Below are 119,920 nucleotides of genomic sequence, written 5' to 3'. Positions count from 1 at the left end.
CGGTCTGACCTGGGCCCCCTAATCTAACCTGCTGCCTTCAGGTGTGGTGAAGGATGCTCTTCCATTGTCCGTGTTGAAGAAACAGTCCAGTTGGCTTTTGTACATAGAACACGAGAGGGTGCCATCTTGTTCTTTGCCTCAGGTGGCAGAATATCTTGGGCTATGTCAAGGGCTCCTTGGAGGCCTCTCTCAGTCTAATCCAGTAGCCAAGTCCAGACACAGACAAAGGGATTCCTTTCAAAGCTTTATTCTTCTTTTACAACTTAACAACTCTACAGGTAGCAACTAGATCTGAGCAGCAGAGTACCTATGCCCTAAGTTGGAACAGTTGGTCCCCGTTTGAAAGGGAATTACTGGCAGACCCCTGATCTTAAGGACTAGGGAGAGTCCCTCCCCTTTTCCCTTGGATCCTCTGGGCGCAGCCGTTGTTTGTGCGCCAACCGGGCACTACACCTCCTTTCTGCGCCCTCCATTTGGCGCCGCTCTCTGCGTCGGCGTCGCACGTCCACCAAGTCTACTTCCCACGCTCGGTCACTCCCTGGACTGCTATCTAATCTAGGAATGCTGGTGGGAGGAATCTCCATCAGCTGTGGGCCCTGGGAAAGAGGAGCACGCTCCTCTCCCAGGAGTGACTGCTCTTCCTCAGAATCAGAACTACTCTGGGATTCTATGGGCTCAGTGTCCACCCTGACAGGCTAGCCCTGAGGGTTGGCTTACCACATTTTGAAGTGAGGTCATACACATTACCATCTAAAGATTCCCCCTCCCCACTCCGTAAGACCATTAAATCCAGAGTCTAAAGTCACCCACCTGCACCACTTGATGCTGCCCAGTGAGCAGAGCCTCAGCCTCTCTTGTCCCCGGCTCGCCCCAGCACACCTGCTGCTATATTAAGCCGTAACAAGGAAGAGACCATTTCTCCCTGAAGCGTGCCAGCACAGAACATGAAATGGAAATAAGCAGGGCTCCTTGGGGGCCGAGGCTCTCGGGAGGCTCATGGCTCTTGTTTGCGCCTTTCAGAAAATGCTGACCTCATTGCCCCAGTGGGAGCAGCCTGCTAGGCCGGATTTCTGGCACATTCAGACCCAAGCACAGCAGGCTGACAAGAGTCAAAGATGTAGGGCTGGTTCGTATAGGCCAAAGAGCCACCACAAGGCCCTTCCTAGGCTACAGTACTTAACTCAGTGGGGCGGCGAATCTGCTCTGGGTTTCAGTCAGAACTCTAAAGGTGCTATCCAAGGTACTGAATCCATTTGGGGGATAGGATTCAGCACTTTGGATAGCTCTTTTAGAGTTCTGACTGTTTTGGACTGAAATCCAGACTGGGTTCACTGCCCCACTGTAATAGGGGCCACCAACCTCCACTGACTTAACCAAAACACTCCTGCTGCCATTCAGTGAGCACAATTTTCAACCAACATTGTGGAAATTACCACAGGTGTGTGGGGCTGTGGAGCGTCACTTGATACAACACACTCAGCCCTGGCGCAAGCTCTCCTGCTGCCTAAAGTAGGACAACGCTCACTGCCGCTGCCTTGCACCCCCTCTTTCCCCGCCATTGCAACTGCATCACCTGCCCCCTTTATCTTTGCCACCACCATGCTGGCTCTATGGAGAGCCATGCAGCCAGAAGAAGCGGCCTCTTGTGTCTCACGAGAGCCTGCCCAGTTCTCGTGAGAACCTCACAGCCACATGTTCCAGTCTGTGGGGCTCTCCAAGGTGAAACAGAGGGCAGGCGCTGTTCCAGAGAGCCCTGCCAGTCGCTCTCTTGCTGCAACAAACTCCGGGGTGGGAGAGTAGCTGGCAGGGCTCTCTAGAGCCCTGGCTGGAGGCAGAAGGCGGGAGTGGGACCTCCTGGCTGGGAAGGGAGGCAGGTGGGGAACCTGTGCGATCCACCATTCTTGTGGCTCCACCTCTTGATGCAGGCACCTCACCCTGCATCATGGGTGGGCCAGCCCTGAACACACTCCTCCAGTAGGCCAACTTGATTTCAGTCCTGCACCTACAACATCAGCCTGAAATGTAGAAATGTAACAGGTGGTGCCAGGACAAATTGCTGCCTGAGGCAAATCAACAAGTCAAAGTACATCATATCCAAGGCTGGTCAAATTCTTTTGGCATCTAAGGCACAAAATCCCACAAGCGCCTCTCCCCCCGCCCCCCCAGGAATAAAACCTACAATAAAAACAAGCTAAACAATAATTAGCTGCCCTTTCATGACACGCAAAGGCAGCCGCCTTAGTCTGCCTGAAGGTAAGGCCTGGGCCTGGCTGGTGCTTTTCATGACATGGAGAAAGATGCAGTTGTCCCCCCACCCTGCCCCATTATTTTGCTTCATTTCTGCAGTGGAGGCTGGTGGCTCCGATGTGAGTGGGGTGGTGAATCCGCTCCAAGTTTCAGGCAGAACCAGTCAGCCTTCTAAAGGAGCTATTCAAGGTGCTCCCACCGGCATCAGAGCCACCAGACACCACTGCATTTCTGCACGCGGAGCATTCCTCCTCCTCAGTTTGTCCCAACCACCTTTGTGTACCAGCACAGGCACACAGACAGGGCAGAGAGAAAAAGATGACAATGATTTCCAAAGCAGAATCCATGCCTCACATGATTGAAGTTGTATGGAGACTCCTCATCTCTGTAAGCCAGCCCTTAAGACAATTTTTGAGCTTTCGCATGTCATTTTATTATCTGTGCAGTGTCTCGCAGCCAGGATGTCAGAGAAATCCACAACACAATCAATGAGTTCAGATTTCTATGAGCCCGACTTGTGGATTCTGCAGTGGACTGGCTTTTCCCGAGTCTCATGGATTCTGAGGACTTGAGGACCGTTTTTTTTTGTTTTTTTTTAACTTTCTGGAATTTTATGCAAATTTAGTCATAGAAAAATGTATGCATTTTTTTTAAAAGGCTGAAAATGTGCATTTTGCCCAGAGGTGAAAGCATGGAAATGCGAATCTACGGAAATGTGAATTTGCGCAAATTCGGGAAATTGGAAAAATCCGATTAGGACAAGGATCCGATTATTTATTTCAAAATAAAGTTAACAAAATAAAGGCAACAAAAAGAACATACATAATATCTTCGTCTATAACTGACATGCTTCTGGAACATCTACAGTAAAACAGCCTCAATACCGAAAGAAAGTTAAAATGCAATGGAAACCCTGGTGCCATAATATCATTCTTCAGTTAGGATTCCTTGCTTGTTGCCCTTGCTAAGTTTATACAGTCTCCCAAATTTTATCAATCCACTGCTCTTTTGCTGGTATTATTATTATTATTATTATTCCATTTACATCCCACCTTTTTTTCTTTTTGCAAGGAACCCAAGGCAGCTTACGTGGTCCTCCTCCTCTCCAGTTTATCCTCACAACCACCCTGTGAGGTAGGCTAGGCTGCAAGTCAGTGGCTGGCCCAAACTCACCCAGTGAGCTTCATAGCCGAGTGGGGACATGAACCCAGGTCTCCTGAGTCCCTATGCAATGCTCTAACCACTACACCGCACCAGCAGATTTGGCCCATTCAAGAACAGAAGGCGTGTGGGAGGGGAGATGGCTTTATTCAGTTTTCCAAAGAGCTTTTTCTACATATGTCACAGTAAGGGATGTTTTTCCAGCCTTGGAAGTAGCCATAGTATGTGTGCGGCCGCGCACGTGGCAAATATGCAGAGGGTGCCAGGAGATGCACAGCATGGCTGCAGACCTGATGCAAGGGCTTAATTGGGCTAAAACAGAGGTGGATGTTGGGTGCTCGGCAGAGGCTTTAAGCAAACAGGCAGATTAATTACATGATGGGCAAGCAATGCTGGGAACACTGAGCTGAAATCCGAGCAAAGCTGTTAATACCCTTAAGGGGGGGAACATGTGCCAGTTAACACACCTGCTTTCCTCCCTCCTGCACAACCCATGTTAGAATGCACCTCTGGTGCCCAAGGGCAGAAGGGAGAAAGGGCTTGCTTTAATTTCTCAGGGTGGCTCTCCTCAACACTGTGTTCCAGCTTTTGTGGCAGTGTAGGTAAGATAGATGTAATACACCAGTGGTGAGGAACCTTTGGTCCTCCAGATGTTGACTCCATCATCCCTGACCATTGGACATGCTGGCTGGGTTAATGGCAACGGGGTGCAACAACCGCTGGAGGGCTACAGATTCTCCACCCCTGTAAGAAGAGGGGTGGAGATATCTGAGGGGAGATATGATAGAGCTCAAGTACTTGAAACGTTGTCACAGAGAGGAAGGCCAGGATCTCTTCTCGATCATCCCAGAGTGCAGGACACAGAATAATGGGCTCAAGTGACAGGAAGCCAGATTCCGGCTGAGCATCAGAAGAAACCTCCTGACTGTGAAAGCAATACAACAATGGAACCAATGACCTAGGGAGGTGGTGGGCTCTCCCACACTGGAGGCATTCAAGATGAGGCTGGACAACCATCTGTCAGGGATGCTCTGACTTGGATTCCTGTGTTGCGCAGGGGGTTGGACTCGATAGGCCCCTTCCAACCCTACTATACTATGATTCTATGACTTTTAAAAGAATGATTTAAGTCATATATATAACAGGTGAGATCTGCAACAAAATGTTGCAATGTGGAGTGTGTTGTTTAGGATTTCAACCATTCCATTCCATTCCATTCCACCTCCACCTTCCCTCCCCTCCCCATTTTCCCATTCCTGCCCCCAACAGTCAGCCAGCATTTCATGGCATGCTCAGTACTCAAGTTTTTGGGATCCCCCCTTAGGGTTTTTCCCCCTTAAGATTTTTTGCACTCCTGCAAATCTTGGGCTTCGGCACCCACAACCTGAACATTGGAAATAGACTGAATGGGGATGTGCTTGTGATCCCAAAACTTTTGTATGTTCAAAATTTTTTGTAATACAGGGTATTTTTTTCTTTCTTTTTTACAATAGATGTCCAAGGAAGACAGCTCTTGCACTGTGAGGTGTGGGACAACCATGCACCGAAGTTCTCTGCACACAGTTAATTCCTTGGGAAATGCTGGCTCCCAAGGAAGTGCAATTAGGATCAAGGGACATGACAAGGAAAAAGAAAAAACAAAAACAATGCTACTGGCAGCACCATGTATGAACTGCAGCGCACAACACAGGACAAGGTAAGCGAAATGTAAAAGTGCCTTTTAATAGAAATATAGAGATACATTTGAACAGCTGACACCAGTTGTCAGGAGACTTAAGACTTCCACTGCTCACTTGTTTCTCATTCAAGTCTCAGCTGACAGATACTTGTGTGGCAGTAACAGAGCTGCTTTCTGAAAGAAGACTGGGCCGCACTGAGAAGGTGCCCCTGAACAGCCCCTCCGCCCCCCCCCCAGGGGCACCTGGCAGGATGCCGACCAGCCAAATGGCCATGACCCAGCCCGACTGGCCCATCTCCGTGACTGCAGAAGTGCACACAGGATACGGCCTGGCACACGGCAAGAGCACGTACACAGGCTCACTGGCAGAAGGAGACAGCAGCCCAGTTGACAGAGAGCTTCAGCTATCGGGCAGTATAGAAATGAAATAAATAAATAAAATAGAGGGTTCTCCACTTGTCTTGAGCTGCACAAGTCAGCTCCTCCCGCCAGCCGCATCCAGTGGCTAGAGAGCAGTCCTGAAAAGGGCGTGGGGATTTGTTTTTTAAAAAATGCACCTTCTGCAGGAGAAATCTGGCCCTTCAAGTCCTGAAGGTGCAAAAAACAAAAGCAAATGGGAGAACCCTACTGGGGGGGAGCAGAGATGGCAATCCGCCCGAAGGGTAGGTTGAGCGTGGGTTGTGGTTGCACCGTGGGTTATCATGTTGTCAGAACGTAGCACGCTTTCCACAAGGTGGCTTGTTTACCACCTTGAACGACCCAACAACAAACTATCGGTTCTCAAAGTTCTCAAGAACATAAGCCACACTGCATGGTTGACAAGCCACCCTGCAGAAAACATGCTGCGTTCACACAACATGATAGCCCCTGGTTCAGTAATAACCCATGGCTCAGTAATAACCCACGGTTCAACTACTGAGCGTGGGGTAGCATGTTGTGTGAATCCAGCCATTGAAGGTAGGGTGGAAAAGAAGTATATGCAATTGCCAAATAGATATATATGGGTGTGCAACAGCTAGTGAAGGATTCCCATAAGTGCTGGAGCTCATCAGGGGCATCTGTGCTGGCACCTCATCTCCTACATAGCAGCATTGCTGGATGGAGGAAGGGTCCTTCAGTCTGAGACTGTTGACGCCATTTCACCTCCACACCCACCGTCTCAGGCTCCCTCCGGAGTATCAGCCCCCAGCAAAGATGCTGGAAGCAACTGTTGGTCACCAATACTCTTACTGAAATCGGGGCTGGGGGAAGATGGCACCTTTGAGGCCGTAATCTGGGGCAGGGTCTCCTGGGCAGTAAAGGACGGAGGAGGAGGGCCCAGAAAGCGAGAGACGGAGGGACAGGGCGGGGCGCTGGAGCAGCTGGAAGGGGCCGGAAGGTGAGATGAGGGCGCGTAGGGACCGGAGCAGCACCTTTAGCACAACCTGGCTTCTCTGAGCAGGGCAGGTAGAAGGCAGGGAAGCCCACGGCCTCCTGCCTCTTCTACCCAGTAGGCCATATTGCCAAGACCCCACAAGCATCGCTGCCATCCGCCGAGCCTGACTCAGTTTCCCTGAAGGGAGCAGCGCTAGGCCACCAGCCTGCACTGGAGTGGACAGTAGGGGAGGGAGGCCTCCCCCCTGCTCCCAGGCTAGGCCAAGGGTACCCAGACCGCAAGAGCCACGAGAGTCAGGCTGCCCATGAGGCTGGGCCAGAGAAGCCAGGCTGTGCCCCGCAAGGTCTCCTTGTTGGTTTCATCCACATCCGACGCCCGGCCATTGCCCGCCAGCTGGGTGCGCGAGCTGCAGAGGTCATGCAGGTTTCCTTGGAACTGGATCTTCCTGGACTCTTGTCGAAGCGACTCCCAGATGTTGGCTGCCTCCTCGGGGCAGCTGGACAAGACCTGGGTGGCGCAGGCGTGGAAATCATCCCAGGACCTGCAAGAAGGGAGAACCGGGTGAGGACTCTGCTATGACAAGCAGAAGAGGGCCTTTTGTTCAGGCCAGGAATGCAGAACCACATTCTGCCCAAGGTCCGAAGGCCATTTCAGGGAAGCTCTCGGGGGCTGCATTCAAGCGGTGGGAGGGGCCTAAGGCAAAAAGGGTAGAGCCAAAACACCAGCATGTTTTAAGCTTTTGCTGCTGGTAACCAAGTCTTAGGAGAGACATTTCGACCTATGGCGTAAAGGCTGGGAAACCACCAAACAGTCGGTGGTTGGAAGAAAGCGGTGTGGCTTTTTGAGGATCCCTGGAGAGCCGGCTTTGGCTCCTTGCTCTACAGTTCTGCACCCTTGGCTTAGGCACTCTGTTATCCCCTCCCCAATTTAAAAAAAAGGAGGAGAGAAAAATGAGATGGGGCGTGTGTGTGTTGGTGTCTTCATTTGCATGGGGAAGTGGAGAAAGTGCAGCTAGCGGATTAACTGTGATGTAAAACGACTTCAGCATGGCGCTCCGAATCTGCTCCAAATCACATCCCCTTTCTCTTTTTATATCCCTTCCCATACCCTTGCTTTCGGAAGATCTTATCTGTGATAGGAAGTATCCCAGACAGAGGCTATGTCCAGAATTACACCCCCCCTTCGCCAGATCCCCTTTCTATTTGCACTCTGGCCTCACCTTGTGTCCCCCACCAGCACCCCCTTCCTCACTCCGGTCCCACCTTGTTCCCACCCCGCACCCCCTTCCTCACTCGCTAGTGTTGCAAAAGACCTGCTCCTAGCAGATGAAAACTGCTAGAATGGGTTTGTCGATATGGATCAACAGAGCAGCCTGCAATTTTAGACTCTCCTTGGGGGCATGGCAACGGGGACCGTCACAAGGAGCGCCTGCAGCACTGCTGACAATACCACTGCTCTTGATACTAGTTTCATATGAATAGGAGGAGATGTCCAGCTGTACTGTTTACTCAGGTTCAGCCTCTGGGGAGGGACATCTGGAGAGGGACCACAGCCCAGTGGTGGAGCACATGGTTTGTGCACACAAGGCCCCGGGATGAATCCCAGACATCTCCAGTGAAAAGGAAGAGGAGGCAGGTGATGGGGGAAGACCTCCAACCTGAGACCTTGGAAAGCCGCTGCCAGAGTAGATAAGACTGGGCCAAATCCTTCCCCAAACTGGTGCCCTCCAGATGTGGTGGACTATAGCTACCATCATCCCCACAGGAATGATGGGAGTTGTAGTCCATTACGTCTGGAGGACACCCAGTTTGGGAAGGCTAGGAAAGAGAGAGAAATAGTTCCTGTGGTTCTTTAATGTGGGCCAGTATGGACACCCCGCCTACAGGTACCCAGGAGAAGGAATTCAGTACTCACCTGCAGATGGTGTCCAACTCCTGCTGCTCCTGGATGCTGTCGTCGCCCTGTGGCTGCTGAACACTCTGAGCCATGCTGTCCCCGAGGTTGATCAGGCACTTGGCAAAGCCCTTGTAGATGGCATTGCACTTCCGGCCAGCCACGCTCGCCGGCTCCTCGGACAGCGCTGCAAGGGGGTGAAAACGGCGACACTTAGCTCGCATCATCTGTGGTGCAGAGGTCCGTTTTGAAGTGCAGACACTCATCATGACGGTCCCCATAGCCCCAGCCACAAGGAGAGTCCAAAAATGCCAGCAGCTTTGTTGATCCGCATCAACAAATCAGTCCTAGACCTTTTAATCTCCACCAAGAGCAGGACTTTGGCAACGCCAGTGGTCCTTAATTGCCCATTCCAGACCCAGCCGCCCCAAAGGACTTTGCATTACAACAGGAAAGGATATATTGTTGTTGGGGAAATTCATTTCTCCCCAGCTGCTGTGAGAACTGCAGCTAAGCTCAGGGGGAACTGGGAAGTCTGAGAGGAGTAGCAGATGACATCAGTGTCCCTGCTAATAAAAAAAGTGCTGGTGCAGCATCCCTTGAGCCCTGACTCCACTGTACCATTGTGTATCACGTACACTAGGGAAGGGCAGACTGAGTCTACTGGTAGGTCTCTGAGTGATTTCCAGTAGATTGGCCAGGATTTCTGGACTCTCAATTGTTTGTCAACGGCAAGAACAACAAAATGACTCAAATCCCCCCCCCCCCCGCCATCACTTGAAATAAAGAAAGCTTGGGGAGGAGGGAGCAACTAGGACTGGTTTGTTTTGTGGAGGGGTTATGAACTTTGTTCAGTTCTGGTAGTAAAAACTATTTCCTAGGCTCAGAATTCTTTAATTCCAAGTGCAGGGGTTTTTGCACCAGGTTCCAGTTGGTGGATCTCAGAGGGGGTTTTTTTAGTTACAAGCAATGAAACAAAGTCGATCTCACAAGCCTGAAGTCTGCCCACCCCTAATTCATAACATCAGAAAGCCAGGATGGTGTAGTGGTTAGAAAGTTGGACCAGGAACGGTGAGACCCAGGTTTGAATCTCCACTCAGCCATGAAGCTGAATCAGTGTCCTAGGGCCCATCATTCCAACTTCGAATAACCTACCTCACAGGGTTGCTTTGAGGAAAAAATGGAGCAAGGAGAACTATGTCGCCACCCTGGACTCCCTGGAGGGGAGGAGGGGATATACATGTAAGAAACAATAAAATATACATAGGTTTTGCAGTAGGGAATGAAGAAGCAAATGCTAAAGATCATGGATTCTAACAAGGGGTGGTTAACTGAACATAAGAAGAGCCCTGCTGGATCAGAGCAAGGGCCCATCTAGTCCAGCATTCTGTTCACACAGCGGCCAACCAGCTGTCAACCAGGAACCCACAAGCAGGAGACGAGCACAACAGCACCCTCCCACCCATGTTCCCCAGCAACTGGTGCACATAGGCTCACTGCCTCTGGAACTGGAGATAGCACATAGCCATCAAGACTAGTAACCACTGATAGCCTTTTCCTCCAGGAATTTGTCTAACCCCCTTTTAAAGCCATCTAAATTGGTGGCCATCACTAAATCTTGTGGGAGTGAATTCCAAAGTTTGACTATGCGCTGTGTGAGGAAGTCCTTCCTTGTGTATGTCCTGAATCTCCCACCAGTCAGTTGCATGGGATGACCCCATTGGGTTCTACTGTTTTGAGAGAGGGAAAAAAAAGTCTCCCTGTCCACATTCTCCACACCATGCATAATTTTGTAGACTTCTATCATGTCTCCCCTTACCCTCCTTTTTTCCAAGCTAAACAATCCCAGCTGTTCTAACCTTCCCTCGTATGGGAGATGTTCCAGCCCCTTGATCATTTTAGTTGCCCTTTTCTGCATCATTCATCCAACACTTATCTTATGCGTATCGTAATATCGTTCTGCAACAGGCAAATCTACTCACATTTTTAGATCAATTAAACAATTCAAAAACAGATGACAAATCAACTAAAAAAACCCTGCTCATGAGCATCTGTGTGCATGAGTGTTTGAGAGGGATGCTGGGAAAGGGCTGTGCTCGTGCATGTATGTTTTGCCTGTGTGCATACATGTAATGTGTGTGCAAGGATATTGACCCTAGGGGGAGAGGAAGCAGCAACCCTTCCACTGTGTCCATGAGCTGCTGATCTTTGCAACTAAGAATGGAGTGCCTGGCTCTTCTTTTTTCCTCCTCCCTCCCAATCACCCTTTATTTTGTGTCATGCCTTTTAGTTTATAAGCCTGTGGGAAAGGACTGTTTTATTTCTTTTCTTTGTAAGCCACCTTGGGAGCCTTTTTGGCTAAGGGGAAGGATAAAAACACTATAAATAAATAAATAAGCAGTTGACTGCCCTCATTATAATGCACCAAGACCTGTTTAAACGCACTGGACTAGCAACCAGTAATTCTGACATAATTACTGGCAAGTGCTCTTGCACAGATGCACATTTGTGTGTGTGGATGCACATACGCTCTCTCTCTTTCTCTCAAACCTGAGTTGATCCAGGATCAGCTGGAGAGGCACAGCCCTGACTGATGCTCGCCTACACAAGGCAGGCAGAGAAAACGCCACAGGGTGTTCCAGTGTCAGCAAAGGAGGGAAATAATTAATATTTTAAGTGAGCTGGCCTAGCTCAGTCTGATCAAACACATCCCCAAGCCACCCAGCTCTTCTGAACACACCAGTGGGAAGAGGAAAAGCCGGATGCGAAGTGCCAGGGATAATGAAATCCCCTCAGAACTAGCAGGGGAGTCTGCAAGAAGCCGACTAAGAAGCCCTGGAACGGCTCTCACCTCCCACATCTCAGCCACCAGCCCAAGGCAGTTATACTGGGAGAAGGCTGAATCCCTCAAATTCGGCATGACGACAGCTCCCACCTTGCCCTTCAGTCGAGGGGGCAGAGTGGCCCTGGCCCAGAATCTTCCGGAAAGCCTAACATTTCCTCAGAATCCCTGTGTATGGGAGGCTGCCTCTGCTCACCATACGGTTCCAAGCGTTCTAGGTTATTAAGCAGCCATTAAATTGCCAGCATGCGCCCAGCCTGGGATGTTGTCTCAAAGTGGAGGTGGGGATGCTATTATGCTCAGGCCCATTAGCATCAGCCTTGTATAATTTCCAGGACCTCCAGCAATCTGGGCTCATTTTTGTCCCCACTTCCCAAGATCCGTCTGCACAGCAACACAAAGCTGAGGTGTACTGTATTGCTTGAGGTTATGCACTCTCTTCAGTATAAACACACACACTCTCTTTCTTCTGTGCCAAAGCAACAGAAATTCAGTGTGTAGAGTAAGTTTTACTTTGTGTGTGTATGTGTATGTGTGCGCACGCGCATACTATAATGAACAGACTGTGATATCTGACAACAGAAGGCTAGTAGGTTCAAGGACAGGAGTGTTTATTCTTCAGTCATACTGGGTGAAGAACTGAAGAACTCTGCTTTCATATTAACAAAAACAGAGGTTTCTAGTCCTTAAGATGTTTGGACAGGGCAATGTCTTATGAAGCCTGAAAAGCGGGGGGGACGGGACTGGATCCCCAATAGCTGGGGATGTGAATTCAGTGTCCTGAATGCAGCATGTGTACAAGTCACAGAGTCCAGGTGAAAGATACTGATTATTTTTAATTTCAGATTTATATACCGCTCTAGGCAATGGGATAGGGAAGAACCACCCTCGAGATGGGTCAGACAACTGTGTAAGACTGCTGCCTTGCAAATAATTCTGCACAAGTCACCAGCCCACAATAATTTCCTTATACACCTTGCCTGCCCATGTGGGGCATGCCAGTCATTTGTGGCACACTGAAAGCTGAAAAGGCGCGCCCACCCACATGCTTACCTCCATCTCCCTCTCTTGCTCTGCGACCAGAGCAATGCGGATTATTCCTCCAGCATCCTAGACCATCTATACATCTACATCCCGGCTTTCTTCCTCTTGCAAGGAACCCAAGGCGGCTTACATGCTCCTCCTCTCCATTTTATCCTCACAACAACCCTGTAGGGTAGGATAAGCCAGTGACTGGCCCGAAGTCACCCAGTGAGCTTCATGGCCGAATGGGGACTAGAACCCAGATCTCCCAAGTCTCAGTTCAACACACTAACCACATCTGGAGGGCACCAGGTCGAGGAAGGCTGCCTTACTTGATGCAAAAGAGTGAGGCTATGTTTTATGGGCCTTTCACTAGTTCTTACATCACAGCTGTGTGTCGATCCCTAAAGGCACCATACACTGGACTCATCTCACATCACCAGTGTGGTTAGAACTGCCACTTCCTCCCTAAGAATGCCTCGAGAAGCAACCACACCAATGTGCAAAAAACTCTCCCCAAAGGTAGCAAGTTTACGAGCAAAACAAGAAACTGGGCTAGAATCACTCCATAGTGGCTCCCCGCATCGTTACTCTACATAGTCCGCCCCTGCTCGGCCCCTGATGGCCGCAACTCACGTGGAAAGTATTCCAGTTGGCTGTAATCAGAGCGGGGATGATTTGCCATCCCTGGGGCAGTCCTAGCATAGGTTCTTGCTCAAGGACAGGAAGGAACATTCTAGGCCAAGTCACAGAGGCCACATGGGAAATGCAGCGTGAACCCAAGGGATGGGACTGGCGTATTTTAGCTATGTATAATTACCATAACATGCATGCTCTCGTTTCTGATCCTTTTAATGTTTTTGCCATTGTATCTTTACCTCCACAATAATGAGGGCTAGAAGACTGTCATTTCTGATGCTCCTGTTTCTAACAAGAGACCACCAGTTGTATCCTGTGTTAGTCCTACTCAGAGAAGACCCATTGAAATGAATGGGACACAAGGCCTGGTCATGTCAATGGGCCTACTCTGAGGAGGACTAACACAGGCTGCAACCCCACAAGTCACACCAAACTGCCCCAGAGTGTGCAAGCAGTGGAGAGCTATTTGTCACCCATATTTATTGTAGAGTAACCTTGTCAGAGGCTCTGCAGCAACCTTGCTGGGTCACCCAGGGCAAACCACCAGCCCAGGATGGGAAGTCTAGCACCCGCAGGTGGCAGGCCATATGTCAGCCCAAGCCCATCTCACCATGAGATTAGAATTAATCAAATGAAAGTCACCCTCAGGGACTCCGCATTTGTGTGTGTGTGTGTGTGTGTGTATGTATTTATTTAAAGGAATGTCTCCCTCTACATCACTGGGGGCTGGTGACTTTGATATCAGCGGGACAGTGAATCCGCTCCAGGTTTCAGTCAGAACTCAAGGTGCTTCCACATCTTGGATAGCTCCTTTAGAGTTCTGACTGAAACCCGGAGTGGATTCACCGCCCCACTGACATCGGAGCCACCAGCCTCCACTGCTCTACATCCACTAGGTTGAAATAGCATTCCTACCAGTGTCACTTTGCATTCTGGGGGGCCCTTGGGCAAAATGCCTTCAGTGAGGCACCTTGCCTGAATGGGCCCCATTCCCTTCCCACTGTCACCACTGCTCATTTGGTTGCCTGCTCTTTCTGGGCCTATCTTTACCGCTGCCCAGAAGGGAGAAGTCAAGACAACAGGAGGCTGTTTCCCCTTCTCTTTGTTCTTGAAACCACTTGCACTCTTGGAGAGGGCAGGCAATGCAGTAGTGACAGTGAGAAGAAGGACCCAAGGACTCTGCAATGGGGCCCCTGCTGGGATGAGGGTCTTGGCAAGTGCCTACCTGTCAGGCCATTGTTGCTGGACAAACAAAAGCCCAGATGACATCTTTAAAAGAAATGTTAAAAAGGAGTCTTTACTGTACGTACATTCTTTTCCTCCCCACATCTATTCCTTCTCGCTTGTGTTCTGTAACCTGTTCCCCAGTTACTGTAACACTTCACCGTACCCCTGCGATTGTTACATTTCTATTATTTTAGAAACCCACCCACAAATAATTTACATAAGAAATTATGTTAAAAATTGGACAAAGAGAGACTTAGAGTTCTCATTCATAACCTAGATCAGTCTTCCCGTTAGTTGTTTTGGACTACAACTCCCATAAGCCCCAACCAGCATGGCCAATGGTCAGGGATTAAGGAAGTTGAAATACAAAACATCTGGAGGGCACAAGGTTAGGGAAGCCTGACCTAGAGGGAATATAAAAAAGAATATTGGGGTTATGAACATGTTTTGGACTTGTGCTTCTGTGTCTAGGGCAATTCCTAATTCCTGAGCCCTCTAGACAGCAGATGCCCCATGGCGTATCACAAACCACTTTTGACTTTCAAAAGCAATCTGTTAGGCAGCTTCAGGAACCGCTGTTCCAAGATGCACAAGCCCAAAGCCTCCTGAGGTGTGCAGAACTAGTTATGCCGTTCTCTGGAAACTGGTCTGGGAGGCAGAGAACTTCAGGTTCTTGGATATTACAGAAATATGTAAGTTCTGCCAGCCAGAGAGAGACCATAGCTCAGGGGCAGAGCAGATGCTTCACATGCCAAGAGTCCCAGGTTTAAGGTCTGGTATCTCTCCAGTTTAAAAGATTAGGTCTAAATAAGGCAGCTTCCTATGCAGGGCCGGCCCAAGATATTTTGCTGCCCGAGGCCAAGAACAAGACGGCGCCATCTCCTGTTCCATGTACAAAGCCAATGGACTGTTTCCTCAACACTGAGCATGGAAAAACGTCCTTCGCTGCACCTGAAGGCAACAGGTTAGCTTAGGGGGCCCAGGGCAGGCTGCTTGGCACTCAGCTCTCTCTTCCAACACCTTGCTGCCACCTCCCAGCATCCACCTCCTTAGGCAACTGCCTCACTCTGCCTAATGGTAGGGCCGGCCCTGTTCCTATGGTCCCTAACAAGTGTTAAGTGATCCAGCTCCTCTAAAGTAAATGGAAATTTTGGTGGGGGTGGGTGAGGAGGGAGTAGCTGACGGTGCTCTTAAAATATTGCTGAATATATCTGCACACATAGCCTACCTTGATTTCTGAACAGCTGAGCATAAGCCACAAATACCACCCGCACTGGCTACATATTAATTTCTGTGCAAAACTCAGCTGCAAGCTTTGGACCCATAAAGTCCAGAATGGCTGGGTTGGGTGTGAGCTGGCAGACTGATTCTCCCCTTCACTGTGATTTCTATAACAAACTGAGAGTGCCCTTGAACAGCAGCTCAGCAAGGCAATGGGAAGGGCAAGGCTGCCCCACAATGAAGAATGTCCTACCCTCTAGGGCAGGGATAGGCAGAAAGCAGATCTCGATCTACTGATAGAATGCTGGTTGAATTGCAGTAGATCAGCAAAGATTTCTGACTCCCAATGATTTAGCAGTAACAGCAACAGAATGATTTCCCCTCCTGCCCTAAATTATACTGCTGAAATGATAAAGGGGTGGGATGGCTAGGAGAGGATTTTTGTGTAGAACCAAGGACTGTGGACTCAGTTCTGTTTTGGTACTCCAAACAAATTCCAGGGCTCAGAATTCTTTAATTCAATGTGCATGTCTTTTCCATCAGGTTCTGACTGGTGGATCCCAGGGTACTAGGAAAATAACACTAAGTAGATCCCACAAACCTGATGTTTGCCACCACCAGAACTTTGTCTTTTTCTTTTCCTGGCCGGGGGGGGGGGGGTCAACATTTAAGCTGATGGTAGAGGGGCTTTTGTGACTGCTTATATATTAACTAAATAAATTGTTACTTTCCTGGAGCCTTCACAATGGGGCAGGCTACAATTATTGTTATTTTACTCCTGTGGCTGTGTTATTCAGGACCTGCTCTGTGGGGTGAGGAGATGGGTTCTAGTCGTTCCCCGGCTCCCACCAAGTCTGTCACGTGAGACATTGATCTTGGGGGAGGGGTGTGACTCTTTTTAAAAATTTTGTGTGTATGTCTGTGTGGGTTCCCCCATAGCTCACTGGTAGACGTATGCTTTGCATACAACGGTTGCGAGATGAAGCATCTCTTGTCAGAAGCTCTTTCAGGTAGCACAACTGGCAAAGGCTTGGTCCCATGACCCTGGAGTCCACTGCCAGTCAAAGTAGAGAGAATTGGGCTAGGAATGTCAGGATCTGCCTTTTTTCAGGTCAGTCCATTTGTGCACCAACCCAAGATGGTCCACTCTTGACTGGCAATGGCTCTCCACTGTTTCACAGTCCATCACCTGATATCCAGACTTTTTAATGGGATTTTAATGGGATTGTCTGGGATCGAACCTGGGACCCTCTGCAGGCGAAGCAGGTAATCTACCACTGAGCCCTGAGACAGGTTCCAACAGCAGGGAAAGAAAATGGGAGGGGGGCAAGTGGGGTGGGGAGGGAATGCTATACCAGAGGAATGCTGTGTGTCCTGGAACCACTGAAATACAATTTATGCAGAAATTCACCCTTGCCCAAAACTGAGACCATAGGGTTTCATTCTGCTCCAGATGTTACTTAAGCAATGCCAGGGCTGTTTTTAAATGTGTCTGTTTATCACGTTTATATTCTGCTTTTCCATCAAATGATGCTGTTGTTTTAAATGTGTTATTGTATTTTAAATCTTTGCATTGCTGCTAGGTTTTGCTTTGGTTTTGCTTTTATACTGCAGTTTTAAACTGTTTAGTTTTATATTGTATTCCATGTTGTATTTTGTGGTTTAAATTGTTGTGAACTGGTCAGAGTTTCAGCTTTTGGGTGGTACAGAAATGTAACAATAAGGCATCCAACGGCAATAATACAAATACAATAAAATGGAAAAGGTCTCCCTCATCGACTGAGACCTGATCCTTTTGAACCTGGGCCCTCCTGCATCCAAAACAGGTGCTCCTCCAATGAGCTATAGCCTGTAGGCTAGCTTGGTGGATCAGTCGCATGGCTTTGTAAAAAGGCAGCTTCATAGGTACTATCCACCCCACCCTCCGTTCTTCCCGATGAAGAACTCTATGTAGCTCAAAAAGCCTACATATTCCAGTGGAAATAGGACCTGATGCAATAAAACACTTGTTTGGAACCCAGAAGTGGGCACTGTCCTGAAGCAAACTGAAGGAGCTGCCTTGGGTGGCAGATTTGGGGTGGCACTACAGGAGAGGCAAATTTGACATGTGTTGCAATCTGATGGGATGTTCTGCTGAGCAAAGCCTGTTTCAATAATCAACAGGAGTCGCATGAAAGCAGAATGGTGGTCCATTTATTGCACTGAAGCGTGTGCACCAGGAGAACGTCCAAATGGGCTGTGTCCTGTGTTAATCTGGGGGGTGGGGGGTCATGGGACTTTCCATCTCAGATACCAAAATATCTGGGTCTGGGTCTGTTGGGACCTCTTATCTTGGAAAGCTCAAGTAACATGCCCACTGCTACCCATGTCAAGTAGCTACTGAAAATATGCGGGCTCTGTTTGCAAAAAGAGGATTGGCTTGGAGTTTCCAGTAAGCAAGAAGTGGGACTTAGCAACCCACTGCCGATTAGATTAAAGTCAGTTGCAAATCTGAATGGATCTGCACTGCACCTGTAGTTGTTATTAATCGCCTACAGGACCAAGGCCTAATTCAAAGCTCTGTACCAACAAAAGTTACACGCAAAATTTAGATCTGAGCCCCCCCAGCCCCGCTCCAAAAGGAAACCAGAATAAAGTGTAACAAATTAAACAACAGAAATGCACAATACACAAATAAATACACAATACAGATGTGCTTAATACACAATACAGATGTGCTTAAGTGCATAACAGTTTGTAGTCTCAGAACTTGGAATTCTGGCTGACATTTAGCACGGGATTATTATGTTTGATCCACCAAGCATTTGGAGGCTGGGAGGGGAGGAGGATCATTTGACACAATTTAAGCCTTTTGTACGAAGCCTGGAAGCCGGGTTACAAATTGGCATTTGGTAATAATCAGTGGGTTCCTGCTTCTCACCCCCAAACAAGAAAAGGGTTACTTGCAATATACTACAGAGTACGGAATGTGGTACGTCAGGTGTGGTAGCATTTTGCACTAAGATCCCTGGAAGATGTCTAATGTGTGCAAACCACACCTTATAGAAAAGGCTGCAGCTCTGAAGACAGCGCTCCACCCACTAGATGCACCAAGAGTGTGTGTGCAGGGGAAGACTAGAGAAAATCACACACACACACACACCCAGAGTAACTGATTCAGCAGCTGGAAGGGGGTGAAATTCACAGGATGCTCTGTGCAGACATGGGCACCTATGGAACTTTCAGGTGTCGAAAAAATTCCAGCTACAGAACCGGAATTTAGAACGGCAAGTGAGGCCCTGCAACAAAAAGTTGCAGTGTGAAGTGCTTCTGGTCACAGCTCCAGCCACTCCAATGAATAAAGGATGGCAATTACAGACTGAATAACTAGCATGGAAAGCAGGTTTTGCAAGCATGGAAGAAACCCTTGCTATCTCAACAGCCTGGGCTAGGTCCTACCCCTCCTTTGCCACTCCTCAGTCTGGGGCTGTTCATGCAATATGCTAGGCCATACTCAGTGGTTGAGTGTGGATTGTTTTGAACCATGAGTTGATTGTTGAACCATAGGTTAGCGTGTTGTCGGAACTCAGTGCATTTTCCATAGGGTGGGTTATCGTGTTGTCTGAATGCCGTGCAGTTTCCTCAGGGTGGCTTGTTAACCATCCTGATCAACCCAACAACAAACCATGGGCTCTCAAGGTGGTTTGTTCAAGAAAAATAAGCCACATTGCAAGGTTAACAAGCCACCATGCAGAAAATGTCCTGAGTTCAGACAACATGCTAACCCACAGTTCCACAAACAACCCACACTCAACCACTGAGTGTGGGTTAGCATGTTGTGTGAACAGCCCCTCTGTCTCTAATCTTTTAATTTTGTTAGATTGGACTTGTAAACAGCCGCTCAACCCATCAGTCATAGCAAGAAGGAAGCACCTCCACACCATCGAGGTAGGAAACGTCTGTGCATTGGATGGCTTCTCCTTTTCTTTCATTGTGCCACAAACCACTAACTCAGGAAAATGGGGGGCAGTCAGGCTAGAACGCACGTTGCACAGGCAACAAACTTTCAGGGACTCATCTCCAAGCCCTCCTTGTAAATCTGCACAAATGTGGATACACACAAACAAAAAATTCTCTGCAGAACATCCTCATCCTCCTTTGTTGGCAGGTGAATCATTCTACCCAAAAGCGCAGAATCACAGTGTCAGAAGATCAAGATCACTGCTGCTGGAGAATTACTCCAACAGCTCTCTCTCTCTCTCTCTCTCTCACACACACACACACACACACACATTCATGCACACATCTGCCTACCAACACAAACAATGTCATCTTTTAGAACTTTTTGGAACAGTACAGTGCATGGAATGCGTATTCAGCTTGCTCTTCTATATGGGCAAAACTTCTATGAACAGGGCACTGACTCTCTCCTGGGATATATGTACAGCAGCCATTCAACAGGTTTCAAAAGAATATCAGTCCCTGGGCATCATAAACATATACTCTGTCCAGGAAGAAAAGTGGGGACAGGTGTGTGTGTGGGTGTGTGTGTGTGTGAGTGAGAGAGTGAGAGAGAGAGAGAGAGAGAGAGAGAGAAGTTTGACATATATTACCTTTGGGGTCTGAACCACACACATTGATATATAGAGGGGGCTCTGTGGGCATCAGGGAGAAGGGAGAACGTTATGGATCTCCTATCCTCTTAAAATAAGGGTCTATTTTTCAGTAAGAGACAGGCACAAAACAGCCCAGGAAAAAAGCAAACAAACCCACACACATTTGAATAGCTAAAGTAGAAGGAGGTAATGGATGCAATCTCAGCAACAAGTTGACTTCTTCCTCTGTTGCTACCTATTCATTAATTATACTTCCTGAGCAACCCTTGGAAGAAAAGAAACCCTCATTAAAGATCTTTGGGGACAGCTGTCTCTATATTTATACAGCAGTGTGGTGTAGTGGTTAGCATGTTGGACTGAGACTCGTGAGATCTGGGTTCTAGTCCCCATTCAGCCATGAAGCTCACTGGGTGACTTTGGGCTAGTCCCCAACTCTCAGCCCACCCTACAGGGTTGTTGGGAGGATAAAACAAAGAGAAGGAGGACCATGTACGCCACCTTGGGTTCCTTGCAAGAAGAAAAATGGTGGAATATTATTGTGATTATATAATAATTAATAAAATAATATTATATAGAACAAATAAAGGACAGAGAGCAGACTGATGGGGCAGTCCCAAGAGAGGCAGCATAGGTAACCTGGTACCCTCCAGATGTTTTGGACGACAGCTCCCATAACCCCTGACCTTTGGCCATGCTGGCTGGTGCTTACAAAAGTTGTAGTCCAGAACTTCTGGATAGCACCAGGTTGCCTACCCCTGAAACAGAAAGATTCTCATGGCAGATGGTCATGATATTAAACTTCTTTTAAGACATGAGGTCTTAGAAGTGCACTCCCCAAACAACCAGTCTTTAGAATCATAGAATCATAGAATAGTAGGGTTAAAAGGGGCCTATAAGACCATCAAGTCCAACCCCCTGCTCAATGCAGGAAGCTAAGTCAGAGCATCCCTGACAGATGGCTGTCCAGCCTCATCTTGGATGCCTCCAGTGTTGGAGAGCCCACGACCTCCCTAGGTAACTGGTTCCATTGTCATATTGCTCTAACAGTCCGGAAGTTTTCCTGCTGTTCAGCCAGAATCTGGCTTCCTCTAACCTGAGCCCATTATTCTGTGTCCTGCACTCTGGGATGATCGAGAAGCAATCCTGGCCTTCCTCTCTGTGACAACCTTTCAAGTACTTGAAGAGCGTCATCATATCTCCCCTCAGTCTTCTCTACTCAAGGCAGAAGGGTCAAATCCTCCCTCCCTGCCACACACAAACACACACCCTTTTCTCTTTTTCTTTCTTTCTTTCTTTCTTTCTTTCTTTCTTTCTTTCTTTCTTTCTTTGTTGAATAACTCATCTGAGCAAAGGACTGGATATGCCTGATCTTGTCTGATCTCGGAAGCTAAGCAGGGTCAGCTCTGGTTAGTACTTGGATGGGAGACTGCCTGGGAATCAGGCTTCCTGCACTGAGCAGGGGGTCGGACTCAATGGTCCCACAGGCCCCTTCCAACCCCATGACTCTATGATTGTATACGGCTATGTTTTAAATATGTTCTTTTTTTCTTTTCTTTTTTGTGACTCCCCCTTTCTTTTGTTGTTGCTGTTCTTGTTATATTTGCAAATACAAAATATTTCCAAAATAAATATAATGTATAAAAGATGAGTGAAGAAATTCAATGACAAGCCCCCACTCCTATGTAGATCATAGAATCATAGAATAGTAGGGTCGGAAGGGGCCTACAAGGCCATCGAGTCCAACCGATGGCCTACTCAATGCAGGAATCCAAGTCAGAGCATCCCTGACAGATGGCTGTCCAGTCTCGTCTTGAATGCCTCCAATGTGGGAGAGCCCACCACCTCCGTAGGGAATTGGTTCCATTGTCGTATTCCTCTAACAGTTTTTCCTGATGTTTTTCCTGATGTTCAGCCGGAATCTGGTTTCCTGTAACTTGAGCCCATTATTCCGTGTCCTGCACTCTGGGATGATCCAGAAGAGATCCTGGCCTTTCTCTCTGTGACAACCTTTCAAGGACTTGAAGAGTGCTATCATATCTCCCCTCAGTCTTGTCTTCTCAAGGCTAAACATGCCCAGTTCTTTCAGTCTCTCTTCATAGGGCTTTGTTTCCAGTCCCCTGATCATCTTTGTTGCCCTCCTCTGAACCCTCTCCAGCTTGTCTGCATCCTTCTTAAAGTGTGGCGCCCAGAACTGGACACAGTACTCCAGATGAGGTCTAACCAGTGCTGAGTAGAGGGGAACTAGTACTTCCCGGGATTTGGAAGCGATGCTTCTATGAATGCAGCCCAAAATAGCATTTGCCTTTTTTGCAGCCACATCACATTGTTGGCTCATATTCAGCTTGTGATCGACAACAATTCAAGTTAGTAGTCAGGTTGACTGTGTGTTGCTTAGCCTATGATTAATCTATAATGTCTGGGTTTGGACATCACATAGCAGCCTGCGTTCGGGGGTTGAATATTCAAAATGGCTATGGAATGCACACAGCATGGCCTGCAGCAAATCATGGGTTATTTAACCCACAATTTGCTACTGTTACGTGCAAACAGCCCCAATGCTAATTCTACCATGGAATCAAGCTCAAGACAATATGACCCACCCCACGGCAGCCTTTTTCCAGTCCATTATTCTTTTTGTTAGAATCAAAGCATCTTGGCTTTTGTTCAAACAACAAAAACACTTCGCAATTGTTGAGAGGGAAAACCTAAGACACTGGCGAAATGATCATGTATAGGGTACTTCCAGAGAAGGACAGTTCCTGATGCTACCAATCAAAAGATTAGTTCAGCTTTTCCATCTTTCCCTCCAATAATGGATCTTCTGTGACAAGAAAAAAAGGCGGAAGAAGTGGTGAGAAAACATGGGAGGGTTACAAATGGAAGATGGCAGTATCTGGATCTTCTGTAAAACCCATGAATGTGGCAGGGTGATTTCACATTAAAAGACTCATCTTGCAGCATCCTATTGTGTAGATTATACATATTTTAGTACTCTTTCAATCATATTCCCAGGGTGGTTTACAAGAAGAATAGTTACAATGTAAATACAAACCCTAAAATAATCTTAAAACCCACAAAAGTATTAAAGCAGCATAAGATAGTCAGCAGGATAAAAATTGCATCTAAAAAGCTCAGGGAAATAAAATTATCTTTGCTTGGCTCCAAAGGGACAAGTCTAATATGAATAGCCTCAAAAATCTGAAGTCTGATCTCAAAATATATTGTTGCCCAATCTTATCTCACCTACTCCCTCAGTTTATCTGACAAGCTGGAGAAAGGGTATTTTTCTCCTCTCCCCAAATAATTTTAGCAGTTCCCTCTATCCCCAATGAACACAACAGGTAGAATGAGGGCTTGTCACACGTTATCATGCCAACAACTGTTTCCAAAGCATATAGGCCTACGCCCTACCGCCACACAATATGCTGAACTCAACATGGCATTACCAAATAAGTGTTATCTGGCTCAACATCTACTGCATTCAAAGGGTCTTCAAATTATGCCCATTATCATCAAAATCATGATTATATCAGTTTCTGGGACTTATGGTACATGATGAAGCAATTGTGAGCTCTGTGCCTATCCGCCAAGACTAGTGGGTCAAGGACCTACTAGAGATACTAGAGATACCATCCAGCATGACATTTAATCCCACAACCTTCAAGAATCCAGGGCTGGTTCACACATGCATTGTTCATCATTCACCAACTGTCATGTCAAGCGATTATTTGCATGTGTGAATCAGCCATCCGCAGGGTTGATCACAACTAGGACTTACACATGATTCCGTGGGCCATTGTGTACACCACTTTTTAATGGAAACAGTTCTCATGTTCAGAGGACAGTAATCAAGCATGGGGTAATCAAGTGATGTTGGTGCACGTGTGAACCAGTTACCACCTCACCATGGGCACAAAAGAAAATGTGTATCCTTTTTCTTTCACAACTGCCTGGTTTTTTCTCAGCCTTAGCTGGAAGAAACCTTTCTGAAATCCAGAGCAATCATTGCCATAAGAACATAAGAAGAGCCATGCTGTGTCAAAGCAAGGGTCCATCTAGTCTAGCATTCTGTTCACACAGGGCCAACCAGCTGCCCATGGGAAACCCACAAGCAAGACATGAGTACAGCAGCACCCTCCCGCCCATGTTCCCCAGCAACTGGTGTACGTACGCATAGTTCCTCTGATGCTGGCGGTAGCATAGTAGCAGATGTAAGTCTGGGACCTCAATCCTAAACAGGTTTAGATGAAGTCATTTCTAGTTACTTGAAACAAAATACCACACTCCTAGCCTCAGAGAACTGCAGCCATTGTGGGTTATCTTCCCTCTGTCCCCTAGGTAACACCACCCAGGTTAGCTTCTGTTTACTTTTCTTTAAAACCTTGCTTAATACCCAGAATCCATCTCCAGCTTTGCTGTTATGAAAAACTGCTATGCTTTCCTTACTTTTGTTCTCCATCTACTAAGGAACCTGTGCATTTTGCTTACCGCTAGAGACAAATCCGACTAGATTTTATATTTTCAAAAATGCATGAGTGTATGCGGGCAGGGGAAATCAGCCATTATGTTTGTTTGTCCCAACAGTCCTAGGTGTGATCTGAAACTTGCACGACACCTTACAGAACCTAATTCGTTTAAGTCTGAGCCTCTTCCTCCATTCCATCTTAAGGCTCTGATCGTGCAGACTTCATGAGAGACTGTCATAGCTCAGAGGTAAAGCACCTGCTTTGCATGCAGAAGGCTCTGGGTTCAATCCCCAGGTAAGGCTAGGAAAGAATACTGCCAGAAACCCTGGAGAGCTGCTGCCAGTCAGTGCTGACAATACTAGGATAGACGGACTAATGGTAAGGCATAAGGCAGCTTCCAATGTTCCTGTGACTTCAGCATCAAATCCATCTTTTCTCTCCGCCCCCACCTTTTTGTAACATCTAGCCTGATTAAGAGATCTGGAGACCTTGAAAGTTTTCCCACAATTTTGTGCATTTTTGGTTGGTCCCAATAAAGATTTGACCATGGATTTTCGCATTTTTCTGAAGGACCAGCATGGCTGGTTTTGTTTTATGCTCCTATTCCAAGCTATGAGGAGATTCAGAAGTGATGCTTAATGAGATAATAATTGCACCTATCACATGGTGCCATCAATGTGTGAAATGGGGAGCTGGTACAGTACACACCCAAAGAGAGCAATGCCAAAAAAGGCTGGGGGGGGGGGACTGTGGCAGAAGACAAGAGGCCCACCCCTCTTGGATACAAGGATAATTTCTGCCCGGTATTTGAGTTCACAGGCAAATGTGCTTATTCCTCAGCAGGACCTCTATTTCTGGTTATTACAAGACATCAAGCACTAGCTACATGAGATGCTCTTAAATGAGCCCATCTTGCCATTTAAAGCTTGAATTTGGGGAAGAACCATCGTTCAGCGCCAGATCACAGGTTTTGCATGCAGAATGTCCCAACTTCAGTTCCTAGCATCTCCAGCCAAAACGATCAGGCAACATGTGATAAGAAAGAGCAGCCTCCCCTCCTCCACCTTGCACCCCTCCCCCAGATGTGCTAGACTACAACTCCCATCATCTCTGGCCATGCTGGGGAGGCTGGGAAAGAGGAAGGCCTCTACTGGGATGCTGGAGAGCCACTACTGGTCAGAGTAGACACATACCACTGGGGTGTAGCGGTTAGAATGTCAGATTCGGAAGAGCCTCGAGTTCGAAACCCCACTCAGCCATAAGGCTTGCCTACCTCTCAGCCTCACCTAAGTCACAGGGTTGTCGTGAACATAAAATGTGGAGGAAGACAAGCATCGGAGGAAGGATGTGATGGAAATGTAGCAAACAAATAATGAACAGAGAGCTTGATGGAGAAGTAGGTCTGATCTGAAGAAGATACCTTCCCACATAATATATTCAAAAGCAGGCCTTTGACCCATTGCTGTGAATCTCCACCCTCCTTATGGAAATGTCACTGCAACTGAGGACTTGGGCTATTGAAATAAAATAAATGTAATACATAAATATAATTTTAAGCCAGCTCCACTGATTGCCAAAATAGCAAGGTTCTCCTCATCCATACTGAGTGAATTCCATCAGCCTGAAAAGGCATTGCTAAACAGAGCTAAAGATCAACTGCAACTCCACAGGTAAATCCCCTAGGCACCTGTTTCCAGCACACACGACAGGCAGCATTGCACCCTCTTGTTCCAGATTAAGATTAACAACAACACACTGTTTCTTGCAGATGTACACACACCAAAAATGACACCACAATATGCCAGTTGGTTTAGTTTTCCCCAACCTGGTGCCTTCTAGATGTGTTGGGACTACAACTTCCATCATCCCCCAGTCAGCATAGAGGGCACCGGGTTGGGGAAGGCTGTGTCACCCCTCTCCTTTCACCCTGATCATGCCATACACATGGCAGGGGGGGGGAGGGAGAAAGGATTCAACACGTTAAACCATCTGTTAAAAATATTAACCCGGACCCCACCCTCTTCACTTTGCTCATCTAACCTGTGGCACAGGATACACCTATCAAACACCGGTAGAACGGTTCTGTCCTTAATCACTAACACACAACTAAACAGAACAGGCTTAAGAAAAATTATGGGGGTAAAAAATATGACATATTGAATGCAGCACTTTAACAGCATCATCTTTTAGGATTTTAAACAGCTCGGCTGGAATACTGTCATCTCCGCTAGCTTTGTTGTTACTAATGCTTCCTAAGGCCCACTTGACTTCACTCTCTAGGATGTCCGGCTCAAGTTCAGTGACCGCACTATCATGGCTATCGGGGACATTAAGATCTTTCCTGTATAGTTCTTCTGTGTATTCTTGCCACCTCTTCTTAATCTCATCTGCTTCTGTTAGGTCCCTGCCTTCTTTGTCCTTTATCATGCCCGTCTTTGCACAAAACGTTCCCTTGAGATCTCCGATTTTCTTGACGAGATCTCTAGTCTTTCCCATTCTGTTGTTTTCCTCGATTTCTTTGCATTGTTCATTTAAGAAGGCCTTCTTGTCTCTCCTTGCTATTCTCTGGAACTCTGCGTTCAGTTGGGTATATCTTCCCCTTTCTCCCTTGCTTTTCGCTTCCCTTCTTTCCTCAGCTACTTGTAAAGCCTCCTCAGACAGCCACTTTGCTTTCTTGCATTTCTTTTTCTTTGGGATGGATTTCGTTGCTGCCTCCTGAACAATGTTATGGACCTCCGTCCATAGTTCCTCAGGCACTCTGTCTATCAGGTCTAATCCCTGAAATCTATTCCTCACCTCCACTGTATATTCATCAGGGATATGATTTAGGTCATACCTGAACGGTTTAGTGGTTTTCCCGACGTTCTTCAATTTAAGACGAAATTTTGCAAGAAGCAGCTCATGATCTGAGCCACAGTCAGCTCCAGGTCTTGTTTTTACTGACTGTATGGAGCTTCTCCATCTTTGGCTGCAAAGGACATAATCAATCTGATTTCGAAATTGACCATCTGGTGACGTCCATGTGTAGAGTCGCCTCTTGTGCTGTTGGAAAAGAGTGTTTGCTATGATCAGCATGTTCTCTTGGCAAAACTCTATTAGCTTTTGTCCTGCTTCATTTTGTACACCAAGGCCATGCCTGCCTGTTATCCCGGTGATTTCTTGACTTCCTACTTTAGCATTCCAATCCCCTATGATGAAGAGGACATCTTTTTTTGGTGTTAGTTCTAGAAGGTGTTGTAGGTCTTCATAGAACCGATCAACCTCAGCTTCTTCGGCCTCAGTGGTTGGGGCATAGACTTGAATTACTGTGATGTTGAATGGTTTGCCTTGGATTCGTACTGAGATCATTCTATCATTTTTAAGATTGTACCCCAGTACTGCTTTTCCCACCCTTTTGTTGACTATGAGTGCTACTCCATTTCTTCTAAGGGATTCTTGCCCACAATAGTAGATATGATGGTCACCTGAATTAAATTCGCCCATGCCTGTCCATTTTAGTTCGCTGATTCCCAAGATGTCGATGTTCAATCTTGCCATCTCATGTTTGACCACCTCCAGCTTACCTTGATTCATTGATCTGACATTCCAGGTTCCTAAACAATATTGTTCTTTACAGCATCGGATTTTCTTTTCACCACCAGACACATCCACAGCTGAGTGTCCTTTCGGGTTTGGCCCAGCCGCTTCACTCTTTCTGGCGCTACTTGGAAATACCCTCTGCTCTTCCCCAGTAGTATATTGGACACCTTCCGACCTGAGGGGCTCATCTTCCGGCGTCATCTCTTTTAGCCTTGTGATACGTTCCATGGGGTTTTCTTGGCAAGAATACTGGAGTGGGTTGCCATTTCCTTCTCCAGTGGACCACATTTTGTCAGAACTCTCTGCCATGACCTGTCCGTCTTGGGTGGCCCTGCACGGCATAGCTTATGGCTTCACTGAGTTACGCAAGCCCCTTCGCCACAACAAGGCAGTGATCCATGAACACTCAACAGTGGCCACAAGACTGGAAAAGGTCAGTTTACATTCCAATTCCAAAGAAGGGCAACGCCAAAGAGTGTTCAAACTACCGCACAATTGCGCTCATTTCACATGCCAGCAAGGTGATGCTCAAAATCCTACAAGCTAGGCTTCAGCAGTATGCGAACCGAGAACTACCGGAAGTACAAGCTGGGTTTCGAAGAGGCAGAGGAACTAGAGATCAAATCGCCAACATTCGCTGCATCATGGAGAAAGCAAGAGAATTCCAGAAAAACGTCTATTTCTGCTTCATTGACTATGCTAAAGCCTTTGATTGTGTGGATCACAACAAACTGTGGCAAATTCTGAAAGTGATGGGAGTACCAGACCACCTTACCTGTCTCCTGAGAAACCTGTACGAGGGTCAAGAAGCAACAGTAAGAACCAGACATGGAACAACCGATTGGTTCAAAATTGGGAAAGGAGTACGACAAGGCTGCATATTGTCACCCTGCTTATTTAACTTATATGCAGAGTACATCATGAGAAATGCCGGGTTGGATGAATCAGAGGTCGGAATTAAGATTGCTGGGAGAATTATCAACAACCTCCGATATGCAGACGATACCACCCTAATGGCAGAAAGCGAAGAGGATCTCAAGAGCCTCTTGTTGAGGGTGAAAGTGGAGTGCAAAAGCTGGTTTGAAACTCAACATTAAAAAAACTAAGATCATGGCATCTGGCCCCATCACTTCCTGGCATATAGAAGGGGAAGAAATGGAAGCAGTGACAGATTTTACTTTCTTGGGCTCCAAGATCACCGCAGACGGTGACTGTAGCCATGAAATTAAAAGACGCTTGCTCCTGGGGAGGAAAGCTATGGCCAACCTAGACAGCATAGTAAGAAGCAGAGACATCACCTTGCCGACAAAGGTCCGTCTAATCAAAGCTATGGTTTTCCCAGTAGTAATGTATGGCTGTGAGAGCTGGACTATAAGGAAGGCTGAGCGCCGAAGAATTGATGCTTTCGAACTGTGGTGCTGGAGAAGACTCTTACGAGTCCCCTGGACTGCAAGGAGGTCAAATCAGTCCATCCTAAAGGAAATCAACCCTGAGTGCTCATTGGAAGGACAGATAATGAAGCTGAAGCTCCAATATTTTGGCCACCTAATGCGAAGAGAAAACTCCCTGGGAAAGACCCTGATGCTGGGAAAGACTGAAGGCAAAAGGAGAAGGGGACGGCAGAGGATGAGATGGCTAGATAGCATCACGGATGCAATGAATATGAACTTCAGCACGCTCCGGGAGAGAGCACAGGACAGGAAGGCCTGGTGTGCTATGGTCCATGGGGTCACGAAGAGTCGGACACGACTGAACGACTGAACAACAACAAAAAATATGACAAAATATTATTATGAAGATTGACATTTCACACAAAATTTAAAACAACTGATTAGCAGTCCATCAATATATCATATATACATAGTTAGAAATACCAGTAGGAAGTTTGTGTATTTTGTTTTACAGGTTCCATTTAGGAAGTTTAACATCATGAAAACATGTTTTAGTAAGGGCTGTAATGACTGTTCACATTTCTCTCACTGAAGACGGTCAGTTTGATTGAAATGAGTTTGGGACATAGGCTGTACAGAGGTACGGCACCTTTTGATTTGGAAGTCAGTGTTATAACCACGTATATGTGATATGTGATGGAGTGCTAATCAATTGTTTTAAGTTTTGTGGAAATGTCAGTATTAAAATGCTGTCATATTTTTTACGCTCTTAATTTTCCTTAAACCTATTCTGTTTTGTTACAGGATCCACCTATGGCACCCAGAAACAGACAGCTTGGGCAAGAAGGCAGTAGAAGGGTAACAGCAGGGATGGAACTGCTAAGAGCTGTCACAGTTTTCAATTTCCAGTGGGGTCACCATGCTAGTCTGTTGCAGCAAGAACAACGACGAGCCCGGTGACAGCCCAAAGACTGTTGCACAGTGATGGAGTGGAGCCGGGGCTCACGGGCACTTTTTGATTAGCAGGGGATGCTGAGGTCATTGGCCACCCCCACCCCCCGGCTGCTGCCCCTCAGGCTTTCCTGTTCCCTCTGAGCTGAGATCTTAACAGTAGCTGGGGGGGAAATGAATTTTCCCAGCAACTATATATTTTTCCCTGTTGTAATGCGAAGTATTTTATGGTGGCCTGGTCTTGAATGAGCAGCTAAGACCCATTTGCTTTGCAAAAGACCTACTCCGAGCACATGAAAACTGCTAGAAATGGTGTGTTGATATGGATCAGCACAGCTGCCTGCAATTTTGGACTCTCCTTCGGGGGCGTGGTGACGGGGCTGTCACGATGAGCGCCTGCACTTCAAAACTGACCACTACACCACCGCTCTTGGCACTAGATTAATATGAACAGGAGGCGACGTCTGAGGCTCGGGCTGTATTGTTTACTCCGGATCGGCCTCCGGGGAGAGACCGTCGGAGAGGGACCACAGCTCGGTGGCACTGCGCATGCTTTGCGTATACAAGGTTCAGTCGCAGACATCGCCGGTGGAAAGGAAGAGGAGGCAGGTGATGGGGGAAGACCTCCAGCCTGAGACCTTGGAAAGCGGCTGCCAGCCAGAGTAGAGGAGACCGGGCTGCCCGCATTGTTGGGCTCTCCTTGGGAGTGGGGCTGTGGGGGCTGCCGAAACGAGCTGGCCGCGAGGCCCCTGCTGTTGCATCCGACAAAGGGGGCTGTCTGTAGCCCACGACAAACTTCTGCCACAATAAACGCATTAGCCCGAGGTCAGCAACCGGCCGAGTTCGCCACGCTACTGCGGGCCTGGCAGGCAAACAACCTGTGCGGTTGGGGTGAAAGTTGGGGCTGGAGGGACAGGATCGGAAAGCGGGGGGGGGGGGGCAGTTCTCCGGTGTAGGCGCGCACAAGCCTCGGAGAAGCCCTGCAAGGGGCGAACCTCTCTCAGATTCCCAGCAGGCAGAGAGGCGAGCAGAAAGGGAGCGGAGGCGGCGGGAAAAGCGCGCTGGCGCTTAAAAGCGGGAGGGGGGGGACCTGTGACCTTGCAGACGTCGGGGGACTCCAATCGCCATCAGCCCCAACCAGCATGGTTAAGGATGACCAGCCTCCTACGCGGGCTGCAACGCGCTCGGAGCCTTGCGCGATCTCCAAGCCACGGAGCCTTGCGCGCGCGCCGGGCCGGGCTGCTTCTTCTGCACTGCCCCGCGCGCGCCGTTTTCCTACACACGTGCAGCCCGATCCGTGTCGCGCTTACTCGATCGCAACCCCTACCCCACCCCACCCCGGGTAGGTCTCAACTCCGCGCCCCCAGGCTTGCAGTCTCCATTTGCACACACACAGATACACACACAAACACGCGCTGCCCTTGCGCGCGCCTCTCCCCCCCCCCCCCCCCGGTAAGCTCAGCCGGCGGCGGACTCCCTGTCCCAAAAGGACCTCGCAGTCCTCCGATCGGACGCCCGCTCTCCTCTGGCGGCACCCTCCTCGCTCGCCCGCCCGCCCGCCTGCCTCTCGCTGCACGCTTCCGTGTCCCGCTCAGACACGTGTGCACGTCTGCATGCATGCATGCGTGCACGCCTGCCTGCTGGCTGGCTGGCTGGCTGGCTGGCCACCCTCCCGGCGCGCCTCGGGGACTCACCCAGATGCAACGGGAGCAGCAACGCCAAGGACCCCAGCAGCGCCCCGCAGCCCATGGTGCCCGCCGCGCCCAGCAGCGGCAGCAGCAACAGCTCAATGCGGAGCCCGGCTGCCACCGGGAGGGCTGCAAAAAGAGCGCGGCGGCTACGGGAGCCGCCCCCTCTGCACGGCTCCGCCCCGCCCGGCCCCGCCTCCGGAGCGGGACCGCGCGCCCGGCCACTCGGCGCGGGAAACCCGCCCCGCTCCGCCCCGCCCCGCTCCGCCCCGCTCCGCCCCGCCCCGCTCCGCTCCGCTCCGGGTCGCCCGCGCCGCGATTTACTGAGCGATGTGTAGCTTTGCAACGAGGGACAGACACGTGTGTGTGGTGCGGCGTAGTGTACCTGGAGCAAACCGTGAAGCGGTGGCGCAGGATCCGTGCAAGTTCCTTCCTGCAGCTTTCGAGGAGCCGAAGTTATCCTAACCTTAAAATCGACACTGTCGAAACCGCAGTGCGGTGGCTGTCCCGGTTGTCATGAGCTTTATCTCCCCCCCTTCTTTTTTTAAAGTCTGGATTTTGGTTTTTAAACCTCCTGGAGAAGGGAAGCTGGTGGACACGAGATGGCCGAGCAATAACCAGCAGCCAGGGCTTCCGTTCAAAAATCGTGGTTTTCAACTGGTGGGTCTGGGTTTAAGGGCCAGTGCGGTGTAGTGGCAAGAGTGTTGGACTGGGAGCCGGGAGATCCGGGTTCTAGTCCCCACTCGGCCATGGAAGCTCACTGGGCGACTTTGGGCCAGTCACAGACTCTCAGCTCAGCCTACCTCACAGGGTTGTTGTTGTGAGGCTAAAATGGAGAGGAGGAGGATAACGTAAGCCGCCTGGGGTTCCTTGCAAGAGGAAAAAAGGCAGGGTATAAATGCAATAAATAATAAATAAATAAATAAATAAGGGGACTCATAAGAACAGAACCAAAGAAGATCCCTGCTGGATCAGGCCAGGGGTCCATCTAGCCCAGCATTCTGTTCACACAGTGGCCAACCGGCTGCCCCTGGGAAACCCATAAGCAGGGCATGAGCGCAGGAGCACCCTCCCGCCCATGTTCCCCAGCAGAAAGAACCAACCTCAGCAGCAAAAACTGGTGTGCCAGATTTAAGTCGATTTTCACACTGAAACAGGTTATAACGATATTTGAATATGAAAATGCCACAGACTCCTGTGCTTGTTTGGCCTTCCTCTTCCTTATTATTTATTGATTGACTTTATTTCCTCATCATTCACAGATAACTTGTCTCATTAGTTTGGGTTTTTCCCCTCTTTTCCTTGCAGCCACCAAGTGTCGGGTTGCAGACAGGATTAAAACTTCCAGTCCTTCAAGTACACATTCGGAATACCCCTGCCCCTGCTTCCAGGGGGTGTAGGTGAGTTAGGGTGCAATCCTAGGCATGTTTAGACAGAAAAAACTAATGCTGGGGAATCGTGGAAGTTATAGGACTTTTTTTCTGTCTAAACATGCCTAGTATAGCACTCGTCGTGTCTTGCAGCTAAAACAGTCTCGTAGCACCATAAAGTCTCACACTGTCTGGGTTCACACGACCCACAAAGCCTTGGTGGGTTGTGAGCCTTGCTAGTGTAAGCGTGGCTTAACCTGACTTGTGAACCTGGTATGGAAGAGTCAGCATTGGTTGTTTTTCGCCAACAAGGCACCCTGAGAACCCATGGCTTGTAGTAGAGATGTTGAGGTGTTCTCAAGGTGGCTTGCCGTGATGTCTGAACCCGGCAGCGTGGCTTGTCCCAAGGCTGAACTGCTCTTTGCGATCTCGCCCGTGCTCCTCCAGCCTCTCTCGCCAGAGTGACTGCCCCCTTCACTGATGCCAAAATGGCACTTTCGGGGGACCATAACTCGGTCACCACCTTTTCTCTCTTTTTTTGGTGCTTCAGGAGCATACAAATGGGTTCATTTTTTAAAAAAAATCCCAGTTCTTTGCAAGTGCACAAGAGCACAGATTCCCCTGTCTGCTATGCATAGCCTCACCTTGTCAATTTCTTTGTAAGTTACAGCTGTCAAGTGGAGAAAGGAACATAGTAGGAAAATGGCAAGGGGAGACTTCACATAGGCTAATCTGGGCACACGTGTGAAGGATCAGGAGAAAAATAATACTAAGAAAAGGTACAAATCCATTTGCACAAATTAGAGGCACTGAAAACAAAAATGCAGGTGAGGTAAGTGCACCAAAAGGGAGCACCAAGGGGTATGTGTCAATAACTCCCCCTTGGCAATGTCATCGTCTCACTGTTAAGCCTTGAACTGACACTTGTCCATGTCTTCCCCCTTTTCAACACTTCCCCACGTCCCAATGAAGTCAGCAAAGGGGAGATATTGCCTCCCCCCCCATCCAGTTTGTTGTTGGGTTGTGGACTCTGGATTGTTTGTGGTTATCAAATCATGGTTTGTTAGCATGGCTGGGTTCACACAACAACCCATTGACAATCCACAATTCAGTGGCAACCCACGATTCAATGACAACCCATACTCAACCTCTACTCTTGAGTTGTCATGTTAAGTGTACCAGGTCTATATGAAAAAGAACCCTGTTAAAAACAAGAACATTATTGAGAAAGGATGCCCTACTAGTTCAATGGCAGCCTTCCCCAATGTGGTGCCCTGCAGATTTTTTGAACTCCCATCAGCCCCAACCAATGGTCAGAGATGATGGGGGTTGTAGTGCAACACATCTGGTCGGGGAAGTCTGGATCATTAGAGGGCATCAGGGAATTAACAGGTTCATAGGACTGTGTTGTACAAGCTAGCCAAAAGAAACAAGGATGGACTAAGAAATAAGGAACAACAAAAACATACTAGAGCAGTCTTCTCCAACCTGGTGCCCTCCAGCTGTTTTGGACTACAACTCCCACCAGCCCCTCCTAGAAGGGGCAATGGCCAGGGATGGGAGTTGAAGTCCAAAACACCTGGAGGTCCCCAGGTTGGGAAAAGCTGCCCTAGAGCAGATGAGAAGTTATTTGTTGCAACCATGCAGAAGGAAGTGTTTGCAAATCCTTGGCTAGTGGTGAGAAAAATGGGCCCCTGGGGGATTAAATCCCCTCCCTCGCCATCCCCGCTACCTCCTATCATAACAGAGCAAGGAGCCCAGCATCTGAGAGAAGGACATTTTGGCCCCCACCCCGGCACAAAAGCCTGCTGGGAAGGGGATATTCCCCTTTGGAAGACTTTGATCCCTAAAGCCCTTTTGTGATATCTCGAGCCACAACTGGAGCAATAGCCCAATGGCTGGAATGTAAATAAGATGCGTGATCCTCTTGTGCACAGACCTCATCCCCAATAGCTGGCCAGCATGGCTTCCCTACTGAGAGAGAGAGAAGGAAGAAGGACTCAACTGCCTTCCCTTTGGGAGGAGAGCACGGACCTTCCTTAATCCCTGGGTTTGGCGATTACAAGATCGCATTTCCTAGCCCTCCCCAGGATGTGTCTGCATCAAACAGGGACAACTACTTAGCCTCTGCAGCAGTTGCTCTGGTGTAGGGATGGCAAGTGATCAATAAAGAGTTGCAAGCAATGTGGGGGAAACACAGTAGATAAAAAGTCCGGGCTATATCCCCATGCAATTCTCCTTCTCTCGCGCTCGCTCACACACACTTTCCCTGAAATGGACCATTTTAGCACACAAAAAGCTATGAAGCCCCTTTCCAAATAATCCCCATAATGGATACTAGCTTCATGTATGCAAACAGAGCCCATGAGACATTACTGCAGCAGCAATCACCCCTTGTCCTCCTGTCCTCCAAAACTTTGGAAAACCTATGCCATTTAAGTGGCTGTACTTGCCATGATAATACAATTACTCCTATTAGAAAGGATTGCAACTCGATCCATGGAATATAACCTGACTTTTCATTGTGGTCCATAAAGGAACCTGCTACTGAACCAGAATCCCACCCCCAACTCAACAATAACTGATAAAAGTGCTTTGGGGTCCACATCCAGAAGGTGGCCTAAATGTTACAGGGGGTTACACTGTCAACCTCTCTGCTCCCCAATTTATATCCAGCAATGGTGCCTCCACTTTTTAGGAGGAATAAAGATAGTAGGAATTGTGAAGAAATGCTGGAGCTAACTCCAATGTCCCTGCAAGGCAGGACAGGCCAAACCTGGCCTCAAGCCCCAAATACACCCAGTAACCTCCCTCTCCTGCCAAGAGGCACTGAATTTAGCAGTGAGGTTGAAAACAAAGGGATCACACCAACTTGGAGTTGGATAACTGTTTATTATATGGAAGGGGAGAATTGGATGTGGTAGGTTGTACAGAGGATTACAAAGCTGAAAACCTGCAAGGAAAACTAAAGCGTACACAGAGAGCCTTTATACCACACCCCAAGCAAAATACCAAACTAGCTAGTCTATCTTTCCACATACCTAGGTACAGCCCTCCCAGGATAGCATCCAGCCGACAGCAGGTCCAAGATCACCATGACAACGGGAGACACCACACCATTTCCTCAACCTCCTTCTAAGGCCCAGCTCCAGCAACCCAGAGCAGATTTCCCTTAGCCAGTCATCAGCTCATCCCCCACAGGGACCACCTTCATCCAAAAGAGGTGGGATCTTCCCACCAGACCCAGCTGTTATCTGTTTCCCAATTAACAGGGACTGAGCATGGCCTTGAGCAACAGGGCCAAGGAGCTGGCAGATAACACACTACTCTAGGTGGATACTTGGGACATGGAATTTTCAAACATGCCAAAATACTGGAGAATATACTCCTTCAAAGGCAAGCTCCAATCCAGGGGCACACAATGTTTTGCCACAGGAGTCGAGCTGTAACTTTTCACCTTCCCCTAGAACAACTTGCTTTTCCCCAGCTACCAATCGCTGGCTGGTTTCCCAGCTTTTGTGCAATTTTTTCCCTATTCTGAAAGCTTGAAATCCCTCTCCTAAGGCTTCGTTACTGCCAGTAAGAGCTTCAAGCTGAAATATGATGGCATGTCTGGGTTTTTGGCCTTGCCCCTTATGCATGCAGCCCCCGAGAGCTTCTCCAAAATGGAATTTGGCCCTTGGAAAAGGGTTCTGCACCCCTGGCATAGCCCAACATTCAGATTGCACTCACAAGCTGCAGGTTAAATAACCTGCAGCTTTCTTGTTCCACTTGCGACAAAATGAAGCTGGGGGATGTTGGATGCTGCAACATCTGCCTTAGCCCACAAAAAGCTTGATGCCCTGGCAAGAAGATCAATCTCATTGGGTTGTCACACCTCTAAAGCCTGTTAAATGGCTTTCTTGCTGCTTGGATGGGAGCAAAGTCTCGAGGGTCACACAAAACGGGAGATGAATTCAACTAAGGAAAGCTTGAGGAAAGAAAAGATAGTGGGCTGTTTGCATGCAATGACAACCCAGCGGTTTAAAAATAATGGGTTATCATGGACATGCAAGGGTGTGGCATGCAGAACGCAAGCCTTTTCTGCTTTACAGAACGACCCACAATCGCCCCCTTTGTAGGTGTTGCAGCATGACATGCGAACTAGGACCTCTGGGTTATGTAGGGGTTGAACAGCGCAGTGGTTAATCCAACAACAAACCATGGGTTAACTGCTGGGTTGTTTAGCCCCTGCACAACCCAGCATTCCGGGTTCAGTAGTCACGTTCCACAACATACGAAGGAGCTGATCATGGGCTGTGCAGTAAAACCAGAAGGGGCGCGCGTGGCTGTGCACAACAACCCATTGGTTTTTAAACCTAAAGGTTGTCATTATGTGTGAGCAGCACAGTGGGTCCTACAGTAGACTTGGATTTTGGGCATGCAACTGAATTAAATACTTTTAGACTGTTAGCTTGTGTCCCTTCCACACTGGTCATCTTCTCAATTCTTATCCCAATCAATGGTCCACTGTCAACAGGGGTGTATGTTAGATTCCAGCTGCCATCTTGCACATCAGTTTTCGTCTGTTAAGAGAAACTTCGATAAGGGAGATGGTTAGTTTTAAGAGGAGCCATGGGGTAAGGACACAGTTGAGGATTGAGTCTGAGAATGTACATGGCAGGGCGCAGACACAACACAAGGTGGATGGTGACGTAAGGAAGAAAATCCAAAATCCATAGTTGGGCATCACCTGCAAATCTTCATTTTGAGACTGGGGCTATCTAAACTGCAATGTCATGGCCATAACTCCTAGCCATTTTTTTGGATTTTGCTTCTTCTCCTATCCCCTGCATCTTTGCCTGATGAAGAGTTCTGCACGATTTTGTGGAATTTATTGCATAACTGTGGATTTTGGACTTTTCTCATGGACTAAAAAGGCAACCTATTGTTGTTTTGATGTGAGGAAGGTTGCCATTAGGATGAGGCAAAGGGAATAACTAAGGCTGTGACTAACCAAACATGACATGATGAAGCTTCTTGTAGACTAAGTGGCTATTCTCTACATCAGAGGCAGAATCTTGTTGTTGTCGAGGGCTGCATTACCTCAGGGGCAATCTGTTGAGGGAAGCACGTTGGTGGCGAGTGGGGCTAGAATGATAATTGGGCGGTGCCACCTGTTCTCTCTTTTCTGCCAGCTCCCCCCCCCCTTTCCTCTCTCCCTTTCTGACCTCCCATCTCACTGCCCAGTGGGCTGTCAGGGCAGGAGAGATCACTCTTGCCAGAGATCTGAAATGATTGCTTGCAGAGATCTTCTGCAATTAGGTGCCTTCTCTGTCTGGTATTACTCCTGTTTGATAGCATCAGGCTTAAGCAGGAGAAGTATGAAGTCAGAACCCTCGCACAGGAACACGCCCTCTTTCAGCCTCATCACTGCAACATGATCAAGTCAGCGAGTTGATGAGCCTCCCACCAGGCCCTATCAAGAAACACAAGCAGCAGCTTTTTTTCCTCCAAAAAGTCATTTATTGAACTTTTTAAACATTATTCAAAAATGAAAGATTAAGATCCTAGATAAAAAGGAAAAAACGTGGTGTAAAAGCAGAACAAAAAAACCAACCCCTAAAGGAATTCTCTGATCCATGACCATGCTCCACCACACACAGAACCAACGCTGCTTCCCAAGATGGATGGGCTTCATGAACTCGTCATCCCCCATCCACAAGTAGGGCAGGTAGAGGCAATACCTCACGAAGCCTGCTGTGATTCTACAATCTGCCTGCACCTTTTGAACTCTCTTTTTTTTTTTACTTGAGCTGGGCCCATGATGCCTTTCCCCATGATATGACAGGCCAGGTTTGCAGAGCACCCCCTCCCCAACCCCCAAACTCTTGGGGAGGGGGCTCCAAGGTGTAAAACAGGAGAAGGAAGAAGGATGGGATTAGCGTCCCTGAATATCAGCTTGTACAAAGTGAGGCAGATGCTGGGCAGGGCGAGGGGTCTGTCTGCAGAGAAAATAAGTGTATTTCGGATTATATGGGGCTAACACAGCTGGGCTCGGACGGCCCCTTCTACCCTTTCCATGCGTGTGTCGTGTGGATGGATTTTCTTCTCCCCCTGCAAGAGCTCTAGAAGAAGAAAGAAGGGGGGGGGAGCAGCCACATTTGGTTAGCAGTGACGGGCACCATTGTGCGAGAGCGGTTATGCCTTGTTAGGGCATACTGGGAGTGACCAGGCCTTGAAGCATGATCATGAGGCGCCGGGCAGGCTTGCTCAGGCTGTTGTGAGGCTCTGCCTGCAGGAACTGGAAGAGCTTCTGCCGCACCTGGTTCATAACCGAGCCCATGTGGTCCCGGGTGATGGGGTCGCTGTGGTCTAGATGCATCACTGCCTCCTCCAGGTAACTGTGTAGAAGAGAGCAGAGCAGGGTACAGGTTGAGGGCATGATCCTGGCTACAGAACTGCAGTAATGGATCATGGATATATACTAAAATTCCATGAAAGGGAATTCTGTAGGGAAAGGGCAGAATCCAGCTTCCTGAGTAACTCATTTAAAAAAAAAAAAAACTAAGCAAGTTTCTTTATGTCCACCCTTATGGATGTAAAGATGTGCTTAACAGTATGACCCAGTTCATACATGACAAGCCAGAGTATGGGTTGAGTGTGGGTTTGTTATTGTTCATTAACCACGAACAAGCCATAGTTCACAGTCCAGCCACAAACTATGGGTTCTCATCGTGGGTTATTCATGGTTGACAAGCCATGTTTTGTTAGTGCGGCTGGGTTCACACAACACAACAACCCACAATTCAACAACAACCCACACTCAACCCATACTCTGGCTTGTTGTGTTGTGTGAACCCAGTGGGCAATGCCTGTTCATCTCAGAAGCCACAGAGATAGTTGAGTAAGATTTCCAGTGGCTCGGGAGGTGGACCTCCAGTGTCCAGCATAGCTCCCATTCACAATCCACAACTAGATAAACCAGAATCATATAGGGTAAGAGAAATACATCAGTTGCAGACTTAGCTCTTCCTGAGAAAACAAATACATCTATTTTTAAAGCCTGGAATGCACACAGCCATGCTGCAGGAAGCATCTGCCATTTTTCCCTGCAGAGAGGCAGGATGCATCTCCCATTTCAGCACCACTGCGCCACACTCACTTCAGTTTGAGCTCTGTCCGGGCTCCCAAGTCTGAGGAGAGCTGCTGAATGAGAGACAGGAGGACGGGCTGGGACAGCGGGCAGGGGTGCTGCCCAAACACTTGCTGAGGGTCAACGGTCTCACAGACGTAGAGGACCAAGTTCAAATCCGCTGCAGTGAGGGCCTGCAAGAGAGAAGAGGAAGCAGTTGAGGAACTATGAGGCATCTGTGAAATCTGCATTTTCTTTCCTGCAGCCTTCCCCTACCTGGTGCCCTCACAGTGTGCTGGGGCTGCATGAAGGCTGCCTTACTGGCTCAATATTGCTGAACCAGACTCCGGGCAGAGTAACAAAATGGGCTCTTCACCCATCCCTTCCATTGCTAATATACTAAGGGTGCAATCCTATGCATGTTTAGACAGACAAAATAGTTGGCTGGAGAATGCTAGGAGATGTAGGACTTTTATCTGTCTAAACATGCATAGGATTGTGCCCTAAGGAAGCGAAGTCTCCACTTCTTGTGGCCCTCATTTGCCACAGACAACCATGTGGCCCTCACTTGCCACAGACGGACATGTGCAGACACCCAGGGACAGAGCAGATTATGGGGTACAATTACGGAGCACCAGCAGCCACAGGAACCTAGGCCCAAAGAATGATGGAAAGGTGCATACAGGAGACCAGACCCATTTGTTATGGGTCTAGTGTGGGTATAGGAAGCTGCACTTCCTATGTTGTTGTTCAGTCGTTCAGTTGTGTCCGACTCTTCATGACCCCATGGACCACAGCACGCCAGGCCTCCCTGTCCTGCGCTCTCTCCCGGAGCGTGCTCAAGTCCATATTCATTGCATCAGTGATGCTATCTAGCCATCTCATCCTCTGCCGTCCCCTTCTCCTTTTGCCTTCAGTCTTTCCCAGCATCAGGGTCTTTTCCAGGGAGTTTTCTCAAAATCGCCAGCGTAGATCTGAAATCTCATCCCATAAGAAGGTCAGAGCAGCCCCACTGGTGGCCAGCCGGATGCTTCCAGGAAGGCCACAAGCAGGGCATGAAGGCAGCAGCTTGGAGCAGAGACTAACATGAAGGGGTTCTTTGCCAGGGATGGGGCACGTCGGGATTTCGCGGTGAAATATAGGAAGCTGCCTTAGACTGAGTCAGTCCACCTAGTCCAGCATTGTCAACACTCTCCAGGGTTGCAGGCAGGAGTTCTTCCAGCCCTACCTGGAGATGCCGGGGATCGAACCTGGGACCTTCTGCATGCAAAGCAGGGGCTCCGCCACTGAGCTGTGTCCCCAGATGTTCGACTGCAACTTCCATCATCTTTCACCATTGGCTGTTGGCTAGGGCTGATGGGAGTTGCAGTCCAAGAACATCTGGAGGGCTACCGGTTCCCCACCCGTGGGCGAAGGTTTCCATTTGCCTCACACCCCACACAGAACCCTGGCGACTGATAACGTCTGCTGCCTGGAAGACACTGCTGGAAAGTGTGTTTGGGGGAGATAGGCCAACTCATAGCAACGCCGCGAGCATATGCAGGCCTTGAAGGAGGCGTGGCAATCTTCACGTCCCAAGGGGAGAGCTGGGGAGGGGGCCGAGAGAGGAGATGCAGGGGAGAGCGGCGAGGGAGGGAGAAAGGAAGGCTGTCACAAGTGAGAACGGTGTGGCCACCAAGCCATGTGCACAGGTGAATGGTGGAGAATTCCACATGACCTCTGTGGCATGGAGATCTATTAGGCCAGCCTCTCCCAACATCTGTCCTCCAGATTTCGGACTACACTGCCCAGCATTCCTGACCATTGGCCATGCTGGCTGCAGCTAATGGGAGTTGAAGTCACAGGAACACAAGAAGCTGCCCAATATTGTTGATACTGACTGGCAACAATGGCTCTCCAGGGTTTCAGGCAGGAGCTTTTTCCAGTCCTACTTAAGAGTTGCCGGGGATCAAATCTGGGACCTTCTGCATGCAAAACACGTGTTCTATCACACCGAGCCACAGCCCTTCTCAGGTCCAAAACAACTAGAGGGCACCAGATTGGTGTCAGGGTGGACACTGAGCCCATAGAATCCCAGAGAAGTTCTGATTCTGAGGAAGAGCAGTCGCTCCTGGGAGAGGAGCGCGCTCCTCTTTCCCAGGGCCCACAGCTGACGGAGATTCCTCCCACCAGCATTCCTAGCTTAGATAGCAGTCCAGGGAGTGACAGAGCATGGGAAGCAGACTTGATGGACGCGCGACGCCGACGCAGAGAGCGGCGCCAAATGGAGGGCGCACAGAGGAGGCGTAGTGCCTGGTTGGCACGCAAACAACAGCTGCGCCCAGAGGATCCAAGGGAAAAGGGGAGGGACTCTCCCTAGTCCTTAAGTTCAGGGGTCTGCCAGTAATTCCCTTTCAAACGGGGACCAACTGTTCCAACTTAGGGCATAGGTACTCTGCTGCTCAGATCTAGTTGCCAACGGTAGAGTTGTTAAGTTGTAAAAGAAAAATAAAGCTTTGAAAGGAATCCCTTTGTCTGTGTCTGGACTTGGCTACTGGATTAGACTGAGAGAGGCCTCCAAGGAGCCCTTGACAATTGGAGAAGGCTGTATTAGGCCTTGGATGGGGTTCGTTCTTATTCTTTATGTTGGTCTTCATTCTCTCTCCCGTTCACTTCTAAGCTGTTGAATTAGGTCAGTTGATTTGAATCATTTTATTCAACATTGTATGGATTGATTTATGTTTAAAACAAATGTATTTATTGATGCTGTGGCAATTCATAATTGTTCCTATTAAGGTTTTTTTTTTTAATGTTCTGTTTATTGCTGTTCATTTGATATGTTGCAAGCTAGTTTGGGCACAGTCCAGTGGAAAGGCAACAAGCAAATAAACAGATGCTCAATAGCCATCCACTGCTTTCACACACACCCGCCCCCCGCAACCAGTATTTAGTGGCATACACTGCCTCTCAACCTTGGAGTTACTTGCATACAGTCATTGATAAGACCTTACCCTCCATTACTTTGTCTAATTCTGTTTTAAATCCGTCTAAGCTAGTGATTATCACTACATCCTGTGGTAGCAGATTCCGTGAAGTTAATGGTGTGTAGTATTTTTTAAAATTTTTCATTTGCAATTATAACAAAAACAAAAAGAAGGGGGGAAAAACAGGAAAAAGAACATGACAAAAAAAGCACTGAATGTGTTAATAATGGTGTGTAGCATGAAAAAGAATTTTCTTTTATATGTCTTGAATCTACTGCCCATCAATTGGGTGACCCCATGTTCTTGTATCATGGGAGAACAAGAACCGCCCCCCCTCTATCCATCCACTTTTTTCCACACCATAGATAATCTTACAAACTTTGCACACTTGAAGACACCCTTTCCCAATCTGGAGAGCAAGTAAGATAGAGATAGCATAGTGAACTATGGTAGGGAGTAACTAATCTATATTAGGTTACCTTCAACATGCAGCATATACAGGGTGGAGGAGTGGATATATATGCATCAGCATGGCATTTCAGTTATACCTAAATGTTATACTGTGAACTATAAAACAGCTGCTCTGTGCGCCCCCTGTTGGTTCAGAAGTAGAGAATCAGCTGCGCCTTAGAAAGAGACTCCCAGGAAGGAGACACCCGTACGCTGAATGCTCGGCAATAAGAGTGAGAACCTCCCTGGTTATCTCTTTGCTGGGCTCTGCGATTGACTCCCTGCAGCTCTGGGAGGTCACACCCAGGTCTTTCCGTGGGCAGTTGGAGAGACCATCTCACCTCCGCGGCTGGAGGGATGCATACCTGCTGGAAGGCTTGATTCAGGTGTCCCTGTTGCAACAGTTGCAGCACATGAGCCTGCTGGGACTGGAAGTCTAGGTGAGTGGCAGGGATGGGCGTGCCTGCAGCGGAGCGCATTGCCTGCATGATGCTCGAGGTGACGGCGGCCTGCTGCTCCTTCATGGCCATGCTCACCTCTCCCTTGATCACTCGCTGCACCTGGGCCAGGATGGACTCCTGCATGCTGGAGGGAAGAAAAATGGGAGATGAGAAGGGTCATGCGGATCCTGGGGGGTGGAACACACGGAGGGGAACGATGAAAGTTGTGCACCTGCTCAGGGCTGGCGCCTCTTCCTCTGCACACAAACGGCAGGCAGGCAAACAATATCCTTGCCCCCGATTCATCCCACTAGTCCTTTATGCCCAAATGTCCAATGAATGGATTCATTTTGTGGATTTAGGTTTTACCTTCAGAGCGACTGAATGGTATATCCATGGAAACGGGGGGACTGGATTAACCAGCAAAGTAAATACTCCGCAAAGTAGGGTCGTGGTCATATTGGGGGCCTAGATCATTCTTTATATCGGGAGTGACTCCAGATAATGTTCCCATCTTATTCTCTTAACTGCTCTGAACATGGCGACAGTTCCCAAGACGGGGGACAGGTCCCAGCTGTCGGGAAACTTCCAGTGCCAATGGCCTGGCTAGTATGAAGACCAGAAAAGGGCACTAATTAAAATAGCCTGGCAGGCCAGGGAGTCGCAGAACATGTTGGCGCAGTTTTCTCACATTTGTATGTGAAGTTTGCAGTTGAGCTGGTTCACCCATGGAGCTTGGACACGGTCTGGCACAGGAGACCACAGCTGTAAATCCGGCTCTGCGCGGGCACGGTACTGATGTGGGGATAATGCTCAGGTTTACCACTCCATCTACAGGAGATGCACGTGCTGCGCCCAAACACTCACTTGCCCACGATTACATGAAGCTGATGCTGCACCTCGGAGTGCACGCTGGCCACAACGGTGGATGCCATTTGGTCGGTTGTGCTCTGGAAGGAGTTGACCAGCTGCCGGAGCTGGCCCAGCAGAGAGTCCCGGGCGTCCTGCTCTCGCGCTTTCTTATTCTTCAGATGGGTCTCCAGCTGCTGAATATCTATGGGAGGGGATTCACAAACACTCAACACAGGCTGGGTACAGCTGAAGCCCATTCGTCAATGGCCCCCAGCTCCTGTCCTTTGCCTCGTCACCCTTGATTCCCGCACTCCCACCCTGTAACGTTCCTCAGGTCTTCACTCCAATCCTCAAACTGGCACAGTTTTCCAAATCTTGCAGCCAGGCATACAAGAAATAAAGGAGCATACAAAAACTTCATCTAACGTGTTCCGTTTCTTCCTGCTGTGGAATAGTGATTTTCTGGATGTGCCTAGAAACCTTTGAGCCATCGCCCAAAGTACAGGCCTGGCACACTCATAGCGACCGGGTTTGGACAACATGCCATGGTTCGTTGTGGGTTATTTAACCACGACGAGCCATGATGCCCATGGGTGCCAACTTGCACATGCAACCTCTGCTCGGGGATTGTGGTGTCGTGTGAACCCAGTGACTTTGCTGGGTTTACATGACATGACCACCCCTGATGCAGGGGTAGCATATTCAAAATGGCAGCTGCACACACCACAGCCTCAGAGGCTGCTGTGATCAGCCCCAATGCCCCAATTTATAGCATTCTGTGATCAGCCCCCAATTTATAGCATTCTAGCCTCACAGTGACATGGAAAGAATGAGAACCCATGGGTTTGAACCCAACAAAAAGGGTTGGGTTTGTCACTTTAAGAACCTAAGAGCAGCCTTGGCTAGTAGCCACTGCTACACTATCGGTCCAAGTAGTTCAGCATCCCGTTCCCCACAATGGCCAGCCAGACATTTCCAGGAAGCCCTCAGGCTGGGCATGAAGACAAATGTCTTCTTGCTTGTCCCCAAACATGGAAGTTCTATTCGCCTATCATGGCCAGTGGCCATTGATAGAACCCTCTCCCATGAATCTGCTGAACCACAGCTAAAAAGGGATTCTTCCTCTTTCCAGAATGGCTGTTTCATAGAGTTTGGTAAACTGTAGCTAATGTTCCCCAGGGCTGGCGGAAGATGAAGCTGGAAAGAGAGGGGCAAGTGAGCAGGACGTACATTCTTGTGTGCCTTGCTTGAAGGTGTCATTGATCTGCTGGAACATGGATTGACAGCTCTTCTCAAAAGCAGGCAGCACCACGCTCTGGAACGCCTCCCTGTAAGACGACTGCATGGGTCCTTGCAAGGCATCAGTGGCTGCCCGGGCAATGGCATCTGTAAGGTTCTGGAATTAAAGCATAAGCACAGCCCGAAGTTCAGCATGGCTACTGATATATCCCCCACCCTGCAATGAAAAACAGGAAAAAAACCCGAAAGAAGAAATGCCAAGGCCACCAACACCTCGAGGGGGCACCTGGCCTGTCTTGCATAGTGTAGCAGGACACTGCCACCCTGTAGAGGGGGGCGGAGGCATTACAGGCCACTGGGCAGCAGCTGTAGAATGAAGTGCTGGAATGGCACACACTACTTGCACGCTTTGCTGCCACCACAAACCAGCTCCCTTCCAAAGTAAGCTGGCAAAAGAGGGGAACCTGCTCCCAGCAGCTAAGCCCCACATTACCTTCGATTTCACCAGCTTGGTGACGTTCTCCTTCAGCGTCCCCTCGATGGACGTAAGCTTGGCTGCAATAGTATTACTCAGCTGCCCAGTAACAGGATCCAGGGTCTTGGAAATGCCTGGTTAGCGGAAGACAGAAAACAAAGTGATGCCCCCATTCTTTCTGTCCATATGTGGGAAGCAATATGAGGAAGTTGGGTGGGGACATAACCTCCCTTGTAGACTGTGGGAATGCTGTAGACATCATATACCTCGACTTCAGCAAAGCTTTCGACAAAGTGCCCCATGATATCCTGATGAGCAAACTAGCTCAAAGTGGGCTAGATGAAACAACGATCCGGTGGATCCACAGTTGGCTACAGAATCGGACTCAAAGAGTGCTTATCAATGGGACCTTCTCAAGCTGGGGAGAGGTAACAAGTGGGGTACCTCAGGGCTCAGTCCTGGGCCCAGTGCTCTTCAACATTTTTATTAATGACTTGGAGGAGGAGGTGCAGGGAATGCTGATGAAATTTGCAGATGACACAAAATTGGGAGGGATAGCTAATACTTTGGAAGATAGAAACAAAATTCAAAGTGATCTGGATAGACTGGAGTGCTGGGCAGAAAACAACAGAATGACATTTAATAGGGATAAATGCCAAGTTCTGCACCTAGGAAAAAGAAACCAAATGCACAGTTACAAGATGAGGGATACGTGGCTCAACCACACTACAAGCGAGAAGGATCTTGGAATTGTTGTCGATCACAAGCTGAATATGAGCCAACAATGTGATGTGGCTGCAAAAAAGGCAAATGCTCTTTTGGGCTGCATTCATAGAAGCATCGCTTCCAAATCCCGGGAAGTACTAGTTCCCCTCTACTCAGCACTGGTTAGGCCTCATCTGGAGCACTGTGTCCAGTTCTGGGCACCGCACTTTAAGAAGGATGCAGACAAACTGGGGACGGTTCAGAGGAGGGCAACAAAGATGATCAGGGGACTGGAAACAAAGCCCTGTGAGGAGAGACTGATAGAACTGGGCATGTTTAGCCTTTAGAAGAGAAGACTGAGGGGAGATATGATAGCACTCTTCAAGTACTTGAAAGGTTTGTCACAGAGAAGAAGGCCAGGATCTCTTCTTGATCATCCCAGAGTGCAGGACACGGAATAATGGGCTCAAGTTACAGGAAGCCAGATTCCGGCTGAACATCAGGAAAAACTTCCTGATTGTAAGAGCAATACGACAATGGAACCAATTACCTGGGGAGGTGGTGGGCTCTCCCACACTGGAGGCCTTCAAGACGAGGCTGGACAGCCATTTGTCAGGGATGCTCTGACTTGGATTCCTGCATTGAGCAGGGGGTTGGACTCAATGGCCTTGTACGCCCCTTCCAACCCTACTATTCTATGATTCTATGACATATATAGGCCATCCCTGTAAACCAGGGGTGTGGAACCTCAAGCCCAGGGGGCCAAATCTGGCCCTTTGGGCATCCCAATCCAGCCCTTCAAGGTTCCCCAGAAAGCCACGCCCCCTCCCTTGGGCCCACCCTTTCCCCACAACCACCAATCATTGGTGGTTTCCTGGTTTTTGTGCAGCCTTTCCCCCTATTCAAAAAGGTATTTTCCTGGCACCAAAAAACCAACAATGTTGGTGCCAGGCAGACTTCTCTGGGGACAGCATTCCATAACTGTGGCACCACCAGTGAGGAGGACATCCCCCTGGTAGCCAGTCACCACATCTTAGAGCGGGGGTGCAGAACTGCAGGCTCGGGGGACAAAACTGGCCTGCTGGGGCTCCCAATCCGGCCCTTCAGGATTTCCCAGGAGGCCACGCTCCCTTTCTCTGGCCCCAGCCCCTTTCCCCCAACCACCCATCGTTTGGGGGGTTTCCTGGCTTTTGTGCAGCTTTTTCCTCCCATTCTAAAAGACTGAAATGCCTCTCCTAAAATTTCGTTACCAGCGGTAAGAGCTTTAAGTTAAAATTTGCTGGTTTTTTAATTTTGGGGCAGGCCCCTTTGACTGCCCCCTTGCACTGAACGCAAGCCCCAGAGCACTTGTCTGAAACAGAATTTGGCTCGGGCTGAAAAGGGTCCGCACCCCTGCTGTAAACCGTGGCGTCAATCCTTCCTGTCTTGTTAACCGTCTCCAGAGGAGAGAAACTGAAAAGAGCAGCCGGTGCTGCAGAGGGGAATCACAGACTCGTCTCTCAGCGAGCCTTGGGAACCAGGATCTTCACAGAGCTGGCTCTGCACCTTCTTTCCAAGGTCCTTGCTCAGCACTCAGCGCTCCATGCCAGAGTGGTTTCTGGCCAGGACTCTCATTTCAAAGTAACCAAAGCAGCTGGTTGCTTTGTAAGCAGATTGAAACCTGCAACGTGGGACTTACAAGGGGGAACTGTCTTTTTCATCTCCTCGCGGATGGTCCTTTCCAGCCGATTGCAGGCAGCCGTGGAGAGGGACTGGGAAAGCTGTTGGGAAAGGTGCTCCTGCAGTTGCCCAGTGCGCTGCTGTCCCTCAGCTAGGGCCTGGTCCAGCCTCCGCTCTGAATCCCAGAGAGTTAAGGAACACAAAGGGAACAGCCAGGGCTGTGGGTGTGCAGCACGCATGATGCATGCAAAATGGCCCAGGTTCAAATCCCGGGCACCTCTAACTAAAGGGTATCAGGGAGCTGGTGATGGGAGAGACCTTTGCCTGAGCCCCTGGACAGCCGCTGCCAGTTGTTGCTGTTATTATTATTTCTATACCACCCAATAGCTGAGGCTTTCTGGGCAGTTCACAACAACTCACACACACACATAAAAGAAAAACCACAACATTATAACACTACACAACACCACATAATACAACATTATAATCAAACATAGTCTAAACAATTTTAACACACACAATTTAAAGCAATTTAAATAGCTAAAAACAATTTCAGCACACAATTTCAATAACAGACCTGTTCAACACAGCTCACACAAGTGCCTCACCATATGCCATTAAATGCTTGGGAGTTATGGCAGACGATACCCAGCTAGATGGAGAAATAGCATGACCGCTTCTGACAAAAGGACCAGCTTGGATCCTCGCTCTCTATTTCTTACAAGCACCACCACAACCCAAACAAGCAAAAATAAAAAGCATCTCTAGACAGCGCTTTCTGAGTGCTTTAGAACCTACCTCACAGGGTTGTGGTGAGGCCAAAAAAGGATTGTGATAGTGCCAGCTGTGCCCCTGGGCATCAGGGGAGTCCCAGCATTTTCAGATGTCTGACAGCTCTGATTCTGAGTCAGAGTTAGAACTGCTAGATCAAAGCATGCGGGAGGGACACCCCCTAGAGTGCCTGGATGCTGCGAGGGTTTCCTCCGATGGCCTTGACAAACAGATGGCACAGGCTGAGTCTCTGCCCCCTCCCTCCGATGTGGGAATTCAAGTTCCTGAGGAGGAGGAGGAGGGGCATGACTTGAGAGATGCTAGGGCACGCCACAAAGCAGGAAAAGTTAGGGGCAGGGCTCAGGCGCTCTGCCGGGATAGCCACTCTTGGAAGCCAATGTAGGAGGGAGCCACCCTAAGGGAGGGGCATCCCTGCGAAGCTAGCTGGGCCGTGGGCTTCAGAGTTTCCTTGAATCTGCATTTGCAGAGAGTCTAGGCTCTAGCAAAAGAAAGTTGTATTAGCCTGAAGCTGTGTCTATTGTGGTGTTGACTGTGAAGGGAGAGGACGATCCATTCTTGACACTGGGTTTCTTGGAGGAAGAGTGGCTCAAATGGGATTGACGGGAACCTCTTAAACCTTTTCAGAATGAAGTTTAACTCTACATCGTTAGTTTTATTTTCCAGAGGCAGCATGTATCACGTTTTGGTTTAGGGCTGGGACTGGCTCCTCCCGCTGGAGGCGACCAAGTGTGAGGTCATTTGCATAGCCCTGCCCACAAAGCAAGCGGGAGGAGCAACCAATCCCTACATAACCTCGACTACTGAAGGGAAAGGAGAAACATACAGAATAATTATACAGCGAATAAGAGAAAGGTCTTAACAGTATATACGGTTATACACGGTCTTGCGTTTATCCTTCTTCCCCATCCCCCTCAACTACCGGGATGGTTGCAGCTGAGCTCAGAGGGAACAGGCAAGTCTGAGGGGGGTGGCAGAGGACCTCAGCATGTCTGCTAATAAAAAATATCCTGATGCTGCATCCCTGCGAGCCCTGGCTCCACCACACCACTGTGCTACAGCCTCCACGGGACAAAGCCAGGACAGAGAAGGGCCCATTTTCCTAGGAAGGATACGCTCCTGCTCTTGCTGGGAATCCATCACTCGCTCTACGTGGCCCATGAGGGAGTTCTGCACCGCGTCCAGGTGGTCGGTGAGCCTCTGCATGAGGTCCATCTGGTTCTGTCTCAGTTCAGCCATCTCCCTCTGCTGGGCCCTCAGCAGAGACATCAGCTCGTCCTGGTACTCAGGAGCAACCTATTGGAAGAAGAGGCACGAAAAAGTCAGCACTCTGTGACCCCCAATGGTTCCTGCTGTGTTATGATGAGAGGAAGCAACACACATGGGGTCCAACCCACTGCGTGGGAGCAAACTGGACACACCAACAAATCCCAATGCAAAGATGCGGCAGTGTTTAAGACCAAGGAGTTAGTTTCTGGCTTGGATAAGTTTAAGTTTTATATCATGTCATCAGCAGACAACTTTAGTGAAAGAGGCACACAAAGAAACATTTGAGAAGGACCATCTATCACAACTGACATCATGGTGCCTCAATATCTGGAAACTCTAAAGCCAGAGAAGAACAGCGTCGCATGTTCAAGTTACAAACTGATTTCCCTCCTCAATGTGGATTTCAAAACTCTGACACCTATTTTACCAAGCAGATCACAACTGGAGCTTCCAGGCTTGGTCAGGAGGGTTTTTTGTGAGGCAGAGGGTAGAAGCAGATCACCTTACGTCTCTGTTGGACATCCCCGCAATTTCAGAGGAGCAATCGAACTTGGGGTCCTATTTTCTCTCGATGCAGAGAAAGCTTTTGAGTGCATGAAACAGATCTCTTCACAGCAGAAACCTACAGTTTTAGATTCCGAAAACGCCATTTAGACGATGAGTGAGAGCAACCTACAAAAATCCAGTGGTTGGAGTCCTAAGAAATGGTGTCACACCAGAACGTGTCATGATACAAAGGGGGATGAGGCAGGGATGTCCTCTGTCTCCTTCTCCCTCTTCTTTTATTTGCTTCTTGAACCCCAAGCCTGTGTAATGCCAGAAGAGGAGAGGACGGAAGGGCATTCCTTGTGGGAATGGCAAAAGCCTGCAGTATATGGAATTTCTGGAAAAAGACGACTAACCTGCTGCTCGAAGGATCGTGGCGAGCGTGTCACGTCCCTGGAACTGAAGAGAAGATGTTAACGTGACTGCATGAACTGCACGCACCAAGTACCAAGTGCATCACCACGGGGATCGCATCGGAATGTGGCCTAGTACTGGCGTCATTCTGCTGCAAAAAGCACAGGTGTGTATTTTCTGGCTCAGAAATCGCCAGAGTATTTTTCTTCTCTCGTGGGTTCCTCTTGGAACCTAAGAGACTAGTCCAGAATTTGCAGCTTTGACAGTATATAAAGCAAACTCCCAGATGCGTTTGAAATACAGCGTTCAATATTTCTGAAGACTGCGGAATACATTTAACCACTAGCCAGGACTGCTTCAGCAGTCTGACTGAAGTCACAGAGAGTGCTGGCAAAGAACAAGGCATAGTACAGCTTCAGAGCTAGCAGTCCATCCCCCAAATCAAGGGTGGGCAACCTTTTTTCGCCATGAAGGTTGTATGCAGAGCCAGGGGGCGGGCTGGCGGCCACACATTTTTGTGCATGTGCATCCCCCCCCGCCATACAAATCTCAGCGCACAGGGATGTGGAGGGTTAAACCTCCCCTCTCTGCCCGCTGAGATGGGATCACTGGTGGATGGGAATATTAATGCCTCTTCCACCCTCCAGTGATCCCCTGGGAAATCATTGTATTCTGGACGCTATTAGCAGCGGGGAAACAACGATCTCAGCAGCTTAAGGACTGCTGGGAGGAGGCTAAAGCCTCTTCTGCTCACCAGCAATCCCAAACAGGATTGCTTTCCCAGCAGTGCTAACAGCAGTGTTTGTTTTTTCCTTGTGGGGAATGTGGGTGGGGCTCCCCGGGCTGCATGGAAAGAGGCAGAGGGCTGCATGTGGCCTGCAGGTTGCCCACTCATGCCCCAAATGGTGAACACCCCCGCTGCCATTCAGCTGGCACAGGAGACCCGAGGCCCAGCAAAGTGAACAGCCCTCCTGCAAAAGAAAAGCAGGCAAGCAACCGCACACTGCATGCAGCAAGCCCATGCCCATCTCTGCAGACTCAGCACCAGCCACCCATCTAGCTGAGGTTTCCAAGGGAATGTCAGGAAAATTTCTGCTCCGCAGTCCAGTTAACACCACCAACTCAGATGCACCCCCCGCCCACAAGACCTGGGTAAACAATATTCTTGAAACCACAGTGTCAAACAATGCATATTCTACATATAAAAGGCCTCCACAAGTGCCAAATTGCTTGACCAGAGTTCTTGGATCTTTTTGAAGCCCAGAGCATTCACCTATACTATCGGGACATCCTCCTCTCATTTCTCTGTTTCATTATTCTAAATAATTTCATTTCTGTTTATATGCTGGTTGGCTGGATTATAATTGTGGGTTTGGAAATGCTACTTCTACTAATAAATTAGGAGGGGCCATAGCTCAGTGTGACAGAGCACATGCTCTGCATGCAGAAGGTCCCAGGTTCAATTCCCGGCTTCTCCAGGTAGGGTGACGAAAGAATCCTGCCTGAAACCGGGAGAGCTGTTGCCAGTCAGTGCTGACAAATACTGGGCTAGATGGGCCAAGGGTATGACTCAGTATAAGACAGCTTCTTATGTTCCTAGGTGCCTTCCTGGTGTTCATTTGCATTTTGCGAACATTATTTCTGTTTTAAGCCTTACAACAGTCCTGTCAGGTAGGTCTATATCATTAACCCTACCTTGCAGACAGGGAGGAAGAAGTGGGGGGTGCCTAAGCCCAAGAGCGAATGACTTGCCTAAGCCTACCTAGTGATGGCAGAGGCAAAATTCAAACTATGGGCTTCCTGATGCATCTCTCACATACGTTCTGTGTGCGTGGGGCAGTGAATGGTGACAATGTGGGAGAAAGATGCCATAATGTGAAGCTTCTGTGCTTTGGACTGAAAAGCCAACGACGTTACAAAAATGTAAAGGAAAAGGACCTGCTTGGCTGCTGATGGGAACCAATTACCTCCAACATTACAGGGCACATACTTACCCATCATCTTTCTTCCCCTTCCTCTTTAGCTTTGGGGAGCCTCGTGGGGACCCCTTGGCTTTCCAGTCCTTCACGGGCAGCCGCTGGGAAGCTGCTTTGGCACTAAATCCACCCGACGTCGAAGCCAAGCTTGCAACTTCATCATCGTGATCACTGCAGAGAGAAGAGAGGGGAAGGCAGGTTGCTAGCAGTCCTGATGACTCCTTGTCCCAGCAACAGTCTCAGACGGACAGACCCCATGGCTCAGCAAGAGAACAGGGCACTAGCCACCTATGGTGAACTGGGGTAAGGTGCATATTTATGCTGCCACCTTTTTCCACCAAGGAAGTGGCCAATAGCTATTTCAAAATTCAGCACAGATAGCTCCATTCTTGTCCAAGAGACCTGGCTTTGTAGAAACAATAAACCCAGAGTCTGCTCTGAATTTCCTAATACCATGAACAACCAACCTGTGGCACGAGTACTACACATGCAAAGAGTCTCAAGTACTACACACACTAGTACACACCCTCACCTTGCATTTGCTAACACAGAATTCCTAGTGTACAACTGACAAGCTGTTACATGTAAGGGCCACTGGAATGCTCTGTGCCCAGTGAGCAAAGCTGGGCAATAATGCAACGGATTGTATCGCAAGGCGTCACAATTTGCCTGGCCACTATCACACCACAGATGAGTGTGCTTATGGCTTCTAGCGTAGAAACCATCCACCTCTACAACAAACATATATATTTTAAGTACTGGAATGCCAACATTTAAAACCAAATAAAGGGTTTCTAGCCCTCATGATTCTGGGGAGAAAACTGCATGTGTACAGGCAGATGTATTCAAGGCTGCTGAGGCTCTGTTTCTCATACAGCATCATCCCAAGGTTCATTTGGTTTGCTGTGGCCAGAAGCGTCTGTTGAACCCAGTACACCTCTACAGAGAGGGAGAGAGATCTGCATGTGGCCAATACCTTTGCTCAGCACTGGCGTCCTGACTGTCATGCTGCAGCAGGTGGTAGCTGTGCCTGTGATAAGAGCTCTTGTGTTTCTCTTCAACGTCATTCCTGGGGCTAAGGGGGAAAAGAGGGGACAACTCCATCAAACTGAATTTATTCTGCTTCATCCATGCAAGCGAAGAGAGCACAAGGGGACCCAGTTTATTGTCCTTTCTTGTGTAAAGTGCTCAAATAGGACTCAGATTTGATTTCAAGTAGGTTTGTGGGAACACAGGAAGCTGCCTTATCCTGAAACAGACCCTTGGTCCATCTAGCCCAGTATCATTGATACTGACTGGCAGCTGCTCTCCAGGGTTTCAGGCAGGCCTGAATTCTTCCAGCCCTACTTGGAGAAGCTGGGGATTGAACCTGGGACTTTCTGCATGAAAAGCAGCTGCTCTGCCAGTAGGCTGTGCCCCCCGCCCCGAACTCATCTGGTCATATCCCCTGAATAAGAGTTGCCTCTGCCACACTTCCCAAGTTCAGCTCTGCTCCCAAAAGAGCTCTTTACAGGCCGTGTCCAAAACACACTCCTAAAGGCTGTGTTTAGTGTGAGGAGCCATCGCTCATTTCAATCCCCAGCATTTCCAGTTTAAAACAGAATGAAATATAAGGCTGGGAAGGACCTCTCTATCTCCAAGATCCTGCAGAGCCACTGCCACGGTCGTCTACTCAGAATACCAGGCTGGATGGGCAAACAGTCTGGCCTGGCACAAGGCAGCGTCTTCCATCCCTAAGGCAGGAAGGGAGGGTGCGCACTCGATTACCCCAGAGGTCCAAGAACCAAGCACGCAATGGCCAAGACAGTGCATCATCGCCCCGTGAAAGAGGGGAGGGGAGAGTGGGAACCTGTCTGCTATGCTGTTCCTGGTCTCTCGGGTGATGTCAGGGGCGGCTGGCCAGGGCTGGCCCACGCCCGTGTCGGAAGCGGCGTTTTCCTGAGGTAGGGCCGTCTCCAGCAGCGAGGGCGCCGTCAGCATGTCCACTTCATTGGGGGCCATGTCCAGGGAGTGGTGGCTGTGCTCCGAGCCGTGACGGTTCCGCGGAGACAGCAAGTGCAAGGCCGAGGCTGCTGACGCCATGCTGTCCGCGTGGGGGTTGGAGTCCAGCACCTCTGCAGGGAGCCCTGAGGGGACTGCCCCAAAGCTGCGCTGCAAGGTCTCCGAGGCGATCTCCGGGATGTCCTGGGACATGGCAGTGGAAGCCGAGGAAATGACGTCGGGGGAGCGCTCGCGGGTGGGGGACGACTGGGGCGCCACTAGAGGCTCCACTTCTGGCCGGTCCAGCACAAGCGGAGGGTTCCCTGGCGAAACCTTGACCAGAGAAGGAAATCAAAAAAAGTTGATTTCCCTTGTAACAACCTATACTGCTAGGTACCTAGAAAGATTACTCAGGGCACAAGCCTGTGCAGACAGAAAAAAAGTCCTACAACTCCCATGCTGGCTGGGGGATGCTGGGAATTGTAGGACTTTTTCAGGCTAGGAGATGCCGGGGACTTTTTTTCATGCTAGCTGGGGGATGCTGGGAATTGTAGGACTTTTTTCTTTCTAAACACGCATAGGATTGCACCCTTAGATATCCAAGTTTCTTGCCTGCCCTCCTTCCTAACCTTGCCTTTTTTCCCCACTGTGTCTGTGTAATTTTCCACATTTATTTAAAAAAACATATCAGCTGTTTTTTGGGGTGGGGTAGGGTAGCTGCTCCTAAAGCAGTATATAATTAAAACACAAAGCATACAGAGAACACAAGATTTAAAAGATGTGTACATTGCAAGCATGTGGGTTTGGGTTTTTTACTTGCATTTTTATTCTGCCCGTCGGTGCTCAGGGAAGTGTAGATGGTTCCCCAATTCTATCCTTGCAATAACCCAACAGGAAAAACAGTGACAGGCTGAAGTTCACCCAGTGATCCTCATAGCCGAGCAAGGACTAGAACCCAGGGCTTCGTGGGCACAGAGCAAACACTCTACAGCACACCGGCTCTGTTGCATAGTGTCTTTATGGAAGGGATGGGGAATGTGTGGCCATTCAAATGTTATTGGACTGCAACTCCCATCATCCCTCACTACTGGCAATGCTGGCTAAGGGTGATGAAAGTTGCAGTCCAGCATTATCTAGAGGGCCACACAGTACCCACCCCTGCTTTAGGGGGATTAAAAGTATGATGGTGAGGAAACTAGTAGCTAGGTAAGTACAGAAGCAGAAGCTGTCCGCTCAACAATAGTAAATGCATGGAGAACTACTGACCGGTGATCACAGGAGGCCCAGGTCTCTTATTACTTTGCTCACACTTTGGTACGTATCTGAGAGTCACAGCTCTACATCTGAGAGCACGGTGGGAGTGGTCAGAGTGCTGAACTTGGGAGATCTGGGTTCAAGTCCCCAGTGGGCCATGAAGCTCACTGGGTGATTTTGGGCCAGTCACTGACTCTCAGCTTAACCTACCTCACAGGGTTGTTGTGAGGATAAACTAGAGAGGACGAGGACCATGCAAGTCACCTCGGGTTCCTTGCAAGAGGAAAAAAGGCAGGATATAAATGCAATACAATTAAAAAATTGCAATGATTGCACGCTTAAAAATCCCTATTTGTGGAAGCAGCATCCGGAGGAGCAGGGAGAAGGGGTGCTGGTCTGGGAATTGGCATGTTAAGACCTCAGAAAGCACATGAGAGTGGCTGAGTGCAGGAGCAGATACCACAGAGGCACGGTGGGGATGGTAGTGTTGTCGGACAGGGAGATCCATCTTGGCATGCTCAGAGAGAAGCCAACTTACCGGGATGGGGGCCTTTGGGGTCAGTTTGTCCGGAAGGCCAGGGAGGAGGACTGAATGACTTCGAGGGCTCGTCTGCAGGCTCCCAGTGCTGCCACTCAGCGCAAGGCTGGCGTCCAGCTGCATCTTTGGGCTCAGAGACACTTCTTCAGCCGGCCTGCAGTAGAAAGACAGGCAGCGGTGACCGATGGGAAGCTTGCAGACCCCCAGGGCAAAGGCTCCTACCACAGCACGGTTAAGGAAGGCTACTCTGTTGACTTTACAGTCCTACAGCAGGGCTGGGCAGAAGGCAGACTGCGACCTACTGGTAGATCTCTGGGTATTAGATCAGCAAGGCTTTCTGACACCCGAGAGTTTAACAGTAGCAAGTAAAAATCCAAGTAAAAAGAACTCCCTCCCATGACTGGCCTTGTGTTAACAGCTCATCTCCAAGCCTCAGCATTCCTTACCTGCAAAGTAGGCACGCTTGACCAGGCTTTTGTGCAGCTCTGCTGGCCAATTAATTGGTTCCCTCTGACTTGCTCTTTTTGCTGTTTAGAGCTATGTTAAAATCCCTGGTCTAAATTGACTCAGAAGTAGATTTACATATGCAGATCCAGCCATGGCTCATGTATTGTAGTAGGTAATTGCCACCACTCCATTAGCAAGCGTTTTACATCTAGCTCTCCTCCACCCTCCCCACTGCCACTATTTCACTTCTGGGTCTGCTTGGTGGACCTGGGGGGTTCTAGTTAAAAGAACAAAGCAGATCCAAGAAGCTTCAAGTCGGCCCACTCCTGTCCTGCTGCACTCATCAACCAAACATGCGCTCTCAGTAAAGGAGGCTTCTTTGAGAGACACTGCATGGAAGAAGCCATGACACTGACAGCCAAAAAGCTGGAAGGGACCTACTCAAGATGATATTCCATTCCCTCAAGTAAGCCAGAGCTGTCCGAGGAAGAGATTAGCGGCGGAGTACCTGTGTGATCCACTGAAGCTATCACTGTGGTCTTACTAGGAACATGTCTCGCTCTCCGTTAGCACATGAGAAATCAGAAGTATGATGTCCCCTTATGCCTTGTCTGGTGAACAGTGCCAAATTGGGCTCTGTGCTCTTCTATATCCAAGTTACAACTGTATTCCGAGGAACAGGATTCCTCCCCGCCTAGTCTAGGATACCTTCACAATTGGCCCACAATCTCATTCCATTAGCAGCCTCCATTGTTCATCCCAATGACATGGAGTGGAGCCTACAGGTTCCAGGAAAGGTTTTGGAGGCGTGAGAGTTATTGATGCAAGGGATACCTCTCCTTGGGAAGAGGGGTAGCACATCTGACAACTGCAGTTCTGGAAAGAACATATGATCTGCTATCAACAGCTCACTGGAGCAACTTTGTGGACTTAGTTCATTCTGATGCATGATCCTCAGAGAAGTCAATTCACCCCTGGCAAGCAAGCCATGGGTGGCACCTGAAAGACGTCCTTGACCAGAGCTTACCTGGGAATGAGGGGCTCACTGACCGAAGAACTGCTCATGGTGGTGACAGCTGTGAGGGAACTAATGCTGCTTCCAGGTGACACTGTGATCTGGCACAGACAACACAATATGTTAGTAAAGAACGTCCTAGCTAGCATTTTACTTGGAAGCATGCATCGTATTGAACACTATTAACACTACTGCTAAGATCTGTATTTGGACTATATTAAAAATAATAAATTAAAGACTCAGGCACCATCTAAAAATAATCTCAATTTAAGGACAATTATGCTTCTCTTTACTTCTGCTTTACAAGGAACTTGCGAGTTCCAATTAGTGCTAGGAACAGATCTGAGTAACTCCTGGCTTTGAAAATGGCTATTGCTTCTGCATCCCAGGGATTTTCTGCCCTGGGCACAAACAAACCTAATTGGTCAGCAAGGAGCATCCTGAATCACCATCTTAAGACTCTAACATTACTCAGTGAGGCTTCCACCATGCCCTGTACTGCTATAATATTTTCTCCCCCTTTTGTTTCTTTTAACTTTGTGTCCAAGGAAGAGCTCTGTGAAATGTGAAAGCTAGTTCACTGGCACTGTGATTTTTGTTTTTGTCCGTATGGAGGTATTATGACACTGCTTCTATTTAGATAAGTTCATAAGAATATGTTCTAGAAAATCCCAGATCTAACCAACCCATTATGATTGGCTGTATGCAAAAAGAAGTTATGATTTTAATATTTGTTTAAAAAGTTTTTTAAAACCTGATGACTGCAACAACTTTTTTCTTCAGAACTGCAAATAAAAACTTCTTTCCTGTGGTAACTGCTACCCCAAAATGCCATTCAAACCCTGCATTTACTGCAAGCACACTTCTTTGTCCTATGCTTGCACCTGGAAATGACTAGCGCAGCTGGATCAATGGTTTCCTTCAAATAAACTGTCATCCTGAAATGGAAAGATCCATACGAGAAACTGCTGAGGCCATCAAAGCCTTTGGCAAAGGAAGAAGAGACGCCTAGGTGGGAATTCTACCACCTTCATTGCTAAGGTAAATCAAAAGCCCCATTTCAGTAATTCACTGAGCTAAACATTCCCAAGTCCTGTATATTATACTCTCCTAATTAAGCTGGCCAGGGAAATTTTTGCAGTAAGCCCAAGCCAAAACATAAGCAGGTTTCCCCTCTGACTCTGCCAACTCAAGGCAACTACCTGTTGCAGAGATGTACTGGGAGTCATGAATGCATCTGGGGTCATGAGCTTGGGCTTCATGTCATTAGATGGGGAGAGGAAGTCCACGGGCACAGATAGCTCCGAAATGCGGCGTAAGTCAGGCTGTGAGCCATGCACAGATCCCTTCTCTGATCCCAGCCCTTCTGTGCCCAGGTCAGCCAAGTGATCTGGGAATGCTTCAAAACACACCATACAGATTAACAAACAGAAATTCATACTGAGAGGGAAGAGCGCAATTCTTTTTAATTACACACACATCATCCCAGCCACCCAGTAAAAATAATGTTAAACACACAAGTTGCAAGATAAACCAAAGTCCCTGGCTGCTCCCAAGAGACTCCACATCCAAAGTCAGGGACAGGCAAGATTTTGAGTACATAATAGAGGTACATAAAATTATGCATGGTGTGGAGAAAGTGGATTTCATAATACTAGAACCTGGGGTCATCCCATGAAGCTGAACGGCGGGAGATCTGGGACAGATAAAGGGAGGAACTTCTTCACACAGCATATAGCTAAACTATGAAATTTGCTGCCAGAAGATATGGTGTCAGCTGCCAACTTACACGTATTTAAAAGGGGATTAGACAAATTTATGGAAAATAAGGCAATCAACGGCTACCAGTCACGATGGTTATATGCTACCTCCAGTATCAGAGGCAGTATACCTCTGAATACCAGTTGCCAGGGAACAGCAGCAAGAATAGGGCTCCTGCCCTCAGGTCCTGCTTGTGCGCTTCTGAGAAGCATCTGGTTAGCCATGAGGGAAACAGGATGCTGGGCTAGATGAATTTGGAAAACAGAAGGGGTCTGCATGGGCTCCAACTTTTACACAACTCAGTATCCATCAACACAGCCTCCTTCCACGGCTGCCTGAAACACTCGCGTTCCTTCCCAGCCTATGATTAAAAGCAGAATCCCTTTCACCTCCCCCATCCCCATCAAAACCAAATTCTGCAAAGAAGTGTGCAAGGGGTCAAAATATACAAATATGTCTGGTTTGTCCCAGTTGCAGAACTTAATAAGTATGATGTAAAATACTGCAAGGAAATACACCAATGGCTCTGCCCAGAACCTTTGGCTGAAGGAAGAGCACTCACCAAAGTCTTCATGGGAGCCATGAGAAGGTATTGGAGCAGCTGTGTCTGGGCTATGGAGAGGCTGGAATCTGATCTGTACATCCTGAAGGGCCCTGTGACATTCAAGCAGATTGCTTCAGTTCACAAACCTTGTCTCGATCCACTGAGGAAAGCACTGTGATGCTAAACACGCGGTCCCGCTTAGTGCAAGGGAAGGCAGGCAGCAGACAAGTGGCTCCCCTTTCATTCCGTGTGGATTTCACACTTGGAGCTTTGTTGTCTGAATCCGTTCCAATCAGTCGCTCTTTCCTTCATGGGGACTTTGGGAAGCCTCTCCATTTTCTAAAGTATGCATAACCGTAATGGCAAAGCTCAGCCTTCCTCCTTGCAAGATGCATTCAGAGCCAGGTGTCATATGCAAGTGATCCAATCCAAAAGAGTCATCAGAAGGTGAACCCATCACTCTCTACCCAAGCTGCTCCAGCAGTAAAAGGACAATCAAACACACCCGTCTCCCAGGCTCATAAATCAAAGAGGAACTTCGACAGAGTTTCCAGTGGCTGGGAGAGGGGGCTGGCTTCTGTGTCGGTTTCCTTCCCCCCACCTGCATCTGAGGAAATAGGCTGTAGTCCACAAAACTTCATATGAAGCTACCTTATACTCAGACATATTGATCCATCTAGCCCTGTACTGGACGCTTTGGGTCTCCGAGTCCCAATCTACCTTCTCCCACCTCTAACCTATGGCACCGCTCCATTTTTCTTGTTGCCAAAGACCAAATGAGACATGCCAGCAGGAGGTCCCTGCATTAAGTCAACACAGAATCAGAGGGCAGCCCCGGAAAAGCAGCTGCACTACACCATACTCACTTGGTGTGGACACAGAAGAGTTTGATCAGCACCCCTGCAGCTGATTCCACAGCTCCAGTACCCTGAGTGCCTTCTGAAAAAGAAAATAAGAGCTGGAACACTGGGACTTGCTTCCTCCTCTCGCCTGTTGTCAGCAGCAGCATGTGGCCCAGCCTAGACCGTGACGCCAATGGCAGTCCCCACCCAGGCCTCCCAAGCAACAGCAGCCGCTCACAAAGACCTGTCCCCCTTCAGCCACAACCACAGCACAGGCCTGTTCGTGGTAAAGCAGCCAGGGCAGCCTTCCCCAACCTGGTGTGCTTCAGATCTGTTGGACTCCAATTCCCATCATTCCCAGCCAACGCAGCCAATTGGCTATGCTGGCTGGGGGATTCTGGGAGTTGTGTTGGACTACATCTGGAGGGCACCAGATTGGGGAAGGCTGGTTTACACTGTGGGCTTCTTTCACCTGTTTGCCCTGAGAGCCCTGCCCCAAAAGTTTTGCCTTGGCCTATTGCTGACAATGTGAACGCTTCGGGACAGAGCAAAGGAAGGACCTCTTCACACAGCACAGAGTCAAACTATGGAATTTGCTACCACAAGACGTAGTGATGGCTGCCAATCTGGATGGCTTTAAAAGGGGTTAGACAAATTCTTGGAGGAGAAGGCTGTCAATGGCTACTAGTCCTGATGGCTATATGCTACCTCCAGTATCAGAGGCAGTCTACCTATGTACACCAGTTGCCAGGCAATGTGGGTGGCAGGGTGCTGTTGTGCTCGTGTCCTGGTTGTGGGTTCCTGGTCAACAGCTGGTTGGCCACTGTGTGAACAGAATGCTGGACTAGATGGACCCTTGGTCTGATCCAGTAGGGCTCTTCTTATGTTTTTATGTAAAGCCTTTATGCTGGCCTCTTACTCCTGGGCAGCTCCCCCAAGTGAGTGGTGTAGCTGATGACTGGCCTGTTCAGAAACCCCTGGGCTGGTCTTGCCTGTGCTGGTTTGATCACTGCGCGACTACCCCATCTGGGATTCTCCTCTGTTTTGGCATCCTGGTCTTCTGTTGTTGGAAAGCATGTTAAAAGCTGAGATCCATGGAGAAGCAAGTATAAGAACAGGGCAGTGAGATCAAAGCAGCGGGCAGACAGCTAGCTCAGCACACACATCAGCAACCATTCGCTAGAGCTACTTGAGCCTTTCTGTTCCCCATCCAGGTCAGGCACAGCAGCTTCAGAAGGTGGAGCAAGGGCTGAAGCCACTGCTTTGCCAATTGGGATATCACTGCAATTTACAGTTGCAAACCAGCTGTCAGGACCCGACTTCCCAGAGATGAAGCCCGAATCACAATAGAACCATTTATTGCTGTAATTCCAGTCAGCAGGTTTCTGCCTTTACGGCCCGAGTAAAGAGCCACAGATAATGGCTCTCAACAAAGAGTTCAAAACCAGGTTCAGTTCATGAACAGCAAACCCAAACCCCATGCAGTCTTGCACCACCTTGGCAGAATGAATCCCAATAAGTTTAGAAAGTCTAATACAATGTAGGGAAGCTTTGCAAGTTATCCAAGTGTTGTCTCTAGCAAAGACTAAAGCTGCTAAAGGCTCTAGCTTAAATACAGGGGAGGGGCCACTAAAGATCAGTATCGGACATTCACTCTTGGCAGGGAAACCTGCCTCTTACGCGAATGCTGCATCTCACGGGATGTCTCTGCTCCATCCTCTTTAATTGATGCCACCGTAAAGGAGACACCCCTGAACCACCCTCTCCCGCAGAGACCTCCTCCTGTTGCCTTGTCCCCAGGAAGGCTCCCCTGGTTGAGAAGCAGGGGCTTCCGTCAAGGTCAGGTCTCTCGGCTGATGAGATAGACAGGCCGTATCAGTGTCCTGCGTCTCTTCCCCTCCCAGCTGGCAAGCCAGGGGGAGGCCTGGCAGTACTGAGTTCTCAGGCTCCCAGCATCCCACAGCTGGGCCAGATTCTGGAGCATCTCCTTCTGTTCTAGATCCAGAGTCAGAGACTATAGCTCCCCCAAGACTGGAACCAGGCCTCACATCAGCTACAAACGATGGTGCCACAGTCTGGTTTGTGGGCTGATCGCAAATCATGGTTTGCCAATGTGTATATTACGGCAAACCACAGTTAAGCTTTGCAAACCATGTTTTTTTACAATTAATGTATGGAGACTATTCCACTATGTTTGGGGCCGAGAAGCGTTGACTGAAGAGGCAAAGGTGTGGGGAAAATCAGGCTAGCGACTAGAGAGGACTACATCTTTCCCTTCCTCATCTCAGGAAAGGGACCTTTGCCACTCACCTGCCATCAGGCCGTCACTCTCCTCCTCTGCTGGCAGGACTTCCGTGTGTCTCAGCCGGCAGCGGCTGACCACCTGGATGCCAAAGCTCAGGACGGGATGGGTCAGCAGGAACTCTGAGATGGAGCTGAAATAAGCTTTGCCCTCCTCTTGGTTCTGCACGAGTTCCATCACATACAAGACCTGGGAGGAGGGCACCAGAAAGACACCCTGTAGCAATGCAAGCCACAAGGGGGGCTCTTACAGCAGGAAGTGCATGCAGGCCCCTACAACTTGGCCCAGGAAGCAGATGAGGCACAGGAGAACAGGGGAAAGCACAGGCTCTTCCCCCACCCCCGGCAGGACAGATGGGCTGCAGCACTGAATTAAACTGGCTCATACAGCCCTTTCTTTAAAATAAGAACTTTAAAAGTTTGCCCCTTATGTCACAGTCAGTGTAAAAAACAACCCCCCCACCCCAACCACAAAGAACTTTCATCAAACAGCTGCTGCCAGCCTCTAATAAGTTAACAGCAGGCAGGGAGCACCACACCGCTGAGCCGACTGTGGTGGCAATTCAACAGATGCCCAGCTGCTCCACAGCTACGAATGGTTACCTTTCTCTGCACATCGCTCAAAATCAGGTACTCAGCGGAGAGATCCAGGCAGGCCTTCAGGCTAGGAAGGACGTTCATGGAGCTGAATATATCTGGAGAAAACCTGAAATTAACATAGTGAGAAGACGAAAACCGTGTATTACTGGGGTTGCCCACCAATTACCTTTTTAGTTGATATACTGCATTTAAATAATTGTTCGATTACCAAAACGTCCAGAGATGTGCATTTTTTTCAGACATTCTGTAAATGTGTGGAAGAGGTGAAAATCAGGATCAAGCCTACTGTCCCTGCACTCAACCTTCAAGCATTCGTCCAGTGGTCAAACAGAGCTGACATAGAATCAGGGACCCTACCTTTTACAGCGTTTCCAATATAGAAAGAGCCTCTGCATGTACAACATGTATGAGTGTAGACTCAATTCAGATCTTCATATGAAAGTGTGCAGGTCAGGAGCAAAGACTGCAGACGCAATCCTAGTTCCCTCCCCCATGCATGCACATAACATCTGGAAAAGTCTACTCTTAAATTGTAAGGCATCCATGCATAGAAGCGAAGTGCATCCTTAATAACTTGTCTTTTTCATTCCTTATTACAGAAACACACCAGAGCCTAAGCCACTTCAAAACATGAACTTCAGTCTCTCAGCCCCAACCAAAACAACCATTTTCCAGAAGTGCTAAAGCTGTTTTTGTGTTTGGGATGGCTTATGGCTGAGTTTAAGCAGGTGTTGGATAATTCATTCTTATGTATGTAGTACTTTCTATGTAAAGAGAGCCTTGTGCTGTTTTTTCTAGATGTATTTTATGTGCCCTGAATCAACCCCTGAGTATTAGCGATGGGAGAGTGACAAAATTGAAATTCTTTATCTTTATTTTTACATACACACACACACACACACACACACACACACACAGTAGGTGCCTTAAACAAGGCCATGTGTTTCAGCCTTGGAATCTGGCACAGACATGGGGCATCCTGAGAACCAACTTTTTTGTTTAGAAACAAAAACAAACAAACCCTTGGGTTAGAGAAGTATGTCTGAAAGCAACAGTGATAACAACACTTGGCACTTAAACAGCATTTATTGAGAATTCAAAATGCTTTCTTCACATGTATCACCTCAGTAATCTTTACCACAAAGGAACATAGGAAACTGCCTTATACAGAGCCAGACCATTGGTTCAACTAGCCCAGTACTGTCGACACTGACTGGCAGTGGCTCTCCAGGGTTTCAGGCAGGGTTTTTTCCAGCCCTAGCTGGAGATGCTGGGAATCGAACCCGGGACCTTCTGCATGCAAAGCATGTTCTTTACCACTGAACTACGACCCCTCACCTAAGGGGTCCACCATCCTGTAAGGTCCATCAGCCCCAGCCAGCATGGCCAATCGTCAGGAATGCTGGGAGTTGTAGTCCAAGATATCTGGAGGGCACCAGGTTGGAGAAGGCTGTTTTAGATATACTAAAAATAGCTGAAAGCAGCTTCACATTTTAAAAAGAGCAGCTAAGTTGGGCTGTGTGAAATGGAAAATGGTGCTGAAATAACATGAAAAGAAGGAAATGTACACTGCTTCTCCATAACCTGAAGAAAGGGCACTGGAGGAGGAGGAGAAGGTGATGAAGGCCTTGCAAGTGGAAAGCCCCCTCACCAATCAATGCCACCCACACTACAGAGCTGAGAACTGTGGCAATCTCACCGGACAGTCTGCAGACAGGTCCACGATACGGTGCACCACATTTTCAGCTCTCGATTCTGATCTGCTCCTGTGATGAGAAACCTCCAAAAGGGAACTCTGCAAAAACAAAAGGATGGATGAGAAGGACTGAGCCAACAACTGGGAAAGGCCATTTTGTTCAGTTTCTCTCTAAGAATTCTAGCTGGTAGATTTTTTAGCACAACCTTTGTTGCCCTCTGTGCTTGCGCACTCTCTCTCGTTCTCTCATATACCAAGGCGGGCAACTTCAAGAGGTCTGGGGGGCATATTTGCCCCTCCCCAGACCCTGCCCACAGGTTGCACTTCCCTGCCCTGAGGTGCTGAAATTTTTAAAGTTTGTTTTTTAATGGTATCCAGAGTGCCAAAAGGGTCAAAATTAGCTTGTTTTAGATGTACTAAAAATAGCTAAAAGGGTCAAAAGGTGGCAAAAATGAATGCTTCAGATGTCTTTTTTTATCATCTTGTTTTACAATTATGGGGGGCAGTGGGGGCCATATGCAGCCCATGAGCCACATGTTGTGCCCTCCCACACTATACACACAGGATAACGCCTTTCTTCAAAAATAACTATAGTCCAGGAAAAATAGAATTTGACATCAGAAAATTGTAACAGAACGATTTGAAAGTATTTTCCACTCAGAAATAATAGCTGGTTAACGTAGCCAAAATCTACCAAAAACTGAAGCACAGGAACACCCTCAAAATTGCATTCAAAATGACGACCATGTACAAATCTGCAGGTAAGTGTAATTTCTCCTTAAACTTCTATTTTTCCATTTTGTAATGTCCCAGTGACTAGTAATTAATTATAAAATATGGAAAATATTCTAAGAAATATGCAGAACCAGGAACATATTGTATTTATTATACATAATAACCATATTATCTATAATAATAAAAGAGGATGTCTGTCTGTCTACACCATAGCACGAAGACCGTGAAACTGATACCTGAAACTTGACATGCATACTAAGGGGATCCTAGGGGTGTGCACCTCAGGGCTATTTGGTTTTTTAAATGCATTAATTAATTTTAATTAATTTTAATGTGTCTATATGTTTGAAGCCTGCAGCTACATCTTCAGTCACAAGGAGGCAAATTTCCTAACCAGTACATAGTTTTGTAGCTAATACAGTTTGAAACCAGGGAAGTCTAGTAGGCCAAGAGAAAGAGTAATGAACACCCCAGGAAGATGCATTTAACACTGAGAGGCATGCACAGGGATACTGCCACCCCCAGGAAGGAAGGGAACTCTAGTCCTTCAGCTTTGGATTTTTCCATCCCACAATGATTTTATTCTTAAAAACTACAGAGTTAATTACATCACAAAGGCACTATTCTGACAAGGCCCCACCTGGAGACAAAACAAATAAGAGTAGAGAGCTGATAACCCTCCATAAAAACCAGCTTCTAAAACTCCTGCTCCTTTACTATGGCAATGAACCCTATTGGTGTAAATACAAGACACATGCAGCTATTTTCCCAGAGAGGCCAGCCTTGCTTCCCACTGACAATGGAAAACCCTTAGCAAAAAAACAGGATCATGTCCTTACTCTGGATCTTGCTTCTTATGGTTGTCACAAAACAGCAAACAGGAGAGAGGTCGACCGTCATGGGGTTTCCATTCATGAAGGCACCTAAGCAGGAAACCAAAGAAACAATGACTGGCAAGCCTACTTTTTCATGGGTGCAGAGCTGAAAGGCACCTACAGCCCAAAGAAAGCTTTAGGAACTCCGGCTGGAGACCCAACCTGTCTTCTCTCTGCTTACCTTGGCTCATCCTGCCCTTCAATGTAAATCTGCCAGAATTTGACATAGCCGTCATGGCTTGCTGTGGCCAAGACAGTTCCATCAGGAGAAAGGGCTCCCTCACTGAGGCACTAGATAGGAACAGGAAAGAAGAGATGGAAGATATAGAAGAGATGGTCTTAAGCTGAGCAATGCAATATCACTGAAATACAAAGCAAGTGGTTGTGATGGAGAATGTAATCCGAGGGTCCATATTCAAAATAAAGGCAACTCAGACTGGGAATTGTAAAATCTTTTTTGCCTCGTACACTGGGTGGTCAAGCTTTTACAAACTTAGTTTGCAGCAGCACAAACTCCTAATTTGGACTGCCCGAAGTTTACACTTTTGCTTTCCTGGATGTTCAAAATTTTAAACTGATAAACACATGAGAAATGTTGGGGGATTAGAAGTCCTTTTTCATTTTATATTCTCCATCCAGGTTCAGCTAGCATCTGCCACCACCATCTCATGCACAGCTGCTACCAATATACTACCTCCTTCAGACCCTTATTTGGGTCATTTCCAACATCCACTCTCATCTCAAGCACCTTTCCATTAGTGGGGTAGGAAGAACTTTTCCATCAGTACCAGCACAACCTTGACTCTCCCAAAAGGTCATGCTCCTCAATCACCATATTGTGTCCTGCTGTCTCACTTCCCATTTTAAAGAGGTGTCTTTTATCCCCAGCGCTGTTAACAGGGTTAAACCAAAATGGCTGTGCCATCCAAAGTGTCCTGTAAACAGAGGCTGAAAAGCCAAGTTTACCACCTACACAATTAAAACAAGGGTATTAGGGAAAAAAATACTGTCATAGCATCTTACAGTGCTGTGTTTTGCCTTACAGTGCTGAGATACAAGCAAGATACAGCAAGATGAAGATGACATCTTTGCTTCTGTCTGTTTATCCAGTCATTGAGAACTGTTCCTTGATAGTATCTGTTCTTACCACTTGAGCTCAACAACAAAGCAATGGCTGTGTTCACACATAAGGATAATCCAGGAATCCTGGTTCAATAAAACAAGATGTGAATAAACTATGTGCTACTGTATGCAGCATGTTCATTCCTACCTTTGTGAGACGAGGTCAACAAATTGGGAACGGACAGCTTTTTTGTGACAAACCAAACTCGGGAAGTACACTCAAACGAGGCAGGATTCATAAACCAACAGCAAAAGCCAGCGTAGAAATCCTGGCTTGTTTGGATGATCTTAGCCATGATCTCAGGTTCAGATGCTATGCAAAACTCTCCCCTTCCTGGTTTATTTACCTGCTCATGCAAAAGATGGTTTATTAAGCCTGAATTCCTGGATTATCATTCTGTACAAACACAGTCATTAGTTCATTCAGAACAACTTGCCACAGGAATCTTCAGCCAAATGAAAATATGAGGTTGAGAAATTAAAACATACATATCAGAAATGATAATAAGACATCTGCCCCTACACCAGAGAGCAGCAGAACTCTTACCGTGCTGTGACCTTTCACCACAATAAAGCCCTCTTTGATGCTGGTCACCTCCAATGGCCATGAACTGTGGTTGGCTCTGATTATATCGAGATCCCAAACCTCTGCCTGCAAAACAAAGAGAAGCAGTCAACACACAAGCACACTAAAGCTTTATCAGGAGTTAAGTCAACTGTCACCCCAGCTACCAGCTTGCTCTACATTCACTGTCCTCCCTTGAATTCTACACCATTTTCTGTGTTTATTCCTCACAAGTACAACTTGCCCAAATGTACCACTACATTTGGTCATTACCATATTACATACCTAGCTTTTTGCTCCAGGGCAGCAGTGGTAAATTGTGAAGTACCGGAGCTCATCGTGACAGTCCGTGTAGCGATGCCCCCAAAAGAGAATCCATAGCCATGCCCCAAGAATGTATATTTATGTCCTGTTTTTCCATCATTTATACTCAGGGGACCTAATACTCTTATTAAAGACTCCATCATAGAACTAGACATCCCCAACTGCTAATAAAATCTCATGATTAAGAACATAAGAGTCATGCTGGATCAGATCAAGGGTCCATTCTGTCCACACAGTGGCCAACCAGCTGCCTGTAGGAACCCCATAAATATGACATGAGTGCAATAGCACCCTCCCTGTTGTGTTCCCAGCAACTGGTATACATGGGCATGCTGTCTAATGGAGGTAGTATATTGCCATTAGGACTAGTAGCCATTCCTAACCTTACCCTCCATGAATTTGTCTAATCCCCTTTTAAACCTATCCAAATTGGTGGCCGTCACTACATCCCGTGATAGTTAAATAAGCTATGGAATTTGCTATGTGCTGTGTGAAGAGGTCCTTCCTTTTATCTGTCCCGAATCTGCCACCTATCAGTTTCATGGGATGACCCTGGGTTCTAGTATTATGAGGGAGAAAAATTTCTCCCTATCCACTTTCTCCACACCATGCATAATTGTGAACATCTCTATCACGTCTCCTCTCATTTGCTTTTTTCCTAAGCCAAACTGGGACAAAGTTTACAGGGCATGACTGCAATCCTACACTTGGCAGTAACTTGACAGAGCTGACTTTTCTGACGGCAGAGGTTCAACTTGTAGGACACATTGAGCTTTAACAGATCTCCCGGCAGCTGAAATGCAACCTTTAGCTTTTAATTAAAATATTCTGAGCACTGAATATTTTATATATAAGCACTATATTAAAAAAAACCCTGTATGTCAGGCATACCTACTCTTATTAATATCCTAAAAAGAGGCATCGCCTCAGGGAAAAAAACAAAATCAGAGCTACTTACCCTATCCTCATGCAACAGTGCCAGAGTCTGACTGCCTTCTTCGCAGCTGTCGTCATTCTCTTCAGGAATGAAGGGGCACCATATGATCCTCCGGAAGCTGTTCAGAGGAGTCCCGTCTGGTCGTTTGATGTTCACCAAAATCTCCTCCCTGATCACCAAGTTAAGGATATGCTACAGACTGTTTTCCTTCATGAAAGCCTCCAAGAAATTTTAATATGAACTCATTTCTGGCTTATCTCAGATATGTCGGAAATAAATGCAAAGGACTGGCTGTTGCTCGACTCCAGCGAAGAGCTAGAAGAAGCAAGTTCTCCAAGAACTTTCTCAGAAACAAATGCCGTGACCCTGCGATTCAGCCTGACTTTACACACCATAAGATCCAATTGCCTTCAAGAACACACTTTTAATGAGAATTTGACTTTAGACAATACCCATTCCTCACCTTGCAACAAACGTGAGGAAAAGAGTAGCTTCAACTTCCAACACACCCTCTGAACATTAAACAATGATCTGGTTCACATGTAACAGCTAACTATGGGTTGTTTAACCTAGGGTTAGTTGTGGCCCTGTGGCAGCAAGCTAGCACACTGCCTCCTGCATGCTCGCGGCTTCTGCTTTCCTAGACAATCCTGGAATGCCTGTTCCTAGGTTATTGTCATTATGTCCGAATCCAGAAACACTGGGTTGCTTACAGGTTAAACAACCCAGAGTTAACCCAACAAGAAACCATGGGTTAACACTTGGTTTAACCCATAAATAACCCAGAGTATCTGGGTTCAGACATAACGAAAAGGGCATTCCTGTGTTATTTAGGAATGCAGAAGCAGGTGGGAACCGGCAGGCTGGCTCGCTCCCACATGCTCACGCACAACCCATGGTTAACAAACCATGGGTTGTTTGATCATATGAATTGGGTCAATGCATAAAGCTGTCTTCTCCACTCTTTAGCCTGGGTGTAGGTATTCCTTTCATTTTTCCTATAAAAAAAATCTAAAAATGGCAACAACTATCTAGAACACCCCTGCTGTCTCCTTTTTTTGCATACACTTCTCTCCCAGGTTGCCAAATGCACCATTCACTGTTCAACGACTGGCACATACTGCAGTACTGGAGAACTGGTGCTATTCACTTAGTTCTTAGACAGATGCTGGGTATCTGCACTTTCGGCATACCTTGACAAAAGGATATAAGCTGTTATCAGGTTAACAAGAGTAAAGTTAAGAGGAAGACACAAATGAAGTGGTGCAATAATGGGGCAAATCCCTAACATGGGCCAGAATATGACATCCTCGTTTGGGCTGGTTCAGGCATAAAGGTCTTCAGCCTTCGTTTATTAAACTAAGAACGAGCATCAAGCTCCCATGCCCCACCCACCCATGTCCGCTTGCTGGCTTTGGTGTTTCAGGATAGAAGTGCTGAAGCTAGTGGATCACCCTAATGCTCATTCTCAGCTCTACGAGCCATGGTTAATTAATCCAAAACCGTTATGTCTGAACCAGCCCTTTGAGTCAGAATGCAATGATTTAAGGTATTTGCAGGCTGGATGACTTCTGTGAGAAGAGAATATACTATGCCCAGATCTTGGCTGGCAGAAATAAGTAAGATGCTAGTATATTACTTAAGTTGTGTGTTGTTGTTTTTAAAAAAGATCCTGCCCGCTTTTTATACCGAAGATGTCAGTTCTTCTTGTATATGGCACCCATTGACTAGCCCATAGATCAGCATTGAGCAGACTTCAGGCTTGCGGGATATGCTTTGTTTTTCACTAGAACCCCGAAATCCACCAACTTGAGCCAGGTGCAAAATAGTAACTCGGGCAGGCAGGCATACATTAGGAAGTAAAGAAAAGGGTGCCCCCTGAGGACATGCTCAGTCTAGGCATTTGTGATCTGTACCAGAACCAAGCTCACAAGTCTGATGGCCTTGTAAGCCCCTTCCAACCCTACTATTCTATGATTCACACAAAAATGCACTCCTGGTTTTCTCCCAAGCATACTTTTTCAGCAATATTTTTTTTGGGGGGTGGGGGGTAGGGAAGGTTTTTTAGTTGTTGCTATTTGTTAGACAACCGGGAGTCAGAAACCTTTGTTGATCTACTGCAAATCACCCAGCGGTCTACCAGTAGATCCCAATCTATTTCTGCCCACTCCTGCTCTAGATCTACCACACTACAGCTTTCTTCCACAATGTGTAGTCTTGAGAGGTAAGATACTGAATTTTTCCATTCTCCATGGCCAGGCGCCAGACAAAGAGGTTGCCAGCTTCATCCAGGCAGGCTAGTTGGTTGGAGTTGAGGTGAGCAAAAGCCAGGTCTGCCACGCCACCAGTGAAGCCTTTCAGGAGGGTCCGCTCAGCTGTGTTGACACTCAGGACCCGCACCATGGCAGAGCCATTGCTGGCACCTGACAGAGAGGGGCAAGAAAAATGTCAGTCCAAATGGCCAAGGCAAAGCCAATGCTCTCCCTACAGCAAGGGAACCTCAGTCCAACACAAGGCCATTCCAAGGAACTGAAGTGCAAACAAAACCCCAACCCAAACCGCAAGTTGCGCAGTAAGTGGGTGGAGATGCCTCACCTCTAATGGCATATGCCAAGTAGGCATTTGACACGGCTATCAGGTTACCGTAGTAATATTTCTGCTCCCAGTCATACCTGGCCACTGGCTGGATTTTCACCTGGGTGAGGAAAAAGAACACAAAGGGCAGCTGAAGTGTAGAATTAAATTCAACGTTTACCAAAAAGGAATGCTGCACCTATTCTTGGGCAGAAGGCTATAAAACATATGCTCTGAGACAGGACGCTGAATGCAAGGTGGTGTTAGCCAGGAAGTGAAGAGAGAAGAAATGGTGAATGCCTAGTTAATCTATGGTACGAGGAAACCTCCAAGCAGTGTGATCAAGAAGCAGACCTGAGCAACTCTGTCCTGACAAATCAATATTATATTGCAAGTGAATGTGTTCTAAAAGGTGTTTTGGCAATAAAGGGGATGTCTATACAGGACTAACCTAGTTGGACGTAAGAGGTGAGTTGGGATGGAGATAGGAAGTACTGACCACAAATGTGGAAACCTAAATAGAGTCAATCAACATAATTTTGCCCCTTAAAAAGACTCAACCTCTAATGTTTTATGGGAATTAAATGAGTGGCTGATAGCACCGAAAATTATAACTGCAATGACTGGATTAACAAGATGCCAGACATGAAATAAGTGATTTTTATGGATTATGGTAAAATGAAGAAATTGACCTATTACCTGAAAAGCACACGAAGTCAGACAAAACTTGAGGAGATGCATTTCAACTTAGAAGCCAGCTATATGGTAGATATTACAATGTTAAGGGCAACACTAATGATTCTTCAATGCTATGATCTCATAGGATTTTATATTTAGTTAGGCTTTTATCTACAGACCCAGAAGCAGTGTTCCACTCAGGCTTTCCCACACAGCCCCTTCCCACTGCATCCCTTTGCACCTGCTAAGAAGATGCTCCTGAGGGGAAGAGGACCCTTGGGAATAGCTTGCAATGTAGAATGGGGGTGGACTGAAGCTGGGGGAGAGGAAATTGGCAGAAATCATAGAGCACCCCTTGCATGAGCAGAAGTGCCTTCTGCCTTGGAGGTGCCTTGGTAGAGGGGCTGTGGCTCAGGGATAGAGCACACAAAAGTTCCTAGGTTCAATCCCCAGCATCTCCAGGGAGGGCTGGAAAAACTCCTGCCTGAAAATGTGGGACAGTCACTGCCAGTCACTGTCGATAATACTGGGCTACATGGACCCAGGGTCTGACTCAGTATAAGGCAGCTTCCTCTGTTCCACATGGCTCCTTGGATCCAATCCATTCTACACACTTAGTGTATATTTTTATTTTTTCATCATATTTATGACTGAGTACAGGTTGCACTGTAATGCTATTTAGAATAAGAATTATTAAGAAGATGGCAACATCTTATAGAACACCACCTGAAAGAGGCAGCAGGATCCCTGAATAGGAGGAGACACTTTTGTTACCACAGCATTAGACAGATTGCACAAGGAAATCAGTTTCAGAACAGACATGTAGGGAAATGGCTTATGTGTACTGTTTCACACCAGACCCAGAAGGGAAGCAGGGCTAGCAACATTGGAGTTCGACACAGCTCCAACCCTTTCTACTTTTCTCCAGCCCTTTAACCCAAGGATGGGCAGAAAGTAGCGCTCCAGATGGTTTGGACTTCAAGTCCCGGCACTTCAACACTTCAGGAGGCTGGAGAATGCTGCTTTGTACATAGTCCAGATGGACCTTTGCCCCTTTTACCTTGTTGCTTCCTCTAGCTTTACTAGTGATGCTGGAGTCACTGCTGGCTACTATCTCGACATCTTTAGCAGTTATCACCATGCAGGTGGAACTGTCATCTCCAGAGAGGCAGCTAAAAGAGAGGGAAGAAGAAGAAAAACACACATGTCAAACCAAAGACATGAAGGACAAATAGCATTTGCTATCAGCAGTTTAAAGAGCTAGGGTTGTGTCTTAATGAAGGCTGCCAATCGAACAGTGATACCTGCTACGATGATATAGCCATTTTACCTTTGGTCTTTCCCATGGTAGACCATCTTCCAACAAAACTGTAGGCTGTCCGTGAAAGTAACACAAGACAGAGGGCAATGTGAACCAAGAATCTGAAACTTCAACGTTAATTATGGATGATGAGGCCTCTTTTGACTGAACAAGTTTGCTCCCACTAAACTGTGGGCCAACACACCCCTCATCTGTGGGACAGCACACTTGCTTAAACTGGGTCTCTCTGGAGCAGAAGCTGCACGCAGTGTTAAATAACCTTACAGCAGTGAGCAAGGAACTCCGAGAAACCAAGTCTTTGCAGGAGAGAGTGCTTGCTGAGATTGCTCCCTGCCAAGTCTATTTCAGCACAGCCATGTCAAATAGACCTTGGGCTCTCACCTCCGTGCCACCCCGTCCCACCAAGATACCTACATGACTTGCTTCTCTTGCAGTGCTCCAAGGGGAACTGTCTGGGGGACTGGCTTGGCCAAGGAAACACCATCTCCAGCTGCTATGGGATCTGGCACCAGCAAACCATTCAGGTCTCCGTTGTATGAACTGGATGATCTCTGATTTTCATTCACTGAACCTGAATGAGGGGAGAGAGAAAAAGGAGGAGCAACATTCACAATTGTTCAGTAAAATGGCCATATATGTTTTTGAAGCAGACAGCCTCCATTCAGTGACTCAGATGAGAAGACCATACCATGGAAGGGAGTGATTTTGTTCAGGAAAAATGTAAGGCTGTCTTTGTTAGGCACAAGGAAGAGCTTTGCTCTGTGTTTCCACTAAAACAACAGCCCAAAAGAAGCCAATCTAAAGCAGGGCTGGACAGATTTTAAGGCTTGTGGGATCTACTTTGTTTCCCAGTAGAACTCTGAGGTCCACCAACCAAGTCCAGATGCAAAATAGTGGCTCAGGAAGGCAGACACAGAACTGAAGAACAAGGTGGCTCTCGTATACATACTCCACCCAGGAACTGGTTTTCAGTACCAGAACTGGGGCTCGTACACAAACAAATCTACTCCTGTTCCTGCTCTGTTCCACACACAAGATTTCTTGATTTCATCAGCCTAATTTAGGAGGGAAGGAAAAGGATTTTTTTGTCACTATTAAATCACTGGGAGCTGGAACCCCTTGCAGAACTACTGCACCTGTAGATTTACCAGTAGATCCCAACGTACCTTCTGCCCACCCCTGCTCTAGAACAGCCTTCTTCAACTCAGCACCCTCCAGATGTGTTGGGACTACAACTCCCAACATCCCCAGACACCTTGGGAACGATGGGAAGTCTAGCGCAACACATCTGGAGGGCACCAGGTTGGGGAATGCTGATCTAGAGAATTACATCAGACATTCCACTCAAGCTTGGACAAGTTAAATTGCTGGCTCTCCTCTCTAATACAAGAGAAGTTCCTGGTGGTACAGCTTTTGAAGTTGAATGATAGAGGAAGCAAGAGAAATTAAGCATGTCCTGCTTAGTTCCAAGGCCAAAATCAAGCAAGTAACTCCATGCCATTTGACTATTAATACTGAGGACTGATGGGGGTGGGGGGAGAGAATCCAAGACAACATTAAATATCCGCATAGCTTATCTGTATGTGGAATTAATGCAATTGGACACGCAAATCAAATAATTGTATGCCCAACAGATCTTACAAATGGGTAAGAAAAGAGTAATCTCAACTGAACTGTGACCAAATGGTTGGTCTCAAAACTTCCTTGAGTTGATTAAACAAAAATAAAGCTCTCAAGTTTGTTGAGCCTTTCAGTGACACAGGTCGCTGAAAGTTTAATTACCATAATGAAAACAGTTGCAAAGGATTTGCAAATACTTTGTGATACATTAATTTCTGCAAATAATAGGAAGCATATTCATCCCACTCAAGATAAATATGCTTATGAGTTGGATAAGCATGAGCACAGAGGGTTACAATGGCACTGGAGGGAGTAAGTCTGAATAATGAGATATTGCATTGGCTTTTCTATTAGTGTTTTTAAAGTTACTTGCAAGGCTCTGACCTGGTTCACATGATGAAACAACCCATGATTTGTTAACAGGCTGTTCAGGAGCGTGTGAGCTGGCTTTTGACCACTTGACTGCTTCCAGTGTGCTTAACAACCCAGGGATGCTCTGGGCCTGGGTTGTTCTCTGTGATGAGCAAACCCAGAACAACCCAGGGTCAGAGCTGCGTTGTACAAACTGCATCATGAGCTCAATTCAGACATCATACCGAGCAGCAAGGCAGGACATACACAGGCAACCTGTGTGAGGCAGAAGTACCGGCCTAGCCTTCTAATCAAACACTGGAAGGGGGAAAACAACAACTGCTGACAGCTTGAACTTTTCCCACAACTACTGCCCAAACACCCGGGAGCATGGCAGTGGCATCAGATCCCAAAGTGAACTGGCCTGTGCCCCATAACCCCAAGTGCCCTTAAGAAAGCCCCTCTTTTGAGTGAGGGAGTGGAGGGCCCCCCCACCTCTCAACTAAGGACCTTATCTGATGCCCAAGCACCAGTTGTAGAACACAGCAACAGTTGTGACACAGAAAATAAACCCTGTACAGAAACTGGATGGAAGAGGTATCCAGAAGATTGCTATGGGGAGGCAAGAGCCCTGAGACCAGAGAAGCCAGCTAAGATCGCAGTTCAAAATTCCTTCACAGCACTGTCAAGAACACTAAGTCTAAGCAATATGCAAGATGCCTTAAAGCAGCAGTAAAGCAACACAGTGGTAAGAGTGTGGGTTGGTGGGTAGGCTCGGAACACAATATCCGGGTCCGTGGAGGACTTGCCTTATCTATAGGCAGTGAACAGGCCAGAAAGAAGTTTCCTCTCTGGTCCACTCTGGCTGAGCACCTCTCCTCTCCCAAGCTGCTATCTAACTGCTTTGCTTTGGTGAAGGAGCCTGCCTTCACTAAAGCAAGGCAAAGCTGGCACCTGTTGGCTGGCTGCCTGGCACACAGCGTTCCTTCTTTCTCACACTAACATAGGGGAGAAAGAGCCACACCCCCGCCCATGAAAGCAGGGATCCAGCCTTGTATGTGAGCTGATTTAGAAGTTTGTATGGCTATAGTCACACCCCAAATGTTAAAAAATGTGTTCCAACAGGGAATCAAGGGAATCACATGAAATGCTAAGAATCAACTTTTGCTTTCAATTGTCTTTCATTCACACTACTTCTTTCACAGTTAGAGGGAGAACTGAAACAGAAAGGCAACATTCGCTGAAGAAATAAAACTTCAGAGCTAGGGAAAGGCGAGGCAAGGCAAAGGCATTTCCCATTTTCTGCCAAGATAAAGAACTCATCTACTACAAATTAAGTTAGCGGCCAAAATACTGTCCCCCACCCCACTCCCTGCCATCCATCCTAAAAGAAAATACTTATGCAGTGAAGCAACACTCGCTCCTGTGCTATGTCAGGGACTTGAATGTGACAATTCCTTCCCGAAGCAACGGAGAAAACATTAAAGATGGAGAGAGACTTTCCAGCAGAGCCTTTGCTCAAGAGCTGGAAATGCGTGCCAGCTCTGGTGGCACAGCATATTAGCAACCAAACAACCCCACCCAGCAGCACAGAGCTGGTTGAGCTTAGGGTAGGAAATGCCAACAGTCACACCGCATTGCTCACATGAAATGGTTTCTGCTGCAGGCACCTTGGAAACCAATGTACAGTGATGGACAAAAGGGGAAAGATCAGACTGAAGGCTGGCAGAGCAGAAGAAGTTCTGATGAAAGTCCAGGCTGTATTCTGCGCTTCTATTACTAGTGCAGTACATGCAGTAGTAATGATACAGAATGTCTTACTGTAGGATGGGCAGCTGATTTTATGCTGATGATGAAAAACAGCATGGTTCCCCAAACACCGACATGTCTTGTTCATGACTTACGAGGCTAATGCACTTTTCAAAGGCAGAAATGTTGCGGTTTTGGCCTCAAATAATAGCCAGCATGACATGTTCAATGGGCACTCTACACTCTCTACAACTAAAATAATGGCTCCATTGTAAAATATTAAGGAACTTATCCCTATCTCTGCAGGTACCTCCAATTTATGAAGAGTCCCAAAGCATAAAACAGCTCACTTAACTTTACCTCCTTCCCCAAGTCATTCTTGCTTTTGCGCTAGCCAGGTAGATCACCTGCGGATGGGGAGACAGTGCTTCAGCAAAGGTGAACATACTAGGAAGGGTGCTTCGTTCTGGCTGACCTGTCATGTCTGGCACTGGATACACTCTGGAACAGTGACAAAGCCTGTCCCAAGAACTCTCACTGGATAGGGAAGGGAGCAGAGGAGAAGTCTGATTTAACAAAGTGAATCTAATACTGGATGAACTGGCCATAACCATGTCATCGTTGCCCCCTTCGATTGCTTCTAATGCACTTTTGTTTGTTTTCAACTTTTCAAGGGCTTCAGACACCTTTTGCTAGACTCACAGATGAGGAATTTCAAGACATCTGTATACTTTTTTTTGCCTAAGCTCAAAGTTGCTTACCTGAAACCCTCAGTGTGTGTGTGTGTGTGTGTCTATTAAACACACACTAATAATTCAGCCTACCAGTAGATAATACATCACCCCAAATGCCATGCAAAATAGCTAACATTTGCAGCCCTTCCAGAATGCCACTGGGGATACACAATTTCTGACCTAGTTCAGGAAGCTTGTTCGGGGAGAGATGCTCCCAGGCAACATTTAAAGGTAAAGACTTTAAAGGTAAGCCCCAGCATCCTGAACTGGGCCCAGAAGCTCACGGTCAACCACTTACAGTTGCCCTTGAACTGACTGGATATGTCCTTGCCTCCCCACATTCAACATGAGGCAAGTCACGGAATTCTGCACTAGCTGCAGCCACCAAATTGTTTTCCAGGACAGCCCCATTGTAGAGCATGTTACAACAGTCCAGGTTACAAAAGCACGTATCAGCGTGGCTCAGTCTCCCTGGTCTAAAAGAGTCAGACCCTATGCATCAAGTAAAACTGCTAAAAGAGGGGTGGGCAACTTGTGACCCTCAAGTTGTTTTGGCCTGCAACCCCCATCAGCCCCAGCCAGCATAGCCAATGGTGAGGAATTATGGGAGCTGTAAGCCAAAATATCTGGAGGGCCACAAGTTGCCCAGCCCTTGTACTAAAAAGATGCTCCTGGCCAGCAGGATCACCTCCTTATCCAGGAGCAAGGCAGGGTCCAGAAATACCCCCAGGCTCTGAAGCTGCTCAGATAGGAAACAGTACTTCCCTCTCCCCACAAAAACACAATCAAGGCATAACTCCATCAAGAGCCACACAACAACCCCCCAGCTTCACCTCTGTCTTGTCTGGATTCAATCTCAGTGTTACAAAATAACTTGATTTCACGGATACAGTAGGGGCAGAGAAAAACAAAGATGGCTACATGCCATCGTATATATTGAGAACACCAGGAGGTCCACAAATATGGTTAACACATAGCATGCAACAACCAGCATATACCAAAGGAATAACATTTTTTAAACCCACCAACAACAGAAGGAAATGGACCTTGGGTTATTTGAAGGCTTAATCCTCAAACAAGCCACTGAGGCTTGAGTGACATGACAAACCATGGCAACCCCCTCACTGGGTTGAATATTCAAAATGGCTGCCTGCACATGCTGCAACCCACCATGGCTTAAATAAGCCACCGTGGACTGCAGCGATTGTGCAAACCAGGTCAGAGAGTGCCACTTTCAAAATGGTGCCATGCAACAGTTCTATGATTTGGAGAAGATTGCTACATGCACACACTCACTCCTGCTGCCCCTCCCCTGTACATCCCTCTTGCCAGACAGCAAGTACAGCAGGGATGTCCTCACTTTCCCTCTGTGAATGCCTCGCCAGCTATTAGAAACTACAGTTGGTCCTTTGTGGACCTCAGAACAGCACCTTAAGTAACAGACATTGAGAACTAGCTTTTGTAGGGACAGAAGCCTACATTTAGTCAGTTGGAAGCAGCTAGGTAGATAAAAGATGCTTTGTAACTGTGAACAGTAGATGCTTCCAGATGAGGCTTTTATGACGCCATTGTTCTGCCTCATTCACAGAATTTTATGGGGGGGGGGGTTTCCAGATGAAATCATCTTCCACTTGTAACCTCCCTATGTTTTCCCACCACTACTTCCGCCTTTTTCCTTACCGCAGAAAATCTGTTAAGGAAGAAAGACAGAACTGCTACACAATGCCTTCCAACTGGTTGCGGTAGGAGCCCTCCATCTGGAAGCACCCAGTGAAATGAGATACAAACATAAAACAGGGTTAATTTAGACCTGACAGCTCTGTCACTGCACCCTCCTTTCAGTTCAAAAAATACAGCAGTAGCAACTAGTAAAACAGAGAAGTATGACCAGATTTCTGGCACACAAAGATATATGACTACAAAACAAAGAAACCAAAGAAAACATGTTAAGGAAAAGCCAAGTCATACACTGGTTGCTGAGAAGCATTAGAAAGTCAGAGCTGAATAGCTAGTTGTCCGATCTCTGTGCCAACCTGAGCAGCCTTGCCTAGAGTGCCTTGGCCTCCAAACAGCTTTACAAGAATCAGCAGATACATGATACTACTCTCTGGCCCACAGGCTTTAATAGTTGCAGGAAAAAATGGTCTAAAATACCCAAAAGGTCAAATGCAACTGTCTGCTGCATTTAGAGGGCAGGGGGAACAAAGAAGACAGACCTTTAGAGAAAAAGAAAAACAGAAAATAAAGGGTGAGAGGATGGGGGAAGGCAGATGCACATCAAAGAGAGCTGAACATCACACCGCACCAAAAACGGGCTAGAGTAGAAGGTCCCAACGCAGAAATCAAAGGTTTTTCTTCAAGTGGCACTTTTGGACCAAAATTTAAAATGCCATCCTTGACATATGTTTACTAAGAAATAAGCCCCACTGTATTCAGCGGGGCTTATTGCTAAATAAGCATGTACAGGACTGCACCCCATAACATGATCTAATCAACGCAGGTCTCTTCGGAAGCAAGTCCCCACCACGTTCAACGGGGCTTACTCCCAAATAAGCCTGTACAGGATCGCAGTCCTAACAGCAATCCTTAAAACAGCTCCCCGCTCCCGCGCCGCAAGCTGGCGCCCTCCAGATGTGCTGGACTGCACATCTGGGGAGCCGTAGTCCAACCCATCCGGAGGGCGCCAGCTTGGGGAGAAAAGGCTGCTTTAACTCTTCTTCGGCACGACAATTCTCCATCCCCAGTCAGCGCCACGGACGCATTCCAGCCTCCGTCGGGCGGGCGGGCCGGCGAAAAGGGGCCACGGCTGAGGCAGTGAGCCTCTGAAGAGGCATCAGCGAGACCTCACCTCCCGCAGGGGCCCAGCCCGACCGCCCCCCCGTCTTACCGCCCGGCCGGTCCAGCTTAAGGATATCCCGCAAGTGCTGAGTCGCGTCCTCGATGTCGATACTAGCCGAGGCCATCGGGCCCCGCCGAGCCCACCTCCGACGACGACGACACCAGCAGCGCCGCCGCCGCCGCCGCCCGGAGAGGCCAAACCCCGACTCGCCACTTCCGCTTCCGCTCCCTGGTTCCCCCCGCAAACGCCACCCTGCCTCCCGGGTTCCGCTTCCCCAAAGAGTAGCGCTTTTGGGGAAAAAGCTTCAAGGCACAAAGGCTTGAAGGGGTCTGTCTCTTCCCTCCCCAGAAGGAAGGGGTCTGTCTCTCCCCTCCCCACGCATTAAGAACGTAAGAGGAGCCCTGCTGGATCAGACCAAGGGTCCATCTAGTCCATCCAGCATTCTGCTCACGGTGTCCAACCAGCTGCCCCCGGGAAACCCACAAGCAGGACATGAGCGCAGCAGCGCCCTCCCGCCCATGTTCCCCAGCAACTGGCGTACTAGTAGCCATTGAAAGCCTTCTCCATGGATTTGTCTAACCCCCTTTTAAAGCCATCCAAACTGGTGGCCACCACCGCGTCTTGTGGAGCGCATCCCATAGTCTGACTATGCGCTGGGAGAAGAAGTCCTTCCTTTGATCCGTCCTGAATCTCCCGCCAATTAGCTTGATGGGATGACCCCACTGGGCTCTAAGCCTTATATTCAGAGGCTGGGGCTAATTTGAGCCGTAAAAGGAGGGGTATAGACGCGTGCGTACTGGAGACCAAGCCCTATTGAACACAGGGAGACGGGCTTCTGAATCAACTTGCCTAGGGGCAGGCTGCGCTCCCAAATTTGCTATGAAATTCTGTCGCGGAAGGCGTGCATGAGTGGGAGTCGTCGCCCGCTGCAGGAATCTCGTCCCAGCCAAACCCCTGTATGTAAACGTATTTGAGCGGGATAGATTGGGGTTGCTGTTGTGTTGGCTCCAGCAAAAGAACTGTCCAAAGTAAAGATGGGACGATCCGGCAATTGAAGGAAGCTTTGAAAGTTTGTAAGCCTCACCTTAGAACATACGAAGGAATTTTGTATAGCAACCATGTGCTTCTTTTACTTCATTACCTTTTGGTCCCACTGTTTACATTTTCTCTGTGTGTACACGTGTACATACCCACACACACATATATGATGTACACACAAAATGGGCAGTATCCAATATTAGTCTAACTGAAGACCCATTCATTTCAATAGGTCTACTGTAAGTATGACTAACACTGGATACAACCCCAACTATCTGTAGGTATACATACACAAATAATCCATCTGATGATACCACATCATGCACCTGGAAGAGTGCTCAGCTTCACAGAAGCTTATGCCACAATAAGGGTGCAATCCAATGCATGTTTAGACAGGCTGGGAGTTGTAGGACTTTTCTGTTTAGACATGCATAGGATTGGACCCTAAATTTCTTAGGCTGCAATCCTAAAAAGTTACTAGGGTATAAGCCCTACTGAACATAGCAGGACTTCCAACTCAACATACATATGAATGTGCTGTTTTTATGCCAAGAGACTCCTGGGTGCTTTCTCAGTCACATTCTAACTCTGCTACACTTCTGTAAGAATCTTGTAATTCACAAGCTTTCCAGTTATGCAAAATACCCATCAGACAATGGTTAAAATGGTTATTTGCAGACAAATAAAGCCATTTTTAATTATAGGTGGTAAATAAGGTTGCTGCTTTTCACCGAGGTTGTTTCTTTGTGAACTGCATGACAGGCAGAAAAGCCAGCATTGGAAGTTCCCCCCAAACTTAGTTGATTTTGGCCTGTTATACAGAGCCTCTGACCAGTGAAAGATAGCAACCCAAAGGATGATAGTTCTGCAGTTAGGCTAGAGGATAACTAATATGTAATCAGGTCTAAAATATTGGCATTAGTGCTATTTATGCGTTAGGAGTTGTTGCTTGCCCACCATATTTGATTCCACAAGTTCTGTGCTACCTGAAATCTTATATTCCTACAGAAATAAAGGTTGATCTCATTATTGCTACTTTGTATGTTATTCTTTTGGTATAAATACATTAATGTCTATGCCAAGTTTTTCTTTAAAGGAGATTGGGGCAAGATCTGTACAAAGCACTGAAAAACACTTCATAAATTTCTGAACACATTTAAGGTTCTATATTGAGCATTCTTAGAAGTTTGGTTAGTTAAGCCAGAACAGGCCTAGAAGTGCTGCGCTGATGTATGGGAAAGTAAACTCAGTTGTAGTACACATGCTTGTGATCCTGAAGACTCTTGGATCAGTTCTTTGCATCTTTAGGCTTTCAGGTAGCAAAGCTGGGCCAGACCTCTGCTCAAGATCTGCTGCCAATCAGAGTACACGATACTGGACTAGATTAATGAAAGTGTCATATCCACATACTACATCCAGGCTCTCTGGCCTGGACTTCTGCCTGGAAGAGCAATAGAGACATCTGTTTGCTGGGAAAAGGTTATTCCACAACAAGATTCCTAGATGGAAAAAGCTCTCCTGAATATGCCCAAGCTTAGAAGCGAATAGCAAGCATTACTGCTATTCCAAAACCCACAAATCACATTTAAGGTTATGACACCCCTTGGGGCCTGTGCCTCAACTGACCTGATTTGTTCTGGTCTGAAGCCCTTGTACATACTTGAAACAAAAGGTTCCCAAGCTGAATTGTACTGTCAAACACAAGATGTATACATGGGCTGCAAAGCATTGTATATTGTGGTGTAGTTACCCTAATATTATGCATTGCAATATATTTAACATGGAAACTTGCATAAACAACCTAGAAAGGCAAGAGAAATAATTTGAACTGAACAGCAGAGTAAAAGGGAATTTTCCTTGTTTATGTGTAACCAACATACATCAACTACAAAACAGGAAACTTACCCTCTATCCACTGGCAATAGGCCCTTCAAGAATTCACTAAGTAGTGAGGATAACTTGAAATTAACAATATTTTACTTGGGCTGGCTGCGTCTTGTTGGGCACCAATCTCTCTCCAGAACATGACACAGAGAATTACTATAAAGTTGAGACAGTGGGGGAAAGCAAGCCACCCCTAACAAATGGCAGTACTATGGTAGTTCACATAAAGTGCTGCCCCACCCCTTTTATCACTAGAAACAGGGAGGTTGAATACAAAGTTATGGCACCAGAGATGAAATCTGCATTCACCCAATACTGTAACCAATACAGATGAAGTACTTGGTTGGCCACTATGAGAACAGAATGCTGGACTAGAGCAGCCTTTAGTCTGATTCAACATGGCTTTTCTTATGTTCTTATGGAATATGGCTGGCCACCTATTAGTATCCTTTCCACTGAAGCAAGGCAGCACCCAGCATTTATTTAACTTCATTTTCACTGTAACTTAAGTTTCAAGGCTTAGCCTTAAAGCAACACTATTTGTCAAAGAATCTTTATTTATACATTTGCCAAAAGGTACAATCTTAACAAGCCAAGATTATACAGTTGATATGGAATAGGTAGGTTGTCTTACTCCACATAAATTCAGCATATGTATTGGCAAAGCCAGTGCTATTCTGTAACCCAAGCTCTACAATATTACCCAAAAAGGTTTGCTTTCCTCCCAATGTATATTAAATATCTGCCATTAATCAGTGTGTAAGATGTCATAATTACCTGAACATGATTTTTTCTAGTGATGCACCTTGAGTTCACAAGCAGATTTTTGGTGCATTTTTGTATAGCCAGAACAAAAAAAAAAAAAAGGGGGGGAATCCTAAGGCTTATACAACTTGTGACCCACCAAGCCTGACACAGCTCTACCAGGAGTTCAAAACCTATTTTTGCTGCTTGTCAGGAATTGCAAAAACAAGAGTTCAAAATCACCCAGCAATCCACATTTATATGGCTGATAGATATTTGATTTGGTAGCTTGATTTGGTAGGTCATAACGTGCGCAGGTCTGCTCTAACCCCACCCCAACATAAGGTCACACTTCGCATTTGTGCGGAAAGAGAATTTATACAACCTTCCCCAATCTGGTACCCTCCAGATGTTTTGGACTACAACTCCTAAGACTCTTGATCACTGACCATGCTGGCTGGGGCTGATGGGAGCTGAACTCCAAAACATCTGGAGGATACCAGGTTGGGGAAGTGATTTATACCATTCTTTTATGAGCAGTTTCTTTAATGAGCAGTTGAATAGCCTTAATCTATTTACACACCATCTGCATTCCCAGATAAGATATTCTATCATCCCTTCCTGTAGCAGTTTATAATGTATTGAGGGTTCTTTCTGCTCCCCGAAACACACAATTACAAGGCAGAAGTGGTTTCCATTAAGGAATGCAGGCTAGATTAACTTTCTCTCCAACTTGGATTGATGGGAGAACACAGCCTATCCTTGCTCTCAGCTAGGCTATCTGAACTGCCTCCATCTGCAGCTTTTCTTTAAGGGAGAACTCTATTCTTCACAGAATGCCACATGCTAATGTTGGGAGGATGAAACCAACAAGATTTGTTGCATATGGGAAATCGTCACATAGGGATGTCAAAATGAATTTCTCATCTGCTTAGCTAAAAAGAGAAATGCCCCCTTCAGACAAAGTGTGTTCCTTGTGAAACTCCTATTTAAGAAATTTTTGTAAGGCATTTTGTTTTCATATGGCTATTAAACACTGCTTCCATTAAGGCCTATACAACATCCAACCCAAAATATGGTATCATACAGTACCATACAATGACCCACTCCCCTAACCATCCCACCAGGTGTGCTGGATAAAATGAGGCCACCTTTTCCCCTCACAGACTTTAAAAAGAGGAAGTATTCTTTCCTCTGTCAACTGCTTTGAAGGCCACACTCCTAAGTAACCTTGGAAATAAATTCCACTAACATCACTGGGATTTCTCAAACTAAACTTGTACACATGCACTAAGACATGGATGCTAATCTAAGCCTCACTGCCCAAACAAGTTGAGTTTATATAATTGGCTCCTGTATTAACCAAAGTCCTTGCAACAAAGCAGCAAACCCGGTGGCATGCACAACCATTTCTCAAGGACTAGAGATATGAGCTGTAGTTTTTCAGAAGCACTGGTTTGCTGGGAACAGTAGCAGTCCTTTGGGATTTTCTGCATAGGAAAACAGCATGAGGGGAAAAAAAAGATAGAATAATCAGTGCAAAGAATCCAAACAAGAACACGCAAGTGATGCTGAAAGTGACTTTCAGGAGAATTGGGCCTTCCAGGGGCTTCAGAAGTTAATTTTTGTATCTGGATAAGCTTGAAAATGCAAATCTTCCTTGCTTTTAATTCTTATACTGAGTTGATGTGTGCCTCTTAGTAGGCACAGATTTGATTAGCAAATCAAGCTCAGATATTCTTTTCCATAACTGAAAATCAAAAGTTTGAGAACTGCAATTTCTTGCTACTTATCAGCATTTGGAACAAAGTACTAAGGATCAGCTCAAGTGCCTAGCATAGCCTGGAAATTGCTCTATTAAGTTTAAAAAATATGCTTTTAACGCCACAGGGCTTGTGAATACAAGACTGCTCAGCTCATATTAACCACCTGAATAAGCATCCTAACAGGATCCAGCCATTCTGAAAAATGTTTCTTCTCCACCTCTCCTAGGCTGTTCCCAGCAAATCAGCTCTGCAGGAAAAGGTCCTTTTCTGGAAAGTTTTCTAAGCAGTTTATAAGTATTGGCACTATTAAAACACTGCTATTGGTGGACAGCGGCTGCTGCTTATTGCAGCAAGAATTCTAGTGGACTCATCCAAAGCAAGCCACAGGCAAGCAGAGAAAGAAGTGTCATTTACTAGTCTCCTGGGCCAAAATTACAGCTCATTTTGAAATAGGTGCACTGTAAGGGCAGAACTCTGTAAACAATTAAAGATGCTGAATGTTGTACTGACTCAGATCTTAAACAAAGGAGAGGCAAATGGTATGAATATGCCAGTCTGGAAATCTTCGAGCGTAGAAAACAAGCCTGCCAGTAGTATATGATGGACTGTTGTTTTAAGGCATGGTCTTCCACTATTCCTGTATAAAAGACTGAAGAAAATGCTTGAGGTTCAGTGTAATGATCCAATATGCAAACAAGTAATTCATATAAATCCATGTTATGATTTTCAGGAGGAGGAAAGGTCTCCTCTTTGAGATATTTGGAGCAATTCTTCAGCAATTAATGCATTTAAGCCTTTAACAGTGACAAGAGGGTAGTACAAAATAGCTATGGAGACTTTTTAAGAACTTCAAACTTATGTCCAGCTATGGATTCCCAGGCCAGTATTCAGATACAGTTGGAGATGCAAGACTCTCTAGTTACAGACTAAACATCCAACAATTTAAACTGTTAGGAAAATTGCATGGTTTTATTGTATAATGTAGCACTGAAACATCTGAACAAAAAAAAAATCAATATCTGAGCTGGATTCAGGTGGCTGTTCTTTTCTTTCCTTTCCTTTTGTTTCTTTGGGTTATTAGAGAAACTTGTCAGTACAGAAACACAACCTTTTGCATTATGGATTCTTCCCGAGGCATGCTGGTAGGTAAAACACACATTTCCCTTGTCAAATGCAGCTAAGTCTAATTTCCCAAACATCATGCACAAGGAACTCTTCTAGTGACACAACATAAACTCTTCAGAAGGGCATGTCACAGGTCTTGCTTGCTTGCCGTGGTGTTGCAGGTTTGTGTATGATATTTGGAATGTTCCATGAGTATGATTAATATCTGTAAGGAGGACAGGAGAAAAGAAAAAGGACAGGTGCCTCAGGGATGCTGTCTCAACCAAAGTTGTGCAATGCTAGCCTGAACATGTCATTGGTGCAAACCCAAGCATCATTGATGTTCTTTAATAGAAATATCTGGTGGAATCCCATAATGGGATCTTCATCGGCCTGTGAAGACAGAATAAAAAGATTTTAGAAGCTCTGCACTGCAGCAAGTATATTCTAGCAGGGAAATTCCTGCAGCTCGTGTCATGCACACTTCTCTCTTGGGCAACAATATTCAGCTTTAATATAGCCTAAGAATCATCACTGCGCTAATGAACAATTCAGGTAGGTGAGATTCTGACATGCATTTTTCAGTCTTAATGATGCAGAATTACAATGGCATGGACAATAATCAATCACTAGAAACCTGGAGGTGTTCCACTATCACTGTAGCATTTACTGCTGTCCTACAGCTAAAATGTATACTTATGGAAGTTTGCAAGTTGTATTCTTTTTGTTTAATAAAACACCTTAGGAACAATCTGAGAAAATAGTTCTATGTCTAAGAGTGTAAGATGAAGTCCGGTTAAAGTCAACAAAATTAGGTTTCACTGTCAGTTGTGTTAACTGGAAGGTTTCTTTCTGATACTTACAAGAGGAGAGTGGTCTACCCCAAGCTGTATTTATATCCAGTTTGCAGTCTGTTCAAGCAGATCTGCTGGGGCAACTCTGGTAATATTTTTGTTTATGATAGAAGCGTGGCTTCCATCACAGTCACCATAGAGTCAACTGACTGTACTGCCTTTGCCTTATTGCCATCTTCTAGAATACACAGAAGTACACATAATTTTCCTTTTCAGTTCCATAGTAGCCTTTTGCACAATTACAAAGGGCTATTAGTAAAGAGAGTCTCGCACACCTATTGTTAGGAGAATAAGGGCGCAATCCTTCGCAGGTTTAGATAGAAAAAAGTCCTACAACTCCTAGTTGTAGGATGTTTTCTGTCTAAACCTGCATAAGATTGCATTCTAAGTGTTAAACATTCTTCAGAAAAGATAAGAGGGAACTGTGGCTATGGCCAGTGCTTCACACAGAATTTGACTATCAAGCCATTCAAAGTATATTGCTTCCTGACCTGAAATGGAAACCTCTGTACTGGCTCTGGAAAACCTACATTTCCATTGAAAAATATAAAAACAGACCTTAAACAATTCTAAGACAATCATTATTCACTGCATGCCTATCCAAGCTCCCACCCCCCAATACACACTGTATAGGAGTCCCACCTTCACTGAGGCTGAAAGGATGCTTCACAAAAGCATCCTGACAGAAACGTGGAGGAGACATACAGAAGTACTTCCTAAGAATCAAGTCCTTTCACAAGCAAGGATTTCACACAATCCCAGCATCTTTCACCCTCATGCTGTACATTCCAGCCTTTTCACTGCTGCAGCTTTAAAACACCAGGCCAACCCCTTCTTAAAAACCCACCTTTTCTGTGAAGTCTTTGGTTGAATCCCTTAATCCTCATCCCTAACTGAAACAAGGCGTAAGTATTTGCAACTGCATTTGGTCCTTGGTTGCTTTGTCATTTCCCTTTCCCATCTTCCCAGCACTGTTACAATTTAGACTGTAAGCTTCCTGGAGCAGAGACCGGAGTTTTTGTTTATGTACTACATGTTCACAGTGCTTCAAAGGTGCTTCAAATATCTCCCTGATCTCAGAGGAAAAACTGCACAGACACACCTGCACTGTAAGTCCTACAACATTTAGCTCAAAATTTTAAAATATAATGAGGTGGATGTTCATTATGAGTGTCCGATGTGTTAAGCAAGCAACTGTGGCATTAAAAAATAATCAGTTACGCTGAATTAATTCTGCAGGAGGTGCTTCCAAGTAAAGGACTCCACCTGCTCAGTGCAGGAGCCACAATCCTGAGAAACAAGCAGGGTTCTCATTCTGCAAACCTGCTTTGGTAACACACAAGCAATGCTCATGCTGTTCAGACTGCAAAATCAACCAGGACACAGGAGCAAGCAGAGTGCTTCTTACTCAGTGAGGATTGTGAAGATCAGAGGTAGGAGGCAGCCAGAAGCTAAACATTGTGGAGTGCTAGCCTGAAGACTTCATTGGTGCATACCCAGGCACCTTGCAAGCTTTTCAACAAAAAGGTCTGATGGAAACCTAGAATTTGGTCATCATCTGCCTGAGCAGAACAGGAGAGAAACCATTACTAATGTGATAGTATCTGAAATACAGAATGCTGGTGTCCCTGCGGGATTCCGTTATGAGTGCACTGACTTCGCTTACACAGAACATTCCAAGCTTGGCCCTATTAACACATGCAGGTACCGCCACTGTTTCTGAATACTTCAAAGGAGAAGCAGTATAAAGAGGTGCTAAGAACAAGCTGGAAAGTTAACAAAACAACTTTAGTCCATTATTATCCTTAACATTTATAGCGTAGCTGTACTTCTTAAAATTAATTGTTTTGCTGGAGGTTTTATTTAACAGGCAAGAAGCAATTCATGTCATTTCATTCACTACAATAAAACTTGCAAAAGCTTCCAACATGCCACTTGTGAGTGAATAACTAGAAGCCAGCAAAATCTAGTTGATGCATCTGTGAAGTTTTGAACATATGAAGCTGCCTTACACAGAGTCAAACTATTAGTCCTTCCAGCCCAGTGCTGTCTACTCTGAGTAGAGCCATTCCAACAGGCTGTGAGGGAGATGTGAAGGAGAACAGGGCCATTCCACCAGCTCTACTGAAATAATTAATTTCCCCTCCTCTTTCCTCCCCATTCCTTTTTCCTTGTGTGTCGTGTCATTTTTTATTGTAAGCCTGTGGGTAGGGACTGTCTTGTTTAATAGAGTATAAGTAAACCATTCTGGGAGCCTTTTTGGCTGAGGAGTGGCATAAATGTACTTCAGATAAATAAATAGCTCTCCAAGACCTTTCCCAACCCTTGTACATGAGATCCTTCCACTGACTGAAGCTGGGATCTTCTGAATACAAAGCATGTGCTTTATCATGGAGCTGTGGGCCCTTCTGATTTTACTATTACTAGTCTGCCTGTGAATAATGAAGTACTGAAAGGTGAGCACAACACTTATTCGAACACCTGTGAAGTAATCTTTACGCTCAGATATATAGATTAGTCTGCTTTCCCATTTTGGGAGCCTAACTGTGCAGAGTATCTTCCCGGATGCCTTGGTCTGCCAAAAAAGACAGGCTTTGTAATACAACAAGTATCCACTGGTTAATGAACAAAGCTACTAGTGATATCACCCTGAGGGTTGTTTTGGACAGGACAGTAAGCAGAAGATACAGGAAGTGCCACCAGCCTGTGCTTTCCCATCTTGCTGGAAATTGTCTGGGAAGATGCACAAAACTGATTTGCGTCAAGAATTAGAAGCACAAGTATGTTCCTTCTTTCCCTTCGCATCACATTTGAAAGAGCTCTAAGAATAATGGTATTTGCTTTAACTTTTGAGAAGAAATCCTTCCTTCCAGTTTTTATATATAACAACATTTGCGCAACCATCTGTTACTACTTTTTATGCAGACTAGGAAACCCATATCCTCATTCTGCAGCTAGCACCAAGAAATCTCTTCCAAGGAGGAAGCTCCGGCAGCAGCTAAAAGATGGAAAATGGGGGAAGGGATATGGAGAGGAATATGTTCCACCTCATTTTTCCTGCTGTTTATGCTTGTCACTGGAGAAAAGGCCAGGCTTCAAATCTTGCAGTAGTGTCACATTCATAGCAGCTTCCAGAAGGGTAGCCATGTGAGTCTGTTGCGGCAAAAGCAAAGAGGCCTGTAGCACCTCAAAGACTAACAAGGTAATTGTGGCATAAACTCTGGGGACTCTAGCCCACAAAAGCTTATGTCATAACAAATTGGTCTTTGAGGCTACATGACTGTTTGCTACTTTTACATTCTTTGCAGGGGGCATCATACACAGTTCTAACTTCTTGAAGTTGGACCACATGTGGAGTGAGAAGATGTCTGTATGCACTCACACATGCCCTCAGACTAAAGAAGTTCCCTGTGCCTGCTTTCAATGGTCTGTGTCAAGGGTCAATATGTTTGTCCTGTGACATGCAGCCTTCGTTCCAAGAACAGTAAAGCTAGACAACTTACTGTGGGTCGTCCAACTGGCAGCCTAAGATTTCTGAAAATACCTCGCAACCCTGCCTGATCACAGCTATGGTTCTTTTTCCAGAACAGGGCATGATAAGACGACTCTGAGCTTGACTCCGCCCAGAGGTTTCGGTTTCAGCGCTTCTGTCAGAGGGCCAGGGCTGTATGTAAAAGCACTGGCCCTGCTTTCCATCAGTTGCAACAAATGAATGGCTTTTCCCCACCAGCCACCATTGATAACATGAGGGCCTTCACACCCAAGTCAAAGTATGTCCCTACTGAACTTTATCCATTTCAAAGGCAATGCAACAGACTAAAGGGAAGGGGGTGACAAGGACCTCTTTGAGCAGGAAGCCTCTCTTGGCAGTTGGCTCTTCCTTGGCCACTCAGCTTCTATGATCCAATCAAAGGCAGACTTGGTCGCTTGAGGTGCTAGAGCAACCTGCCTTGATATGTTAGGTCCAGCTCAGATCTAACTGTCAAACCATGACTTGGCTCTCAGGCTTGCTCATGTTCCCCTCCCTGTTCCAATTCTCTTCCTCCCTATTTTTGACCAACCATAAGGCATAGGAAAGGAGGGCAAGGAGAATGTGAGTCCAATGCCCATTTATAGTAGCCAAACCATAGTTTAGCCATTATATCTGAATTGGTCATAATGGGGCTCTGGATGCTCTTTTCACAGGGCCTGAAATTAAGAGCAGCACCTACCTTAAGCTGCCCAACTACCATACTGAGTATACAGCTGTCAGGTGTGGGCTGATGGTCTTGTGCTGTGATACTGTGCTGTATTTTCTGAAAGGGAAGGCTCTGTAATAGGAAAGAGAAAAATGCTCAGAACTTACAGTTAAGAGGCTCACTGTAAAAAAAAAAACAAAAAACCACCCTCCCTCACTCTTTGGAAAAGCTGCAGTTTCTCATTTTCTATCTAGGTCTGTGGGCAATTTCCCTTTTGTACGTAAAAAAATGTTTACCTAACTAATGAAGGCAAAACAAGAATAAACAGTATTCAATTATAGATAGGTAGATTTATATAAAAACATCAGAATTAGTGTTTCAAACCATGAAGACCAGTTCAACAATGACACAAAACAGAAGTCAAAACTTTGTCTACACTGGAGTATAGGTAAGAATACTACACTTACTTATATCAGATGCAAGACTGACAAACCACTGAGGCCAATTTAATACATTGGTTAATCACTCTTAAATCCACAGAAATCAATGGATTTAAGGGGAATTAACTCTCTGCTGCACTGTGGACTAAGTCAGTGGCAGCAAGTTAGGTTCTCAGATGTAGAAATAGGCTTTGGAAATTGTGTTGTAACAAACACTGAACATTAAAGCCCTTAAAATGCATTCATTCAACTAGTGACCTGCCTTTTGTTTAAAGCAACATGTGCAAGGCACACAGACCAAGTGTTTTAATCAGGCTTCCATGTTTTTGCTCATGACAAGCATGCTGCCGCTTCTGAGTGAGTGACTAGTCTTCCTCCCAACTGTGGAGTTGTGAAGGCTGGGAGTGGGGATTGTCCTGGCAGTTGCGTGGTGATCCCCACCTCTTTTCCAGCTCCACGTCAGGAGGAAGGTTGGTAGTTGTTTGGCTGTTGTGGTGCTGAGGTGTCTGGAGAGCCTTGGCTGCACAGGAATTAAGCTTCACTCACACACATACACTTCTGGGCAGGAGAAAAGAGGATTGTCCCTGACTTTGCACTTAAGACCAGTGCAAGGTCCTGGCAACTACAATGTTTGTCTTGGCTGCCAAGGCCATCCAAACACCATAGACCCATGATGCCCATTTCCAAAATTTAATTCAACGTTATAAGATACAACTCAAAGTGCGCTACTGCGAATGAGATACTTCTCAGCTCCGACAACACTGTTTACATTAGCTGCTTACAAACCAATCCTAAACGTGTTTATTTGAAAGATTTTCTTTGTGTGTAGTCCAGATGGCATGGTTGCTTCCAGTTCCACTACTGTTCTCATGCCAGGCAGGGTCCATATAAAGGCTTCCACCCACATGACTACTCCAACAGCATGCTTAACATTCCACAGAAGTGATGTGCCTCCCCAAAGAGCAGGTATTGCTTGCATGATATGCTAAACAAGCTGTTAGTTTGAAACCATGTGTGCAGAAACCAGACTCCCATCAGTATGGCAGCCACCATGGAAGAGTTGGCAACTGTAACATTCAAGGCGGGTTTAAGAATACTACAACAAAAATAAAACTAGAACCTTCATAGAGTAGGAAATCTTTTCAAGTACAGAGATAAACACAATAAATAAATAGTGCAGAAACTTACTGAGAGTTTTTCAACAATAGCTGATTTGCCCTGAAATTGTTGTCCTTCCCACGTAAGGCATGAGGCATCTATCTGAAATAGTAACAATAAAAAACAGTCACCATCTGCATGGGAAAGGAAGATTTCAGTTTGTATAAAGGATACGGCAATAGTTATTAAACTCTAGTCATTTAACACAGAGAACTGCTGAAGTGTCAGTAGAGCTAAGAACAGGTTCAGAGGCTGGCCCCCTACACAAAATAACTGGCCAACTGAAGTCTTGTAAATACACCACAGCAGACAACCGCCCTCCCCCTTTTCCAACAATCTCATACTGGCTAATCCTTACTGTTTTCCCAGCCAGCCATACTGGGAGTTGTAGGAGTTCTTTCTGTCTACACATGCATAGGATTGCACCCTAAGACTATCTTCCCCAATATTTGCTCCCTAGGCCTTTTTCTACATTGTGCCTTGATCCTGCATGCAGCAAATGGAGGCCTTAAGCCAAATTTAATTAATTTTAAAAGAAATTACATAACATGAGCTTCTGGTGCAAACACACCACTTGGGGCATTTAAAAATTACAATTTCATAAAAACAATATAGAACAAATCAACCAAGGAGACAGGGTCAGCACTTAAAAACAAAGCATAAAAACTTTATCTTTCAAAATATTAAACCCTTACCTGCTATATCCAACAAAGCAGGTTCATCAAAGCCTGATGAAATAAAACAGTCTTCAACAAGTAGATAAAAATGGCAAGGGAGGGGGTCAACATAGGGCAAGATGTTCCATTTTCTGGGTGCAGCCACTAAGAAGGCCCTCTCTCATCCAACTCAAATGTCCCTCAGCCCTACTGCTTGTGCCAGCTGTCAATCTAGGTGGTAACGGTGGTGTGGAAAACAATTCTATTTTGGTGCATTTTGGCCTTGAGAATTAAAATGTGGCTTGCCCTTTCCTGAAATGTTTTTTGCTTATTTCTATAGCATGTTTTGATTTTATTGTCATCACCTGCTTTATAGGTCCAATGTGTGGAACAGAAAGTGCAAGCTATTGAGTATTTTAATTGTTAATTTATGAGTACTTCAATTAAACAGTGTTTGTTGCAACAGAACTTGCTCACAGGCCAATTGGGGGGGAGGCAATGCCCCCATCTTCACTTCATTCTTCCAGCCAACCAGTTGCCGACCAGAGGCTTATAACCTACCCTCTTCCTGCTTCCAGCTCCCATCTCGTATCTTGCCCCTGTCCAGACTTCAGAGTCTAAATCATCCGTTTGTGCTCTGGTTTTGACCTCATCTTATCTCCAGAAGCTGCACTTAAGGCATTCCTTCTGGCTTCATTTGCCAACTTAACTAGTGCCCTGGCATTTATCCTTGGGTACTGTCTCGAGGTTTGCCCGTTGTTCTAGCTGCTCTGTTCACAGCCTACACTCATCCTGAGCTTGATGCATATCCTTCCTCAACCAGCCACAATACAGGTACTTTTACATGCTGCCTTGAGTGGCGTCTTTGTTAAACCAGATTGCGCATGCTATTTAAAAGGGAAGTTTTCATTATCCTCTCAAGGTGGCAGAAAGGACTTGGCCAATTCTATTGCACTGCAATTAATACGATGAAATTAGATGATAGTTATATGTCTGCATGGCTTTCTGCAATAAGACTGACCAAATGGAACCACCTGTCCGCCCACCCCATGCAAGTATTTTGCACAGCTTGGAAATCAGATTGGGAATAAATTGCACCCACGCAGAACCTGATGTCAACAGGAAATGCCAAGCACAATTGAAGGACCACTTTCTCCTAACAAGCCATGATGTAGTCTTCTAGCACATGCAGTCACTTTTAGAACAGCCAAGGTATATGTTTGGTCCACATGGGCAATCCTAACCTTCCTCCAGATACATATGTGCTTTAATGAGCAAACAACGTGTGATCAGAGGTAGTCAGCAGCAATTTCAGTGACAAGTGTTACTTGATTCTAGCAGTCCCCATCACTGAACCTGCCCAAGAAAATAGTCTTTTATTAAAATGGCTGAGTACCATCTACAGTAGCCATTCAGGCTGGGAGTGGCAATGGACAAACCAGCTGAAGGTAAGAAATGCCAGCCTATCTTAGCATGACATGATGAATTCTTTTTAAAGTGGTGCATACAGCATAGCTACAACATTCCATTTCCCTACATACTACAGAGATCTTCTGCCTCCCAATCTTCTCTGGGCTTCTGAAACAAGTAGGATAAAGTCACCAGAATCCTCTTAGAGGGATGGAGTTAAAATGTGCTATTATGAACCTAAACATCAGGAACTTTGCTACACAGTAAAACAGGGGTGGGCACCTTGTGGCCCTCCAGATGTTTTGACCTACAACTCCTATCATCTCTCACCATTGGCTATGCTGGCTAGAGCTGATGGGAGTTCATCCAGAGCATGAACTCCCGGATGAGCTCCCATCAGCTCTAAAGCATCCGGAGGGCCACAAGTTGTCCACTTGTGCTTACCAATTTTTACCAAACCGCAGCCCAATAATAAAGTGTAAGTGAATTAAAAAATTTAAAGCATACCTTTGAGAAACTGCAGGGTTAAGATTGTTGTAGTCAAATATTGAAATATGTACTCATTTTAAAACATGTTATAAATATTTGTAAACAAAACAAGAACTACTGAAGTTTATAGAGCAAAATTTAATCTCGAAACTTATTGGTAAGTAGTACATCAGCCTTCCACACTGGGGAAGACTGTTGTACACTGTAACATGGAACTTGTTGTTCGTTGTTCAGTCGTTAAGTCATGTCCGACTCTTCATGACCCCATGGACCATAGCACGCCAGGCCTTCCTGTCCTCTGCTCTTTCCTGGAGTGTGCTCAAGTTCATATTCATTGCATCAGTGATGCTATCTAGCCATATCATCCTCTGCCGTCCCCTTCTCCTTTTGCCTTCAATCTTTCCCAGCATCAGGGTCTTTTCCAGGGAGTTTTCTCTTCGCATTAGGTGGCCAAAATATTTGAGCTTCAGCTTCGGTATCTGTACTTCCAATGAGCACTCAGGGTTGATTTTCTTTAGGATGGACTGATTTGACTACCTTGCAGTCCAGGAGACTCGTAAGAGTCTTCTCCAGCACCATAGTTCGAAAGCATCAATTCTCCTGCGCTCAGCCTTCCTTATAGTTCAGCTCTCACAGCCATACATTACTACTGGGAAAACCATAGCTTTGATTATACGGACCTCTGTCGGCAAGGTGATGTCTGTGCTTCTTACTATGCTGTCTAGGTTTGCCATAGCTTTCCTCCCAAGGAGCAAGTGTCTTTTAATTTCATGGCTACAGTCACCGTCTGCGGTGATCTTGGAGCCCAAGAAAATAAAATCTGTCACTGCTTCCAATAACATGGAACTGGGAGTGACCAAATGCCCATTCAATCAATCTCCAACTTCTTTAGTCACTCCACTGGCTTTCATAGATTTTCCTAGTGAAGCATACACCGTAAGAAGAAAAAGAGGCAGCTGTTGAGTCCATTCCCAAAGTTTTAACACAGAATGATGCAAACTGTCATTCAACACCCACAGAAAGAAGAAATGCCAGTTGTTCAGAGCAGCTGCAATTCACTGTTACCCAGTAGCATTTTCAGATTTTTAAAATTTTATTTGCAATCCCCACCACCTGCTATTCTTCAACAGAATGTTCTGAAGCGTAAAACTGGCCTGCCAATGTAGTGCCGGATCCTCTGCTGTGAGAGGAATGTAGTCAAAAGCACCTGCCATGTTGTACTGACTTAGCCTGGGCATAGATACTTCAGAAGTCTTTCAGCCTTTCCACATATAGTCCAATATGCTTAGTAATCTTCCACACATTTGCAAGTCAAATTCTAGAACAGATGCCATTTTTAATTGCCTCCAGAAAAAACACACTGCCATCCAAGTTTACAGGAGAAGCACCAGCCAGGCCTTTTTTATGCTGGCTCTATGAAAGAAATGCTAATGTAAAACTTCTATAGATTTGGGGGGGGGGGGGGGGCTGTTTTGTCTTGTTGGCACTTCTGGTTTGGCAGTAACAGGCCCAGCACTGGTGATGAAGGTCATTCTAGCCAGCTACTAAGGTAAAGCAATGTCTTGGGAGCTAGTGTCCCATTCTCTCTCTTTCTCATACTCCTCTACGATGAATCAGGAGCAGCACTGATTTGCTTTAAAGCAGGGCTGAGGCACCAGAGCAAACACCACAATTCCTCAACAGGCAAGAGAAGCAACACAGTGCACAAGACAACTTAAGATGTGACTATTTGGAATAAATGGCAGGCATTCCTGAACGATAGTTTGCAATGGCCAATGTTTTTAAGTAAATTGGGGTGGAGGGGGGATAAGTGAGCAATCTTTCAAAATAATCGAAGAGCCCTGTTACAGTAGCTACTTACATATATTGCTCCTAACTGAGTCCTGTCTGTATCAAATAACTGGAAGTAATGCTGTACAAAGCTGGAACCAATCTGTTCCCAAATAGGCTTGTCTCCCATTCTGAATCCTCAGTCAGAGCCAACAACTGAAAAGAAAAGAAACAGCAGTGAAAACTGGCTTGTCTCCCATTCTGAATCCTCAGTCGGAGCCAACAACTGAAAAGAAAAGAAACAGCAGTGAAAACTGAGGAGCCCATAGCAATGCAACTCTGTAACAATATAAGCATAATAGATTGGTTTTTCACCAGAAGCGTCCACATTTTTCACTTACCCAAGATTTTTCACCCATGGGATTTGAGCATCACACCTGCTGAGAACTTTCTCCCATTTGCATTACTGTAGTGAAGCAACTTGATTGCAACTTGCTTATGGACACCAGCACTGAGGCACTCCTTACAGTAGGGGTGGGCATCTCTGAAAGGTTCAAGGGCCAATTTCTGTTCCCTAAATCCCATTTGGGGCTGTACCTCCCACTGCCAAAATCATATTGTTTTCAAGGCAAACCATGGTCCCGGAATAACATGATTTGCCATTAAAATAAGGCACATGGTGACCATGCACCTTGTTTTAAAGGTGAAATGTGGCGTTTTTGCGGTCGCTGCTACCAAAATTCGGCAGCAATTCAGCAGCGGCACTTTGGAGGGTGGCAGGAGGGGCACAAAAAAGGCTGGGGGAGGGCATGTATAGACCACAGGTTACCCATGACCCTTATGTCATGACCCTGAAGAATGGCACCTCCGAAGGCACTAGGAGTGTGAGACTTCTGCTCTGTAGCAATGCCCTCTTATGAGCATTTTTGGCCAATATCCAAAACCCAGAATTAGAACTCCGAATCTAGAGCTGAATCATACTGAATCTAAAGCTGAGACCCTCAACTACTGAATTATATTCAAACAGTCATGCTGAAACAGCAGTAAACACTCTTGGTTCACCAAGTGTCAACCACATCTGGCAGTCCACCTGCTCGCACATGCCACCAAAGCTCTTTTAGTTGCTCACCCTGACTGATCTGAGGCTGGGGTAGGCTGCCAATATTGGGCAACATCGTGGAAGCATAGTACTGTGATTCCAACATATATCCTTTTTGGCGCCTGGCCAAACCATATTTGCTTGCCTGGGCATTTTAAATTGGTTTATGAAGCTGGTTGGTATAACTGCCTGCTTTATGTATCATCTGCCTTTTTTCTTAAGGTTTTATTAGGCATTTAAAAATGTATTACATTTTGTAAACAGCCCATAAGATGAAAGACAATATATAAACATGTTAAAAAAAACCATGCTCACAGCTTTACTTTCTTCCCTTAAAAGGGTAATAGACAGGCCCCCTCAAAGTTTTGCTGGCTTTGATAAGATGCTCCTCCAAGGAAGAGGACAGTCTCTTCTCTGACGTAACACTGAGCTTGAGGTCCAATGAAACTGAGGCAGGCGAGATGAGCCCCTGCCCTTCTCCTCCCAGAACTGATCAGGTGCTTATTCCTGTTGTGCTGAATCTCACACATACTAAGAAGGCAGCAAGGAGTCTCACTGCTTTCTGAGTATCTAGGGAAGGAGGAGGACTCTCCCCTACCTTCTACTCAATTCAGAGACAGAAGTAACAAAACTTCTCTCTATTTCAGGAACAAAGTTGCTTTATACTAAGCTTGTGCACCTTATATCAGGTTTGTGCACTAGGGCAGTTTACAAAATGTATTTGTGCACCTAGCCCAGCATTATCTACTCTGACTGGCTGGCAGCACTTCTCCGCCATCTCAGGCTTGAGGCTTCCTTATCCCCTGCTCACTGGCCCTTCTTTAACCAAAGATGCTAGGGACTGAACCTGGGAGCTTTTGCATGCAAAGCATGTGCTGTACCAAAGTATGTGATCTGTTCCCCAATGCTTTCTGAATGTCAGCACAATGTGAGGGAGAGTCCCTTGCCCTTCTCTATGTTCAGGAGAAAAGCAGAAACACACCCCCCCCCCCCCCGGCATGATGTGCTCTTACCACAGGCAAGCTGGCAAATTTATTTGGGGAGACTCCAGATTGCAGCCCTTTAGGAAAGGGCATAGAGAGCATTACTGCACACATATACACAAATGGCTGCCACAGAGATGTGCTGCATTCCTCCTGCCTATTTTATTTTAAATTATGTTAACATTGACTTTAAGGCTTCCAAACGTATAAAAGGAAGCAGAACAAGAACAGTTGCATTACTGAAATACGCTGTACTGCTATGGAGACTGTGTCCGCTATCAGGCTGGGCAAGACAGGAGAGGAAGCATTTATATCTCACCTTCCTATGATAAATCAAACTCATACCATAGCAGTAGGCAGGGGACCATTCCTCATTTACTTACAAGACTGTATTAAAATCTGTTGCTACAATCAAAACTTACCACCTCGCACTGATTCAATTAGGGCTGGGCATTTAACTGGTCAAAAAAGATTTGGTTGTTGACAGGGAAAGTATTTTTAAAGTGATAACTTTATTAGAACAAAATACACCACTTTAATCATCATTAACAGGTTTGATAGTTATGCCAATTACAAAAACAGATTTAACTGTTATTGTAAAACAATTAAATCAACTTTTCAAACATTTCTGGACTCATGTCCAGTCTCCTTATAGAATCATAGAATCATAGAATAGTAGGGTTGGAAGGGGCCTACAAGGCCATCGAGTCCAACCCCCTGCTCAATGCAGGAATCCAAGTCAGAGCATCCCTGACAAATGGCTGTCCAGCCTCGTCTTGAAGGCCTCCAGTGTGGGAGAGCCCACCACCTCCCCAGGTAATTGGTTCCATTGCCGTATTGCTCTGACACTCAGGAAGTTTTTCCTGATGTTCAGTCGGAATCTGGCTTCCTGTAACTTGAGCCCATTATTCCGTGTCCTGCACTCTGGGATGATCAAGAAGAGATCCTGGCCTTCTTCTCTGTGACAACCTTTCAAGTACTTGAAGAGCGCTATCATATCTCCCCTCAGTCTTCTCTTCTCAAGGCTAAACATGCCCAGTTCTTTCAGTCTCTCTTCATAGGGCTTTGTTTCCAGTCCCCTGATCATCTTTGTTGCCCTCCTTTGAACCCTCTCCAGCTTGTCTGCATCCTTCTTAAAGTGTGGTGCCCAGAACTGGACACAGTACTCCAGATGAGGCCTAACCAGTGCTGAGTAGAGGGGAACTAGTACTTCCCGGGATTTGGAAGCGATGCTTCTATGAATGCAGCCCAAAATAGCATTTGCCTTTTTTGCAGCCACATCACATTGTTGGCTCATATTCAGCTTGTGATCGACGACAATTCCAAGATCCTTCTCGCTCGTAGTGTGGTTGAGCCACGTATCCCCCATCTTGTAACTGTGCATTTGGTTTCTTTTTCCTAGGTGCAGAACTTGGCATTTGTCCCTATTAAATGCCATTCTGTTGTTTTCTGCCCAGCACTCCAGTCTATCCAGATCACTTTGAATTTTGTTTCTGTCTTCCAAAGTATTAGCTATCCCTCCCAATTTTGTGTCATCTGCAAATTTGATCAGCATTCCCTGCACCTCCTCCTCCAAGTCATTAATAAAAATATTGAAGAGCACTGGGCCCAGGACTGAGCCCTGCGGTACCCCACTCGTTACCTCTCCCCAGCTTGAGAAGGTCCCATTGATAAGCACTCTTTGAGTCCGATTCTGTAGCCAACTGTGGATCCACTGGATCGTTGTTTCATCTAGCCCACTTCGAGCTAGTTTGCTCATCAGGATATCATGGGGCACTTTGTCGAAAGCTTTGCTGAAGTCGAGGTATATGATGTCTACAGCATTCCCACGGTCTACAAGGGAGGTGACTTGATCAAAAAATGAGATCAGATTTGTCTGGCAGGACTTGTTTTTGACAAATCCATGTTGGCTTCGAGTAATCACTGCATTGTTGTCAAGGTGCTTCCAGATGGATTGCTTTATGATCTGCTCCAGAATTTTCCCAGGGATTGATGTCAGACTGACTGGTCTGTAGTTCCCAGGTTCCTCCTTTTTACCCTTTTTGAAGATAGGGACAACGTTAGCCCTCCTCCAGTCATCTGGCACTTCCCCGGTCCTCCATGATTTCTCAAAGAGAATAGACAGCGGTTCTGAGAGCTCTTCTGCCAGTTCCTTTATGACTCTAGGATGCAGTTCATCTGGCCCTGGAGATTTGAACTCATTCAAAGTAATGAGGTGTTCCTTGACCATATGCCTGTCGATCTCAAGCTGCAATCCTGCCCCTTCAGCCTGTACTTCGCCTTTGCCAGGGGGGTCATAGACCCTCTTTTGGGAGAAGACTGAGCCAAAGTAGGAATTGAGCACCTCTGCCTTTTCTATGTCCTCTGTTATCATTTTGCCATCCTTATTTAATAGCTGAACAACCATTTCTTTCCTCTGCCTTTTACTATGCACGTAGCTGAAGAAAGCCTTTTTGTTGTTTTTAGCATCCCTCGCTAACCTCACCTCGTTCTCCGCTTTAGCCTTCCTGACGCCATCCCTGCAATTCTGTGCTACCTGCCTGTACTCTTCCTTTGTTACTTGGCCTTCTTTCCACTTCCTATATGTGTCCTTTTTTGTTTTCAGGTCATCCCTAAGCTTTTTGTGAAGCCACATTGGCTTCTTCTGTTGTCTTCCACCTTTTCTTCTTGTTGGAATTGTTTGTGATTGTGCCTTGAGAATTTCCTTTTTTAAAAGTTCCCACCCATCTTGGACTCCTTTTCTCGCTAGCATTGCTTGCCATGGGACCTTACTGATCATTGTTCTGAGTTTATTAAAATCAGCTTTCCTAAAATCCAGGGTACGCGTTTGAGTACACTCGGCTTTTGCTTCCCTTAGAACCAAGAACTCAAGTACAACATGGTCGCTTTCCCCCAGAGTTCCTGTAACTGCTACTTTATCCACTAAGTCATCTCTGTTGGTTAGGATCAAGTCAAGGATAGCCGATCCTCTAGTTCCTTCCTCTACTTTCTGTAGGAGGAAGTTATCCGCCACACAAGTCAGGAATTTCCTGGAGGGGCCATGTTTTGCAGAATTTGTCTCCCAACAAATATCGGGGAAATTGAAGTCCCCCATTACTACTACATCATGCTTCCTTAAAACATTGGCTATTTGCTTTTCAAAAGTTTCATCCTTGGCTTCTCCTTGATTGGGTGGCCGGTAGTAGACTCCGACCACCAGGTTCCTTTTATTCTTTGCTCCATTTATTTCAACCCAGATGCTCTCGATGGGGCTACCAAGCTCCTCCTCCTGTATTTCTGTGCAGAGATATGTATTTTTCACATACAGTGCAACCCCGCCTCCCTTTCTGTTCCTCCTGTTCTTTTTGAACAAGTTATATCCTTCAACTGCTGTATTCCAGTCATGAGAGTCATCCCACCAAGTCTCAGTTATACCTATCAAGTCATAATTTCCCTCCTGTATTAAGAGTTCAAGTTCGTTCTGTTTGTTTCCCATACTCTGGGCATTAGTATATAGACATCGAAGACTATGTGCTTCATAGTCTGGCTTTCTTCCTACATGTGTCTGAAGACTATTATTGGGCGCTATCAGCGCTGTTCTCTCCATTGCAGTGCATGCGCCTACGTCCATTGTTACCCCCAACATTACATCTCCCTTCCCCGTAGGATTCAGTTTAAAGCCCTCCTGATGAAGTTCTTCATGCTGTGGCCAAACACGTTCTTCCCAGCCTTTGTGAGGTGCAACCCATCCCTAGCCAACAGCCCATCTTCCAGGAAGTATAGCCCGTGGTCCCAGAATCCAAATCTCTCTTGTCGGCACCACCTTCGTAGCCAGTCATTCACCCGGAGTATTTTTCGTTCCCTTTCTATCCCTCTTCTAACTACTGGAAGGATGGATGAGAAAACTATCTGGGCCCCAAAGTTCTTGAGTTTCCTTCCCAAAGCTTCAAAGTCTGACGTGATCTCTTCGTAGCTCCGCTTGGCGGTATCATTTGTTCCCACATGGATGAGAAGAAAGGGATACCTGTCAGTGGGCTTTATGAGTGCAGGCAACCTTTCAGTCACGTCTCTAATCTGTCCTCCCGGGAGACAACATACCTGGCGAGTCCATGGGTCTTCGCGACATACTTGGGTCTCGATCCCACGCAGCAAGGAGTCTCCCACTACTACCACTCTTCTCTTCTTCTTCTTGTAGGCCTGGGTTTCATCGCCTCTGTTTGACTGACCTTTAGCCTCTTGCTCACTCTCATGCAGGTTCCCCTGTGATTCTTCCTCTGCAGGCTGTCCTCCAGTCTCATCTGCAAGTACCTGGAATCGGTTCCACAGCTCCACCGCTTCCACTGGTGCAGAGTGGCGTCTAGTTCTTCTTCTCCTAACTGTCACCGTTTTCCAAGGAGTATCCTCTACTCCATTTTTCTTCACCTCAGCATTTCCCACTGCCTCATCTTGCTGTTGCTCTTCAAGCTTCTGGTCTGCCCTTTGCTGCTGTAGTTCCCCCATTCTGTTCAAGAACTCTTCGTGTTCTCTTATTCCCCGGAGGGTTGACAGTCGCCGCTCCAGTCCACTTACTTTTTCCTCCAGCAGCGTGATCAACTTGCACTTGTTGCAGGTGTAGGCCATGTTGTTCTCAGGCAAGAAAACAAACATTGCACACACCTTGCAGGTCACCACCACTGGAGAGTCTTGTCCTTCCATTGCCTCTTTTCCCTTTTTGTGTCTAGCTTTGTGATTGTTCTAGACTAGCCTGTGCCTGCTCCTCTACTCAGTAGAGGTTAAAAGCAGAGTCCCACTGGTGTGGAAGTGTGTGTTACAAGACAAATAAATGGAAAAAAGTTAGTAAAGAAAAATAAAAAAAAAATGTTAGGGGCCTCCCCCTTGACCTCCCCTGCCGAACTCCCCTGGCCAACTCCTGTTTGCTCCCCCTGACCGCTCGCTCTGTTCGCTCGCTCTCTGGGAGCTTGCCTGCTTCTGTAGTCCCTGGACCAGCTGGAGCAGCTTGCTCTGCTCTGCTCTGCTCAGCTGGGAGGCGGGAAACAGACTGAAGCTTCCCGCCCAGTCAGCTGCTGGGAGTACTCAGGCCACACCCCTCCAATTCAGTTGGAGCTCTCAGAAGCTCCTGGTGAGCTCACAGCCAGTCAGAAGGATAAAGGGCAGCGCCCTGGGCTTCCTGCAACCCACTTACCTCTTAGCCTCTGTCTCCTTTGTCTCCTTTGTCTCTTCAACCACTGCAACTCCCCTGGCCAACTCCTGTTTGCTCCCCCTGTTCGCTCGCTCTGTTCGCTCGCTCTCTGGGAGCTTGCCTGCTTCTGTAGTCCCTGGACCAGCTGGAGCAGCTTGCTCTGCTCTGCTCTGCTCTGCTCAGCTGGGAGGCGGGAAACAGACTGAAGCTTCCCGCCCAGTCAGCTGCTGGGAGTACTCAGGCCACACCCCTCCAATTCAGTTGGAGCTCTCAGAAGCTCCTGGTGAGCTCACAGCCAGTCAGAAGGATAAAGGGCAGCGCCCTGGGCTTCCTGCAACCCACTTACCTCTTAGCCTCTGTCTCCTTTGTCTCCTTTGTCTCTTCAACCACTGCAACTCCCCTGGCCAACTCCTGTTTGCTCCCCCTGTTCGCTCGCTCTGTTCGCTCGCTCTCTGGGAGCTTGCCTGCTTCTGTAGTCCCTGGACCAGCTGGAGCAGCTTGCTCTGCTCTGCTCTGCTCTGCTCAGCTGGGAGGCGGGAAACAGACTGACGCTTCCCGCCCAGTCAGCTGCTGGGAGTACTCAGGCCACACCCCTCCAATTCAGTTGGAGCTCTCAGAAGCTCCTGGTGAGCTCACAGCCAGTCAGAAGGATAAAGGGCAGCGCCCTGGGCTTCCTGCAACCCACTTACCTCTTAGCCTCTGTCTCCTTTGTCTCCTTTGTCTCTTCAACCACTGCAACTCCCCTGGCCAACTCCTGTTTGCTCCCCCTGTTCGCTCGCTCTGTTCGCTCGCTCTCTGGGAGCTTGCCTGCTTCTGTAGTCCCTGGACCAGCTGGAGCAGCTTGCTCTACTCTGCTCTGCTCTGCTCAGCTGGGAGGCGGGAAACAGACTGAAGCTTCCCGCCCAGTCAGCTGCTGGGAGTACTCAGGCCACACCCCTCCAATTCAGTTGGAGCTCTCAGAAGCTCCTGGTGAGCTCACAGCCAGTCAGAAGGATAAAGGGCAGCGCCCTGGGCTTCCTGCAACCCACTTACCTCTTAGCCTCTGTCTCCTTTGTCTCCTTTGTCTCTTCAACCACTGCAACTCCCCTGGCCAACTCCTGTTTGCTCCCCCTGTTCGCTCGCTCTGTTCGCTCGCTCTCTGGGAGCTTGCCTGCTTCTGTAGTCCCTGGACCAGCTGGAGCAGCTTGCTCTGCTCTGCTCTGCTCTGCTCAGCTGGGAGGCGGGAAACAGACAGGCTCCTTAGAGGAGCCTTATAGAGCAGATAAAAAAAGATCACAAGGAGGGGGCACTCCCTGGTTCCTGCAGCAGGTAAGGTGGATTCAAGGGAGATCCTAGGGAATAAATAACCTTTGCCACTAATGACAGCTTATGTTCTTGTTCAAAGATCCATGCATTTATGGCACGAGCAGTTTTTCTATGCCTGGTCAACTGACTGGCATGTCAACACTAAATCCAAGAGTGCATGATTTTACACTTATAACATTAGCTTTTGATGCAAAATATCAAAGGCTAACACAAGCAAGGGGACAAGTAATTAAGCAGAACCAACAGTACTCACTATGGCTTTGCACAAGCACATGCAGCTAAGAACACAAGGCCAGAGAAATCCCCATTTTCTCTACCAATGACCCCACATTTTAGTTGTAACGGATGAAATTTGTTACAAGACAAGGTGTAAACCTGCCTTAGATCAGCAACCCCATATAATGTAAACTTCCAGACAAAACTCAGTTGCAGTAAGGGCAAATATAATAAATAAAATAATAAATCCACCTTATTAAAACTGCTAAGTAGACCTAGTAAAGATCAAAGTAGAAAAGAACTCTAGAACAGCCTTCCCCATTCTGCTGACTTCCAGATGTTTTGGACTATAACTCCCATCATACCCAGCTGGTATGGCCAATGGGAGATGTAGATGGGAGATGAGTACAGCACATCTGGAGGGCATGAGGTTGGGGAAGGCCTGTCTGTTTAGCATGGGTAGATGTAGCCTCAAGTATTTCCTACAAATCACCACAGCCGCATTACTACCGAGAAAACAATTGGAAGTCAATTATTCTAGAAGCACATACAGGAAACACTTACACAGCTCTTAATGGTGATAAATGTTTGAGGCATAAAGAAGCAGGACAGAGTGCTAAGAGAGACTGATGAGACAAAGCTCAGAGTAGATAGCTAATCTGTCCAATGTTTTCCAAGAGTGAGTACACACAGCTTGACTTGCACGTTCATTTTAATCTCAGATTAATGTGACCATGGAAACATGGTCGGTCTGTCAGTTCAAAGAAAGATTTTGTAGTTTCTGAATGGATGACTATACTTTAAAATGCTATGGAGAGCAAAAATGGAGAAAATTATTTCAAATTCCAGTTTAGGGAGCCAGTATGACATTTCTAGGAGGCTGGGCAATTAGGTACGTGAGCTTTCTCCCACACTAGCATAGATACTTATTTCCAACTTTAGTGTCATCTGCATTTAGCAATTCAGCAGTGAAAGGGAGCCACAACTCTTTTGTCCCCCTTGGAAAAGTTAGCTGAGTGAGCCAAAAATAAGACTCTGAAACAAAAAAGGAAACCCAGTCTTCTGGATCAGTCTTCCTGAACTGGTGCCTTTCAAATGGATTGGACTACAACTCCCAGCATTCCCTAGCTGCATGACTAGAGGGGGGACGGCTGGGAGCTCCACATCTGGAGAGTACCAGGTTGGGAAAGACTGATCTAGATGTTTTGACAAGCTACTGCCCATAAGAGAAGCAGATCGCTTGCCTCTTGCACATGCCTTGTAGAGTGATCAAACTTCCTTCTTGAAAGAAGAGATCACCTAATTAATCTTGCTTAATGTGTCTATCCAACAAGGGCATACATATAGTTTCCTTGGAGAACTATTTACCAAATAGTTTAACGGTGCAATCCTATGCTTGTTTGGACAGAAAAAAGTCTGACAACTCCCAGCATTCCCCAGCCAGCCATGCTGGCTATTTATTTTCAACATCTATATACCACCCACTCAATACAGTCTCTGGGCAGTTTACAAAACTAAAAAACAAACTAAAGCCTAAACATCAAATAGATTTAAATATTGCTTACCCAAAGCCTTCTAGGTAGGAAAAACAAGACATTCTAAATCAGTGGTGGACCATGTGGCTGTCTAGATGTTCTTGGACTGCAACTCCCATCAGCCCTAGCCAGCATAGCCAAAGGTGAAGGATGATGGGAACTGCATCCCAGCAGCATCTTGAGGGCCACACATTCCCCATTTGTGTTCTAAATAAATGAAATCTTAAAGCAGAGATGGGGAACCTCTAGCCTATGGGCCTAATCAGGCCTGCACAAACTCCCTATCCAGCCCGCTGAGCCCCCAAGTGCTCCAGGCCTTGTCCCCTGGAAGAATCTCCTCTGTGATTCTCCTGTGCATTGTTCCCCCTCCCAACTGATGATGACTGAGATGACAAGCAGCATGCAAAGCCAAATCCCTGCTGTTATCTCCAATCAGTGCACAGAGAAAAGCAAGATATGGGGCGGGGGGGGGGGCTGAGACCCCAACAACACTCCTGCCTTAAAGGTATAAATCTATTCCTGCTTCTTTAACTCTGGCTCTTAAATGACGGTTTGGTTATCCCGCAAATCAGGCTAGGAGTTTGGGTAACCTGCAAATACTTTTCGGCTATCCTGCGAATGTTGGGAGTTGTAGGACTTTTTTCCACTAAGCATGCATAGGATTGTGCCCTAAAACATTTTAGCTGATTTTTGGTACTCTGTATTACAAGTCTGTCAACAAAAGGGTGGGAAAAGCAGTACTGGGGTACAATCTCAAAAACGATAGAATGTTCTCAGTACGAATCCAAGGCAAACCATTCAACATCACAGTAATTCAAGTCCATGCCCCAACCACTGAGGCCAAAGAAGCTGAGGTTGATCGGTTCTATGAAGACCTACAACACCTTCTAGAACTAACACCAAAAAAAGATGTCCTCTTCATCATAGGGGATTGGAATGCTAAAGTAGAAAGTCAAGAAATCACCGGGATAACAGGCAGGCATGGCCTTGGTGTACAAAATGAAGCAGGTCAAAGGCTAATAGAGTTTTGTCAAGAGAACATGTTGATCATAGTGAACACTCTTTTCCAACAGCACAAGAGGCGACTCTACACATGGACATCACCAGATGGTCAATATCGAAATCAGATTGATTATGTCCTTTGCAGCCAAAGATGGAGAAGCTCTATACAGTCAGTCAAAACAAGACCTGGAGCTGACTGTGGCTCAGATCATGAGCTGCTTCTTGCAAAATTTCAGCTGAAATTGAAGAACGTAGGGAAAACCACTCAACCATTCAGGTATGACCTAAATCATATCCCTGATGAATATACAGTGGAGGTGAGGAATAGATTTCAGGGATTAGACCTGATAGACAGAGTGCCTGAGGAACTATGGACAAAGGTCCGTAACATTGTTCAGGAGGCAGCAACTCAATCCATCCCAAAGAAAAAGAAATGCAAGAAAGCAAAGTGGCTGTCTGAGGAGGCTTTACAAGTAGCGGAGGAAAGAAGGCAAGCGAAAAGCAAGGGAGAAAGGGGAAGATATATCCAACTGAATGCAGAGTTCCAGAGAATAACAAGGAGAGACAAGAAGGCCTTCTTAAATTAACAATGCAAAGAAACTGAGGAAAACAACAGAATGGAAAAGACTAGAGATCTCTTCAAGAAAATCAGAGATCTCAAGGGAACGTTTTGTGCAAAGACGGGCATGATAAAGGACAAAGAAGGCAAGGACCTAACAGAAGCAGAGGAGATTAAGAAGAGGTGGAAAGAATACACAGAAGAACTATACAGGAAAGATCTTAATGTCCCTGATAGCCATGATAGTGCGGTCACTGAACTTGAGCCGGACATCCTAGAGAGTGAAGTCAAGTGGGCCTTAGGAAGCATTAGTAACAACAAAGCTAGCGGAGATGACAGTCTTCCAGCTGAGCTATTTAAGATCCTAAAAGATGATGCTGTTAAAGTGCTGCACTCAATATGCCAACAAATTTGGAACACTCAACAGTGGCCACAAGACTGGAAAAGGTCAGTTTACATTCCAATTCCAAAGAAGGGCAACGCCAAAGAGAGTGTTCAAACTACCATACAATTGCGCTCATTTCACATGCCAGCAAGGTTATGCTCAAAGTCCTACAAGCTAGGCTTCAGCAGTATGTGAACCGAGAACTACCGGAAGTACAAGCTGGGTTTCGAAGAGGCAGAGGAACTAGAGATCAAATCACCAACATTCACTGCATCATGGAGAAAGCAAAATAATTCCAGAAAAACGTCTATTTCTGCTTCATTGACTACGCTACAGCCTTTGATTGTGTGGATCACAACAAACTGTGGCAAATTCTGAAAGAGATGGGAGTACCAGACCACCTTACCTGTCTCCTGAGAAACCTGTACGAGGGTCAAGAAGCAACAGTAAGAACAGGACATGGAACAACCGATTGGTTCAAAATTGGGAAAGGAGTACGACAAGGCTGCATATTGTCGCCCTACTTATTTAACTTATTTATGCAGAGTACATCATGAGAAATGCCAGGTTGGATGAATCACAGGTCAGAATTAAGATTGCTGGGAGAATTATCAACAACCTCCGATATGCAGACGATACCACCCTAATGGCAGAAAGTGAAGAGAATCTAAAGAGCCTCTTGTTGAGGGTGAAAGTGGAGAGTGCAAAAGCTGGTTTGAAGCTCAACATTAAAAAAACGAAGATCATGGCATCTGGCCCCATCACTTCCTGGCATATAGAAGGGGAAGAAATGGAAGCAGTGACAGATTTTATGTTCTTGGGCTCCAAGATAACCGCAGACGGTGACTGTAGCCATGAAATTAAAAGACACTTGCTCCTTGGGAGGAAAGCTATGGCAAACCTAGACAGCATAGTAAGAAGCAGAGACATCACCTTGCCGACAAAGGTCCATATAATCAAAGCTATGGTTTTCCCAGTAGTAATGTATGGCTGTGAGAGCTGGACTATAAGGAAGGCTGAGCGCAGGAGAATTGATGCTTTCGAACTATGGTGCTGGAGAAGACTCTTACGAGTCTCCTGGACTGCAAGGTAGTCAAATCAGTCCATCCTAAAGAAAATCAACCCTGACTGCTCATTGGAAGGACAGATACTGAAGCTGAAGCTCAAATATTTTGGCCACCTAATGCGAAGAGAAAACTCTCTGGAAAAGACCCTGATGCTGGGAAAGATTGAAGGCAAAAGGAGAAGGGGATGGCAGAGGATGATATGGCTAGATATTATCACTGATGCAATGAATATGGACTTGAGCACGCTCCGGGAGAGAGCGCAGGACAGGAAGGCCTGGCGTGCTATGGTCCATGGGGTCATGAAGAGTTGGACACGACTGAACAACAACAGCAACAAATTACAAGTCTGACATATTAGTTTCTAGCTTAGATTCTTTCACAGCTAGCTTGCTTTAACATCTTTTTTCCCCAGAAGCAAGACTGCCCAATCCTGATGCTGATAGTACTGTGACAACTCCTTGATCCTTAGCAGGAGGTGGACCCAATATGGCAGGTACCAGAGAACATAGTGGGTTGTGATGCCCAGATCTCAAATAACATTTCTATGTTTTTAATGTATGTCTGAATTCTAATGAAGGTTCAATTTTCCTTTTCCACATTAACACCTAAAATCACATTGTTCACTTCCAGGATAACAAAGTATTATTCTAATATAGGGATGGGCAGCTTGTGACCTTCCAGATGTTTTAGCCTACAATTCGCATGTTCCCTCCCCATTGGCTATTCTGACTAGGGCTGAGGGGGGTTGTAGGCTAAAACATTTGGAGGCCACATGTTGCCCATCCCTGTTTTAATGTCTATGGATTTTTATCCTCTCCAGGTAGAACTGCCTAGGCTGTGTGGAACTATCTTCAGACCACTATGCCCTTGTGGACCAAGTAAGTGCCTCTTCTCTTTTGACAGTCTTTTCATTCCCAATATATCCTAATATGTGACATTGCCGACAGGTTTAATTCTATATGAGGTTTAGCATTCAAGATTAATAGTTGCTTGAACCAAAACGCTGGTAGCAAGCTGCCATAGAATGTGCCACATTCAGGCAAATCCTTGTTACCTGGTTCAAGGGGGCTTAGAAGCAAGTCACCTTTCCTCACCACAAACCCACCCCACAACCCAGTTACAATCGTAGTCTCAGGGCTGGGTGGAAATACAATAATGTGAAGTCTGTACAATATTCATAAATTCTGACATTGCATGCCACTTTTAGTACTACTATATGTTCTTCTCAGCTTTGTAAATATGTCCGCAAAGATGGCTAGCCCACAACGTATTTCACTAGTTCACCTGTCCATACATACACATTGGTTGTTTCCGGCCATAGTTATCAGTTATTTCTTTCGGATTACTAATGTGCTCAATGTGGGACTGCCTTTGATGAATGTTTTGAAACGTCAGCTGATGGATAATGCTGCAGCCTGACCATGGACCAGACCCACTTATAGGAAGCATGTGACACCCGTTTCAACAAATTCATAGGCTACCAGTTTATTCCTGGGCACAAAGTGCTGGTTGTGATCTACAAAAGCCTGGGAGCATGCTACCTGAAGGGCTGCCTTCTCCTCTACAAGCCTGCTAAAGTCCTGAGATCTCCCACAAAGGCCTTTCTCTGTGGCTGCACTCAATCTTTGAAACTCCCTTTTGAACAAGGCACACCAAGCCCCCTCTATGATATCCTTTTACTGTTAGGCTATACATATTTACATGCCGTCTTTTAGCATGTCAAGCTGATTTTATTTTTTTCAATTTACACTTTCTTTACATGTTTTAATATGGCCACTGTTTGGGGGGGGGTGTTTAATCACTGACTGGTCTTATATTCTTGTTATAATTTCTTTTAACAGTTCTATTTTTTTGTGATTGTATATGTAGAAAAATGGAAATTGAAATAAAGAAATAAGAATCAACCTTTATAATGCTTCGGTGCCTGGTCGCCTGCAGGGGATTCATATTCACCACAGGCGAGTGGCTGTTCTTTCTAAAGAGCAATAGTCCACTCAGTAGAAAACCTCAATCTCTTCCATGCTTTTCCTAATGTCAGGCAAAAAGAACAACTGTTTCAATACTGAAATTGAGCCATCAAGACAAGTTACCACTGTATTTCTGATACAATATCAAGACCATTACTTTCAAGAACAACCACATACTAGAGAGAAATCCAGTTTTGCAGATCTGTCAAAGTTACAGAAAAAAACTGCTGTTCACAGGAATCCTGTTGATCAAAGTATATGTCTAAAGAAAAGCAACTATTAGTTATGTCAGTTTAGTGTTATTATTTATTACATTTCTATTTCAATGAGAACTACCTATGGCAGGTATAGTATGCCATATTTAGACAACAGGAAAATCCACACATGTTGAATGCTTGGGAGTAAAAAAAAACCTGCCTGTGACTTTGTTTCAATATTATCTTCTTCTTGAAGCCTCACCAAAATCCTAATGTACTATATAAAAGCTTTTTTCCCAAAAGATAAGCACCCTCCCCCTGAAATTGTAAGGAGTTAGATGAAGCCAGACCTTTTTTGGAAGGGAGTTTCAGAGTTTAGGGGCCATGACCTAGATCTCTTCTGAGCTAGATGGAATATGGAGCAAGGCCCTGACAATCTTAAAGGGAGAAGAGGTTCACAGAGAACCTGGCATTCTCTAGTACCAGGTATGGGCAGACTTCACGAATGCAGGATCTACTTTGGTGTGTTGGGGGGGGGGGTGTTACCAGATGCCTGAGGTTCCCAACTGGAACTAGATGCAAAATATCATCTGGGGACAGAGCCAGATGCAAAACAGTGGCTCAGGGGATAAAATCAATTACCTACTGCACTCCATAACCCACATTGACTAGCATATACACCTGTGTTACCATACTATAAATCAGGGAATGTAATAGAATAATTTGAATAGCAGGAGCCTTTGAGTTGTTACTATGCTTAAACAACTGGAAGTCAGAAATCTTTGCCAACCTACTGCAAATCATCCAGTGATCTACCAACAGATTCCCACCTACCATCTCATGCTGGTCCCTGAAAATGCATGCTATACCTATGCGTATCATATCCAGCTCTTCTCAAGTTAATAGTCCCCGATATCTTCTTTGAAAATATTCATTAACTACCATCCACTTAACTCGTTGCTACCCCTTTTTCCACTATTGGCTTTTTGCATCTGAGAAGTGTTAACACTAGGATGCAACACAGTAAAAACGTGCCTTCAGTATGTTTCTATGAATACATTTTCCCATTTGTTACCCATTAGTCTAACAAAGTTGGTCAACTGATTACTATATTTAATCTCAGATACTTCCTGCGTTCTAAACACTGCATTAAAGAATTCACACATACTCACTTCCTGCTCCAACTTGAAAGTCCTAGGCACCTCAATACCTTGCATCAGCAAAATCTGATGATGTTTAAAGGGGGTTATTTTGTGGTCCTGATTTATTGACACTTATATTTATTTACTTATTTATTGCACCCATATCCTGTCTTTTTTCCTCTAAGTAATCCAAGGCGGTATACATAGTCCTCGTCCTCTCCATATTATCCTCACAACAACAACCCTGTGAGGTAGGGTGGGCTGAGAGTCTGTGACTGGCCTAATGTCACCCAGCATGCTTCCATGGCCAAGTGGGGACTAGCACCCAGTTCTCCCGGCTCCCAGTCCAACACTCTCACCACTACACCACACTGGCTCTCTCTTCTTCTTATATCCCCTCTTCTATCATGGAACTTAAGGCAGCGTACATGGGGCTCCACAGTGGTTTCCATCCAGGCACTGATCAGACACAACTTGCTTAGCTTCAGCGAAGTTGCTATGCCATGTGCCCTCAGACCACACCCCGTGGTTGATCCCAGTGTGACCGGGCAGAATAGTCAACTTCTGCCCTTTCCCACAAGTCTGTAATTCCATTTATGTTGAATTTCATTACTTTGGATAATATTACTACTTTGGGTAACAAATGTTGCCACCTTAGCTGCATTTTTACAATCCATTGATCAAGGAGTTTAAGACAGGAAAGGCTGTATAACAAATGTTCAGCCCAATATTATCTCCTTGTTAAGAAAATTATTCACTAAGGGCACAGTCCTATGCATGTCTGGACAGAAAAAAGTCATACAACTCCCAGCATGCTGGCTGGGGAATGCTGGAAGTTGTAGGTCTTTTTTCTGTCTAAATATGCATAGGATTGCACCCTTCATAATGTATCTTCGCAGGAGATCAAAAGAGCCAAGACCTGAAAGTTTTCAGCAAGGCTGTCACTTGATTCACACCTGCTTGTAAAGACATGGAAAGAAAACAACAGAGAGTTTTAAGTCTACAACCAAGGAAGGATCGGTTTCTCTCCTGCAGTTTTCTGCATGCTCTCTTATTGACATCTGGAAGTGGCGGTCAAAAACAGGGCCAGCCCTAAGCAATAGCACGTTCCCTGAAAAGGAACTCCCACTGAGCTTAAATGGAGGAATGTGCTTATGGGCTGCAGGCAAAGTTTTCAATGAACCACTAGCTTTCAAATCGGGTTTCTCCTTACCCTTTTAGAAACCCCTACTAAACTCTCACCGCAGACGCGACTATCAAACACGGCCCCGACTGCAAAAGGCGGCTCACACACCGGATGAAAAAGCAAAAACTTATTCGCCCGAGGCCAGAAACGTTCGAAGGGGGATCCCTCTCTCGCACGCGCGCAAATACTCCCAGAAGGAGCACCATGGGGGAGAAAGCCCTGCGCTGGCAATACACGCGCGGGCAGGGGGCGTGCGCATTCACACGCACGCATTTGCACGGGACTACCGGGCTCCCCTAAAAGGAGGGTGGGGGGCTAGATAATCTTGCACTAGCAGACAGGGGGCTCTCTCCTGTTCCTCGGAGAAGGAAAAGCACCACGGGGCGCTCGCTACTCGCCGACACACCCTTCCCCTTCCCCAGTCTGAGGGAGGCCGCGGGTGGGCTGAGGGGAGATGGACAGCGCCCGGGCGCGCCCTCGCTCGCCAGGCCCAGCCCGGGCGCTCGAGCTGCCAGAACGGAGGCCGCGGCTTCCTTTCCTTTCCGCTCCCGCCTCAGTCGCGCCGCAACACTCACCTCGCGGCTCCCTCTAGGCTAATGGCGGCGGCGGCGGCGGCGGCGGCGCCAAGTGCGGCCCAAACCCACTGAGCTCTCGCTCTCCTCGCCCGCCGTCCCCGCCTCTTCCGGCGCGCGCCAGCACTGCCGGGAAAGCGAGTCCCGCCGCCGGCGCTTCCACCGCGGCGCTCCCCTGGAAAAGCCGGCGCACTACAGCTCCCAGCAAGCACCGCGCGGCGGGCTCTCCGGACAAAAAGCTCCCTTCGGCCGCAAAGCATCGTGGGGCGCGCGGTGCTTTATTTATATGTTGCGTTGCCCGTGCCAAGGCGGGGGGCGTCGCCGGCCCTGGAGCGCCGGGCGCGATCCCCGGAGGCGCGGCGAGGCTTTGCCGCAGGGGTGGCGATGGCGCCTCCTGGGATTCCGCCATTGCCAGCTGTGGCTCTCGGGGCGGCGCACACGCCGCGTCGCGTGCGGGAGGCCTCCGATGCGGCCTCG

At 46.8% G+C, this 119,920-nt stretch overlaps 3 protein-coding genes across 8 annotated transcripts; all 3 read right to left on the bottom strand.

Annotated features, from left to right (window-relative positions):
- Nucleotides 1-5,103: 5,103 nt before the first annotated feature.
- On the bottom strand, nucleotides 5,104-32,221 carry NRN1L (neuritin 1 like). Of its 2 annotated transcripts, XR_014784736.1 has the most exons (4): nucleotides 31,983-32,221; nucleotides 8,376-8,541; nucleotides 5,346-7,002; nucleotides 5,109-5,295 (listed from the first exon to the last, which is right to left on the bottom strand). XR_014784736.1 is itself a non-coding variant. In XM_084813216.1 (3 exons), the coding sequence occupies exons 1-3, from the start codon at nucleotides 32,035-32,037 to the stop codon at nucleotides 6,717-6,719; spliced, it is 507 nt and encodes a 168-aa protein (XP_084669342.1). In that variant the 5' UTR covers nucleotides 32,038-32,221; the 3' UTR covers nucleotides 5,104-6,716. The 2 variants fall into 2 exon arrangements, 1 of the variants encoding a protein (XP_084669342.1); XM_084813216.1 differs by having other exon boundaries at nucleotides 5,104-7,002.
- Nucleotides 32,222-39,099: 6,878 nt separating this feature from the next.
- Nucleotides 39,100-83,787, bottom strand: EDC4 (enhancer of mRNA decapping 4). Of its 2 annotated transcripts, XM_084813214.1 has the most exons (30): nucleotides 83,628-83,787; nucleotides 76,701-76,857; nucleotides 76,026-76,137; nucleotides 74,309-74,408; nucleotides 73,947-74,136; nucleotides 71,735-71,882; nucleotides 70,435-70,539; nucleotides 68,947-69,056; nucleotides 68,730-68,813; nucleotides 67,159-67,254; nucleotides 65,463-65,565; nucleotides 64,869-65,049; nucleotides 62,583-62,655; nucleotides 61,735-61,826; nucleotides 61,303-61,416; nucleotides 60,614-60,810; nucleotides 59,424-59,512; nucleotides 57,950-58,103; nucleotides 56,027-56,490; nucleotides 55,154-55,252; nucleotides 54,196-54,348; nucleotides 52,204-52,246; nucleotides 51,148-51,328; nucleotides 49,263-49,418; nucleotides 46,898-47,013; nucleotides 46,396-46,561; nucleotides 45,181-45,367; nucleotides 44,239-44,458; nucleotides 40,491-40,654; nucleotides 39,100-39,729 (listed from the first exon to the last, which is right to left on the bottom strand). In XM_084813214.1, the coding sequence occupies exons 1-30, from the start codon at nucleotides 83,701-83,703 to the stop codon at nucleotides 39,537-39,539; spliced, it is 4,323 nt and encodes a 1,440-aa protein (XP_084669340.1). In that variant the 5' UTR covers nucleotides 83,704-83,787; the 3' UTR covers nucleotides 39,100-39,536. The 2 variants fall into 2 exon arrangements, with proteins under 2 accessions (XP_084669340.1, XP_084669341.1); XM_084813215.1 differs by lacking the exon at nucleotides 61,303-61,416.
- A 3,253-nt stretch (nucleotides 83,788-87,040) lies between these two features.
- On the bottom strand, nucleotides 87,041-119,546 carry NUTF2 (nuclear transport factor 2). 4 transcript variants are annotated; one of them, XM_084813218.1, is made up of 6 exons: nucleotides 119,447-119,546; nucleotides 116,285-116,407; nucleotides 101,162-101,286; nucleotides 96,776-96,847; nucleotides 95,181-95,279; nucleotides 87,041-90,508 (listed from the first exon to the last, which is right to left on the bottom strand). In XM_084813218.1, exons 3-6 carry the CDS (start codon nucleotides 101,258-101,260, stop codon nucleotides 90,395-90,397), a joined length of 384 nt encoding a protein of 127 aa, XP_084669344.1. In that variant the 5' UTR covers nucleotides 101,261-101,286; nucleotides 116,285-116,407; nucleotides 119,447-119,546; the 3' UTR covers nucleotides 87,041-90,394. The 4 variants fall into 4 exon arrangements, with proteins under 4 accessions (XP_084669344.1, XP_084669346.1, XP_084669343.1 ...); XM_084813220.1 differs by having other exon boundaries at nucleotides 87,041-90,341; XM_084813217.1 differs by lacking the exon at nucleotides 116,285-116,407.
- Nucleotides 119,547-119,920: the final 374 nt, after the last annotated feature.

The sequence above is a fragment of the Heloderma suspectum genome, chromosome 8, assembly GCF_057233095.1.
Source record: "Heloderma suspectum isolate Gila_16-S chromosome 8, 16-S_ref, whole genome shotgun sequence".
Taxonomy (NCBI): domain Eukaryota; kingdom Metazoa; phylum Chordata; class Lepidosauria; order Squamata; family Helodermatidae; genus Heloderma; species Heloderma suspectum.
The sequence above is the reverse complement of the archived record's forward strand: the minus strand, read 5'-3'. Positions and strand labels throughout refer to the sequence as shown.

Excerpts from the sequence above, each read along its gene's own strand:
- EDC4 (XM_084813214.1), bottom strand. The coding sequence starts at position 83,703 with ATGGCCTCGGCTAGTATCGACATCGAGGACGCGACTCAGCACTTGCGG. Across the intron at positions 54,349-55,153 it reads GACGCCAGTGCTGAGCAAAG|TGATCACGATGATGAAGTTG; the intron begins GTATTGGCCACA and ends TTCTCTCTGCAG. Across the intron at positions 40,655-44,238 it reads TGAATCAAGCCTTCCAGCAG|GCCCTCACTGCAGCGGATTT; the intron begins GTATGCATCCCT and ends TCTCTCTTGCAG.
- NRN1L (XM_084813216.1), bottom strand. The coding sequence starts at position 32,037 with ATGGGCTGCGGGGCGCTGCTGGGGTCCTTGGCGTTGCTGCTCCCGTTG. Across the intron at positions 8,542-31,982 it reads GCTGCTCCCGTTGCATCTGG|CGCTGTCCGAGGAGCCGGCG; the intron begins GTGAGTCCCCGA and ends ACCCCCTTGCAG. Across the intron at positions 7,003-8,375 it reads GAGTTGGACACCATCTGCAG|GTCCTGGGATGATTTCCACG; the intron begins GTGAGTACTGAA and ends CCCTTCTTGCAG.
- NUTF2 (XM_084813218.1), bottom strand. The coding sequence starts at position 101,260 with ATGGGAGACAAGCCTATTTGGGAACAGATTGGTTCCAGCTTTGTACAG. Across the intron at positions 95,280-96,775 it reads CTATTGTTGAAAAACTCTCA|AGCCTTCCCTTTCAGAAAAT; the intron begins GTAAGTTTCTGC and ends TTCCTATTACAG. Across the intron at positions 90,509-95,180 it reads TGGTAGTTGGGCAGCTTAAG|GCCGATGAAGATCCCATTAT; the intron begins GTAGGTGCTGCT and ends CTGTCTTCACAG.